This window comes from Megalops cyprinoides, chromosome 11, assembly GCF_013368585.1.
Source record: "Megalops cyprinoides isolate fMegCyp1 chromosome 11, fMegCyp1.pri, whole genome shotgun sequence".
NCBI classification, from domain to species: domain Eukaryota; kingdom Metazoa; phylum Chordata; class Actinopteri; order Elopiformes; family Megalopidae; genus Megalops; species Megalops cyprinoides.
In genome coordinates this window covers 2,509,238-2,653,416 of record NC_050593.1, presented here as the reverse complement: position 1 = coordinate 2,653,416, position 144,179 = coordinate 2,509,238, and the positions used below count along the sequence as shown (strand labels likewise).

Sequence of the window (144,179 nt, the reverse complement as noted above, 5' to 3'; positions counted from 1 at the left end):
CCCTGCCACACTGCACACATTGTTCGGGAATGGTTTGAGGAACATGATGAAGTGTTCACGGTGTTGCCCCGGCCTCCAAATTCTCCAGATCTCAATCCGATTGAGCATTTTTGGGATGTGTTGGACCAACAAATCCGATCCATGGTGGCTCCACCTCGCAACTTACAGGACTTGACGGATCTTCTGCCAATGTTTTGGTGTCAGATACCACAGGACACCTTCAGGGGTCTTGTAGAGTCCATAACTCAGCAGGTCGGCGCTGTTTTGGCAGCACAAGAAGGACCTACAGCATATTAGGCAGGTGGTCATAATGTTTTCACTCATCAGTGTATATACACACACATACATACATACATATATGCATACCGTAGCTGTCAAAAGTTTGGACACACCCACTCATCCAAGGGTTTTTCTTTATTTTTACTGTTTTACACATTTCAGATTAATAGTAAAGACATGAAAACTAGAAAATAATTCTTTTGGAAAGAGAGTCATACATAGACAAATATAAATAGTGAAAGTGGTGCCGAAGAAACAGATTTCAAGCATTTACGCATAAGTCTTTAGATCAAAATGTCTTTGAATGCATGCTTCCCATTATCTTAATCAGGTGTGTCCAAACATTTGACTGGTACTGTACATACATACATACATACAATATACACATGCAACTGAACAAAACATTAGTGCAGAAACAGTGCACACAGTCAGGTTTCATCAAAATAAAAGGTACACAATCATGCTAACCTAAGCAGATATAATGTTAACAGAGATATTACATTATGATTCTATCACTATATTAATTTTGGTACTAAAGTACCCTTAGACAGAGTTATAGCAATGGTTTATGATTATCTGTCCAGGAGAGTGCCTGTATAAGCATAGCTGGACACAGTCCCCTGGATGTACACTGTGTTCCTGAGCACTGATAGTGTAGCCGTGATCAGTCAGCCAGTCGACATACTGTGTTACTGGGGAGGAAAACCCTAATTCATCAAACGCCTACCACTATCAAACAGATGTCGCTTGAGCAACTCCTTGGGTTTTCCCTGGGAAAGATTACAATGGGTGTTCATTAACAATGCTTTCCATTTGAGAGGGAGAAAGAGCTATGAAGAAGGAACACATGAACAAGTGAGAGAGAGCAAGAGATGGAGCAAGCACTGAGAGCTTGGATGAACTGATAAAAAGGCACAGAGTTTTGGCAAACAGAAGGCACCCCCACCCACCCTGCTCCAGAGCTGGCACCCACACACTCTGCCCTCTCAACACGGTCCCATTGCCCAACTGTGCCACGGAGCCAGGGCCCAAAGCAGCATCTTAATGAGGACTCCCAAAAACCCCCTGCCTTTAAAAAAATAGGAGGGAAATGCTTGGTTGAGAATAGTCATCTCCTGCATGTTCCCCAGCCAGCCCCTACCTCTGCATCTCCTCTGCTGAACCAGGGAGCAGGGAGCTATATAGCAATGTCTATGATCTGTAACACCCTGTTCTTAACAGATGGAGTAATGCAGGATGCTTTTTGGCTTACATCCTTATCCAGATGGTCTCTTCCTCCTCATTGACCCTGTACAGGATTCAGACAGTAGAATGAGTATAGACTATGGACAGGTATTTGAGTTCAGGTACATGTTCTAGCTTCAAATGCTACTCAGGGCACAAGAAACACTATTGACAATTCTGGTGTGGTTAGTACTACTGGGAGTTGCTATTATAGAACCCAGGTCTCCATTTCCATTTGTGCATCTCAGTCTTAATGTGAGATACAAAAATATGAGATAAGAGATACAATATGAGATGCAAGAATAGAAGTCTGGCCACACAGGTGTAGAACACAAAAAGAACTCATCTCAGCCATGCATTTCTTCTGCTATTTTGCTTCATTGGCTGAATGTAAAGTAAAATGTCAGATACCCATTTTCCTTCAAACTAATTGGGGAAGGACTCTGGACCCATCTGCTGTCCAGAACTATCAACCAGTCTCTCTCCTTCCCTTTCTCTCTAAAACACTTGAATGCGCTGTGGCTAACAAACTATCCTGCTTTCTCTCCTAGAACAATCTTCTTAACCCTTTTCAGTCTAGCTTCAGGGCTCGTCATTCCACAGAGACTACCCTTTGGGAGGAAGCTCTTCAGCCAGAGCTTCCTCCCACTCCTCAGTCTTAATTCTCCTGGACCTTACTGTAGCTTTTGATACAGTGGACCACACTCTACTTCTGTCTACCCTTGCTAAGTTGGGGGATCACTGGCACTGCTCCTCTTTGGGTTCAATCCTACCTCTCTGGACACTCTTTCAGGGTGCCCTCAAGTGGTGGGTTGTCTAAACCCCACAGCCTGCCTACAGGTGTCCATCAATGCTCCATGCTCCTCTTCTGTCTTTACATGCAATTTCTTACCTCTGTCACCTCCTCACATAGCTTTTCATACCACTTCTATGCTGAAGACACTCAACTGACACACAGTTCTCTACTTACATCTGAGCTTGCCAGAAGGACATTTCACAGTGGATGGTGGACCACCACCTAAAGCTTAACCTGGCTTAGATGCTTTTTATCCCATCCAGGTCCTCACCATTTCAAGACTTCTCCCTCGTCCTAGACTGTACAGGTCATTTCACCAACAGCACAAAGCCTTGGTATAATACTTGACAGCTAACTGTCCTTCTTTTCTCAGGTTGCAGTGGTGAGTCGGGCATGCAGATTCTTTTTGTACAATATCCAGTACCCCACTATGTATTCTACACAGCTCCTAGTTCAGGCCCTGGTCCTCTGATGCCTGGAGTACTATAACTCCCTCTTTGCTTGGCTTCTTGCCTGTGCCATCAAACCCCTACAACTAATCCAAAATGCAGCTGAATGACTTTGGCTTCTCATTGTCAGTCGCATCAAGTTCAAAACCTTGGTGCTGGCATACAGGACAATGAGTTGGACAGCCCCCTCATAGATACATTCGGTCTTCAAATTGTATGCTCCACCATGATCACAACAATCTACAACCACAGGGCAACTGACTGTCCCATCCCACCGCGGTCACTCCTCTCAGACACAATCCCCATTTGCACTGGTCCCTCAGTGGTGAAATGAATTCTCCTGGCGGTCAGCACAGATGAATTACTGGCAATCTTCCAACACAGACTGAAGACTTCAGACTGCATCTCGGTTCCACCTCAATCCCCACCCCCTAATAACTGTTTCTTGTATTTCTCGTTGTTTATTTTGTTTATTATGTGTAGTATCATGATGTGTGCTGGATTCTGTGATCTAGTCACTGATGTATGGTAGCATACCATGCACAGGTTAACCTGTAGTAGGGCTTGAATAGTGTTATGCTCACACTCACTGGTCTGGGAGTGTTATTTGTCTGACAATGTTGCTCATTCAACTTGAATGAATACACTTCTGTTCTTTTGTGCTGGATGTTGCTCTGGATAAGTGCATCTGCTAAACGATTATAAAGTAATGCAGTAATGGAATGGAATTGACCATATTAACTCATAAAGCAGACTTCATTACTGCTGCTTATAACAGCCAATGTTACAAGTTTCATTCAAAACAATTAACATTAGGGGTGTGCAAAAATATTGTTTCTTCGATTAATTGTTTTTTGAAATTCGTCCGATTCAATATCGATCTGTAAAATTTCTGGATCAAGCTTTTAGGCTAATATGCATTTTTTTCCAGTTTTCTAGGTTCATTTCCGAAATGGTTAAACATAGCCAAAGAATTAAATAGATGGGCTCTGACATAGCCTATCTGTCGGATGTCGCTCTCTCATTTAACTTTTAATGTTTAACGACCTGCCATTCATTTTCAATGAGAGTTGCCGATTTACAGTGGCAAGAGACAAGTGGCCGTTGCAAAGTCAACTAGGTGGGGCTAAAATACACTAGACCTGAGGTCTGGTTTATGCAAATACTGAGCAATGTGACACGGCGAAGGCAGCGTGACACACGTTGCTGAAACAAATGATCCAACATTTTGGTTCCAGTCAAACATGGAGGAGAAGCTTATTGTGGCAGTGTCGGGTTTCCCCATACTCTGCAATTTGTCTCTTGATACATACAGAGATATAGCCTAAATAAAAACATGCATGGAGAAGGGTGTCCAAAATCATGGAGATGCCTGGTACACATATTCATATATATGTGCACTGCAGTCACAGCTTTTTAGCTTTTTTAACTTTAATATAGTGCCCAACCCCTACCTAGCTACTTAACTAGCTAGCTACACTTGAACTGCAACACTTGCTAACCAATGCAATGTAATTTAGTGCAATTCAAGAGAAACGTAGTTGTTCATGTTTGTTAGCTAGCTAGCTAGCTAGCTAGTTGTTCATATTAGGCTAGAAGAAAACCTTCACAATTGCAAAGTTGCTACTGGCAGTCAGTTACATTTTGTCAGTCATTGTAGCTACCTTACAAACCAGCTTTCCCTGAGCTAACTGATGCAAACACATTGCTGCTTTGTGTCATTAATAAGTAGGCAATGATACAGGTTGGTTTTGTTTTTAAGGAACTATACCCAACTGTCTTGCTCCATCTTTAATATAGGGCAAAGATTGAGTAATGACAATACTTAAGGACCTACCTTTGAACATCTCAGAAAGCTGGCTTTAGGGCAGAGTAAGACCCAGTTCTGGTATTTGTATATCCAGACATGTAAAGCGTATTTCTGGGATGCAATTCCCTGGGCACTTATACAGAAACTGCCTTTTCAAACCACAGAGAGAAACAGGAGGCAAAATGATCACACTATCTGTCACACATGTCCTCTACAGCCAGCTCCTAAAAGCATTTTAAGTGGGTCAACCTACTGTATGATCCCCAAAACAGTGATGATGGCATGTTCACCTACTTTTCACAGAAAGTAGCATGAGTTCCTTATGTGAACAGAAACACAGGGCCTGTGGTTGTTTTACCAGAGCCTAATTTGATGATATCAAAGGGCCTTGAGCCAGCACTGATCTGAGAGACCCCCCTTTTCCAGTCCCTTCTCAGTTCATCTGCTACGCACCAGCAAATTAACACCAAGGGGGAAAACAAAAAAAAAACCTTTCAAATACTTACACAGTAATATGCATGTGTCAAACACATTTGACAGAGTTACCCCATTCCCACTTGAACTTAACCCATGGTCAGAAGGTCTCAAACATGCCTTCTTCACTCTGAGGACCACAAAGAGTGTGCTCAGGACAAAGTAGAGGGTGTAACACATGGCTCATTTCGCAGAGCTATTTGTAGTGAATTAGATTTCCATCAGAGACTGCAAAACGCAGGTATTTTGCCCTACAGCACCGTGCACTGTTACATCTGTGTGGTTGATAAATCACCTAATTCAAAAGATTCCTCCATCAATCTGGTGAATGCTGCACAGTGAAGATGGCCTGTTTGCATTAGAGACTTCTGTAAATCTATATGCAAGAGAATATTCACAGTGCACAAGAGGGAATACCATTCATCACACACTATATGGACAAAAGTATTCAGATGCCTGACCATTACATTGTAATGACATTGTATTCAAATACATATACTTTAATATGGAGCTGGTCCCCCTTTTGCAGCTATAGCAGCTTCCACTCTTCTTGGAAGGCTTTCCACAAGATTTTGGAGTGTTTCTGTGGGAATTTGTGCCCATTCATTCTGTAGAGCATTTGTGAGGTAAGGCACTGATGTCGGACAAGACGGCCTGCTTGCAATCTCTGTTCCAGTTCATCCCAAAGGTGCTCGATGGGGTTGAGGTCAGGGCTCTGTGCGGGCCAGTCAAGTTCTTCAAACCATGTCTTTATAGTCCTTGCTTTGTGCACTGGGACACAGTCATGTTGGAATAGAAAAGGGCCTTCCCTAACTGTTGCCACAAAGTTGGAAGCATAGCATTTTCGAAAATGTTGTGGTATGCGGAAGCATTAAGATTGCCCTTCACTGGAGATAAGAGGCCTAGCCCAAACCCTGAAAAACAGGTGTGGCCAAATACTTTTGTCCATACAGTGTATCTCTGCCTGCGCTATACTATATCTTGAAGAGGAATTGCTTTTCTGTGGATGGTGCTCAGTTTATATATGGAAAATTTCAAAGAGCACACTGAATATACAGTCATGGCCAAATATATAAAATATAGACATCTACACAAACTGATATTTAAGGTCTGTTAGTAAAATGCATCTTCATTAGACACACTGCTAATAAAACTTACACAGGTAAGTACATATATCACATTTAAATGTATCCATAATATATAATTACATTAAATGATGCATAATTTTTTTCGTGTGAACAATTATTTTTATTTTGTGGATACAAAAGGCACAGAAACAAAATGCAAAAACACAAAACAATCCCGTGTCCCCATCCTTCACCCACTTACCCACCCGCAAAAAAACCCTGTGGTAAACATCTGGCAGAAATATATGAACAGTATATATACAATATTATATGCATATATGTACAATATATATACACACAGTATATATACAAATATTATACATATAAAATATTATATATACAACAATATAACATATTGTATATATATAATAATAATAGTGACATATACATGTCAACATATATGCACCTAAAGACATACAGTAGCTTTGATTCAGGAAACTCATCTAAGGAAGGGTGATGCCCACAGGTGCAACATCAAATTTTCTTGTTCGACTGCCGTTAACAGAACTAAAGGTGTTATGATATTAATACTGAGAAACCTAAGTATTAATATACTGGAACAGGGCAATGATGCAGATGGTAGAATAACTCACATAAAGGTATTAGTTGAAAATAGGAAATTAGCTTTTCTTTCTGTTTATCCTCCATCCACCTATGACCCTAACTTTTTCTCTGTGCTGACAAACTATCTTCTCAATATGTCAGATTCTGAGGTGGTGATGGGGGCAGACATGAACACTGTCATTTCCCATGATCTGGATAGATCAGGAGAGAGTGAAACCCATTCTCAGGCACTTTCCGCTGATAAACTCAGGCGTTGTGTGTCTTCTTTATCATTGGTAGATTCATGGCGTTTGCTTAATCCCTCTACAAGAGCATATACTTTCTTTTCATTTAGGCACAAGTCCTATTCCCAGATTGATTTTGTGTTTATTTCCTGTACTCTTCCCCCATCATCACTTAATTCAGACATTTGGCCCATGTCACTGTCTGATCACAGCAGTAATCTTCTAAGACTCTCACTAGTTAATTGACCGCCACAGACCCCTCATTGGTGATTTAATCCAGCATTACAACGTGTTAAAAACTTTTGTACTGAATTTAAAGCAATACTTTCAGATTTTATTGAAATTAATCAGGGCTCAGTTGATGATCCCCGTATAATTTTGGATTACAACATCCCACCCCCCACTCTCCCCAGGATCAAGAAACAAAGGTCTGTGTCTGTAGCAGAGCGAGTGGGGGAGGCAGAGAGTTCGGCTGCCCCGGGCCCATGGTTCTTCCAGTTACAAAGGGGCCCACCTTGGGCCCAATCTGCCTGACTGAACATGCATTTTTGTTGTTTAGCTGAATATTTTGAATAAAGTTTGTTTGTGTGTCTTGTTTGTGGGAAAAAAATAAAAAGCCAGACTGAGGATGAAATGGTTTCGACCAACCCCTAGCTAAGTTTCTCACCGCGATATTTATTTTGTATGAGCAGAGACACAATAGAGTTACCAAAAACTTTATTCCCTGTCCAGTATCCTTGTGTAAGTGTACAAACAGAAAAATTATGCCCTCTGTTCGAGTCCCAAAGTATAGGAACTAGGTGATCGCCGGCTGTCTTGTTTTATTTCCCATCGCCATCACTGCTGACCAGGCTTGGGGAGTAACGGAATACATGTAATAGTGTTATGTAATTAGGATACAAAAAAAGGTAACTGTATTCCATTACAGAAAAAAAGACGTAAGGAACTACCGATCAGATAACTACCGATCAGATCAGATTACCGATACATTTAGTGAAAATGGGGATTATTAGCAGGATTACAATTTTAAAATACATTTTAAAATAAAGAATGATATACTACCATGACCATGCGCACACATTACAACACTTAACAAGTCTCACAACACCAGTCTGGTCTCAAGTCAAACCATAGGCAATCCTACAGTTGCCAATTCATTATCATGGCCTCTAGCGAAAAAAATGCTCTCACTGGGTGGAAATTTCACCATTAGCTTGTCTTCAAAGCAGAAAAGGGGAACAACATCACAGCACAGTGGAAGTTATGCCTTACAGCTGTGGAAATGCTGTCATCATCCAAGGACTCGACATGCAATTTTAAGAAACAAATAGGATATAGGTAAGACCAACCGCTAATGTTTACTACACAGAAATCCAGGTAGCTAAAGTTAACGTTAACGTTTGATAGTTACTAAAGTGCTTGAAAGCTAAATTAGCTAGCTAGCTACTTGCACATTCAACTGAAAAGTACACATACCACCTTACAAAGACACATCTAGCTAGCTAGCTACAATACAAACAAAACAATAAACGTAACTAGCTAGCTACTATCACAATAAAAAAAATAAAATAAAAAACAACATAGAAAGCTAGATAGCTTGTTAGCTAATTTGGCTTTCACGCACTTTCCTCAACTGTCATATTACTAATAGCTATCTGGCTAGCTATCAAACTAATAGCTACAGCCTCATCATGTCTCCTCTGACCAAATAGTTAATTTTACCACAGACACTGCAAGCAACCTGTTCTGACAACTTTAGTACTGTTAGCTAGCTAGCTAGCTACCAAATTAACATTATAGCTAGTAAATTCGCATAGTTACCGCCAGTGTGCGAAATACGCAGTGGCAATCGGGGGGTCCCCTACCCATACCTGCCAACATTTAGGTTTCAAAATACGGGAGGTTTTTTTGGCGGGGGGCGTTGGATAGTAAATAATTGTATGTAGTGTGTAGATTGTGTTTCATAGATGATCTTGCAACTTGGATAACGTCAAACAAACATGCAAAACTTATGGATCCGTGTATGACAATTAAAGTTTGCCATGGAGTTTCCCGGGAGAAACAACAAAATGGGAGGGCTCTGGGAGATGGCTTTTGACTCATTGCAATGAAAAGCAAATACATTATTTTGTGTTTACATCCCACTTTGTACGAAAAATAATATCAGCCCTATGTTGGAGACAATGCAGAAATTTGCTTTGATTTCAAAACCGGATTACTCAACAACGCTTCGTCACACAGAGAAAAAACTAGTATCATCGGAAAGGGTAAGTTCTGTTTATTTTCATATGTGGTAGGCCTATGTTGTGGGGACTTTGTGACTTATTCAACCGAGAAGCAGGAGTGTGAAAATGGGTGAAGAAATTAGTAAAGATACTAAGATTACTTTGATAGATTACTTTGCAGAAATTTTATCTGTCTTCATAACGTGATTACTTAGGTATGTACAAATATGTGACTAGCATCATTACAAAGCTCCCATTCCGCCCTCTCTTGTGATATGTGTTCTATATCTACGCAATGACGAGTTCATGAGTAATTCAAACAAGAGTAATGGGTGTGGAGATGGATGCAGAGCTGTATACAGATTGTAACTGATTAAATACGATGTAAATTCAAAATTATTTTTCTCTCCAACACTTTGTCGCATAGACAAGCAACTAGCATCCTTAGCGATGAATACTTCCTGAGCAATTCAACAGAGAAGGAATGTGAATTTGGATGCAGGCTGCATCTGTCAGGCTTTAAGGGTTAAAAGACATTTTTAGCGACAATTGCAAGTGACAATTTTTGCTGTTGAGGCTTTCAGGGGGACCCCCGAGACCCCCCGTATTTCGCACCCTGGTTACCACTATTAATCTAAACGCGCATTCGCACATAACAAAGGAAGGGATACAAACAATTAATAAACCTAACAAGGAACATAAAACATTATATTAGGCTAAACAATTTCACTAGCACATCCAATCCAATTCAAAAGTAAAGGAAAGTAATCAAGTTATGTTACTTTAATATTGTCATACTTGGATTAGGTTACTGATTACATTTTTTTAACAGGTAATTAGTAATTGTATCAGAATACATTTTTAAAGTAACCCTCCCAACCCTGCTGCTGATGGAGCCACGGTATTCAAAAATGGTCTCACGCAATGAGGTGTGCTGAAATAGTACACCTCATTGTAGTCTGCATTTCTCTCAGTTCCGCCCTTTTGTCTCCATATGTTTCCCCTTGTATCTGTCTTGCATCTCCATACAGCCAATAATAGGCTGTATAAGGGCCCACTACAGGTCCTCGCCCCCTCTGCAATGAGCCATAGGCTCCACCCCTGGTCTGTGTAAAACAAATTCCCCAAACCCTATGCAAACAGGGCATAGAACAAGCCTATGTCTGCCATGTTCCCTATTAACAATCTGTGACATCAGCAATGGCTCACACAAAGTCAGGGCGCTGACATAAGCCCAGTTATCTAATATAGAAAATAAAGCATCACCTCTATAAGCGTGTACTATGATAGAGTAAAGAATTGCAAAAGGTAAACTAAAAAGTACAAATACCAGACCACAAAAGCTTGACTAATTATTCCCCAATGTTCAGGAAAAGCACTTAATAGTAACACAAGGTGGAGTCTATAGGCTACGGACCGTTAACTAACAAATAACCATCAACCATCAACCAACGCATCCGTGTTTTCCCAAACAGGAAACCGTGGATGACAAAGGAGGTCCAGATGCTCTTAAAGGACCGCAACGCAGCCTTCAGATCTAGTGACAGAGAACAGTACAGTGCTGCCAGACACAACCTGAAGAAAAGCATCAAATGTGCTAAGGCCGCGTATAAGAAAAGTATCGAGGAACACTTCACCAACAGGGATCCAACACGTGTGTGGCAGGTCATCCAGCACATTACCAATTACAGGAGCAACAAAGACCCACCTACAGACAACAATGCCTCGCTGGCAGAAGAACTCAACTGCTTCTTTGCCCACTTTGGGGTAAAAGGGTTAGACAATGTAGCCACACCCCCACCAGCTACCACCAGTCACTTACTTACCATACAGACACGGGAGGTAAGGCGATTTCTCAGCACTGTGAATGTTAAGAAGGCCGCAGGGCCTGATGAGATTCCAGGAAGAGTGCTCAGAGACTGCACCCATCATCTTGCGGAGGTGTTTACTGACATCTTCAACTTGTCCCTCTCCCAGGCTACTGTACCTGCCTGTCTGAAATCAGCCACAATCTTACCAGTGCCCAAACAGACCAACATCAGCGGTCTGAATGACTATAGACCAGTGGTACTCACACCCTTCATAGCAAAGTGCTTTGAAAGACTGGTTTTAAAGCACATCAAATCCACCCTCCCCCCCACCCTGGCCCAGCACCAGTATGCCTACAGAGCAAATAGATCCACAGAGGATGCCATCACCACGGCTCTCTACACAGCACTGACCCACCTCGAACAGAAGGGGACATATGTGAGGATGCTTTTTATAGACTACAGCTCTGCATTCAACACTATTGTCCCCAGCAGGTTGGTCACCAAACTCCTTGAGCTGGGTCTCAGTAAACCACTGTGCATGTGGATCAAGGACTTCCTATCCAACCGCCCACAGACAGTCAGACTCGGCCCCCATGTCTCCCCAAGCCTGACCCTCAGCACCGGCGCACCACAAGGCTGCATGCTGAGTCCCTTCCTCTATTCTCTTTATACATATGACTGCATCCCCACATATCCCTCAAACATAATCATTAAATTTGCAGATGACACAACAGTGGTGGGATTGATCTCAAACGGGGACAAGACAGGCTACAGAGATGAAGTCTGCAAACTGGCAGGATGGTGCACAGAGAATAACCTATCACTGAACATCAAAAAAACTAAAGAACTCATCATAGACTTCAGGAGATACCATGAGGACCTCTCTCCTCTAAACATCAAAGGAGAAGAAGTGGAGAGGGTTTCCAGCTTCAATTTCCTAGGAACCCACATCACAGAGGACCTCACCTGGACAATCAACTCCACTGCTCTGGTCAAGAAGGCTCAACATCGGCTCTACTTTTTAAGGATACTTAGGAAGACCAACTTGTCCGCGGAGCTGCTCGTGTCCTTCTACCACTGCTCTATTGAGAGTGTATTGACATACTGTATTACAGCATGGTATGCCAACTGCACAGCAGCAGACAGGAGAGCTCTCCAGAGAGTCATTAACACAGCCCAGAAAATAATTGGACTCCCCTTGCCCTCACTGGAAGACACCCTCAGATCACGCTGCCTCTGTAGAGCCAGCAGCATTCTGAGGGATGCAACTCACCCATGCCATCACCTCTTCTCTCTGCTGCCATCTGGAAGGCACAACAGGGCCTTAAAGACCTGCACTTCCAGGCTCAAAAACAGCTTTTACCCCAGAGCCATTACTGAACTGAACTCAAAACACACAAAACACTGACTCCCTGTCACCACTACCCCACCCCCCCATGTGCAATAACATTTGTAAATCATCTGTATGTAACATGCAATAAATGTTTTATAAGGTGCAATAATATTGGTACAGTGGTACATTTTGGCACAGTTCAATAATATTTTTACATGGTGCAATATACAATAGTAGTTTTTGATATGCCACTCCTTTTTATTCTTTTTTATTATTATTTTATATTTATTAACTTGTGTGTTTGTGTGTGTGTACATGTGTGGAATGTTAATGTACCGTCTCAGGGGCTGCACAGCAAATTTCGTTGTACAACAATGTGCAATGACAATAAAGGCATTCTAATTCTAATTCTAATAACATATAGCAAATACTGCATTGTACGATCCTATATCAAACGCACAGAAAAAATAGTAAGCTGGTTTAAATCAGGAGTAAAAAAACAAAACAAAACACGACAGTCGCAGACATCCGTCTGTTGTATAGGTAAGGAAACTAAAAAACCAAGTTGGCCTACTTTAAATTGTCCATAGGTAGCCTGCAGCATTACCATCATTCTATACCTGTGAGACGAACTTGGGGTAGTGAGTCGCAGAACTGGCAAGTCTCATCCGGAGTTTGCAGAAATTTGATTTCTCCATTCAGAGTAACTTTCAAAGTTGCTGGATACTGAAGGAAGTTCGGAATTCCCTTTTCGCTCAGTTCATTCCTCACTGCAACGAAGGTAGCCCTGACCCTCCAGACAATACAGATTATCCCCACCTCCCGCACACACACACAAACATACACACTGTTGGATTTTCTTCTAATTTTAAAAGTAAACGATCCGGACCAAAAGCGCGCTTGGAGAACAAGCTTTATTTGGTGGAGATGGGATGTGGCAGCATCTCTGCCTGCGAAGCTTTAACTCAGAGGACTGTTACCATGATTGGCCTTTTATACCATGAAACAAATGGCAACAGACAATAGGTTTACACTGTTGCAACATCAACCTATGTTCCCAATGCAAATCAGGATCCTTCGATGCCGAACGCCCCTTTGTGTGGTGATGGTTGCCAATTGCCCACTCCTGGTTGTATGCTACAATTGATGGCTGTTGCCTGCCTTAATCAATTGCTCTTGGCTCCAACTGTAGCGTGGCCCCAAGAGGTGTGGCGCTTCCTTTGTAACTATGATAATAAGGCCATCAGGCTAACAGTTCTCTGATTCTGAACCACGTCTGGTCAGAAGTTAGAAGTACTATAATCTTACAACACACATGCTTCCTGTAAGCCACCTGTCCAACATGAGATGGTGATTGGTGAATGGAGCCAGGATGCCATCTATGCCTGTCAGCACACGCCCATGTTTGCCAGGCCCTGGTTGGTGGACTGCACCATGCCATGCGGGGTCTTTGGTTTCCCCTTTGTTGTTTTATCATGCAGCCACAGAGTGTGACTTTGGACCCTGCCACCAACTGGGGAGGTCTGGACGTGGACCGTGGTCACTGTGGCAGTGGCAGCTGGCTCAGGGAACTGGTTTTGCAATTCACTCCTGAATGGAGAGTCAGGAACAAATGGTGGCCCTGACATTCCAGACACCTGTTTCTGGGATGTCTCTATATTCAGTCTGTTTGACGAGGTGCTGCAGAAAACACACAATTTTTACCCTGCAATCTCTTCAGAAAGTGATTAAAAGGCATTTTGGCATTTCATTTTTTGCTAAATAATTCTGCAATAAAGTTATACAGAGTCCCTGCAAAACTAAGCAGGCCATCAGAAACCTTCTAAAAATGCCCTCTGCTCTTCGGCAGAGGTCATTTGTTAAGTATATTGAGCCAATTTCAAAGTCTGCTGGGTTTTAATGAACTGTAAACTATTGGAAACCAGCATTGAAGCAATAATTAAAAAGCAATGAGCGTTTTTGTGAATATGCATTGAATTGTGTTGTATTGGGTAGAGGGGGTGATATATCCAGGCATTGATGCTGTCCTAGTTTGACTGAATAGTTCAATGTCCTAAAAGTCACCTTTGTGTTAGTTTGTAAAAGGGGCCAGGTGAGGGGTGGACAGTTCCTCCAGCCTCTGGGTCTAATGTGAATGGATGCCCCTTTGACATCATGCCCCCTGTGATCTCAGTTTTGCCTGGGGACTCGTTAAGATACAGTCAGTTAGTCAGATAGTTAATCAGTCAAGCACAAAGGCTGGGCATACCAACCCTTGGCATACCTTGCTGAAGACATCCATCATCACAGCAATGACCCAACTTTGAGACAGAGGTTCCAAATAGGCCCATTTGGTGCCTATCAACTGGCCATGCTGATCTTTGGATGTCATGTGCCCTCGGGTCCTCTGAATGCTTTAGTCAGATGTTTCTCCCAGAAAAACAGAAAATGAGCACTGACATACTGAGAACACACTCACTGCACAGATTCAGCCCACCTCCCCCACCCCCAGATGCATGAACATGAGTTACTGCCCTGGCTAAATCCTTTGTCAAATCCCTCACCCACTCCACCCCCTTTCCACAGACATGGGCATAAATCTCCACCCCTTGTCAATAATCTATTCCTGGGGTCATTCCAGCACCTCCTTCCTTACAAAGCAGGGGCCGGAAGGCATCCATCTTTTTAACAACCATGTTCAGAGCTCATAATGAGATAATACAGTCATGCAGCACATACAAAGAAAGAATGCCAAGAAAACTAATGGGCGGGGGGGCTGGGGTGAGGGGGTAAATGGGCAGGGGTGGGCGCAGGCATCTGAGAGGGAACAGAGTCCACAACTGCGTGTTTGTGGATTGTCCTACAGTGATGCTGTAAAGGCCATTTCAGGGAGGTTTTTTTGTCAGCAATTTGGTCCACAAAATATTCACACACCACATTGTTCCTGCCCTTAGCCAAACCTGCCTGATCAGCTACGGAGTTGCTGTGTTTGCTTCTTGAGTAAACTGAGGGGACTGGACCCTCCCAGCTGGAAAGCTGTAGCTTCTGATGGCCTACCACCTGACAACTCAGGGCACACATCCATTCTGGGTCTGGCTTTGTGCGTGGTGAAAGGATTGAGGCATTCTGGGGCAAGGGACACACACTTCCTCCGACCAAGGGGTGTGAGAGACAGAGATGTGATGCACAACCAAGTCACATGTGCGACTCCCGAACACAAACACAACTCATTTGACCTCTGGTCTTTAAGATATGCATAGGGAGTCTTAACTCCCTTCCTATCCCCATAGACTTTATCACACACACAGGACAGCTCCTACAGCTCCCTCTACTGCAGGGGTTTGGTACTACTAGTCCTTAAGGGGCATGGGCAAACACCAAACACAGATCAAGGGCCACAGGCTATTGGACTACATTCTGTAAAAGTGTATATTCTGAAATCTGATTTACCTTGACTTGCCCCACCAGTCCTGGAAGCACAGTGTATGCCCTCTGAATTAAAATTCTCACCTTAATACACTGGTGTGGTGTTCTTAGCAATCCTACATAATCCCAGGCTAAATCCAACATACAGCCATCTGACTCTGGGCTTCTGCGACGCGCTGCTCCAGGTAAACATGGCCGAAGCGGCTGCTTCTGCACCAGAAACAGGTTCATCGCTCTACCAGATCTAATGATAGATCAGAGGTCATGCCAATTAACTGCAGCCAAGTGATGAGGCACGGGGCACAACTGTGTTTATCGCTGAACACATTCAGAGAGGCACTGCCCCACTGGCTGTCTGCACATACTCAGATGAGCAACCTGAATGCATAAATGCATAAAGGCCAGAGAAAATCTGTCAGAACTAAAATTCCACCTCAGCTGTTCAAAAATCCTTCTGAATATGTGGGTTCTACACTGTATTAGTGTGCATGTAATTTTTAATTTATATATTCATCCTCTACAGAGCAGCAGTGACTTTAGACAACACCTCTGTATTTCTCTGTAATCTATAATATTGTTATAATGTCCACATACTTACAAATTGGTTATACACAGCATGTGCACCACAAGCATCAACAGCTGTCATCACTGACAGTACTGACATCAGAAAGTTGTGTTACACTACATCCCGTGCTATAGAATCACTGCTCTACAAATAATATATTGGTATTTGATATGTTGTGCCATGGCAAGAGACACTGACAGTAACAAGATAGTCAAGCTGTCAAGTTGTGTCCTCATAATGAATCACTATGGTTTAACAAGCGGTGACACTGCACCCCCCACTCAAATATTGAATCACCTTGTTGTTTGAATAAGCAGGTAACACTACACTCCAATGCAATGACTCACTTTATTATTGTTTAAGTGGTGACATTGGCCCCCTGCTTACATTACTCACTTTGCTGTTTCTTAATTATACAGTGGTGATTCATACTGTTTAGATGAGCTATGGCATTGTGCTTTTAGTTTCTGACGATCAACCTTGTTGTTTAAATCATCGGTGACTCTAGATGACAGCATTGAGAGTGCAAGCCAAGCAGGGGTCGCTGTGCTGATGCAGTGGACATGCTCCCTCTGGCACTTGACACTGACACAACCATGCATACAGACAACCTGGGCCAAAGCCTACAGGGATCTTCAAACAGATCATTTGGTTTAATGAGACTACAAGCCCAAATGAAAACTCAAAACGACAGCTAATGTTTATGCTAGAAGAGTATGATACTACAGGTGCTTGTAAAAGGACAAGGAAAAGATTACATCCAGCATTCTGCACATCTTTATGAAGTGTCACACTATCTGAAATTCATTTCCTCTAATGTAATAAAGATGAGGGCTTGTCAATGCCATTTCACTTCAGGTAAAACATCAGTCTGGATATTTATATCCAGTAAACCCTTTCTTAAATGCTTTCATGCACAAGTGCAATTTGACTCTCCAGTAGGGATTGAGAAAAATGGAGGCTCACCAATATGTCCTTCTCCCCTCTGGCTCCCCGACTCTCTCCATCTACTCAGGTGACAGGTACATTAGCCCTACACAGGCTTAAATGAAGTACAAAGATAATTATTGATGACAGCATCATGCAGGGACAGTGAATACAAGAGACTTCTGCTCTCAAAAGAAAAAAAAAAGTATAAAAGAGGACTAAAAACAGCTCAGTGTTCTACATAAGAAAGGATTCAATTCAATTCAATTCAATTTTATTTGTATAGCGCTTTCTACAACACAAGTTGTCACAAAGCAGCTTTACATTTTTCCCAGGCCCAAGACCCCCTGAGAGCAAGCCTATGGCAACAGTGGCAAGGAAAAACGCCCTAATTTACAGGAAGAAACCTTGAGCAGAACCCGGCTCAGAGGGGGAGCCCATGTGCTTTTGGCCGGCACTGGGCAGACAGAATTACATAGAATACTGCTACTTGATAACTGCTACTTTGAAACTTGATAACTGCTACTTTGAAAGACTGAGGTACGTGTCCAGACGTAAGGGAGACGTTGATAAGATTTAATAACGGTGTGCCAGTTGCAGGTAGTAGCTGTTTTAGGAAGCTGGTTGGTATGGGGTCTAGTTGGCTGGTAGAGTTATTAGATGAATTGATAAAAGAAAGAAAGTCGCTAAGTTCAATGGGTGTAAAAGAGTCAAAGCGCGAGGCATGCCTAATAGACATACCTATGTTGTCTGGGACGGGACTAGCCAGGCAGGAAGCAGAAGTAGATGAAAATTTTTGTATTGTGTCTGTTATCGTGATGATTTTACTATTGAAGAAGTTCATGAAGTCATTGATACTATGAATAGCTGGCACGTTAGGGTTAACTGATGCAGGACTCTTAGTTAATCTGGCGATAGTGCTAAACAGACACCTAGGATTGTTCTTATTTTTCTCAATAAAGGTAGAGAAATATTTGGATCTGGCAGCTATGAGGGCATGCTTATAGGTTAGCAGACTTTCCTTCCACGCCAGGAAAAAAACTTGTAATTTGGTGGAGCACCATTTTCTTTCGAGTTTACACGTGGCTTGTTTGAGAGTACGCGTATGGTCATTGTACCAAGGTGCTATCTTTTTGTCTATGATTTTCTTCCTTTTGAGAGGAGCAACGGCGTCAAGAGTTTTACGCAAAGTAGAGTCGATACTGTCTGTGAGTAGATTTATTTCAGTTAAGCTAGGGTTTGAACATAGACTAGAGGAGATTTCATTGTACAGGTTGTATGAAGAAAACGTGCGCCTAGAAGAATATTTGGGCTCCGAGTATGTGAAGCACGTTAGCGGTAAATTGAAAGAGATGAGATAGGTCTAATAACACGGGATTGTGTGGCATAATTTCTACCTGGTTAATATCAGCTCCATATGTGAGGACCAGATCTAGAGTATGGTTACAGTAACGTGTGGGTTTATCCACAGCTTGATTGTTCTGAACGGGTCATGTTCATTATCCATATGCACATTAAAGTCGCCTACTATCACAGCCTTTTCTGTATTGACAACCAGGTCGGATAAAAAGTTGGCAAATTCCGATAAGAAGACACTATAAGGGCCCGGTGGCCTGTAAACTATTACAAGGGTAAATAGCTGGAACACAGTCTTGTCAGGATGTGCAAAGCTAAGTACTAACAGTTGAAACGAATGAAAGTTATAGCCAGGTTTAAAAGTGGCGCGAAGTTTGGAGCTGTGTACAGCAGCAACACCGCCACCTCTGCCAATAGGTCAAGAGACCTGGTGATTACTGTATTTGGGAGGAGTTGATTAATTAAGATCGATAAAGTTATCAGGTTTAAGCCATGTTTCAGTCAGGCATAAGATATCAAATTGGTGATCAGTAATCAATTCGTTTATTAACATAGCTTTAGGCTGTAACAATCTAATATTTATTAACCCAGTCTTAAGGACCATTTGTACTACTTTAAGGTTTGTCAAGTTTAATTTTTATCAGATTATCAGCACAAATGCCCTTACTAGATGTTTTTAAGAAGTTTGGGATCGGGAGTCGGGAGCAGACACTGCCTCTATGGGATTGAGTTTAAGTGGTGGTTCAAGGGAAAAAGCAGACATCTGTGTAGGACAGAATGTCTGCTGCCTGGCCTTGGCCCTGATCAGTCAAGGTTTAGAGGAGTTCAGACATCAGATGATCCAGGTTTCTAGAGATGATTGTTGCACCCTCCCTCGAGGGGTGGATGCCATCTCGTTTTAAAAGACCAAGCCTCCCCCAAAACTTGTGCCAATTATATATAATGCCCACGTTGTTAGAGGGGCACCACTCAGACAACCAACGATTAAGTGACGTTAATCTGCTATAGATTTCGTCACCGCGCCACATGGGGATGGGCCCAGAGAAAATGACTGAATCCAACATTTGTTTTGCAATCCTGCACACCAATTTAATAGTTAGCTTTGTTATTTCCTATTGTCTCATGCAGACATTGTTAGCGTCGACGTGAATAACAATTTTAGAGTATTTACTTTTACTTTTAGCTTTAGCCAGCACCTTCAAATTGGCTTCTATGTCGGTTGCTCTGGCTCCAGGAATGCAATTGACTATGGTCGTTGGCACTTCTACTTTCACGTTTCTAAGAATGGAATCACTAATAATCAGGGCTCTTTTAACAGGCTTCTCAGCAAGTGCGTTACTGAGGGGGAAGAACCTGTTTGAAACATGAACCGAGGGTTGGTGGTGTACCAGGGGCTTACGCTTACGTCTATTTTCCCGAACCGTAACCCACTCGCCTTGCTGCGAAGGCTCTGCCGGGGTTGAGTTAGGGGAAAGGCTAACTGACGCACTCGATAAACTTTTCACTAGCTTTAATCTCGTATAAGGTGCAGATACGTGCTTCTAGCTCTGCTACTTTCTCCGTCAACCTAGCGTTTAGCTCATATTTATCAAGGTTCCAAGGTTAACCACAGTAGAAACAGAGAATTAGGCTAACCAGGCCCGGCGTCTGCGGGGGACAACCGGGGAAGTTGTCCCGGGCTTAGCCCAGGGGGGGCCCAGGAGAGAGAGTGATCCTCACTCATAAATGTTGGCCATTGATTGGTGGACTATTTAGACAAATTTATATGCTTTCAGAAAGTGTTAGCATTATTTGCTTTGAATTAATTATGCTTGCCATCAAATCATTTATCTTCATTCTACAATATGTAGCCGAAACATGTCCCCCCTATTATATTGCAAAATGGTTTGGACTTAAGGGTAGTCCTATGTTAATTTGTCCACACCCCCTTTACCAAAGCGAGCTGTCAAAATGTCTACTCACAAATCTGGCGCTCAAAAGTGAAAAGAAAAAAAAGAAATGACATTATACAGGCAAGGGAGCGAATGACTAAATTTCTTAAACAAGACAGACATGCTGAGGCATCAAAGGAGCAAGGTGAGACATTGTCGTTGCTACGTTTGCCACTTTAGTTAGGCTAACAATCTCTCATGATGTGGTCCTTGTCATGTACAGTAGGCTACTACTGTAGGCTACAGTACTACTATATAGGCTATTTATTTTAAGTGGTTAGCTACCAGCTAGCTAAATTTAAAAAAAGGTAGATAATTAAAAAAATTAAAATCTTAACTATTGAGCCCTGCTTGGAAATTCATGTTCAATTAGCTAACATAAACGTAAGGTCATTGACCACATGATTTATAACGTTAAGGGCGTTAGCTTATCCCCTTGTCCAACAAACTGCAGATGGAGGCAAGAGCTCCTACGACATCAGTGGTCTAAGTGAGGAAATGCAGGGGGATGGAGGAGAGGGTGAGATAGCAGAGGATGAGGGAGAGGGAGGCTCAGACGAGAGTCACAAGACAGGCACTGAACAAACCGCCAAAGATTCCTGTGGTTGTCCCGGACAGTTTTGAGGATCCTGGACTTTGGACCGAAAAAATGACCAATTCTGATAGGTCACATATAGTTTGCATCATGGCAAGTAGGCCTTCATTCAGTGACGCAGCAAAGGAATTCCCTAAAGACATGGAGGGGAGGGCATTCCCCAGCTACCTGCTGTACAGTAAATCCCTGAATGGACAGGAAAAAACTGAGAGGGACTGGGTGGTGCAGAGCAGGAGCAAAGAGGCTCTATTGTGCCTCCTATGTTTACTTTTCTCCTCTGAATTAGACAGAAAGTCATGCAGTGCTCTTAACACCAAGTGCGGAATGGACATCGCTAAAATAAATTGGAGAAAATGATACGATAGGCTCCCAGAACACGAAAGATGTAGCGCACACCAGCACTGCTACTGGAAATAGAAGAATATACAGAGGTCTGTGTTAAAGGGGACAGGGGTAGACAGTCGGCAACAGAAGATGATCGAAACTGTAATACAGAGAAACAAGGCTTTACTGGAGAGGTTACTTACTGTCACTTTATTTTTAGCCACCAGAAATGTGAGTTTCAGAGGAAACACTGATCAGCTATACGAGCCGGATAATGGCAAGTTTTTAGGTTTAGTTCAGCTGTTAACGAAATACGACCCGATTCCTCATGATCATTTGTTAAATGTGACAAAGAGCCAGCAACAGGGAAAGAAACATGTAGCACATTCAGAATGAATTCATCAAGTTGTGTGGTCAGCGTGTATTAAATACAATTAAAAAAGAACGAGAAGAGGCAACATGCTACTCGATAATTGCTGATGCAATGCAAGACATCTCTCATAGAGAGCAAAATGTATTGATGCTGAGATATGTCCATAGACCTGACACTACAAGTCAGTGGGAAATAAAAGAACGTTTCACTGATTTTAAGGATTTATCAAAGAAAACGGGGAAAGAACTTGCCAGAATGCTACTTGATTCATTGAGAGACCATGGGATTGACATTAAAGACTGTAGGGGACAAGGGTACAACAATGGGGCAAATATGGCAGGGAAGCCATATTCCATATTCATTGAATTTGGTGGACGTTGATGTCACGCAGGCCTGTCCAAAGTTGGACATTTTTCGGGGCAATTAATCGTCTCTTTGTGCTCTTTAGTGCGAGTCCTGAACACTGGGGAATGTTACAGGGGATTTTAGGATGCTCTTTGCATCGACTTTCAGATACTCGCTGGAGCGCACAAATAGAGGTGGTGCGCCCTATTGCGAAACACTTGCCGGGTGTGATTCAGGCACTAGAGAAACTAAATCAGTCAAGAGAATGGGCAGTGATGCTTGATCAGAAGCATGGGGTTTAATGACATATTTCCAGTCATTTACGGCTATTATCCTACTTGGCTTTTGGGTTAAAGTATCGAGTGTAGTGTATCGAGGATAGAAATGTCGTCCTTCAGTCAATGGCCATTTCCCTCAACATACAAGCATCTAACATTCAGGTGTTAGTTGAGGAAATGATTTCTTTGCGTAATTCATGGCAGGGTCTTCTATCAGAGGCCACAGCTGTAGCCGAGGCTATGGGCATCGAACCGAAGCTCGACTGCAGGCAGCGAAAGAGAAAGTGTTTTTTCGATGAGGCAGATGTCAAAGTATCTGAAGAAAGTCCTGTAGTAATTTTCAGGAACAACATATTTTATGTTGCACTTGATTCCATTATTTCACAACTCAACACACAATTCAGTGCAATGAAGCAGATATGCGATGATTCCATCTTGTGGAACTTCAGGAACATGTCAGAGGGGTGCATTAGTGCATCCTGCAGAAAGCTGTCTACAAAATACGAAGATGATTTCACAGATTGTCTCGAAAGGCAGATTAATCACACAAAATCGGTATACAATGCTACATTTGAGAAGAACCTAGGGCCTTTGGAGTTACTAAATGCTATTTATGACATGGCGCTTCAGAGCATTTATGGTGACTTGTGCGTCTTACGGCACACGTCTGTGCTTGCCAGTGAACATGCATTCAGTAAGATGAAACATAAAAAACTATTTGAGATCTACTATCTATGCAGATTCTGGACTTTAAGGACATAATACATGACTTTGCTACCAATAAGGTGTGGCGGATGACACTCTGACTGTTTTTTTGAACTTTTTTGAATGACATTTCAGTTGTCCTAACAATAAAGCATGGCATTGAATATTCCAAGGGTGCTGTCAAGTGTATTTTTATTTTAATTGGGGTGGGGGCGGGGGCCCGTTGAAATAAATTTGTCCTGGGCCCAGGCATCATGCATGCCAGCCCTGGGGCTAACGGGCGATGCTGAACAGGGAGTAGGCTTACTCTCAGTGTGCAATCATTACCGTCCTCTCCCCTGGTGTCACATGGCTCTTTGTATCACAGCTTCACAGGCATATAATTAAGTTGCTGTTGAGGTTTATTGCACAATTAGCACGTGCTTCGACAAACAATGGCAGCAAATCTTTGGTCTGAGGATGGTCTCTGCTGTTTCAGACCAAAACAACTGATGTCGCCGTTTAAAATGGCCACAAAACAACTCCGAATGAGTACTCAGGTGGGTGTGATGAATCAATTTAATGGCTTCAAGTAAATCAGAGAGTGATGCCACCTAGGGCCAATCCAACAGTCTGTGTCAATTGCTCCCCCGCAGCCCTTAAATGCTCAACACTTTCAGGGGTTTAAATTAATGCCATTACCCCATTTAGCTTGGCATGCCGACTGAATGGTTAATACAGCCATTATCTCCCCCATAGTAATACTGTGTGTGTGATGGTCTGGGGTTATGTATGAATAATATGAATAATTTATGTGAAATTACATGTTAAGAGTGACCTCATCTTTTATTAATGATGGTGATTGCCAAATGCTTGATCTTTTGGAAAGCTGTAGTGCTCCTTATCTACTGTACATCAGGTTGTTTCTAGCGTGCTGCTGAATGAGGAGACATTAAAATTAAGGTCCTATGGAACAACAGCAGTGTCTTACATGGCTGATGCATAATATGGAATAACAATGTGGTGTACAACTCATTTACTGTGATCTGCACGTTGGCTAAATCCATTAGCATTCTCACGAATTTGACATTTAGGACTTTAAATGGGTGTTTCTTGGAAGTAATGGACAATGACTTCCCTTGCCATAACTGTTAAAAGCAGCCTGGTAGTTGTTTCTAGAGGCTCTACGAAAGGAGATGCATGTTGCCCCCTTACGGGAATGCCATGCCCGATCTCACACACTTGTGCCGTTTCAGCCAATCAGCACGCAGGGAAGAGGTGAGTGCAGGCAACGAGTTTGCAGGAGAGCGGAACAAGCAACCAGAAAGTTACCTCCAGGAAAAGCTGTGTTTAGCTCCAAGACTGTTAGTTATTAGTTTTATTGGTATTCAGGTAATGGTGTGCGTAGCTTAAAACAAGTAAGCACGCGCTTTTCTTGTTTGTGTTTAGATTTGAAGGCGATGCGGTAATGTGAAATTTGGGCGAAACATTCCGCACGTAATTTGCTTGTTTGCCATCGTGCAGTGTAATGCTGCTACCGTCTCCCGAGTGTTTTGGTTTATAATTAATCTGCCAATTCATATACGCGGTCTAAAGGTTTTAGCTAAATGTAATTTTGCCGCCCTAGTTGTGTGGAAATTGCTATGTAATTATCAATGGCGATGCTAGCTAAATGTTAATTAATCGCGCTGATTCCGTTACGCTGCGCTGTATATATGCATGGCCAGAATAATATGTTTGTGTATCAATACATTAGTTGAACTACATGCTGTAAAAGGAGTGTTAAACCTACATTGTTTGTTATCCTTGTTTATAATGATGCTGTTAGAGGTGATAAGAATATAAATACTAGCGAATTCTCATCGCTGAAATAATACGATGTTGCCTATTGTACCTCCCTGTTTCCCTTTAGACCACACACAACATTACCATCTGCCATTAAAAGTGCAAAGGGAAGCCCTGCCTCCTCCCGTGTTTTGACTGACACACCGTGGCAACGGCCAATTACCCAGAACCACCTTTAGTCACCTACAGTGGTCTAAACAGAGAGCACTTCAATATGGGTAGGGAACCCAATCATAACACACACACCAGGTCAGTGGTCTGAGAATCAAGACTTTCTAAGAGAAAGTGTGAACTAGCAACTAGCCATTCTTGTCAGCTCATGGCAGCATCTCATACTAAAGGTACAGGTCATGAGTAGCTGATGGACAGCTTTATTGATTTAGTATTTTGGTGTATACTGGTTATAAATGTTGGTGCTGTTAGTCTTCCTCAGAGAGGGCACCAATTATGTAGGGACAATGCCTACGATTAAAGCAGGGTACCACTTAAGTGTAAGGAATATCCTTACATGAGGTAGCAATTATGCTGGTGATAATTAAATTAAACACATGGGGGCGCCATACTGAATATGGCGTCTACCATAGTGGTTAAAATAAAATATCAGTCTCAATTTTGTTTCGTATATCAGTCTCATAAAATATAAGCTATTTTTTTGGAACTTCATTTAATAACTAAATTAATAATCATAATCAAAATTACCACATCAATAGTTAATCAAATCACAATATTATCTATTTAGCTAACTAAACAAATAACACTGATGATTCAACAAAGAGGTGAAGGTATTTAGAATTCTGATCAGCAGAGGTTGGCTATATTCATTCTACGTGTAACATTACAACAGACAACCTTGGAAAAATAATGCATTTATTGGGATATCATAGTAATCATACACAAATTAATACATTTCTGTACAATGAGTGAAGCGAATATATATGTATTTACACTTATGTGTAGGTTCGAGCGAATGTCTTGCGCTAGTGTGTGTGAGCGTGTCATAGGGTGTGTGCTCCTTTGTTCTAAGTCGTGCATGTGTTGCGTGTGCACGTGGGCTGCGCGTGCTCGCTGAACACACATGTTCAAAGAGAACAAAGGAACATGCGTGTGGAGGCAAGTTTGAGTTGCTTATGTGCATGTGTTAGCGAACATAACGTCTGTCTGGTACAGGATATGTTCGGACGATTGATAATTGCGGGGTTATTCTGTGCGTATTAAAAGAAGGTACAGGGGTTAGCAAGAGGATACACATGCATGTGTATGAGAGACCCTGTGTCTCTGTGTGGTATCTTAACTAACGCCGCGCGGTGAATAGTGTGTGACAAATCAGATAGGAACAACGAAACATACCTAGTAACGTTACAATGAACTGAAACACACGGATGTACAAACATTGTACATAAATGTAGCTAACAGTTGGTTGGTTAGCTGTGCAACGTCCTATGCCCAGAGTTAATAGTCTACTGTAGCTCATGAAATCAGGTCCAAATCTTTCAGTTCCGTGGGTGGTTTTGCTGGCGGTTCTGTCGTCAGGGCGCCAGGGCTGGTCTGGTTCGTTCGGTTCGGTTGAGGGTTTCTTTCTGCCTGGGAAACACGTTGAGGTGAATCCGATCGCACCTTTGTCTCCGGCTGGTAACAGGTTCACGCTGCTCTGATTGCTGGCGCTGAAACTCGCCTTTTACTTTATTGATCTCTATTCATCACTAGCTTGGAGAAGTAAAGCCAGGACAGGGCCATTGGCTCGGCTGTCTGTGTCCCCGTCCGTGTGGTGTGCTTTCGGGGAACGAGGGGGATACGTCCGTCTTCTTCGGACATATGGAGCAAGAGGTACGTCTGTCTTCTTCGGACGTGTGGAACAAGAAGCAAGAGAAATAGCAAAGGAATGCACCCGGTTTTTACTAGCATTGCTGCGGCGGGGGGCATTTCCTGTTTACTGTAGCTGTTTTTTGGTTGGGTGAGAGGTCGTGAAACTGCAACATCACTTCCTGTAAGATCGCGTTTCACATGAAAAGCGATTTACGCATTACTGTCCATAAAAGTTAAACAAATAAAATGAACGAATCTATCTGTGGACGCCACTGTACCTACATAGAGCATTGACAACAACATACTTGAATATCCAGGGGTTCTAATGAGTGGGAAAAACCTTCTCTGGACATTTCATGTATTAACATCTCGCATTCTACATGTACAACATACGGCAATTAACAGAATGTGACTGGTGATTGGTATTCAGACATAGCAACATGAACCAGGGACTGATAAAGGCCACTTCCTCCTGAGACAAGGAGACAGTTTCGCTTGGAGCAGCGGAGCCTTTGTGTGAGCACAGAGGGCCTGATCGTAGCCTTTCTGTGCCTGGCTAATTAAATTAACTCCCCATTAATGCAGGAGGAAGTGAGTACAGTTCTATAATCCAAACGTAGGCATCAAAGGCATGAGAAAACACATATCCTCTAGTTATGAATTTCTGTGCCTTACACTTCGTTCCTACAGAGCTCAATGTTTTTTTCTTCTTTTTAGGTGTAATACTGGATGAATTCACAGAAAAGCGTCTGCTTTAGTTGCACACATACTTCTGGAGTGGCTGCTGTTGTTCTGACAGATTCTCTGATCTCAGCAGGATGAAGACACGCATATCTGTAATTTCATCTTGACAGGGACTCTGTCCTCTTTAAAGCTTGGCCTTCAACATAGGTGGGAAAAATGTTTTCAATAATCCCAATGCATCCATATTGTGCTGGAGTGTGAACTGGTGTGCTGGTTTGCACAAAGAAGCTGATAGGCTAATGCCTGAGGATTATCATAAATTTCCATTAAGAAACGTTCCCCTTCCAAAAAGAAGTAATCAGGAAGATAGCGTCAAAGTCTTTAAAGCCTTGCTAACTATTTCGCCAGCCGCTCCATGTAAGCCAAAAGGTTCAATGCTGTATCAAAACAGCCCATTCTTATTATATCACTAAAGAAAACCATGAAATATATTTCTGATCCTCAATTTCTTCTCAAGGGATCCCACTCTGCCTCCAGAATACAATGAAACATAGAAGAAAAGCTCAACGCCATGCAGCCACCTTAACCTGGAGCTGCTGACCTGCTGGTCAGATGAATATGAGATCTACGGATTTCAACAACCACCATTTCAGGGCATATCTAGAGAGTGTCCCTCCTCTCTTTTAAGCCCAGCACCACGGGACAAGAAACTAGCACTGAGCTTCTCCTCATTATGTAAACGAGTTGTGTAGCCATTCCTCCACTCCCTGGGAGAGTTAATTACCAGTCAATGCCCCGCCTAATTAGCTGAAACTTGGAATTCTCCTCCTCTTTGCTCTCCCTTTTTGGTTCATTCTCCCCATCCCTGATTCAAAGCTGCTGATCTTTTCTTCTGTCCCCTCCTTGTTTTACATGCAACTCTTTTCACAGTCTTTGCTGATTCTCTTGCCCCTGTGTCTTGGTCTGACCTTTCCCAGTTCTCATCAACATGTAATCTGAGCATATGCTCCAGATGGTGGTAAATGTTTTGCAAATTTGTAACTCCAGCTATTTAGAGGAGACTAATCACTTATTGAAAAGGCAGAGAAAACTGGTTGGAAATGTGGAAGGGTTGCATGTGCATTTTTTTTTTTCAAAATAAAAATAGTAGAGAAAAAATAATTACAGGGACACAAAATACAGTAAAAACACAGTACTGCTTATGAGAGGGAGACAGAGAGAGAGCAAGGGGACAGAACTGGCAGTGCCAGTTATGGAATAGGATGCTATGAGGCCTGTGTGAATGGAGCTTTTCACAGGGTGGCAGAGGGGAGAGGGGGAGAGGAAAAACAGTGAAAGAGTAAAAAGAAGAAAAAAATATTACAAAGATGGAGGAATTGTGTTAGCGCTGATAAGGCTACAGAGCACTGGGGACAGGCCCACGGGGGAACGACGCCCTTTCTGCATGCCCGTTTCACACGTGTGCACACCCCCATGAGTTTCCATCAAAGCCTGACAGGCGAGGGTGTGACATTTTGGTTTTGAAGAGACACAGAGGAGTAAAAATGGAGGAGGGGAGACGAAAGGGTGAGGGAGGAAATGAGCTGAATGTCTCCACGCAGAATGTCAGCGGCGGCTGATCTGGGTGTGATGCAGACTGTGGAATGAGGGAGCAGACACATCCTGTGTGAAAGTGAAACTCACAGCTCTGATTATTGCACTTATAACTCCTGCTGATGCATCCTGAATGCACAGACATTGCTTTTAGCCTCACAGGGCAATCCCATAAACTGAGCCTTTCCAGCAGGACAATAAAAGCATGATTGTGACAAACAGAGCAAACCTACTAATGCCGAGAAATAAACACTGGATTCTAGTGATGTGCAGTTTGCAGACAAACAAATCTTTTTGAACGAATCTTTGAGGTGAACTGAGTGTACTGAATCGCCAGTCTATAAGACTCATTCCTTCCTCTTTGCAAACATGCATGCTGAGTAGCTGGCATAGCAGCTATAACTCTCCCTCCAGTGGATATTAGCTATGCGGTCTGTTCATGAAGCAGCATATCACAAAACTGTATCAGCAGTACGTTTATGACGATAACTAGCCAATGTTTGTACTGTGTACTGAATGACCTGATGTACTGTTGACAAGTTCTCAGTACAATGGTTCCTCCAGACTCAAAAGATTCTCTGACTATGCTGCCAATGTGGGACAAAGCAAAAGATCCAATGACTAGGAAAACTGTAAACTCCCCCTACTGACCTGATGAACTGCTGACAAATTCTCAGTACAACAGTTCCTTCAGACTCAAAAGATCCGATGACTACAAAGACTCTAAAATCCTCCTACTGACCTGATGAACTGTTGACAAGTTCCCAGTACACCAGTTCCGTTCCCCTCAAAAGAGTAACTGACTATGAAAATGTGGTGACTACGTGTTGCCAGAATCGCTAGTTCTCAGCTTGGGATACATCCGCCATTGACTGTGACGATGCAAAAGGAATCATCGTCAAGGAGCACTTCCGTGACATTATTATAAAAATTAAAAGTATTATTAAATATTATTTTGCTCATCTACCTGGAATATTATTTTATAATTACATTTTTAATAATAGCATATTTTAGGTGCGCACAATGTATTGCATTTCTTGTTTATCACAACTGCAATTTTATGTAGGCTATGATTTATTTAATGTTGACATCAAATTTCCTTTTAATGTGAATAAAGTCCTTATTAATAAATACTGACAAATCAACATGGTCGGATACAAAACAAGACAGAAATGTGATGCGTAAGCCTATGTATCACATTGTACTATGTCTACATTAACAACAAATAACAATACGACATCACTGACTAGGGCTACAAGTATTAGGGCTGAACGATTAATTGATTTCTAATTGAAATCGCGATTTGAAACAATGCGATTAGCAAATCGCAATGGCTGCGATTTAGGATATACGTTATGCAGCATGTCTGACCCAGGTTTAAACTGCCGTGTCAATGGTATCACAAATTCATGCCATCCTGCTTATGTGACAGTCATGCTCACCAATCAGAAGTGGCCCAAGGAAACTGCGTATACACCCACCAACAACAAACATATGAAACTTAAGGAAAACGTTACATTCGTGGTGCTGAAAAATGGCCTCTGCTGAGCCAGAAGCAACGTCATACAGTTTAGTCCCGAAGAAAAGCAGGTCGTCGGTGGTATGGGAGTATTTTGAGATGACAGATGTGCAACAAAAGAAGATGTTGTGTAGGGCCTGTCGTGGAACAGTCGCCACATCACGAGGCAACACCACAAACCTGTATCAGTACTTGAAAAACCACCGCAGGCAGCTGACGACTGTACGGCCAAAAAGTCAAGTGAAAGTAGTGATGCTCTAGCCCAGTCTAGTAAACAAGCTACTATTTCAGAGTCATTTGCAACTGTTTTACTTCGTATGAAAAGGGCTCACGAAGGCACTGTGAGGTAACGAACGCCATAATGCTACTAACTAGCAACTACCTAGCTAAAGACATGGTGTCTATTAACCCTTTCGCGCGTATGGTCACACCGGTGTGATTAGCCTTTTAGCAGGTATGCTAAAACTGGTGCGATTAGAACAAGAGATTGGAAAAATTCTAGCTAATTTTAGCTTTGAGGAAACCGCAATTTAATATTAAAAAATGTAGCAAATGCGGCGGTGAAAACTATGAGAAGCTTAATAACGCTAATGAAAACATAATGAACCATGTAACCTAACAGGCGCGCTACATAAAACAAGTTATGTGCGAAAGGGTTAACACCGTGACCAAAGATGGGTTTCAAAAACTCCCCCAAACGCTGGATAAAAGATATGCAATCCCCTTTTATTTGTTCTGCACTTTATCCTATAGTGGCAGCCTTTGTGAATCTGTACAGATTACAGAATACTTGCCCTAGAATGTAATTTGTAGATTACTCAAGGTAAGTAACATAATCTAAATACTTTGGATTACTTTCTGAACACTGTTTTTAATTTTTAAAAATATATAGGTAAAAGTGTAAATATGGCATATAGCCTACTGGTTGGGTGATTCTCATGAACTATGTCCAAGTGATATCAAAATCTAAATAGCTAAACTTGAGTTATTAAAGTTTTAAAAGGATGAGCACCAGTATAATTCTCATTACCAATATGTTTTATGATGAAGGGAAAAGACTAATTAAAAGGTCTATTTTACTGAATTTTTCACATTTAGACAAACAGGTGCATGAAATGATCACAACAGTACATTAAAAGTAGTTTTCAAAACATTGTAACAGATTTACTCAAAAGAGCAAGATGGAATCCGAAGAACATTCTTAACAGTTTTTTTAAAATAATATTCACCCGACTAATGCTATGTTCACACTAGCTATGTTTAGATGCACACATTTTTTTAAAAAATTTGGAATGAAATCATTCCGATTGATGATTCCGAACGTGCTATTTACATGAAAGCGATCGGATAGTTTGTGCGCGTTTACATGTCACAAGTGTACAATCGGAATGGACTGACATGCACAAGATCCCTCATCTAGCATTCCCGCGTAGTCGTCTTCAGATATGGACGTGCCGCGTAGGCTACTATAGCCAATTCTTTTCTCAATTCTAATAAAGCAACAATTTGAAAGAAACCTCCTCTTCATACAGATATTAAATGAGAGAATGCGAGCATGGGATGTTTTGTGCCATCCTGTACAAAACAATACCTTTGCTGCCCATTCCGTCCGCCAAAACAAGACGGATGTGGATGAAAGTCCGAAGCAAGACTGGTGGGACGAAGTTGTCCTACATGCATTTACAGATCTGGAATATAGAGATAACTTCAGGATGACACGACAGTCATTCATGAAGTTATGTTCAATGATGGGGGTATATGGCACCAGAGAGTCGCAATTGTGCTATACAAACGGGGTAGCTGTGCAGAGTATGTCCACATGTACATCACACGTAGGCTACAGGAAAAATGCTAGTTTGGTGGCGGAGGGAATACCGGTGTGACGGCTGCACGAAATAAGGCGGCGCAGGCAAGACGCTGTCTCATTATTTTTATAAAACATGCCCCGCGGCTACACATTGCCATGTTGTCCTAAATAAGCAAGCCCATTTCATTACCCTCCCATTTGGTTTGTTTAGTCAACTAGGCCTACTTCTTCTTTCGGGCGCATGTCATTACCAATGTGTATAAGACCGACAATAAGGATTGCCACCTGGACACACAGAGCGGAACTGATCACTTGGAATATATAATGCGGACAGTCAATCAGAAAGATCGGATTCTGATCAGATATGCAAAAATTGGATTTGGACTGAGTGTGAACATAGCATAAGGTTCTGAACGGTTATTTTTATAATGTTCACTTTGTTTTGGCATTGTTTTGGCTAACATTTTGGCCCCCCCATGCTAAGTCGAAAGGCATTTCATCGCAGTTTCTTCAGAATTGTAAATGTTAATTCAAAAACTGTACATTACATGAAAACAGAGTTAGAAAAGGCACGAGCCACCCTAAATACATTGTGAGTGAGAAAGAAGTAGCTTAACAATTTAATGTATAATATGCGTAGTGTAAAATTGTTGGAGTAATCGCAGTTTTGAACATCTGAATTTGTCACTGTATAGCTGTTGTCACTGTTAGCTAGTTAGCTTTAATACTATATCTACTAGCCTACTAGCTAGCTGAATAGCTAATCCAGTGCAGCCAAACTATGTAAGATAGCTAGCTAGTGATCAATATTAGCTTAAATAATGAAAAAGAGAACTTACTTCAAGATGCTTCTTCAGGTTAGAGGCTGACTCTTTTGAAGCGGATAGCAGTTTGGTTGCTGGCAAACACAGCTTGTATTGTAGGCTACTGTTATGTTGCGACCTTTGCCAAACTTGAAAGTAAAATGGTCCCGGTATTTCCATGACGTAAACGTGTTGCGCTGGTTGCTTTCTGTCTCACTCTCCATTCAACTGTCTTGTGAGTCAGACAGTAAAAAAGCTGCACGCTTTTTTCTTCCTTTTTTTCGTGAGGGGTATATGGGAGATACACCCCGGAGTTGCCCATCATTGAATAGCTTTTCCAACTGAATACACATTAAATAAAAAAAAAAAAGAAATTAAATGGGAAAAAATCCAATGCAATCCCTTCAGTAATCTAAATATTTAAAAAATGTAAGTGTAATTTGATTACCATGAATTTAAATGGTAACTGTAACAGAATACAGTTTCTCGTATTTTGTATTTTAAATACGTAACACCGTTACATGTATTCCGTTACTCCCCAACGCTGTATATATATATATACACTGTATGGACAAAAGTATTTGGCCACACCTGTTTTTCAGGGTTTGGGCTAGGCCCCTTATCTCCAGTGAAGGGCAATCTTAATGCTTCAGCATACCAAGACATTTTGGACAATGCTATGCTTCCAACTTTCAGAGCCCTGACCTCAACCCCATCGAGCACCTTTGGGATGAACTGGAACGGAGATTGCGAGCCAGGCCTTCTCATCCAATATCAGTGCCTGACCTCATAAATGCTCTACAGAACGAATGGGCACAAATTCCCACACAAACACCCCAAAATGTTGTGGAAAGCCTTCCAAGAAGAGGGGAATTTTAGAGAAATGGCTGTTTTTAGCTTTGAGAAAACAGCGATTTACCGTTATAAAATATAGCAAATGCTAACTGAAAACTATGAGAAGCTTAATAACGTTAATGAAAACATAACGAACCACGTAAGGTAACACGCGCGCTACGTACCATAAAAATAAAAAAGTTACGTGCAAAAGGGTCAATAGCACAATATAAAACATCAGTCTTTTCACAGAGTATAAGTGCACACACACACACAACCCTGTATAAAAACGCATGGGGTTCCTCAAAATTCCATGGCACACTTCACTTTGCCATATGGCACACCAGTATGCCGCAGCACACCAGTTGAGAACCACTGCTCTAGTGACTTCACAGTCACTGCTTAAATAGGATTCAGTTTAAATGCATTAGATCGGCCTTAAAGGAAAAAAACGCACACATAACATAAAAAGCATTGCTTTTTTCTTAAGCAATATACCTTGCAAGGATTTCATGAAATATTACATACCAGTGTTACACTGGACTCTAAGGTGTGTGTATTACATATATCCAGATGCCTGTACCTTGACAACCAAACTGTATTCCTTTCATCTTTAAATATCAAAAACAACTGGATGCGGGCTGCTACCGGAAGCCAGTGAAGTGCAGTGAGTAGCGGAATGACATGACAGTGTTTTGGGAGGTGCAGCAGCATCCTGAACCAGCTGAAGCGGCCTGATAGCACAGGCCAGTAAGCCAGCCAGCAAGCCGTTGCAGTAGTCAAGGCGGGAGATGACTATTGCTTGAACTGGGTTGCTTGTTGGGTAAGGAAAGGGCGGATCCTCCTGATGTTGTAGAGGGAGAATCTGCATGACTGGGTGACCGCCGCAATGTGGCTTGAGAAAGTTAACTGGCTGTCCAGGGTCACGCCCAGGTTTTTGGCTGACCTGGAGGGGGCCACCACAGAACTCTCAATGATGAATTATTATTATTAGTATTATTATTATTAGTAGTAGTAGTAGTAAGGGTGCGAAATACGGATTGACACTTGAGACCCCCTGAAAGCCGCAACAGCAAAATTTTGGGGGATCTCTGGAAAAATCTTTAAAAAATGATTTTTCACTTGCAATTGTCACAAAAAAGTCTTTTAAATCTTAAAGCCCGATAGATACAGGCTGCGTCCAAATTCACATCCCTTCTTCTCAGTTGAATTGTCACAAAGTATTCATCGCCAACGATGGTAGTTGCTTGTCTATGCGACAAAGTGTTGGCGAGAAAAATAATTTTGAATTTACATCAAATTTGATCACAGTTACAATCTACATACAGCTCTGCATCTATCTGCACATCCATTACTCTTGTTTCAATTACTCATGAACTCGTAATTGCATAGATGCGGAACACATATCACAAGAAAGAGCAGAACCGGAGCTTTGTAATGATGCTAGTCACATATTTGTACATACCGAAGTACTCATGTTATGAAGACAGATCAAACTTCTGCAAAGTAATATCTTTGCTAATTTCTTCACCCATTTTCACACTCCTGCTTCTCGGTTGAATAAGTCATGAAGTCCCTATCAACGTACTGCATATCAAAATAAACAGCAGAACTTACCCTTTTTGATGATACTAGTTGTTTCTCTGTGCGACAAAGCGTTGAAATCACAGCAGATTTCTGCATTGTCTCCAACACAGGGCTGACATTACATCCCCCTTTGTATGAAACACAAAATAATGTATTTGCGTTGTCGAGTAATCCGGTTCTGAAATCACAACAAATTACTGCATTGTCTCCAACATAGGGCTGACATTACATCACACTTTGTATGAAAAATAAAGACAAAATAACGTATTTGCTTTTCATTGAAAGGTTTCAACAGTTGTGGTCAAAAGACGTGCGCAGGTTTTCATAAAATACAGCACATTCTTCATCCAATGATTCAGTGACAAGACTTCAGTGAATAAAACAATTACATTTATTTCCATTAGGCACTAAGCACATATGTATTTATTTACTTTTATTATATGTATTTACCACAACACATACATTGCTGCCCCCCCCCCCCCCCCCCCCCCACCTCGTTCACAGCCTGGGCTACACACCGCAAGGCCACGTAGTTGGTTTTAGTGGTAACGCCACTGGAAAGGCTCCCAAACAGTGTCCCTGCACCCATCTGCACCTCCGCCAACAGGACCTCGATTTCAGCCTCGCAAAATTTTTTTCTTGCAGATCGCCATTATCAAGTAGTGGATTTGGGTTTTGATTCGATCTCCTTTTTATGCTAATGAAATTAATTAGGGGGCGTTTACAAGGCGGAGATCTAAAACCATTCAGCTGCGCACAATTTCAAGATCATTTGTGATTTATAGATTTCACATCTGGGAGAGTGGCGTAAGCATGTTTTTTGTGCATACGTTCATTTTCTCTGAATAACACATTTCAGAAATGATCTTCGATCAAATGTAGGGTGGTTTCTACGCAACTTTTTTATAAATGCGGCCCCTGGACAGCAGCTGCCAGGGCCGCCTGTTCCCTCCTTAATTAAGAACAAATCTAAGAGAAGATGCCAGGCAGGTCTGCCTTCTTGTGCTTCCTCTGTTTCTGGCATGGTGGGGTGGAACTGTGCAAATCATGTGACAAGCAATCCAGCCAATCACATTCTCCCTGACCGCACTGTACCATTAACCACTGGCAAGTGTGTGAGGTGCATATCTCTGAGGTGCAGGTGTGAGTGTGTGTGTAATGTGCATATTTGTCTGTGTGTGTGTGTATGTGTGTGTGGGGGGGGGTAGGATGCATGAAAAAAGTGTCTGCCAAATGAATAAATGTAAGTGAAAAAATGCATGTGTGTGGGGTGCATATATGAGTGCATCCAAGATTGTGCATCGGGAGATGCATGGGAGGGCATGTTTCCAGTGTTTGTCTGTGTGTTTGTTTATGGATATTGGTATGTGTGGGGCAGATGAGTACTTGCAGGGTTTTTTACATGTGTGTATATGCATGCAGGTGGCAGTGTGTACATGCGTGTACACCTGTGCATCTTCTTCCTTCCTTTGGAACAGTTGACAACTGCAATTATCTGTGCAATGTGACTATTCATGACTATATGCGGCTGTCTTCCACAGATGTGCTCATGCGATGGATGGGCCTTACATTCACCAGCTTGATTGAGGAACGTGTGGTAGAGTTGCTGCCTCTAAAACCAAATCATGGAAAAGGAGTGGAGAAGCTTTAAGCTTTCAAAAGGCAGCTCCTAATTACAGAAACTAGCTAGCTAATAGCCTAGGCTACAATCGCTGTTGCCAAATTATTCTGTGAAATATATTATTATTATGTGAAACTGGTCGCTAAATAAGTCCGCACACGCCTATCATTATATATCATTTTTTCTTTTCCCGGGGAGCGGATGCATGTTTCCTATTGTTCAAGGCCACTGATTTTCATCAATGTTGCACCTGTTTTCCCTGGCTATACAGTGAGGGAAAACCTGTGCGTAGTCCATATTTGTTTTCTGCTGTGATTGGATGGCATGCACCATTCATTACATCAAAGTGTGACTTTTGGTTATGTGGATTAGTGTGATACACTTTCTGTCTCCACAAGGAAAATAACTCTTCGTATATAGACGCCTAATGAGACACATCCTAACGTTGGGTGACACACCTTCATGTTGGGCAAACTCTGCCCCAGATGTGCATCTCCTATGTCCAAATGAGTTTAGTAGTAACAGAGCTGTGCACCTCTTGAAAGCACTTAAGTGGTGTTTACATGTGCATACCTTCTTATTTCAAGCCATCCTGATATTGTTTTATTCTTCAATCAAGACATATGCTCCTTTAAGGACTGGGATTACATATACAGACATAAAATTCATAAAAACATAAGAACATATTATGATGAGAACAGGCCATTCAGCCCAGCTAAACTCGCCATTTCAATTAAAGAGAATCCAAAACTGCATCAAGTCTGGACTTGAACACAGCAATGGTCTCAGTATCAACTACATGCCCTGGCAACCTATTCCATGTATGGATAACTCTTTGTGTAAAATAGTATACTTCCTTATGTCAGTGCGGAACTTACTCTTCACTAATTTCCATTTATGTCCCCTTGTTCTACAGACTGAACTCACCCTAAAAAATATATTATAGTTAACCTTATTGAGTCCTTTTATAAATTTAGAAACCTCTATTAGATCACCCTTAAGTCTCCTAAATCTAAATAGGTTAAGTAACTTGAGTCTATCCTCATAGCTTTTATATTTCATGCCAGGAACTAATTTAGTTGTCCTTCTTTGAACTTTTCCAAGTGCCACAATATCTTATTTATAGTGCGGTGCCCAGAACTGCACACAATATTCCAAGTGAGGTCTGACTAAAGCATTGTATAATTTCAATATAACCTCTTTAGATTTATAATCAATACTTTTGGCTATATATCCCAACATCCTGTCGGCCTTTTTTACTGCTACGGCACACTGCCTAGATCCTGTTAAGCTTGGGTCAACTATTACTCCCAGGTCTTTTTCGAATTGAGCACATTCTAGTTTATTCCCCCCATGAAGTAGTCTTGTCTAAGTAGGCTGAAGTAGGTTTTTATTTCCCACATGCAAGACGTTACATTTAGTTAAACTGAATGTCATCTGCGTGGTATCTGCCCACTTTTGGATGCTGTTTAGGTCTTCCTGTATTACCTTAGTTGATACTATACTGCTGGCTAGACCTCCTAGTTTTGTATCATCTGCAAATTTTACTATTTTAGTACTAACCTCTGCATCAAGATCATTTATGTATATAAGGAATAGCAAAGGCCCCAGCACTGATCCCTGCAGGACTCCACTTCGTACAGGACCCTGCTCTGATACAATACCTCCCACAGTTACAGTTTGCTTTCTATTAGACAACCAACTTCGAACCCACTCAGTGATAGCTCCTGTAATTCCTGCAGATTTCATTTTCAATATGAGCCTCTCATGTGGTACTGTCAAATGCCTTTTGAAAGTCCAAATAGATAACATCAAAAGCTTGTTTTGAGTCTAAACACACTGTGGCTTCCTCAAAAAAGTCCAGGAGGCTTGTTAAGAATGACCTCCCTCTAGGGCTAGGTATTGGCACAGATGCTCGATTCGATTCCGATTCACAAGCTAACGATTCGATTCAATCCGATACAATTATGATTCTATATCGATTCAATAAGAATGAGATATGAAATACTATAGTGCAGCTTTCTATATTTGGAGAGATATTTAAAAAGCTCTAAAGTGAACACAAATTTACAAATGCAGAGTCACTGGAAATTGTGAAAATCAATAAAGAGAACGCCAAAGGCTTGTACAGTCATACGCCGCTTAACGTCCATTCGGACAAGGTCCGTTCCCATATACGTCCGTAGTCCCATAAGGTTATAATAAAGTTTCAAAATCCCGATCGCAGAATGGGACGTAGCGGACGTAACCAGACGTAATGAAGGCAGTGCTTCCCGCACGCAACACGTCTATCTCATGTCTCATGGAAATAGATTGCGCTGCCAGGCGTATAATGGTACAGTACATACTATGCCGTAAAATACATATGTCTTGATAATCATAATAAATGCCTATGCTAATGTCTTATGTAGCCTATGTACTGTACTTTGTATCGTTGTTTTAATGTGAACTTTGCATACTTAAAATTAAAAAGTTTGCCGTATAACAGTGTATGCTTTGACTCGTAAGCAGCAGCATCCAATCTCGTGCCTGTTCCATATAGGTTTGCTAAGTATATAGTATGGTGTTTGCACAACGTCCAAATCACATAACGTTTCACAGAACGTATTGTGGACATTAAGTGACACATGGCTGTATACCAGAGGCTTTTTATTTGAGGAACACATGGGTACAGTTACTTAAAAACAAAACCAACCTGTATCATTGCCTACTTATTAATGACACAGAGCAGGAATGTGTTTGCATCAGTTAGCTCAGGGAAAGCTGGTTTGTAAGGCAGCTACAATGACTGACAAAATGTAGCTGACTGCCAGTAGCAACTTTGCAATTGTGAACGTTTTCTTGCTAGCCTAATATGAACAACTAGCTAGCTAGCTAACAAACATGAACAACCACGTTTCTCTTGAATTGCGCTGAATTACACTGCATTCGTTAGCAAGTGTTGCAGTTCAGTTTAGCTAGCTAGCTAGTTAGGTAGCTAGGTAGTGGTTGGGCACTGTATTAAAGTTAAAGCTAAAAAGCTGTGACTGCGGTGCACATATATATGAATATGTATACCAGGCATCTCCACGATTTCGGACACTCTTCTCCATGCATGTTTTTTATTTAGGCTATATCTCTGTACGTATCAAGAGACATTGTCACGATAGGCTTCTCCTCCATGTTTGACTGCAACCAAAATGTTGGATCATTTGTTTCAGCAACGTGTGTCACGCTGCCTTCACCATCGCATCACTCAGTATTTGCATAAACCAGACCGCAGGTCTAGTCTATTTTCCCTTACGAAACAAAAGTATATTGCAATATACTAGAATTTATATTGCAATACATTAGGAAATATATTTCAATATATGAGAAACTTGCCCATATATTTTAACATATATAGGGATATATGGATGGACAAAGTATTGCTATGTATTGATTAATATATTTTAGAATATATTGCTGTGTAAACAAACCTATATTACATTATTGCTTGTATGTTTCTTGAACAAAGTAATTTTATGAGTTAAGCAAGCTCCAGGCTCCAAATCAGCATTTTGCATGACAGTCATATTTTATATTACACATCCATTGATATCTATTGATAGATCATATATGGCTATGTATTGATTCATATATGGTAAAATGTAGGTACCAGAGTATTATAAAATAAATAAATCATTAACAGCAGCAAAAAGTACAAGAGTCCACTTTTTATTTCCCCACATTTCATTTCCAGTATCTCCTTGTTCTTGATGGAATCTCATATTCTGAATCTGGGGAAGTGTATTTCCTTCTCCTTCGGTCCATGCCTGCCTCTCTTCTTCTGGAGTGATGGAGCGATGGAACAACGAAACCCTCCACAGCATCAAAAAAGACCGCAGCAGTGACGACTCGCTTGGTTTCCAGAGGTAAATATCCCATCCATTTCCCTATGTTTTGTACAGTGAGCACATTATTGTAAAGCAAGACTAAAATGTTAAATTAACCAAGAGAAACGAAAAAAAAAAAAAAATAGATTTGCAACACTACCCAGAATCCTACAGTGTAAAAGCAACGTCACTGATTGGTCGAGCTACTCGTTACCATAGACACGATAGTTTTATGGGCGTGAAGAACGACAAGTCACCACCCGCTCTATTCTCTGCATGTTTCAGCCGTCGCTGAGAGGAGAAAATGAAGTTTGCTCTTGTGAGCTGGTCAAAGGGGAATGATAAAGGTGCCCTTAGTATAGTCCCCGTAAACTGGATCATAGAATTTGATCCTGAAAACACAGAAAAAGAGTATCTTATCGAGTGCCGCAGCATCGGTGCGAAAAGGCCTTCTAATGGGTGGCCAGTTGAATCAGCACACATTTTGCAGTTGGCAGGCAAGTACTTGTGTTTGTCATGATGTCTTTGTACTTCTATAGTCATACAATATTGATCATGATAGCAATTAACCTGTTGAGGTTTTTGCATCATTGGCCAAGTATTGTTTGCTGGTCAAGTAACGTTAGCTTTGGGAACATGAATGAAGCGGACTAGGTCGAAAGTCAGCTGCCGACCGTTAGGGGCTGATAGTCAAGGAAGTCCCGCTTCATTTGAACTTCTAGCCAGCTAGCTAATATTAGCTTTAGCTACTTCATTTGAATTTTTCGCAGGCTAGCTAACGGTCATTAGTCATGAGTCTCGCGTCATATGAATTTTGAAAAAGCATTGAAACATTAATTAAACACCATTAAACCACATTAAACATCAATTAAACCTAATTTGAAAATTGTCACCTAAGATTTGAGTTGATTTGTAACTATGAATTCTTAACTGCCACACATAAATGCCTTCATTCCTTGATTCCTTGATTGATAACATTGTTAGCCAACATTGTACAGTTAGTAAAAATCAGTGTGGTGGCTGTAGCAGCTACATTGTGAAATTAAAGGAGAGGTTTGGTGTTAATCAGTCAATAGCCCTGTTTTTTGAGGTGCTGTTATTAGGATAAAGAACGAGATCATTTGATACAACATAGACCAAATACTGAACTGTCAATTAACAGTGAAAGGGCCATAGTAACTTACTTTAAGTTTCATTTTGCTGTGCCCGATTCAGTTAACATTAGTGATCGGGGTACACTCTGTCCCTATTTGATCCGCAGCCTAAAAGTATTTTATTTAAAGGAATATACCACCCAAACATGAAATTAAGTCAGTCTCACCCCCAGACTTAAAACAGTGAAAAAAACCTGGTTAAAATCCGTCCAGGCGTTGTCCTGCTTTGGGAGCAGCGTTTTTTGGCTTTAGCTTAGCACAGTTGCTGTAAACCAAGGGAGTCACTCTTGCTAGCTTACATGCTAGTGACTCCCTTGGTCTTGCTACTGTTTTTTACTAACAGAAAAGGAGTCTACACTCAAAATTGCTGAGCGGGAGCTTTTGAAGAAGACCAACCAAAGGGCAAAAAGAGAAAGAGGTTACCCAACAAACTCTACCTTAACACCCAGGAAGAATCTGTAGGCCTAGTTGCCAAAAAGGTAAGGGGTTCTTTTTATGGCAGCTGTTTTGATAATATATTTTTTACATCTTTGATTTTTGTACTTGGGTTGTGAGCCAGCCTAACACAAACAATAGAAAATAAAAAGTATTTTGGGACTAGCGGCATGGTGGTGTAGTGGCACTGTCGCCTCACAGCAAGATGGTTCTGGGTTGACACCCACTGGCTGGCTGAGGCCTTTTTGTGTGGAGTTTGCTATTTTCTCTGGGTACTCTGGCTTCCTCCCACATGCCAAAGTTTGCATGCATGTTAAGTTAATTGGTGAATTTGTTAATTGGTAGATTGCCCATAGGTGTTTGTGTGTCTGTATGTTAGTGCTAGTGGACAGCTATGAATTGAAACACATTTAGCCATGGGACATGTAAAGCTTAATGATTCATTGTAATCCATGTATGGTTTCATTTTCCTAACTCTTGTGTGTATTGCTTCATACATAATTGATTTGATCATTTTTACCCAACAGAAAAACTACAAACTCCTTGCGGCAAGACGGTCTGAATTAGAGGTTTTCTCCCAAGACGAACCTAACCTCAGCTCAGAGGACACTGAGACACTTGCGGATGAGATCAAGGCTCTCAAGGAAGAAAATCAAAGACTTCGTGAACAGCAAAGTGGAGAATCTTCTGCAGCCACCAAAGACCTCGAGAGCCAACTCAAGGCTTTGAATAAAGAAAACACAAGGCTGCGCAAAATAGCAGTAAAGGGTAACTATCTCTTTTAGATTAAAACAGGCATTGTTTTAGATTGCATAAAGCATTGTCTCCTGATTTTTGGTGTTATTCTTAAAGATATAGGCCTACAGATATAGTATAGGTAGAGTTTCTAGAAGGAACAAAATTTAACCTAGGACTAAACACTTAGGGCAGAATTCTCCCATGTGCTTAAGTCCAAAAAAGTGCTTCGCTTCGTGCTTTTCAGCCTGCACACATTTTACAAATGAGTTAAGTTTGTTGCTAGAACGCACAACTGGCCTTCTGGCATGTAAGTGACATACTTAAGTCATTGGTTTAACTAACAAATGACTGGAAAGCATGCAGCTAAGTGCGACTTAAAGTGTTGGTTCGGAGTAATTCCAATCAGAGCGCTGTTACACGAGCTTGGTGAGTGCTGTCGATAGCAAGGAAAGCAAAATAATTTGGACCAACATAGACCGAGTGGTAAACGTGCTGCTTACGCTTATTCAATGGAACAAGCAAGCTCACTATCACTTTCATTTTCCGTGTTCCATAGAGTTAGCATAAGCTGCCAGTTCGCTATTTGGTCTATGTTGTTCCAAAATCTTTTGCTCTCCTTGCTATTGACATCACTCACCAAGCTCGTAGAACAGCGCTATGATTGGAATTACTCCAAACCAACACTTAAAGCACATGGAACACATTTTGCTGCACTTTGAGAAAGGAAAAATTAGTGGAGGAGTATTTATTTATTCATTTTTTTTAAACATGTTATGTATTTACTACGTATTTGGAGTCCTCATGTAGTAAATTCAGTGGGCCATATTTCCCAGAAATCCCATCACTTCTGGCGGCTGTCAGGACCCTCATTGCGGACAAGGTCACCAGCAGCTCCAGCTATGAAGGGGAAAGTGAATATGAGGCCAGTGCTGCTACACCATCATCTGCTACACCATCACCTCCTCAACCCACATCTCCCACACCTCCCAAACCAACAACAGTAAGTAAATTTTTGTAATAATCAATTAAAAACATTGTCATTGGTAATTTTATTTTTAAAACATCAATTAAAAACATTCTGTCATTGGTGATTCTGTTTCTTGTCTTTTCTTTTTACAATTAATTAGGTGAAACTAGGGAATGATGACTCCACCAGAGTGTCTGCCCATTGTTGGGAGACCGCAAAAGCACAACCCACAGCGAAAGGAATGGCCCGCACCCTCCTGCTGGGCCTGTTCAGCATTGATGTCCTATTGAAGTCCAACCTGACAGGAGGGGTCAACAAGGTCGATCCATCTGCAGAGAGACGTCAACCTCTAGACCCAACGAAGCTTAAAGCTTTACTTGGTAAGACTTAAAGACACCCTATGCAACATTCGTAGTGATTGTAAGTAACATGGCAGAGCAATTTAGCCCAGTGTATGTCCAAAATACTTGATTCAATCGCAAATACTTGATTCTAATCACCTTCAGTTGGGAAACGCTTGGCAGCAAACTGTACAGCAAAGTACAGTTGCTCTCACTGACCACAATACTTCCTGGAAAAGAAAGTGGATACAGTAGTAACCTGCTCATTCTAAAAGCCCCTTGGAGAACCCCTCCTAACTCCTCCTTTGGTTTCCTGAGAAGCTGAATCTGATTTCAGACTGAACTATCTGTAGGTAACCCCCTGAGGAGGGAGGAGTAGGCATGGTAGGAAATTACCAGTATTGGGATCCACCTCTAGCCTGGCTTTCGAGACAAAAGCTCATACGAGCCTTGTCTGGGCAATCTCACGTACTAACCACCTTCTGAAAGGCAGAATTAAATGTAAACTTGTTAAGCTCTCCTTCTTCACCCTGGAGTGAAAGCTCGCTTCTCATTGGTGCCTGAAATTCTGGGACAGGAAATGCAGTAAATAGGCTGCTTGGCCATACTGACTTGATCACGAAATTTTGTGCAGCGCCATAGGAAGTATGGGCGTGCCCAGGCTAATCCACCTCATCTTTCCTTTTGAAACAATGACATTTGTCTTTCTTATGCTATCTTTTACAGATGCAGTTGTGCAGAAACATCTGGGGGTCAAGATTTCAGAAATAAGAACGGCCCTTAACAAAAGAATTTGTGAATTACGGCACCAGCAGAAGATAAAGTCCACGGTCAACTGAGTGAGCATGTGTGACACTTGTTAACACTTTTGTTTGATTGTTCCTGTTTTTTTCCACAAGGGACACTTGCACTGTTGCACTGATTTTTATTTATTTATTTTTTATTTTGTTGTTATTATTTTTTTCATCCGTATTGAAGGAGGTGCGCTTTTGAATTTTTTATTTCAAGTGTTTTTGTTCATTTATAATTGTGGATTTAAAATATGGCCTATTTTAAAAAATAACATGTTTTAAATAAAAAATAAAGTGTAATAAAGGAAGTACTGCATATTGATGTATTATTCAATATATATTTTCAAATGTACGACAGAAATTGTACAGTACATTAGATTATCTGTGAAGATTCTCATTCATCCAGGTCATGGTAGTCAAAATTGTTAGTTGTATAATAAAAACAATATATAATATGATAATTATATACAATATATTTAATATAAATCTATCTATTTTTCAACATAGTTAAGATATATATTCACGTATCATATAATTTCACATATATATTTACATATATTTAAAATGCCTCTTCTGATATATAATCTCCTATAATATGGGACATATTTGAATACATTTAGTAATATATAAGATATTGTATCTTCTTCCTCTGACTCATAGTCATGCCACCTTCGCTTATTGTATCTTCTCACCCTGACATGCCCCTACAGCGTGTTTTTGCCTCTTTTAACATATGCATCCCATTTTAGTTTTATATTTTCTTTTATGAGTCATACAGCTAGAAAATAACGGCTGATTTCCTGCATTGGCATAGCTGACATCTACTGACAAATGCTTGCAAACTGTATGTGGATTTACTGCAATTTGTCATAGTTGCCCATCATAGTAGTGCTGAGCTACGGCCCCCCTTCACGGGGTTTAGTTCTTCTTTGTCTTGTTCCCGTGGCCCATGTCCTGGGCCGTGTCCAGATGGGGCCTAGTTCTTACATTAACCCTTTGTTTTAAGGCCTAACCTTGTAGCTTATGGCACATAGATATCTGTGTGCCTTCTTACAGTCTGCAGCACTGCTGTCTGACTAACTGAGTTATTTAACCTTTTTTATTATTCAAACGTGGGCCTGGAAATAATGGTAATATACCCGGCATATATGCTTAAAAGTAAAACGAACTCTGTATTATTTAATTATGTTTAAAAATCATATAGGTGTGGAGTGGAAATATTGGGAAATTCCAGAAGTGTTGTGATGTTTAAATGTTTAAAAATAATATACAATTAATGACTATGGAGTTTATGGGACTTTCCAGGCGGGGTAAATGTAACAGCTTAAAAATTAAATAATGGTGTATTAAATGGAAAATGGGATGATCCTGAAGGAGGAGCCTGGGAGGAGCTGGAAATTGTGGTCTGGGATAGGAGGAGTGAGAAAAGGCATAAAGGATGGATGCAGGCTGAGGGGAGGGCGGAGTGATTGGGGAGTGTTTGTGAATGTATACACACCGCATATACACCTGTTGCTCCGCGGACCAACCCGGTTTACTGTATGTGATTGATCACCATATGCAATAAACCAAACAACCATGATTACATCAGACTCTGTGAGGACTTATTATTTTCCGGAAGGCATCAAAATATGGAGGAAGACCCTCGGTCCATTTGGCCCAGACCAGGGGGATATCCACCACAGCAGCTGTACCCCTCCGGTACAGATGTAACCCGTCCCGCTTGTACAGGTCGCCCCTGTTCCAAAAGGAGTCCCAGTGCTCCATAAAACCTGTACCCCTCTTTCCTACACCAGGTTTGTAGCCACGTGTTAAATCTCCATATAAAGGCTTGCTTCCCTCTGCTTGCATGTGGTACCGGTAGAATTCCAGAGAAGACTACCGTGGAGGTTCTGTTCCTAATCTTTCCCACTAGCTCAATAAATTTGTCCTGCAGAACCCTGAACCTACCCCTTCCTATGTCACTGGCTCCAACATGGACCATGACCATTGGATCCCCCCCCCGCTTTGGCCAGGAGCTTGTCCGCGCTCTCCAGGAGGTGTCCAACCTGGGCACCAGGCAGGCAACAGACCATGTGAGACTCCTTGTCGCACGAACACACTATGCTATCTACCCCTCTAATGATTGAATCCCCCACTATCACTAACTCCCTTTTCTTGGAGGATGAGGCCACCTGGGTGCCCTGGGGCTCTTCAGTCCTCCCACTCTCAGGATCATGGGCCAACTCGTCCTGCAGTGGTACGAAATGGTTGGTCACCACGATCTCTGGAGATGCTGCCCCTCTTGTAATTGTGTGCGCCCTTCTACGCCTACGCCCTACTGTAACCCAGCTCTCTCGCCCTGTCTGTATCTTCTCCCCTACCCAGCTTTGGTGAGCACACTATCTCCCTATTGGGCATACTAAGTTCCTGGATTACTGTGGAGTCCAGCTAGTTGGGCCTTGAGATCAAGAATCCGGCAACTCTCGCACAGTTTTGGCCACATTTTTTTTCCCCTAACCGAACATGCTTTCCCTAGATTTACTGCCAAGACAGAATTACCAGCTAAAAAAGTGCTAAAAGCACAGAGGTGGCTCAGAACAGTCAAAAGCAGAAATTAAACACAAGAAATGCCACTTAGTCTAGATACAATAAACTACTCCTACAGTTCAGCAAAAGCAGACACGCTAACACAACCAGAATCAGGATATCCTAAAAAGAAACGCAGAAGAACGGTAAAAAACAACGCAAACAAGCAAACTGGCTGGCTAGCTAAACTACCCAACTAGCTAGCTAAAGTATGCTACCTAGAGATTTAAAGATTTGCTCCTGAGAGGGCGAAAAACCACAAAAAAACCTTGTTGGCTAGAATATGTGCCAAATTAACTCTTATTAAGCTAGATGAATAGCCTCACTTTTTATTTTTATCCGTTTGGATTCAGGAGCAGACAGACCACTCCACAAACACAGCACTCGTCAGACAAGAGCAATCGAGCAGACGGCAAGAGCAGTCGAGCAGAGATCATAGCATTCATAGCAAGTTGTGTCCCCCCAAACATCAAACTCTCTCCTACGCCCTTGTACTCAGTCCCCTGTTCCGCCCCCCCACTGGCTACTTCACCCAGCTCTGCTCCAGATCGCATTACCAGGCAGCCATGATACATCGCTCCCATCTCATTTGTGTCTGATCTGATTTAGCCACCTCTGCAAAGCCACACTTAGTCACTTGCCATCACCGCCCGCCACTCGCGACAACAGGAATGCAGCCTAATGCATTAGTGCTGTTGCACCAACCTGTTTAGGGAAATCACATCTCTAACCATGCTGTGTCCAACATTAGAGCTGAAATGGAAATGGCTGGTATACTAAAATACATGTTTTTATAGATTTAATGATTGTTGCTTGGCCAGTGGCCAGGGACCAATCGGGAAGAAGAAATGAGCCACTCAATTTGTGTAGACCATTCTGATTACTCTGTCTGCACATAATCCTCCCTGCCCCCACCTCCACCACCACTACTACCACTACTGTCAGCCACAGCTGGATAAACCTGAATGTTTAGGAGGGTGTCAGAGCTAAACGGCAGGTTTCAGATCTTAACATCAATAATCTGTGAGCAGGTCAAATTTAAAAAACAAATAAATAAAAAATCCTCCTTGAGCGAATCTGAAGCAAACTATTTGGATGAAACAGACATGAACTTTGTGTGGGTTATCATTTTTTTTCAAGCCACCTCTCAAAAGCTGGAAGCTTTCAAGCAATCCTCTACAGATGCACGCATATGAAGAAAGGAAGTAAAAGACAACTTTAGATGAGACAAAACATAATAATAAAAAGAAAATCCTTCAAAAGTGTGGATTATAATAAGAGTGAGAGAAAGTGAAAGAAATGAACTGTTGAGAGATCCCATCCTCCCAGCCAAACAGAAAATGGCCTTTTAGCAGCAGATGTCAGAGATGCCACATCTCTTTGGGAGGGGGGAGGTTCTTCAGATGTACACAACTCTGGAGTAAATACGTATTATACGTAGCTCACTTGCTCCCTGAGCACATGGGGGGGGGCTTGTGCTAGTTAATCAGCACTGGGCCCATTAGCAATAGTGTCTGGTATTAGCATGTCTTGCCTGTAAGGAGGTGTTCAGTCACTAACTAAGAGGAAAAGACTGACTTTTCAGCAAGCTTTTATTAGGGAATTTTAGGATGGGGATGGCAATTAACCCTCTGTAGCCTTCTTCTGTCACCTCCCACACCATCCTGCTATCCTGTAGCTGGACCTTGGTTGCAGCATAAATCACACTGGTTTGAGTACAGATGTAACTCATACTATTCCAAAAAAGCTCCTCATCCATGACAAGATCAAACATCAATAAACCCCTAATGACCTCCCTCTGTACCCATGGCAACAGGTAGCCTCTTTGTGGGTGGAATCGATGAGGCTCCTCCCACATTCCTCCCTCTTTGCCTCATGTATACTGAATGTCACTGAAAAGGTCATTGTTTACTCCCCGGGTTAATCAAGTTGGATCTTCTGAGGAGCAAGGGTTTTGCTCAATGCTGAGGATGCTGGGTAAGAGGTTTTGGGAATGGGGGAGTCAAAATGTAAGACAACCAGAGGTTTTCATGTCAGGTGGAGCATGGTTCATTATCCTTTCACTTTATAAATCGTTTTATGAGCATTAAAAGGGAATGGGAAGGGTATTTTGGGAAGGATGAGTTTTAACCCTTTCGCACGTGACTTATTTTTTGCTACATAGCATGCGTGTCACGTTACATGGTTCATTATGTTTTCATTAGCGTTATTAAGCTTCTCATAGTTTTCACCACCACATTTGCTATACTTTGTAACATTAAATTGCTGTTTCCTCAAAGCTAATGTTAGCTAGAAGTTTTCCAATCTAGTATTTTAAACACACCGGTTTGACTGTACGCACAAAATCGCTAATCACACCGGTGTGACCGTACACGTGAAAGGGTTAAGGAGGAAATTAAAACAAAAAAGACAGTTTCCCTCGAAAGAATGCTCTGTAGTGGTGCTGAAGGCTGTGGAACTGTGAATATATCCTTAGGCTGTGGAGTTGATGCTCCAATGAGAGCAAATCAACTCATATGTCCTCTTGACTTTTCTCACAGCACTCTTTAGCTTGATCTCCTGTGGAATTTAGCCTGAGCTGGAGATGAGGAGCTCCAAGAAAGCAACAAAAAGCAGAGGAGATGAACACAGCATGGTGAAAAGGCACGCAAGTCTCTTCTCTGTGCCCATCACCAGCACATGCAGTACACAAAGAGCACCTCTAGGAGGCACAAGGTGTGACCGAGGTAACCGTGTGTTACTGTCAGTAAACAAGGATTTTTACTCATTCTTCTGGGGGAAGCAATGCAGCAGTGAATCCCTGAAGCCACAGCATTTCAGCAGAGATAGTGCTGGAATCTGAGATTCAACAAGGTATTGATGTAATAATCCACAAAGGAATCCCACTGACTGAAAAAATGCTCATGAGAGCTTATGTGCTGTAGTGATGAACAGGAAGAATCACTGAGATCTCATTGGATCAAGGAGGCCCAGGGGGGCAAAGGGTCCCAAAACAACATCCATCCCCACCCTCCAAACAACCATCACTGCTCTCTAATGGCAATCTGGAGTAAGGGTCTAATGAAAGCTTTGTCAGGTTTGTTGATCTAATTAACACAATTATGTAAATGCAGAGGCAGATGGTGGCAGAGAGGGAGAAATCATGCTTTTCACCCAACCAGCCCTCCGCTCCAAAGAGACAGAACATTCCAGAACACACAACATACCCCCCCACACACACACACACACACAAACATACACACACTCACATACACACACGCACACACACACACCCTTCCCCCAGCTGCCTCTACTGCACCTGACTACCAATCCAACATTCAGACAAGAAAACCTGATCCAGCATCAGCTTACCTCGCCTTAACCTTCCAAAAAAACCTCATCCAGGGTCAGTGCTCGCAGCTGAATCTACTCTGATTTGCAGTTGAAATAAGCCACGCTATAGGAAAAAAGACAAGATGTTCCATTCGTTCTATAGACTCCAATCATAAAACCCCTTCAAAAGCACTTTTGCTTTATGTGACAGAATACAGCACTGGAAGGGGCCTAACAGAGGTCAGATATAATAACAGGCATCCTGAGAACTGTTTCAGGACATTCATGCCCTCCATCCAATTCTGCCAGATACATTGTACCCAATCCCCTCAGTGCCAAGGGTTCCCACAGATTTAACAGGCACCCTGGTCACTGGCTTTGGAGCACAAACTTCTCCAGCCTGACAGCCTGCAGAAAATTACAACTCTATGATGGGGCTTTAAGTGAAGTTTATTTACTAAACAGAATTTGTTAGACAGGGAGAGAGGCATCCACATATCTGTGTGTGGAATGCTGGGGAGTGTGGAGCCTGCATGACTGTGTGAGCATGAGAGGAGAGTACTGCCCATTCCCTTCTCTGCTGTCAGCAGAGAAGAACTGTTCCACCAGTTTCACTCTCATGCTTTAACCAAGCCCACTCAACAACATCTCAACCAAACCATGGCTCACTCAATCTTGTCAATCGACACATGGGGCAAAGTGACAGTATCGTATGTTCCTTAAATGGCTTGGCTGATGCTTGTGTCTCCACGTATGTGTGTGTGTGTGTGTGCGTGCATATGTGCGTGCGTATTCAGTCTATGCAGTGGCAGCCTGTTCTGAACTCTAAAATAAAACAATGCAAATGAACCTGCACTCATTGGGCACACACATTGGTCACCATACTCAGGGATGGGGCAGAATTAGACTCTGTTCTTTTTACACATGGACATGAAGATGATGATTTACCCGTGGATGCAATTAACTTACAGAGAGGAAAATCTGCTGAAGTGGGGAGAAGCAGGTAGTTTTAAACCAAGCTTCAAAAATTAAAAATTAATGGCCCAATTATAGCTCTGCAATTATAGCTCTCTTTACGACCATAGTTTAGACTATAAGGCAAAGCAAAGGTCCAAGAAGACATGAGAGGGACACCAATAGGAGGAAGAAGAAGGGAGAGAGGGAGACAAAAAAGAGGGAGGGAGACGGGGTGGGAGACTCCGATTTCTTGTTGAATCTATTTGTAGAGTCAACTGCACAACAGCTCTTTCCCATTATAGATGTGTTTTTTGTGTTTTCGCGGCATTCAAGCTGAACGCTAATGCTGCCACTCAGTAGTCTTTCTGCCACCCAGTGGGTGTAACCCGCAGTGACCCCGCCTACTGTGACGTCACGTGCATAACCTCTATAGGAGAGAGGGAGGAAGGGGGGGAAGAGCGAGGGTAACATAAGGCGAATGTGGTTGCGTGGTAACAGAGGGAGTAGATGCAGTTGTAGATAGAAAACTTCTTTGTTAGAGCACAATGCCTACAACAAGCAAACTGTACTGTAGTAATGGCGGGCACATCTCTCATAAATGTATGCAGTCAAACACCACACACATAGGTTGTATCTGCCTCAGGACATTACCCCGTCCCTTTGATTGTTCCAGCCAATTAAAAGACTTCCAGCCTCAGGAACTGAAGCTGTGAGAACAGACAAATCCAATGAGAGGACAGAGGGGTGGGGCTGTATGTTGTGGAGACTGTGGGGAGGACTGACTCCAGGTCCCCCCCTTTTCACCAGGCAGAATACAGTTGGCAATCTGCAGCAATGACCATCCAGACCAAATGGGCCTGCTCCTCTAAGTAAAACATAGGAAAGCAGTCAGATTAGGGGTTGTGTTAAGAGTAAAAAAGGCACTTAACTCACAAAGTGATTTATAAAGTCTTTTGGATATTGAGATTAATCATAAAATGGCAAAAACTTGCAGTAACAATGGGAGGATCCATAAGTTGAGTGCTTTCAGAAGTGACGGTTTAAAGAAAATTGATTGTGCAGGTCATCATCAGAACAGCTGCGATCACTCATGCTGGCCGTCGTTCGACACACTGCACAGCACTCATTGGCAAACCGCCTACTGATTAATAAAACTACTGAGACACTGAGACAGAGTCCATATAACACTGAGCCACTAAGCTTGTATGAGCTAACGTGACAGACACTGAACCCATAGGGCAGTAAGACAGTGAGAGACGACACAATACAGAGCTTGTATAACATTCAGACAGAGCCTGTATACTACTGAGTCAGAGTCCATATAACACCGAGACGCTGAGCCAGAAGCCATATAACACTAACACAATGAGTCAGAACCTGTATAGGTAAGCTCTAACTTCTCTACACTATGATCTTCTATAGTTCTTCACCCTTGTATACTGTGCTGTGTGGAAAAGATGTGGGAGAGGAATGATAGAGGAGGGGGCTGCAGCTCACTATTGACAACATAAATCCCAGAAATGTGTTTATACCGTTTAAAGCTACTCAATGGACTCTCCATTTGACAACGGGGGTTTAAAATATACTGGGGGTTTAAAAAGGTCACTGACTAATGCTTGAAGGCTGGGGGGTTCAGGGGGTTGTCCAGTTGAGAGGTATTACAAGAGCAAGAGAACACAAACAATTCAGCCACTGGAGAGGAAATTCTCTGGACTCCACTGAATGAAAAGAAATTCACTACATACACTTTTATTGCATCTTAACTCTGTGATGACAGCTAAAGGGCAACTTCTTGTTGCACTTAAATCTAACCTTTTTCATATGTCTCTAGGCTATTATTGCACTTTGACATAAGATGACGCTTAACACCAATAGCAATAGCACGTAGCACTTAGTCCTTCAGTTATTTAGTATGGCATCACTTATTATGGCGCTTTGCCATACTGACATGGTCATAAATGGTCATGGTGCTTTCTGCATGTGCTGTTGGTCATGATTATGTGCACTTCTGTACCTTCCCTGGGTATGGGCATCTGTCAAATGCTTAAATGTAATGTAAATGAAGATGTTCCAGATGTTTATGAAAAGGGGACAGGCAGCCTTCCTACTTTTGACCAATAGCCATATCCTGGTCTGTGTGGATGACTGGTCATTACCCTGCCATGATCAGGCAGAAAGCAGAATGGAGGAATCATAAAAAAATAGCAGGGGAGATTGCAACCAATGTTGACCAATTGCTTTTATGAAGCTGGATATTAGGCTACTTCAGTGTGTGGTTGGCAGACCAGACCTGCTCCTTGCCGAGGACCTGAGGAAATTACCTGAAATAAACCTGTCAGTAGTCAGTGGTAATGCTGACTTAAACATTACAATGTGCTAATGGACATGAGACTCTATACCGTCTGAAATGAACACAAAGGACAAAACAATATAAGCAAAGGTGACTGAGCAATGCCACCTGTTGTCGTAAAGGAACCCAAGTGAAGGCATGTGTTGCTTAAGTGGGAAGCTGGCAGTATTCACAAGATGCTGAATACAAGAGGAGATACAGTGCTGGTGAAAGGGGCAAAACCCAATTAGAGTTCAAATTCTGAGAATAAAGCCTGGTTAAAATATATCCATTGCATTAGCTTATTTGTGAGAAGGACATTTATTATTCAAAATAAGGACTTGAGGCAGACTTTCACTGTATTTCAGCACCAACTCAATTCAGTTATTGTCACTGAAATGATTAATTACTGTTGTCATAAATCGATCCCTTCAGCAGCATATTTTTAAAAGTTATTCACTGAAATTGTTCTTTAAAATGGAAAAAGGAAAGGTTGTCAGTAGAAAAGCAAAAACAGCTTAATTGCTGGGTGATTAATTCTCATTCAATGTGATTTGGTCGGCTAGGCCTCCGGGTTTAAAAAGAGAGGAAACCAATTGCCATTTTGATATTTGTATTCTGTTCTTTTAGAACTGGAAAATGTCACCATACATTGTGATTAAATTGATGAGCCATCTGCTGCACAGTGGAAAGTATAACATAAGCATTGTCTCACTAGTGGATTAGTGCTGCAGAATGAAACCCTGTCTATACAGACAAATATCGCTTGTGATTATCCACGCAACGAGACATGATAAACGTTTGATGGCTTTGGCCGGCATAAGTGTAACTGTTTTGAAATTAATGCAAACAAATAAAAATCTACGGGATGCCGTCCTCGTAATTCAATATACAGAGAGCACGGCCTCTGTTTCTACGCGTCTGTTAATTGTTAATGCGCAAACGTACCGGTATGTTCTTTTGTCGTGCACATAAGATGACTGATTTGCCATAAAAGCAGTGCAGAGCATACATGTAATGTTGTATTTCTCACCCAACAGATTGGGTTGGGCAAACTTCTTGGATTATGCAGTAGCTGCACTACGCTGTTATTGTTTCAGTGTGCATAATCCAATATGGACATGCATCCAATATTAATAATCAATGCGTTCCCGCGACGCACTGTATATGTACGTGGTGCTCCACGCTCTCGTTGTGGACTCGGGAAAGAAGGCTGGATGGAAAAGCACTCAGTGTTGCCAACTCTTCAGAGTTAACAGTGACCATTTTGCCGGTCTCCATAAATTGCTGTTATTGATTGAAGTCGCTGGTGCCACAGTACTCTCGGGAGATTTCGAACAAGAAAATTCACCTTATTGCCTGCACGTCCTCGATTTATGACTAATGTTGTGTTTAACTTCATTTCATTTTTTAAACGTGAAATTATCTGACGCCTGATGATAAACATATGTCACTTCCTAATGTCTCGAGATAAGAACAAATACTGCTAATTTAGTGTCACTACATTGCTTCTCGCTCGGTCTTTTCGGATGACAGCACCACCGTGTGGCGAGACCCATTCCTTCGTGTAAACATGACGCCGCTTAACTCAACTTGGCAAACGCGGGGCATCTTCTCGCTGTAGCCATGCCACTGTGTATTCAGAATGACTGCTGAAATAATACACGTTCGTAATCCATAAATTAGGTCATTGGGTCCTGTGAATTTGGCAGGAAAAATATGAAAATACTTTCAAGTGCGTAAAGCACCAGAACTCTTCGTCGTTATGTTAGTTCGAAATTTGTCTGAAGGTCTCTATTTAAATCTGCACCGCTACATTCTGTATCATCCGAGAAGGAACTGAATGTCAGTCCTTTCAGATTTAAGGTACATTTTACCGTGTGCGAGACTATTAGTTGGCGCAGAGCATTCTCAGACATTGCGGTTAAGATGTAAGGTAATTGGACTACTTTTGACTGGGATCACACGGCCAATAAAAGTGAAATATTACCATGTGAATAACTATGTCGAACAACAGTCAACAAATACATAATGAATGAACAGATTTTTGAACAACTCACTGTCGACCATATCAAAGGGTACACGATAGAAAAACATACTCTGCTCGTTGTTACTTCTGCTAGTTATGGTATCAATTACAATAATAGTTATTACAGTTCAATCCGTAAAGACTAGATGCACAACACAGGATTCCTGGTGGTTAGTTTGCCTTCAATAACAGAGAAATATTGTAAAGGAATCTACCAGCTCAACTAGTGTTCTGATGGAACATTCAGAGTGTAGTAAGGTACAGCGCCGATTGCCACCTACCGATCTTAAATCCTTTAGCAGAAAATGTCTCATCAGATACTCTTAAGTGAATACCTCTTGGTGTGCGTGGTACAGAGCATCAGATCAGTCAAGTCATTACACGGCGCTTACAACCCGTTTGCAGTAACAAGAAAGCAATAATCAGCAATGCGACGGTACGAAAAACAAGTGAATACGCAAAAACTTTCTGCCCTACAGACTTAACTAAAAGAAAAAACGTCAGAGGGTCTAAACTAGCTTATTTAGTGTCTCCCCGGACACATGGAAGGAACACTCTGCTGAATTCTCTGCGAATTCAACAGTTCCATTTTGTCTGCTGGGCTCACAGTACAGCATAGCCTCATTTAAGATTCCTTAGAACGCATTTCAGCGTACGAACGCAGCGTGCACAACGCAGACATGCAAATTCCCAGCACGTATAAAAATAAGAAAGACTTGAAATATGTTTGTTTGTTTATTTATTTATTTTTCGAAACCAAACAAGTGTAAATAACTTTGCCATGCACATGTTAGGGTTCCACAGTTGACAGGTTTATTTGTAACCAAGTCACGAAAAACCACTAAACGGGCATCATAATGCTTGTATGTCCACAAGAAGAGCGACAACTCCCGCGGACACTGGGTATTGTATATTATTGACAAAACAGACACCCGCGGTCAAAGTAAACAAACGCCGCGCGCAAGAGGCATCGAAAACAGTTTCTTACCTGACTGAGAAGAGCTCACTCTAACCACCGCACAAGTCAGCAGAAAGACGAGACAACGCAGAGAAGAGGCTAGCTTCATTTTGGAGGACTGACGGTAACTCCTTTAAATTCACATGTCCAGAAACGAATATTTTTTATTATAATTTCCACGGTGGGAATCGAATATATACCTGTGGCAAGTTTTGGATGCTGAATTTAGAATATGAATGAGGTTCCCGACAGATGTCTTCGTCCGCTTTCTTGCCTGGCCAAAAGCTGCAGAAGTTTAGACGCAGAGTAACGTAGTTTCCGCCGCGCGTTTCGGCTTGTCCAGAGTGCAATGTTATTCTCATGCCATTACTCTTCTCTGAGTTCGGTACCCAGCAACGTCGCGGCAGCTAGAAACACGCCCTGCTGTACGAGTCTCCCCTCCCACCAGCCTACGGGTTGGTCTATATGCTCTATTCAGCTCCGCCCACCCCACCCTGTCCAGCGCTGTCAAAGACCAAACGTTTGTCGGGTTGCAAGCATCTGTTTTGGGAGCCGAGGAACAGGTGGATTATGTAGCTACTGTCAAATTATGGCAGCACTTTTTCGGCGAATTATGTAATCATATGAAGACAACGGATGCAAACGTTAACACAATCTTAAACTCTTGAGAGTATATTTTTTTCTTTGTCTGTACATCTAGGAATGTGTATTCATTTGTTAATTTGTCTTATTTGTGTCTCAATTTGCATTAATACATTTTGCGGTGATACAGAAGGATCACAAAGCACGAGTCGTATCCACCACAAGAAGCCAAATTTTGAACGTCGTGCCTTAAGAGAATCCCCGGTGAACGTCCTGGAAATAAGCATGCATTCTCTCGATACCGCTTATCTTAACTCACCTGCTCGACAGTACGACAAAACACCCCGTCCAAAATGTTCTGCAGGGCTGCAGACGTCCAATAACTTCCATACACACAAACGAGCACACAGACGAAGCTTCTGGACACAGTCCAAAAAAAAAATCTACTCCGTGGAACGACATACTATACCGGCCTCAGCAGCGTCTTTTCCAGTGGTAGACAATTCACACATCGACAAAAGCCGAGCATATACGTCGCAATTAAATGGATCATTTTTTCTCCTCCACTCTTTTATAAAGGCAAATTCAACATTATGTATTAAATGGGAACAAAATCACATAATGACAACGGATGCAATCTAGATGATATATTTTACACTTTTATATAATCATTTATATTTTGTCTGATATTTAGTTTAAATCAAGTATTACTGATTGATATACGTATCAACACACACCTAATTACACTTCGCAAATTCACTTTTTCAATCCTCACATTATCAAAGAGATTTTTTTAAAGGGGGGAGGCTTACAGTCTTGAATTTGTAAAGCGCAAGGTCCCATTCGAAATTGCATAAGAAAATGCATTTAACAGACAAGCTACTCCGCTGCGTCGATGTGACGCCACGTTTTTACCAGAGGGAGTGACTTTCACACTTTCATCTGAGGCATTAGCAGAAGGTTCTTGGAAATATTTTGCTTCAACTTGATGGTATTATGCAGATAGGAATTAAATTAAAGTAAGGCGACATACATTTCAAAGGCGATCTATCCATTTAATATCCATGTAGCTGCAATATATTAAAATATATGTTTAGTAGCGAATACTTGGCAGTCTAGATTCTAGAAGAAAATTAGGTGTTTATTTTAGAACTGAAAATGAACTATCCTGGTGTTGCTTAAGGACTTTACATTTTTGACTACATCTGAAGGAGTGAGGTCCCACTTGTTCTGCAATCTCAATGCAACCCACTGCTCATTCCCACCTGCCTATAATCTGTGCTCTGTGATATTGCTTTCGTCCATAGTTATGAATTTAGAACACATATTTTATACAGAGCTGGTCCTGACCTCCCTGGGGCCCTAAGCAAAATTCTGCTAAGGGGCCCTTCTACCTGACCAGTGAGCCATGTAAACCATTTGCCATTGCCATCACAGTCACACATGACACCTCAGTGCTCCCACTACAATCCTCCCTCCTTTAAAACAGTTTGCTCCATCTGTCGATCTTAGAATAAGTAGACCTATACAGAACAGAATGAGATATAAACAAACAATATTTATTGAATAGAATATTTTCTATAGAATTTTAAGATAAGTGAATATTAACATTAATATAAATAAGAAATTGTAGAAAATATAAAATGTAGAAAATAATAAAATATAACACTGAACTTTGGCTCTGCTCTTTGGTTTCCTTTTATACATTTTCAAATATAAAATACTATTTATACTATGGCTTGGCTGAATACTTGACGGTTATTATTTACTGAGAGATGTGCGTCCATATTGCCCAGTATGCCCAGCTAATCAACATTTTAAATTCAATGTTTAATCAATAGTCAATATCAATCCATTGCTTTCCATCTTGCATTAGTCCAGAGTTATAACTAAACCTCGACTGAGAGACTAGATAATCATTCTCTTGTTTTAAAATTATGTGCGCCTATGATGAGTGCCATCACGCCCATATATTGTCTGGACTGGTCCCCATAGAGGTTGCTGCTGGAAAGCGCGAGTTTCATTTCGTGCACGCGATTATGAAAGCAAGTTCACGCGCAACGCGGTTATCGTTTTCGAGCTGCAGTTTATAAACACCGTTGCCCGTTGGCGTTTATCAAAGGTAATACATAGTTGTATTACACTCTCATTTTTGTCAGTCACAAAGTCACAGAACACAGACCTGGAAGTGGCTGGGAAGCAAGCAAGACACAGCCAGACCAAGAGATGCACTGCTCAGCTAGGTTAGCAAGACACAGACTAGACTAGAGAGAGATGCACTGCAAGCTAGCACATCAACCCTTTCGCACGTACGGTCACACCGGTGTGATTGGCCGTTTAGCGCGTATGCTAAAACCGATGTGATTAGAACACTAGATTGGAAAAAATTCTAGCTAATTTCAGATTTGAGGAAACGGTGATTTAACGTTTAAAATATAGCAAATGCTAACTGAAAACTATAAGAACCTTAATAACGCTAATGAAAACATAACGAACCATGTAAGGTAACACGGGCTACATAGCATAAAATAAGTTACGTGCGAATTTGTGCGTCATTTTCTGACATCGAACTTGGAGAGGAGAGAACTCAAGTTTACCTGATTCACTCTCATGGTGTTTTTTTTTTCCTTTTCGTGACCAGAAGGATAGTTCCGCTTCATCCTCTCACCGGAGTTGTAAACATTGACACCGGCTTTGACACGAGGGGGAAGCGGGGCCCTTGCGTAATTTGCGGGGGGCTACGCAACTGGCGTAGTGAGCGTATAGGGCCTCCCGGCTCCGATGCTGGCCTAGGACATCTGTTTCGTGGACAGAATTACTTTTGTCTACAAAATGAGTTTCTTTTGTCCACATAGTGCGAAGTGCATTCAGCCTTTTGTCCACAAAATGAAAAGCAAAACGGTCAATTCAGTGCAAGACAGGAATCATCCGTTTTGTTTTCTGTGCACGAAAATGTGTGCTCTTTTCAATATTTCGTGGACACAATGCTAACGCGTTTGTGTTTTTCGTGGACAAAAGGCGTTACGGTGTTATATGGTTTCCTAATGAATGTATGCGTTTCGTAGCACAGAAGGCATTCTGTCTATGAAAAAGGTCTGTTACACTTGGCACCCCATAGGATCCAGAACCGCTTAGATGGAGACCAAAAGGCATGCTGGAGCTGGATATCTGATTGTAATATAACAGCTGTGTTAGGAAGAAGGTCAAGAGTACAATTTCAGCACCTCATCCATGATTACAACCTACAGCCTTCTGGCTAAATGTCCATTTCCTTAACCTCAATGCCATGGAATTATGCACACAGATTACTTGACAGAAACTTAAATTGGGAATGGGGAGTGGTGGTGGAGTGGTTTGATGCGATTTGAGAGCAGTAAAGACAATTCATTCGTCCAAGTACTAGATGGACAAGGACTGCACTACTTACACCAAACATGCATGTAATGTCAACCTTAATGACAGAAAGCCTAATTAGACTACCCATAAACTTCTACACACATTACCAAATCTAACACGATGACAGGTGAAAATAGTTTGCACAATAGCATTTTCTACTATTTTAACAGCGTATAACTGATAAATGTTATTTAATTCCATCTTCCCTGTTTTCTTAAATGTTGCTAAGAAACATGTACTACACGCACACTGTCAGGAAACAAAAAAAAGTGTCAGTCCAAGACACAGACACATACATGCGTTCGGCATATACTTAAAGCGTGTGTTATTTATTTCCTCTCCAAAAAACCCGCGAGCAAGCGAGATCGCGCTCCAAAAAACCATAACCTAAACAGTTCTACGTTACCCAGAAAGCACTATTTCTTAAAGGGACCGTGTCTACATTTTACATTTTTTTTCTACCTAACACAGTAAAGCATTAACTATAACTGCGTGTGTAGAACATACAGTAAACCGCTGATTATGATGAATTATGTCCACAGAGTCCGCTACATATGTCCCCCCAGGATTCACCATAATAGAAACAGTCAACGCGGAGGGCCCGGCCGCAACAGCTCTGCCGAAGAGGAGAGAGGGCCAGGACACCGACAGGAGGAACCTTAGGGACCCTGTGGCGGTGTGGGGGCAGGGTGGTGGGTGGAGGAGCCTTAGGGGCCTTGGTGGGGGGTGGGGGCAGGGTAGGAAGGCGCCCCCACTGCGGGGGCTGGGCCAGACCAACAGGTCGGTCCAAGTCCAGCCGGTTTGAGGCAGTCCACGGAAATGTGCTCCGGCTTGCCACCGACATCCACGACAAAATGCTTATCCCCAGTCTCCAGGACGCAGAACGGGCCATCGTAGGGAGGCGTCAGGGGTCCACGGTGGGCATCATGGCGGATGAAAATGTATTCCGCCGACTGCAGACTTGAGGGGATGTGAGATTGTGGGAGGCCATGTTGCGAAGTGGGGACCAGTGCAAAAACTCTGGCATTATCGAGGAGCATGGTCCGTTGATAAATTGCAGACCAGGGAGCCGTGGTGTTGGGGACAAAATCCCCCAGGACCCGCAGTGGCTGTCCGTTAACCAATTCAGCAGACAAGGACTGGAGGTCCTCCTTAGGGGCAGTCCTAAGGCCCAGCATGACCCACGGGAGCCTGTCAACCCAGCTGCTGTCCTTGAGGCTGGCCCGAAGAGCGGCCTTCATAGAGCGATGAAACCGCTTGCACAACTCATTAGCCTGTGGGTGGTACGCGGTGGTGTGGTGGAGCTTCATCCCCAGGCTCTCTGCAACTGCATTCCAGAGCTCGGACATAAACTGTGAGCCCCAGTCGGAAGAGAGGTCAGATGGGTGCTGAACCGTGCTACCGGGCTACCTCGGAGGACGTCGTCGCCGACAGCGGGACAGCTTCTGGCTGTCGAGTGGTCCTGTCCACCATGGTGAGGAGGTAGGTGAAGCCATGAGAGGGGGGCCCACCAGGTCCACGTTAACGTGGTCAAACGTGGCGGTGCACTTTAGAGCACTGGCACTCCACGCAGGTGTCAGCCCAGTCTCTCACGTCTTTTTGAACCCGTGCCAGACAAACTTGGCCGCCACCAGTCTTTGAGACGGCTTTTTGGCCGGGTGGGAGAGACCATGGACAGTGTCGAAAACACGCTGCCTCCATCCAGTGGGAACGATGGGCTGGGGCTGACCCGTGGAGATGTTGCACAGGAGCGTGGTGCCAGCATCATCAAAAGCCACATCCTCCAACTGCAACCCTGTGACAGCCATCCTGAAAGCCTGCATGACCGGGTCAGCGGCCTGGTCAGCTGCCATGCGGGCGTAGTCAAGTTCCAAGTGGACGGCCCCCGCGATAGCCTGTGAGAGGCAGTCGGCGACGAGGTTGGTTTTGCCAGCCACATGCTGTATGTCCATGATGAACTCCGAAATGTAGGAGAGCTGTTGCTGCTGGCGGGCGGACCACGGCTCAGCCACGTTGGCCATGGCGATCGTCAGCGGCTTGTGGTCCACAAATGCTGTGAACTGACGGGCCTCCAGCAGGGAACGGAAGTGTCGAATGGTGATGTAGAGTCCGAGGAGCTGCCGATCGAAGGTGCCGTACTTCCGTTCGCTGGGACGTAACTGTCGGCTCAGGGGATAAAGCGGTGGTAAAAGTTCATCATGCCAAGGAACTCCTGCAGGGACTTGACTGTGAGCGGTCGTGGGAAGTTCACAACGGCGTCCACCTTCAATGGGAGAGGGACCACGCCGTCTTTGTGGACTCGGTGTCCGAGGAAGTCAATCGTGGTCAGCCCGAACTGGCATTTGGCTGGGTTGATGATCAGCCCGTGCTGGCCGAGCCGCTCAAAAAGAGTGTGGAGGTGGGACAGGTGTTCTGCTTTGGAGGTGCTGGTGATGAGAATGTCATCTAGATAGACGAAGACGAAAGGCAGGTCCCGTAGCACCGAGTCCACTGAGGCGCTGGAACGTCTGCGCAGCATTCTTAAGGCCAAACGGCATGCGCAGGAACTCAAACAGCCCAAAAGGGGTGATCACTGCTGTTTTGGGGACATCCAGCGGGTGGACGGGCACCTGATGGTACCCGCGGATGAGGTCCACTTTGGAAAAGATGACTTTTCCAGCCAGGTGGGCAGAAAAGGTGCATGAAATGATCACAACAGTACATTAAAAGTAGTTTTCAAAATATTTTAATAGACTTACTGGAAAGATCAAGATGGAATCCAAAGAATGTTCTTAACGGTTTTTTAAAGAATATTCATCCGACTAAAGCTATATTCACACTAGCTACGTTTACATGCACACATTTTTTTCATTCGGAATGAAATCATTCCAATTGTTCTGTACGTACTGTTTACATGAAAGTGATCGGATAGTTTGTGGGCATTTACATGTCACAAGCGTACAATTGGAATGGACTGACATGCACAAGATCCTGCATCCAGCATTCCCATGTAGCCATCTGTAGATATGGATGTGCCGCGTAGGCTACTATAGCCAAACTTTTCTCAATTCTTTTCTCAATTCTAACAAAGCAACAATTCGAGAGAAACCTCCTCTTCGTACAGATATTGAATGAGAGACTACGAGCATGGGATGTTTTGTGCTGGGATACCATCCTGTACAAAACAATACCTTTGCTGCCCATTCCGTCCGCCAAAACAAGACGGATGTGGATGAAAGTCCGAAGCAAGACTGGTGGGACAAAGTTGTCCTACATGCATTTACAGATCTGGAATGGAGAGACAACTTCAGGATGACACGACAGTCATTCATGAAGTTATGCTCAATGATGGGGGTATACGGCACCAGAGAGTTCCCATTCCTATCACAATGCGAGACGCAATTGTGCTATACAAACAGGGTAGCTGTGCAGAGTATGTCCACGTGTACATCACACGTAGGCTACAGGAAAAATGCTAGTTTGGTGGCGGAGGGAGCCATTGAAAAGTGATACTGGTGGTGACGGCTGCACAAAATAAGGCGGCACAGGAAAGCCTCCTCCGTCTCTGACGCTGTCTCATTATTTTTATAAAACATGCCCCGCGGCTCCACATTGCCATGTTGTCCTAAATAAGCAAGCCCATTTCATTACCCTCCAATTTGATTTGTTTAGCCAACTAGGCCTACTTCTTCTTCATTACCAATGTGGATAAGACCGAACATGAGGATTGCCACCCGGACATACAGAGCGGAACTGATCACTTGGAATATATAATGCGGACAGTCAATCAGAAAGATCAGATTCTGATCAGATATGCAAAAATTGGTTTGGACTGAGTGTGAACATAGCATAAGGTTCTGAACGGTTATTTTTAGAATGTTCACTTAGCATTGTTTTGGCTAACATTTTGGCACCCTCATGCTAAGTCGAAAGGCATTTCATCGCAGTTTCTGCAGAATTGTAAATGTTAATTCAAAAACTGCTTCTTCAGGTTAGAGGTTGACTCTTTTGAAGCGGATAGCAGTTTGGTTGCTGGCAAACACAGCTTGTATTGTAGGCTACTGTTATGTTGCGAACTTTGCCAAATTTGAAAGTAAAATGGTCCCAGTATTTCCATGATGTAAACGTGTTGCGCTGGTTGCTTTCTGTCTCACTCTCCATTCTACTGTCTTGTGAGTCAGACAGTAAAAAAGCTGCACGCTTTTTTCTTCTTTTTTTTCGTGAGGGGTATATGGGAGATACACCCCGGAGTTGCCTATCATTGAATAGCTTTTCCAACTGAATACACATTAAATAAAAAAAAAGATATTAAATGGGAAAAAATCCAATGCAATCCCTTCAGTAATCTAAATATTTAAAAAATGTAAGTGTAATGTGATTACCATGAATTTAAATGGTAACTGTAACAGAATACAGTTTCTCGTATTTTGTATTTTAAATACGTAACACCGTTACATGTATTCCGTTACTCCCCAACGCTGTATATATATACACTGTATGGACAAAGGTATTTGGCCACACCTGTTTTTCAGGGTTTGGGCTAGGCCCCTTATCTCCAGTGAAGGGCAATCTTAATGCTTCAGCATACCAAGACATTTTGGACAATGCTATGCTTCCAACTTTCAGAGCCCTGACCTCAACCCCATCGACCGGGCGACCCAGGACCCAATGAATGCCCGGGCTACCTCGGAGGACGTCGTCGCCGACAGCGGGACAGCTTCGGGCTGTCGAGTGGTCCTGTCCACCATGGTGAGGAGGTAGGTGAAGCCATGAGAGGGGGGCCCACCAGGTCCACGTTAACGTGGTCAAACGTGGCGGTGCACTTTAGAGCACTGGCACTCCACGCAGGTGTCAGCCCAGTCTCTCACGTCTTTTTGAACCCGTGCCAGACAAACTTGGCCGCCACCAGTCTTTGAGACGGCTTTTTGGCCGGGTGGGAGAGACCATGGACAGTGTCGAAAACACGCTGCCTCCATCCAGTGGGAACGATGGGCTGGGGCTGACCTGTGGAGATGTTGCACAGGAGCGTGGTGCCAGCATCATCAAAAGCCACATCCTCCAACTGCAACCCTGTGACAGCCATCCTGAAAGCCTGCATGACCGGGTCAGCGGCCTGGTCAGCTGCCATGCGGGCGTAGTCAAGTTCCAAGTGGACGGCCCCCGCGATAGCCTGTGAGAGGCAGTCGGCGACGAGGTTGGTTTTGCCAGCCACATGCTGTATGTCCATGATGAACTCCGAAATGTAGGAGAGCTGTTGCTGCTGGCGGGCGGACCACGGCTCAGCCACGTTGGCCATGGCGATCGTCAGCGGCTTGTGGTCCACAAATGCTGTGAACTGACGGGCCTCCAGCAGGGAACGGAAGTGTCGAATGGTGAGGTAGAGTCCGAGGAGCTGCCGATCGAAGGTGCCGTACTTCCGTTCGCTGGGACGTAACTGTCGGCTCAGGGGATAAAGCGGTGGTAAAAGTTCATCATGCCAAGGAACTCCTGCAGGGACTTGACTGTGAGCGGTCGTGGGAAGTTCACAACGGCGTCCACCTTCAATGGGAGAGGGACCACGCCGTCTTTGTGGACTCGGTGTCCGAGGAAGTCAATCGTGGTCAGCCCGAACTGGCATTTGGCTGGGTTGATGATCAGCCCGTGCTGGCCGAGCCGCTCAAAAAGAGTGTGGAGGTGGGACAGGTGTTCTGCTTTGGAGGTGCTGGTGATGAGAATGTCATCTAGATAGACGAAGACGAAAGGCAGGTCCCGTAGCACCGAGTCCACTGAGGCGCTGGAACGTCTGCGCAGCATTCTTAAGGCCAAACGGCATGCGCAGGAACTCAAACAGCCCAAAAGGGGTGATCACTGCTGTTTTGGGGACATCCAGCGGGTGGACGGGCACCTGATGGTACCCGCGGATGAGGTCCACTTTGGAAAAGATGACTTTTCCAGCCAGGTGGGCAGAAAAGGTGCATGAAATGATCACAACAGTACATTAAAAGTAGTTTTCAAAATATTTTAATAGACTTACTGGAAAGATCAAGATGGAATCCAAAGAATGTTCTTAACGGTTTTTTAAAGAATATTCATCCGACTAAAGCTATATTCACACTAGCTACGTTTACATGCACACATTTTTTTCATTCGGAATGAAATCATTCCAATTGTTCTGTACGTACTGTTTACATGAAAGTGATCGGATAGTTTGTGGGCATTTACATGTCACAAGCGTACAATTGGAATGGACTGACATGCACAAGATCCTGCATCCAGCATTCCCATGTAGCCATCTGTAGATATGGATGTGCCGCGTAGGCTACTATAGCCAAACTTTTCTCAATTCTTTTCTCAATTCTAACAAAGCAACAATTCGAGAGAAACCTCCTCTTCGTACAGATATTGAATGAGAGACTACGAGCATGGGATGTTTTGTGCTGGGATACCATCCTGTACAAAACAATACCTTTGCTGCCCATTCCGTCCGCCAAAACAAGACGGATGTGGATGAAAGTCCGAAGCAAGACTGGTGGGACAAAGTTGTCCTACATGCATTTACAGATCTGGAATGGAGAGACAACTTCAGGATGACACGACAGTCATTCATGAAGTTATGCTCAATGATGGGGGTATACGGCACCAGAGAGTTCCCATTCCTATCACAATGCGAGACGCAATTGTGCTATACAAACAGGGTAGCTGTGCAGAGTATGTCCACGTGTACATCACACGTAGGCTACAGGAAAAATGCTAGTTTGGTGGCGGAGGGAGCCATTGAAAAGTGATACTGGTGGTGACGGCTGCACAAAATAAGGCGGCGCAGGAAAGCCTCCTCCGTCTCTGACGCTGTCTCATTATTTTTATAAAACATGCCCCGCGGCTCCACATTGCCATGTTGTCCTAAATAAGCAAGCCCATTTCATTACCCTCCAATTTGATTTGTTTAGCCAACTAGGCCTACTTCTTCTTCCGGGCGCAATGTCATTACCAATGTGGATAAGACCGAACATGAGGATTGCCACCCGGACATACAGAGCGGAACTGATCACTTGGAATATATAATGCGGACAGTCAATCAGAAAGATCAGATTCTGATCAGATATGCAAAAATTGGTTTGGACTGAGTGTGAACATAGCATAAGGTTCTGAACGGTTATTTTTAGAATGTTCACTTAGCATTGTTTTGGCTAACATTTTGGCACCCTCATGCTAAGTCGAAAGGCATTTTCTTCAGTTTCTTCAGAATTGTAAATGTTAATTCAAAAACTGCTTCTTCAGGTTAGAGGTTGACTCTTTTGAAGCGGATAGCAGTTTGGTTGCTGGCAAACACAGCTTGTATTGTAGGCTACTGTTATGTTGCGACCTTTGCCAAATTTGAAAGTAAAATGGTCCCAGTATTTCCATGATGTAAACGTGTTGCGCTGGTTGCTTTCTGTCTCACTCTCCATTCTACTGTCTTGTGAGTCAGACAGTAAAAAAGCTGCACGCTTTTTTCTTCTTTTTTTTCGTGAGGGGTATATGGGAGATACACCCCGGAGCTGCCTATCATTGAATAGCTTTTCCAACTGAATACACATTAAATAAAAAAAAAGAAATTAAATGGGAAAAAATCCAATGCAATCCCTTCAGTAATCTAAATATTTAAAAAATGTAAGTGTAATGTGATTACCATGAATTTAAATGGTAACTGTAACAGAATACAGTTTCTCGTATTTTGTATTTTAAATACGTAACACCGTTACATGTATTCCGTTACTCCCCAACGCTGTATATATATACACTGTATGGACAAAGGTATTTGGCCACACCTGTTTTTCAGGGTTTGGGCTAGGCCCCTTATCTTCAGTGAAGGGCAACCTTAATGCTTCAGCATACCAAGACATTTTGGACAATGCTATGCTTCCAACTTTCAGAGCCCTGACCTCAACCCCATCGAGCACCTTTGGGATGAACTGGAACGGAGATTGCGAGCCAGGCCTTCTCATCCAATATCAGTGCCTGACCTCATAAATGCTCTACAGAACGAATGGGCACAAATTCCCACACAAACACTCCAAAATCTTGTGGAAAACCTTCCAAGAAGAGGGGAATTTTAGAGAAATGGCTGTTTTTGTATTGAGTTCCCCCATTTTCAGGTGTGCAAAAGTAAGTTAAGGTCTAACTCATTGAAGGCGTTTCCTTTTGCATGGATTGTTCACACATAAAAGGGGGGCTGGTGTCTAGCCTTGATTTCTGCTCGTCTGCTCGCATTTGGAGCAAGAAGGCATACACCAGCATGACAATCAGAGAACTGACTATGGCAGAAAAACAGCTAATCTGTAAGAAGAGAGAACAAAAAAAAGTCATTAAGAACCATAGCACAGGAAATGGCTGTATCAAGTACAGCAGTGTGGAAAGTTCTGAAAAAAAAATAAACCACTGGTGGACTTCAAAATAAACACAGAGCAGGTCACCCATGGAGAACAACTGAAGCTGATGACAGAAAAATCATAAGAGCTGTGAAAAAAAAACCCTAAAACAACGGTCAGTGACATCACCGCCAGTCTACAGAGTGCAGGTGTGAAAGTACAATCTACTGGCTGCAGAGGATTTTAACAGCAGAATTATAGAGGGTGTACTGCAAGATGCAAACCCCTTATCAGCAGCAAGAATTGAAAGGCTAGATTAGAATTTGCCAAAAAATAGAGAGAGAAGCCAGAAGAGTGAAATTTTGGAGCAAAATTTTATGGACAGATGAGACCAAAATAAACCTTCACCAAAGTGATGGAAAGCCAAAAGTGTGGAGAAAGATAGGAACTGCCCATGATCCGAACCATTCCACCTCATCTGTGAAACATGGAGGAGGTAATATCATGGCCTGGGCGTGTATGGCTGCTCCTGGAACTGGCTCACTCGTCTTTATTGATCATGTAACAGATGAATTCAGAAGTGTACGGACGGATGTTGTCTGGCTATGTACAAAGCAGTTCCTCCAATCTCATTGGCCGGTGCTTCATCCTGCAACAAGACAATGACCCCAAACACACTGCTTGTGCAACCAAAGCTTTTCATCAATGACAAAAAGTGGAAAGTTTTAGACTGGCCAAGTCAGTCACCAGATCTAAATCCAATTGAGAATGCATTTTATTTGCTGAAAAGGAGACTGAAGACAGAGAGCCCCCTGTCAAGGTGCAGTCACAGACTCAGACGCAGACCAGGCGAGTATGGGTTTCAAGGGCTTTATTTGGAATCGCTGGGCAATCTCGAGGTGGCAGTATAGGCAGAGTCAAAACCGGAAAGGCAGTCCGAAGCAGGCACAAACCGGGAGCGGGGATCAGGGACAGGAACAGGCTGGGTCGGAACTGCGTAGGCAGGCAGATCAGGCGACCAAGGCAGGAATGGCAGGCAGAGACAAGGTACAAAGTCAGACAGGAATCAGCACAGGTTCAGCAACACGAGTAACAGGCAAGTACACAACAGACAAAACACTGAAGCAAACAGGCAACAAGACAGAGACAAGCAGGGTAGATATAGGGCAGGGCTGACAAGGAGATGGAATGCAGGTGGACAGGCAGGCAAGTGGAGACAATCAGGAAATCAGGTGGGTGGGGACAGGGCGGAGAGCGGGGCAGGGCTGGAACACATGGGAACAGTAAACAAAAGCACGTGGATCACACTGACAGACAGGGAGAACACAAAAACAACAGCTAGGGGGCCAAAGTACTGACACCCCCGTAACAAACACCAACTGAAAGCACCTGCAGATAAGGGATGGAAAAGCATTCCCAAAGAAGATACCACACATTTTGGTGATCTGAATGGGTCATAGACTTGATGCAGTCATTGCATCAAAGGGCTATTCAACCAAATATTAGACCTTATCACTTTGATTTGTTTTGAAATTCATCTGTTAACTTACTTTTGTACATCTGAAAAAGGGGACTCAGGGCCATTTCAATGTTTTCTATAAAATGATAAAAATGTATGTGCATGAAATAAAAGCTTAAAGCTTTGGTCTCATAGTCATTTTTTATCTCAAATACAAATGCATATAAAGTAGCAAAATATATCAAATTCCACTCTATGTATTACATATATTACTCTATACGTTACTATTTAGCCAAACTTGTTCTTCAAAAGACACCAATCTAACTTCAAATCAAGCAGCAACGCATTGCATTTCTCAATCACGTTGACTCCTCTGGCGGGTTCATAGTATTGACTCTGATGGTTTTAGGCATTGCCAACTATACTAAAAATGAAAGCTGTGGTGTACAGACATAAAATAATGCGTATTTTTAATAATGCGCAGACATGAAATAGCCTATGCGAAATTTAGGATGAACATCTAAATTCTCATCACACTTGGTGAAGCGGTTCTGTGAATTTTCATTCAGTGCGGTATTCAATGACCACATGTATCATGCCACTCACAGTAACAATGAAAACAGCACACCCACGCAGTTGGTTCTCCCTGATGTGCGAGCTTTGAAGAAAAACTTTACCTTGCTGAATTGCGCCTGTTACAGACCTCCATGCAAATTTTACACAGGTCAACGTAAATCGAACACTAGGAGGTGAGATTCCTTTATTACATAAAATAATAATTTCACCAACATTATTAACGAATTTCTGGTATCAATTCTGTTCAACTGGTATCGTAGATAATAATTCTAACATAAAAATTGACCAGCTTGAACGAAAGAACAGAATTTGTTTATGCTTTTCCACCATCTAGTGGAAATATACCGCAACAACACCAGTCCGGAAAGAGATTTATTTATTTATTTAACCGTTATTTATTTATTTATTTAACCGTTATTTTACCAGATTTGTCCCATTGAGATTAAAATCTCTTACAAGAGAGACCTGGCCAAGAAAAGCAGCACATCAAGTTTCAGACAAAACAAAACAACAAAGCATAAAAAATACACAAAAAGACGAAGGACAAGTAGAAAGTGGAAAGTACAAGTGCAAAAGCAATCAATTTTCAGCTAAAAACATTTGCAATTCCCAATAGACTCTGTTTCCCAACTCTTAACAATAGCTTTAAATTCACTGAGCGCGACCAAGTCCTGAAGTTTTAACTCTTTTGCAGGCTATTCCAGGCAGAGGGTGCAGAATACATGAAGGCCTTCTTGACAAACAGCCAAAGGCAAAGAAGCTTGAGACCTTAACCTATAAGTGTCTTCACATTTTTGTGACATATAACTACATAAACAAGAGAGAAGTTTTCCTAAAATGGCCTTATAGATAAAAACATGCCAATGACTAAGTCTTCGTATAGACAGAGCAGGCCAATTGACTTTGGAATATAATGTGCAATGATGAGTGAGGACCCTACAATTAGTAATGAATCTCAATGATAAACAGTATCCAACATATGAAGACATTGACTTGAGGCATTCATATATAAGAAATCACCATAATCAAGAACAGCATAAAAATTGTAGCAACCAATCTCTGCCTGGCAACAAAAGAAAAACCCCGTGTTGAATATGAGGCTTGAAAGAAAGGCGATCATCAATTAAAATTCCCAAATATCTGTAAGTGGTAACAGCTTCAAATTCTTTACCTTCAAAATTTACAATGCTCCTATTTACAAGCACTCTTTTGTAGTTTGAAAAACTATGATTTTAGTTTTATCTGGATTTAAGACAAGCTTCAGTTGACAAAGCTGAGCCTACACTAAATTAAAAGCGGCTTACAGGTACTCCAGAGCCTGTTTTACAGAAGTGGAATTTGCATTATTTGCATTAACCCTGTGGGACTCCCTTACTAACTGTAAGTACGTCAGATGTAAGGCCATCAAACCATACACACTGAGTCCTCTCTGTAAGGTAGCTGACAGACCAACTTATTGTATGATCGCAGAACCCAACAAATTGACAGTTTTGAGATTAGTCTGTAATTGTTCAACAGTGTAGGATCTCCCCCTTTTAACAGGGGGAGAACTTGAGCAGCCTTCCAGACCTTAGGGATTTTATTAGAAACCAAAGTAAGATTGAAAAGTGAAATGTGTCAGAGGTTCAGCTATATAGTCTGCTGCTAATTTTAGGAAACCTGGTTCCCGGTGATCCGGGCCAGCCGGTTTGTGAGGGTTCAACTGTTTTAGGGCTTTGTGAACCTCAGCAACAGAAAAGGGAGTAAAACAAAATGTCTGATCAACACAAGCAGCATTGTCAATACAGACCTCAGGTTTCATAACAGGGGAAGTCACGACAGAATGAAACAAAAATCCAGAGAATATAAAATGCTCATTAAAACAGTTCAACATTTCTGACCTATCAGACACAGTAACAAAGTTCTTGATTATAGAGGATGGTAGATTATTAGAGTTATCACAGGCTGGTAAAGATTGAATAGGTTTCCAGAATCTCTGTGGATTGTTTAAGTTTTCTGTAGTTACAGATAGATAAAACTCAGATTTGGTCTTCCTAATAAGAGACGTACATTTATTTCTTAACTGTCTAAAGACAAGCCAATCAGCTGGAGCACCAGACTTCCTTGCCTTTGCCCAGGCTGTGTTCTGTTCATAGCGCATACTTGAGAGCTGCGTTGTGAACCAGGGGTTGTCCCACCCCTTAATTCTGTACTTATGAACGGGAGCATGCTTATTCAGAATTTTTAAAAAGCTGTCTTGAAAAAAATTCCAGGCTGATTCAATAAATTCAATAAAGGCAATTCTGTGCCAATCAAAATAAAATAAATCATGCAATAAGTCCTGCTCAACAAATACCTTCATATTCCATCTTTGCACAAAATGAGGTTTGCACTTAGGGACCTTAACATTTCTGATAGCTGCTATAACACAGTGATCACTGACATCACTGGGAAAAACACCAAAAGCAGAATATTTAAAATGAACATTTGTTAAAATTAAATCAATAAGAGAAGATTCTCAGGACATTTGGGGTTAGGCCTAGTAGGTGAATTAATTAGTTGTGTCAGATTCATAGAATCACATTGTCTTTTAAAAGCATCTGACACAGGCATCAACTAGTCCCGGTTTAGATCCCCAACCACAACAATTTCACTGTAGTGGAACTGAGGCAAAAAATGAGGATAGAGGATAGAACAGTGAGGATAGAGAGTCATTTGATGCAGATGGGGGCCTGTAACACCCAACCACAGTAATAAAATGACCTTTAGACACTTCAGGATTTAGGGCCAAGAACTCAAATTGTTTGGTCAAGGAACAAATTAAGTTAACATGAAATTTGTATTTGATGTAAATAGCAACACCACCACCTTTCTTCGGCGATCAGTTCGATACACGTTGTACGTATACGTCAGTGCAAACTTCCTTATCAAGAACGGATTTAGTTAGCCAGGTTTCAGATAATACAACGACATCTGCGTCAGTCGATTTCACCCAAATTCTCACCAAATCCAACTTCGAGATCAAACTCTTAACATTAAGGTGAATAATGCCCAAGCCTGACCTAGATTTGAATACACTGCATGTCTGGACCAGGGTCAAGCTGAACACTCCCCGACTTCATTAACAAAAGTATTACCAGAAGTCTATGCTTTGCGGCTTTGCGTGGGATATCATTTTTTGGATCAGGGAGAGAGTTCATAGTAATTGTGAAAGAGTCATTTAAAATTAATATGCTTTGAAGGCAGCGCAAGTTTGTAACATTCAAAATCACATACATGCGTCGGTACAGTACCCATTAGACCGCGCAAGACAGAGAGAGAATCCCCACAGAAAACACCTAGCCTCGGGGGGAGGACATTTTCAGTCTCGAATACTGAAGAAAGTTCATTTTCCCCGCAGTCCCATAATGTTAAAAAACAAAACAAAACCCAGAGTATTTTCATAGCCACTGCAGTTCAAATTGTTCGAGCTTTAAGAGTTCTGACAGTGGGGAAGGGGTGAGGGAAAAGACGGGGTAGAGAATGCTCTCTGAGCGAGCGTGTGTAAATTTTTCTGTTGCGGGTGCGAGGTTCAGTGAATTGCAGATCCTTCCAGATGTAACAGGTGTATAGATAACATTTGAATTTCACCAAAAATCCCCCATTTCCTATTGTTTTCATCGTATTATGTTTTAAAAACAAATGTAAATTGTTTTATTCATTAATCTTCTAAAAATCATCCTCCTCACTTTGATGACATCGTTAGAGCGCGTCGCGCGGGATTCTCTCCAGTCTGCCTAATGCTCTCTGGAGAGAGGTAAGCAGTCATTTCGGCTCCTTCGGCTAATAATTTGCCGGGGGTTTTTTTTCTCCTTAATTATGCAACGTTATTTTCGGAACCCTTACAGTAGCTGACGACTAACCGGTACACTGTTCCGAACTAAACGGAAGGAAATATTTTAATTTGGAGCTTATCGGGAAGAAATGCTACTGATATTGACAGCGTATTACAATTCGGTCAATGATTCCATTGTGAACCTTGCATTGACGGCTAACTCCTTTTCGTTTATCATCGAGAAACACGTTGCTTCACCAAAGTATACTGTTTTATGGAAATTATGTTATTGATTTTTCCACAGGCTACTAACATTGCATATACTGCATAACATGTGTTGCGCGAATATGGGGTATGTTATGAGCAGCATGTATATATGTATGTATTGAGTATATTTTTGGCATATAACATATAACTAGCATTGGTAGTTATGCTGTTGCTCACCTGCTGTTGTATATTAGGCACGTGACATCAGCCTGAGCTGCTATGACAACAAATGCTGTATTTTGTCATTCATAACAGGTATGTTGCCTTGCTGTTTATTTTGTCAAAATTCTGTTTTCATGAGTTTATGCTTTTTATATTACTTACCATTCCTGAAATATTAAGCTGGTGATTCCATGTACTAGATATTACGCAAGAAGTGCATTATCCCATTCTAATATGTAATGTGTGCAAACTCGTAATGATGTAGTTTGTCCCAGTCTGCCTAATGCTCTCTGGAGAGAGGCACGTGACATCAGCCTGAGCTGCTATGACAACAAATGCTGTATTTTGTCATTCATAACAGATCGTCCGAGAATAAACGGGTCAGCCAGCAGTCGTTGTCAGAGTCAATGAACGGCAGGCAGAAAAATACACAACGCAGAGACACACCGGTCACACAGACGAATGGGGAGCGCTGAAATTACTCTGAGCTACGTCCAGAATAGGAAGGGCGCAGCAGTCAGCGGAATAGATACAATACCTCGAAATGAAGACATCAAATGGAGTTTCATGTTTGACGTGGAACTTGCAAGGTGAGGATCACCTTGAACTATTTCCAAATATATGCAGATAGCAGGTTGATTGATTGAAGTCCGTGTATCCAGAAACGGTGAGTTTCAAGCCATGTTCTCTTCAGTCATTTTCAGCGAAGTAAAATGATCAGCACCGATTCAATAATTATTATAAGTATTATAAGTAATAAGTATTATTCAATAAATGAGTTATAAAAGGTTTTACTACAACAAGGTTTATCAAGGACGCCAACTTAGAAAAAAACTACTTTAGTACTTAGAAACTCTAAGAAACAGAGACAGAGATAAATGTGTTGCCCATCTTGGACTGGTAAGGAGCAGGCAAGTGTGCCATATCAATGAGTGTGCTGTATCAAGTTTCAATGAGCTACAGTGCTTACCCTTGAAAAGATATTTTGCAGTCCTGTTGTCTTTGACCAGTATACAGGCATGCATATGTTTATAGGCAAAATTTTAAGAAAAAAAATCGTCATACAATACAAAACTAAGGAAAAAAAAAAACATATTTACTAGAGCATTATTCCAGAGCATGTCACTCATATGGAAATATTACTTAATTTCATGGCCTTAAATTAAAAGATGTTCCAGCAGTAATTTATACACAACCAAAATAACTCCATCTGCTGGCCATATGTAAGAAGTACATCAACCTTAACTTCACTCCCTGGAGTGCAAAACCACTTATCTTGAACACAACAAAGGTCGGACTTAATTTGTGGCACCACTGAAGTCGACACCAAACGTGTAATATTGTAGTGTAATATCCTGATGATTCAACAACAGTTTTGTTGAACCCAAACTATCTCTATCTACCAATATCCTCCTCCACTCTCATGGATTCAGTACCTTGGATAACACAACTGTGTCTGCATCCAAGACTGCTATGAATCTTGGTGCAGTTCAGGATTACACGTTGTCGTCACAAAAAATATAGCATCAGGTACATTTACATTTACAGTACCAGTCAAAAGTTTGGACACACTTGAGTAAAATAACGGGAAAACATGCATTCAAAGACATTTTGATCTAAAGATGTGTAAATGCTTGAAATTTGTTTCTTCGTTTTGATGTTTTCACTATTATTCTAAAATGTGGAACATAGTAAAAGTAAAAAAAAAAAAACAAAAACCTTCTACAAGTAGATGTGTCCTTACCTTTGACTGGTACTGCACATCTTGACATTTAGCAGATGCTCTTAGCCAGACTTTGAAAGTGACAGTGCTGAGAATATGAGTGTGGACATTTTCAACATGTACTCAAGGATGTCAGTTATTTCTCTACAGAATCTGCCGAATCCATCTGTTTCTCCCTACATATGCTGTCCAGGTCATTGTCCAGGCCCTTGTGCTGACTGGACTACTGCAACTCTTTCCCTGCTGGTGTCTACAAATGTGCCATCAGTCCCCTCTAGCTCACACAGAATGCTGCTGCTAATTTTGTGTAGAACCAACCAAAATACTTGCAAATCATGCCGCATCAGAACAGCTGAGTCACATACCATCTTCTGGCACAGAGTGAAAATATGTTCAAATCACATGTTGATTTTACTAACACCAGCTAGCACTTACTTTTATTGGAATGTGGCATGTTCCATAATGACTCCAACTATCAGATTATGACATTTAAGATTTAGTATCATCTCTGCTCTTACTCTAACTTTTTTGTACACACTTCTGTAAGTCGCCCTGGATAGAAGTGCCTGCTAAATGACTAAACGTTAACTTAAAGTAAATGTACTTCTCTGAGGATATGCCTTTCGACAGCTTCTGGGTGAGGCCCGAGGCATCATTAGTGATGAGGTGGAACAATACTGCAGATGCACGCCCTGGCATCAGGCTGACATACACATGTGAGGACGTTACTCTGATGACAAATCCAGTGTAATAGACAAATATTTTCAATCTGCGAGACACCAGTCAAGGGTGCACATATATTGGCCTCCATATTTCACAGTCCTGACCAAAAAAAATATTATAGTGTTCACGCGGGGGTTCAGGAAGAATGACACTAGCATTGCATTAAATTTGGCTAGCCAGCTGGTTATTAGCAACACAAACAGACTCACATACAAAGGAAAAAGGGAAGGGACTAACTAAATATGCTACAACACACAGTCATGGTGGGCAAATTTGTACATAATTCAAATCACATACCGCAAAGCGTGCTGGTCGGGCTCCGCCCACTTCCCCAACCGTCACAATATGCTCTTGCAGAAAAAGATGTACATACTGCATTATTATTATTATTATTATTATTATTATTATTATTGTTGTTGTTATTGTTATTGTTTTTTTTTACACACAGAGCAAATTCAGATTCACAAATAGTAAATGTATTCAGAACTATTTCATTCAAACATGAGGGTCTCATTTGTTCACATCCCTGCAATTAAATCCTCTCTGACATACAGATTATACTGATGAGATGTTTCCTGTTGTGTTTTATGGTTCTTGTGTACTTCTGATTTGGTTTTCACCTATTGCCATCTTTCTTGTACTGGAACCATATGTTTGTTTGGGTTTAATTCTGGAGAGTTAGATTCAATTCAATTCAATTCATTTTTATTTGTATAGCGCTTTTTACAACACAAGTTGTCACAAAGCAGCTTTACATTGTTCCCAGGCCTGAGACCCCCTGAGAGCAAGCCTAAGGCAACAGTGGCAAGGAAAAACTCCCTATCAGGAAGAAACCTTGAGCAGAACCGGACTCATCGGGGGGGCCCATCTGCTTCTGGCCGGCACTGGGCAGATAGAACAATAGTAGTTAACAGTAGAGTAATATAAGAATGTCTCCTAGGATGTCTGGGTCTTGGAATGCAGTTGGCTTTGATGGGCAGGGCAGCGAGGTAGCAGGACTGGAAAACGGGATGAGGCGCTTGGGCTACAGCTCCGGACAGGAGCCCGGAGCAGGGAATAGGAAGCAAACAGAAAACAGTGGTTAGTGGATGATAAGAATGGCAGGGATGTAGAACAGAGAGGCAGGAGAGGAAGGGCAGAGAAAAAGGTGTGCAACAAGGAAAGACCCCGGCAGGCTAACATTATGGCAGCATACCTAGGGGACGGGAGGCAAGGGACCGGCATAGTCATGAGGGCGACCCTAAGACAGTCAACACCAGATCACGGCACAGGGTCCATGAAAGCAATGACCACTTAGTCCACCAGAGACTCTATGATCCACGCCAGCACCAGGCCATGTCCCTCAGCTGAAGGATTTACTATATAGATATGTTTTGAGCCTAGACTTAAAGGTGGAGAGAGAGTCTGTTCCCCGAATCTCAGAGGGTAAGCTGTTCCACAGGAGAGGGGCTTGATAGGAAAAGGCTCTACCGCCTACAGTAGTTTTGCCCACTCTTGGAATGGTGAGAAGCCCGGCATTTTGGGAGCGAAGGGCTCTCTGCGGAAGATATGGATGAAGAAGGTCCTTAAGATGGGGGGGGGGGGGCAAGCCCATTTAAAGCCTTAAATGTGAGTAAGAGTATTTTAAAAATGATCCGGTATTTAATAGGTAGCCAATGGAGAGAGGCCAGAACTGGGGTGATGTGCTCAAAGCGTTTAGTTTTAGTTAAGATTCGAGCAGCTGCATTTTGCACCAGCTGAAGGGGTTTTAATGAGACGTTTGCACATCCTGACAAGAGGGCATTACAGTAGTCTAATCTGGATGTTACAAAGGCATGGATTAGTTTTTCAGCATCGTTAATTGATACGATTTTCCTGATTTTAGCAATATTTCTCAGATGGAAGAAGGCAGTCCTAGAGGTGTTAGTTATGTGAGTTTCAAAGGAGAGCTCGGGATCAATAACAACACCAAGGTCTTTGATGGCTGCACTCGGGGCAAGGGAGACACCATCAAGGTCCAGTGTAAAATGAGTGAGTTTGCTCCTGATTGAATTTTGGCCTATGACCAATATTTCGGTTTTGTCCGGGTTGAGGAGGAGAAAGTTTCGGGCCATCCAATTCTTTACATCTGTTAGGCAGGCCTCCATGTTTGAGATATTCAGAGGGACATCGGGTTTGACTGATATGTATAACTGAGTGTCATCCGTGTAACAGTGGAAATTAATGTCATGTTTACGGATGATATCGCCAAGAGGCAACATGTATAACGAGAAGAGCAGAGGTCCAAGCACAGATCCTTGAGGTATACCATATTTTACTCTGGAACGAGTGGAGGATTCGTTGTTGATGGAGACAAACTGATATCGTTCTGATAGATAAGACCTAAACCAAGATAGGGCCTGTCCACTTATGCCAACCAGGTTTTCGAGGCGGTCAAGGAGGATACAATGATCGATGGTATCAAAGGCTGCACTTAGGTCTAGTAGCACAAGAAGAGAGATACAGCCATTGTCGCAGGAGAGTAGAAGGTCGTTGAGCACTTTCAGGAGAGCGGTTTCCGTACTGTGGTGAGGTCTAAATCCAGACTGGAAAACTTCCAAAATGTTGTTAGAGTGTAAAAAGGCACAGAGTTGCTTTGATACTGCTTTTTCCAGAATTTTCGAGAGGAATGGAAGGTTCGAGATGGGCCTATAGTTCGACAGGTCATTGGGATCAAGATTAGGCTTTTTCAGAATAGGCTTGATAACTGCTACTTTGAAGGGTTGAGGTACGTGTCCAGACATAAGAGAGGCATTGATAAGATTTAATAGTGGTGTGCCAATTGCAGGCAATAGCTGTTTTAGGAAGCCAGTTGGTATGGGGTCAAGTTGGCTGGTAGAGTTATTAGATGAATTGAGAAGAGAAGAAAAGTCGCCAATTTCAATGGGTATAAAAGAGTCAAAGCGCGAGGCGGGCCTAATAGACATGCCTACATAATCTGGAATGGGACTGGCCAGGCAGGAACCAGAAGTTGATGAGAATTTTTGTATTGTGTCTCTTATCTTTAAGATTTTACTATCAAAGAAGTTCATGAAGTCACTGCTACTATAAATTGCTGGTATGGAAGGGTTAACTGATGCAGGACTCTTGGTTAATCTGTCGATAGTGCTAAACAGGTACCTAGGATTGTCCTTGTTTCTCTCAATAAGAGTAGAGAAATATTTGGATCTGGTAGCTGTGAGGGCATGCTTGTAATTTAGGAGACTTTCCTTCCACGCCAGGAGAAAAACCTGTAATTTGGTGGAGCGCCATTTTCTTTCGAGTTTTCGTGTGGCTTGTTTGAGAGCACGAGTATGGTCGTTATACCAAGGTGCTAGCTTCTTGTCTGTGATTTTCTTCCTTTTGAGGGGAGCAATGGCATCTTGAGTTTTACGCAAAGTAGAGTCGATTCTGTCCGCGAGTAGATTAATTTCAGTTGAGCTAGGGTTTGAACATAAACTAGAGGAGATTTCGTTGTGCAGGTAGTATGATGTAGGGAGCTCGTCGATAAAGGCATTTGCTGTAAGAGAGCAAAACGTGCGCCTGGAAGAAAATCTAGGCTCCGAGTATGTGAAGCACGTTAGTGGTAAATTGAAAGAGATGAGATAGTGGTCGGATAACACAGGATTGTGTGGCATGATTTCCACCTGGTTAATGTCTGCTCCATATGTGAGGACCAAATCAAGAGTATGGTTGCGGTAATGTGTGGGTTTGTCCACAGCTTGATAGAGTCCAATGGATTCGATGATGGACAAAAATGCTGTTCTGAACGGGTCATGTTCATTATCCATATGGACATTAAAGTCGCCTACTATTACAGCTTTTTCTATATTGACAACCAGGTCAGATAGAAAATTGGCAAATTCCGATAAGAAAACACTGTAAGGGCCAGGTGGCCTGTAAACTATAACAAGGGTAAATAGCTGAAATGCAGTCTTGTCAGGATGTGCAAAGCTAAGTACTAATAGTTCAAATGAATGGAAGTTATAGCCAGGTTTAAGGGTGGCACAGAGTTTGGAGCTGTGTACAACAGCAACGCCGCCACCTCTACCAGTAGGTCGAGGGACGTGGTGATTACAATAACTGGGAGGAGTTGATTCGTTGAGAGCAACAAAGTCATTAGGTTTAAGCCATGTTTCAGTCAGGCATAAGATATCAAATTGGTGATCAGTAATCAATTCGTTTATTAATAAAGCTTTAGGTTGTAGCGATCTGATATTTATTAACCCAATCTTAAGGACCATTTGTCTACAGGTAGTACTTTCAGGTTTGTCAGACTTAATTTTTATCAAATAATCAGCACAAATGCCCCTACTGGATGTTTTTAAGAAGTTTGGGACGGAGGGTCGTGGAACAGACACTGTCTCTATGGGATTTTTAAGTGGTGGTTCCAGGGAAAAAGCAGACATCTGTGTAGGACAGAAAGTCTGCTGCCTGGCCTTGGCCCTGATAAGTCAAGGTTTAGTGGAATTCAGACTATGACCCATGTTACTAGAGATGATAGCTGCACCCTCCCTCGAGGGGTGGATGCCATCTCGTTTTAAAAGACCAGGCCTCCCCCAAAACTTGTGCCAATTATCTATAAAACCCACGTTGTTAGAGGGGCACCATTCAGACAACCAACGATTAAGTGACGTTAATCTGCTATAGATCTCGTCACCGCGCCGCATGGGGATGGGGCCAGAGGAAATTACTGAATCCGACATTTGTTTGGCAATCCTGCACACCGATTTAATAGTTAACTTTGTTACTTCCGATTGCCTCATGCGAACATCGTTAGCGCCGACGTGAATAACAATTTTTGAGTATTTCGCTTTACTTTTACCTTTAGCTTTAGCCAGCACTTTCAAATTGGCTTCAATGTCGGAAGTTCTGGCTCCAGGAATGCAATTGACTATGGTCGTTGGTGTCTCTACGTTCACGTTTCTAAGAATAGAATTGCCAATAATCAGGGCTCTTTTAACAGGTTTCTCAGCAGGTGTGTTACTGAGGGGGGAGAACCTGTTGGAAACGTGAACCGAGGGTTGGTGGTGCACCGGGGGCTTGCGCTTGCGTCTATTTTCCCGAACCGTAACCCACTCGCCTTGCTGCGAAGGCTCTGCCGGGGTTGAACTAGGGGAAAGGCTAATTGACGCATCCGGTACTGAAAAGGATTCGATAAACTTTTAACTAGCTTTAATCTCGTATAAGGTGCGGATGCGTGCTTCTAATTCTGCTACCTTCTCCGTCAACCTAGCATTAAGCTCGCATTTAACACAGGTGAAGTTGGTAGTAATGGCGGAGAAGGAATAACTGAACATGTTACACACAGAGCAGGGGAGACAGCGAGAGGGAGGAGAGCTAAGGATTGGAGAAACAGCTGCGAGAAGCCATCGTACGTAACTAGTGGCTACTTACGTAGTTTTTGCGAGGGTGTCGAAAAGTAGTGTCGGCGAGTACTCCGGGTTTGGGTCCTGGCTGGGTCCTAACCGATCGGCGTCTTGCGTCTGGCGTTCGGGGAACGAGCAACAGGAAGTGCGGGGAACGAGCAACAGGTGAGGAGCAGCAGGTAGCGAGCGAGAGCGTCTGGGATGATCAGTTGTGAACATTTATTTTGTTTTAACAATTTCTTTGTAGATTTGCATGAATACTTTGAATAATTTTGTGCTGGAGTGTCTATGTGGAGGCTATCCTATAAGCCTTGGAGCGGATGGCCAAGTGTTCTCAACGCGCAGGTAGCTCCAATAAACCAATGTCCAAACAGTAGGTCCAGGTTTGGTGGCGTTCCCGTTTATTACAAACTTGCAGTCTTATGTAAAATCAAACTTCACTTTATCCGGTGCAGATCAAAGGTGCTGGTGATATTAATAAAAGGAATTGTGCTGTGATGGTTGTAGTGTGGCGGCATTATTTTGGCTACAGCTATGGCTACGGTAAGAACCGTGTCTTCTCCGCCAGCCACACCTTAATTTAATTAATGTGTGAACACCTGTTCATATACACCTGTGAACCCATGTGACTAACACCCAGTGCATTACATCCCCAAGTGGCTAAAACAAGAAAGACCAATAACCCCACAAATTAAAGGTGACTAAATGGCTCCTACAGTCTATTTTCAGCCCATATTGAGTATCTTGACAAAGGAAAACAGATTTCTTGCCAAAATGTCCTGATTTGAGCTGGAGTTCTCAGCCCCCTCTATTTAAACAAGGGGTCCAGGATCCATAGAAGAAAAACAACTAACAATATAATAAATCCCCTACCAGATTTCACTGAGGACATTCCCCTTCTTATAAGAGACAGAAAGCTGTCCAAAAAGCTCAAATTTCATTTCATCTGACCATGAGATATCCCTATTGTTATTCAGATGTAGGCTGGCTAATTTAAGTTGCTTTTTGTGGCTTTCCTTTTGTTCATTGCAACATGTGACCATGCAGGGATGAAACAGTTGTGCATGCAGCTTGGACTTTTGTTGTTACTTTGTGCACTGAGGATGCCAGTTAGTTTAGGAGATCTCCAACTGTTGCCTTTAAATTTGCAGTTTCTGCAACTACATGTCAATCTAGGCACACATTTAAGATCTCAACACTATTTTTAGCACTTACGATTGTTCATTTGTGGTTAGTGTTGACCTATTTATGCAAGTTTTCATGCCACTTTTCATTTCAATTAAATGCACTGTGTAAATCACTCTGGATAAGAGCATCTGCCAATTGACAATAACCTAATGAAATGTAATGTAATACAATGTAGTTACGTCCTGAGCTACTTGTCTCACAGCCCCTGCCAGCAAGATGTCAGACAGGCATCCTATCCCTGGCAGGCTTGCAACTGTAGGAGTTTCTTTAAATTTCCTGATAATGGTCACTGCAGTTGAAAGTGGTAGATTCAGCTTTTTGTGAATTCCTTTGTAGTCTTCTACTGTGTAGAGGTCAATGACCTGCATTTGCCTAGAGCCATCAGAGAGCCCCCTGACTTTAACCTTGATAATGCATGCTACTGATGAATCTCCTCTGTGTGTAGCCTACTTTCATACCACAGGGAAACAGAAAGCCTTTATAGAGTTCCAGAAGCTTCCACTGAACAAGGGGAATATTGGTGTTGATTTTCTTTCTCAGATTTTGTTTTAAAAGTAACTTAAACAAGTGAATAAATGTGACCCACTTGTTTTGTGTACTAGAAATCCTTATTTGTGTATGAACTGAATTTTCTCTGTGTATTTATATTTATATTTATGCATTTAGCAGACGCTTTTATCCAAAGCGACTTACATAGGTTACAGTTCTTTACAATGTTATCCATTTATACAGCTGGATATTTACTGAGGCAATTGTGGGTTAAGTACCTTACCCAAGGGTACAGCAGCAGTGTCCCAGCGGGGATTGAACCGGCAACCTTTCGGTTATGAGTCCTGCGCCTTAACCACTATGCTACGCTGCCGCCCGCGTGTATTGCTATTAAGATTGAAGCATAGCATTAGAAAATAACCAGATGGTCAGTTGGTAGTTTTCTTTTTGGGTATGAGTAAATATGGAGGGCACCAATATGTGGAGATGTGTCCTCCATAGGCAACAGGTCATTATCACTATTATGCAGACCCCTTACGGTTTTCTCATTGACACATGAGTCTTCAGTCATTACATTACTTTACATTACATTACGTTACATTATATTACATTACTTCATTTAGCAGACGCTCTTTCCCAGAGTTTTCAGCTTTCAGGAAGGCACCCAGGGAGTCTGTTCAACAAATCTCAGCAGGAAGCTCTTTCCACCAGTGTGGAGCAAGTACTGAGAAGAGGCGGGTCTGAGAGATGATGGCCTTGTATGTTGAGACAGAGAGGCAACTTGAGGCAGCAGAGCACAGCACTCTTACTGGCTTGTAGGTCTTGATCATGTCCTGTATGTAACGGGGGGCTGATCCGTTGAGTCCCTTAAAGGTTAATAACAAGGTCTTGAACTTGATCCTTGCTGCAACCAGTAGCCAGTGGAGGGAGTCAAAGACAGGTGTCACATGGGCCTGGATAAGCTGCAGCAGCTGAATGGCATATGCTGGGAGGCCACCAAGCAACGAGCTGCAGTAGTCCAGGCAAGACAGGATGAGAGCCTGGACCACGATTTGAGCTGTGTATGTGGAAAGGTTTGATCTGATGTTCCTAATGTTGAACAAAAGGAATCTGCAGATCCTGGTTGTGCATGCAATATGCTCCTTGAAAGACAGATTGCTGTACAAGGTTAACCCTAGGTTTTTGGCAGCTGTAGTTGCCATTACCTTTGCATTGTCAGCGCAAATTGAGAGGTTACTCAGAAGAGACATATTTTTTGGGACAGACTATCTCAGTGTTATCAGTGTTCAGTTTCAGCTGTTGCTTGTTCATCCAAGCACATAAGCATCCAAGATATCCGTGAGACATACTGATATCTGAGGAGTGATGTCCGCCTTGGGAGGGAAGGAAATGAACAGCTGTGTACACAATCAAACACACTTAACCCCTTTATTTGGAATTATCCTGTAAAAGTGCTGGCTCCTCCTGGTCCTGCATATTGATATTGCTATAGGTTTTAAGGCAGAGGAATGGCAGGCACATAACAGGGGAGATGACCCTTGTAACCTTGTAAACCCTCATCCTCAAAACAGCCACCCAATCGTACAACCCAGTAATAACTCAAACCCCTAACCGTAAGTTGGTTAATGTCTGTGGAACTGTCAGAGAGTTTCCAGCTGAGCCTCCTAGCCAGATAAAATGTATGACTAATGACCTGGTCAAGACGTGCTCATGCCTACACTGTTGCAGAAGCATGTCTGTCTGTCAGATCTGTTCCCTCTGCTCAGGCTGATAGCGCTGTTGTGTTTGTTTCTGAGCATTCTCTTATTAAAGGTGCACAGACGCTGTGGGTGACAAGGGGCTTGTCTTTGTGGTTTTCAGATAAGGAAGCTGAAGTGCTCGCCTTTTCTCACTCTTTCTCGTTCTCTCTCTGTCTCTCTCTCTCCCCCACAAACACACACTCACACACAGACGCACACACTCTCTGTCTCCCACACACACACACTAATGTGTGCAGCCACACGCATGCATGTACACACACACACACACCAATGTAGACAGGGACTGTTTCTCACACGTGTGCACACAGACATACACATACAAATATGCATACACACAGAAAACATGTAGTTGAACTCACTCATTCACTCACTCACACACTAGCATACACTCACACACAGGCAGACACACTAGCACACACATACATACACACCAACTAACACATGGAAACATGTACATGCAAACATGCATGCACCCATACACATAAACATGTGCTCTAAAGTGCAAGCGACAAACATTCCTTCTCTATCATTCACACCGTCTTGCTAGTACTTACTCAGGCATACTAAAAACTACAATACCATACAAGTTTAGCGAAGCTGAGTAGCAGACAATTTGCAGTCATACAAACTCATGATTGACTGGAAAGAATATAAACATTACATGGCACACTTGTGATCAGGACAGTGGACACATCAAGAAGCATGAATTTTGGGCAGGCTGTTTCCCCCTTGATTGGATCTCTCTGACATGGTTATTTTGATCTAATGTCTGCAAAAACCTGATTCGAGTGCTATCAGTTGCAACTTTGATCACCCCTAAAGCTGTTGCAATAGTTGTTTAAAAGGTACGATTGCACATAAGCCTACAGCAAGTCGCTGATAAGAGTACTGTTCCATAATTAAAAGCAGGCACAGCTGACTGCAAGGCACCATATCTAGACTTTGTCACCTCCATTTTTAGCCTGTGGTTTGCAGCTAATTCACTTTGATGTAGCTCCCAGTTTGAAAGAGCAATGAGACTTTGTCACTTTCCTGAGACCATTGACCCATAGCGGACAGAGGCCTTGTAGCCTGCTAACACAGTGTTGTCCTTCACTCAAAAACCTAAGGATTTCACATTCAATAACAGACTAAACTTTTTTTTGAAGTGCCTTACTTTATTTTACTTTAAAATGTGCTCTTTCTCCTTGCTGTCTCAACAGCTGCAGTTAGGGAGACAGATGAAATGTGCATGAGCGCCGGGTCAGACACCACCACACAGCTGCGACAGATGGTGTCCCCTTTCACTCTCTCTTTTATGTATGGACATACATAAAATTTAGACACTGTGGGTCTAAAAAGATAGACAGTTATATTCATCCTTTCCATAAGTTTTGAGAATAAAAAGCATGTCTATCCAATTGTTTGTATTTTCCTTCTCTGTTAGGTGGGTACTCATTCAGATCTCCCTCTCTGTCCATCTCCCTCTCTCTTGCTTATGCCTTTCTCTGAATAGACCCCCCCCCCCACCCCCCTCCTTTACTTTAAGAGTTTGGTGCTTTCTTCACTGGTTGCAGTCTTTCTTGGACATTGCATAGCTGGAGATATCATCGGCCAGGGTCAATGGTGCTAGACCTGGCACAATGAAGATGTGGAAAGACTCCTGTTATGTCCCAGATGTGTAATGGTGTCCAGGGGTATAGATGAGGGATGCAACACAAAATGAAACAACCAACTACAGCTGGCTTGGACGGTGCAGAGACGAAAAAACACAGACACAGGAGCAATGTATGAGGGTGTGCAATATATTTACAGTATTTACAAAGCTATTTACAATGATAAATATACACAAGGAAAGAGGAGAGGACAACAGACAGTAACAAAACAGAAGTAACTCTAAACACCTTCACGCAAAACATACAACTGACTATAAAACAAAAGGGTGGCAGAGCCAAACAAAACCTTAAGTACACCAACTACCTGAAAATAAAAATATACAAAGGTGGCACCCGCCTCTATCCTAACCCTATACAAAAGGAAAAACTAACACAGGGATTCCCCACCTTACCTGCTCTCCTCTCACGGCAACCGAATGCCACCAAACCGAGACACAATCCAGAATTGAAGTCAGCAGAAAATGCAAAATCAAACACAGTACAGCAAGTTTGTAAATAGTGAATCACGAAAAAAAACACAAAGGATCAAAATAGTGAGAGCCCCACTCTAAAATCCTGTATCTTTAAACTGGGGCTCTCCGTCTCTGGTTGGCCAGGCCAGAATGAGGAGGCGGAACGCAGTGCCGCAGGATAGCTGCATCAGGAGAGTAGCGAGAGAGGAGAGAGGGAGGAAAACCAAGACACAGGTGGCCCAGACCCCACAAACGCACAGTGTGCCACATGTAACACCCCCACCCATAAGAACAAACCTGCCCCACAAAACAAACAGAGAACACCAAGTCAGGGCACGAGACACAACAAAAAAAATATGGCTTCAGGTTCGAGACAAGGTGTCCGCCAATACGTTTTCGCAACCCTTCTTGTAGCGGATCTTGAGTTTGTAATTCTGCAGGATCAGTGACCAGCGCATAAGGCATTGGTTTTGGTTCTGCATGCGAGCTAGGAACACAATCGGGCTGTGGTCGGTGTACACCACAACCGGGAGGGAACTAGATCGTACATAAACCTCAAAATGTTGCAAAGCTAACAAGAGGGCCAGACATTCCTTCTCAATGGTGGCATAATTACACTGATGTTTACCAAATTTCCTGGAGAAATAGCTAATGGAATGATCAATACCATCAGTATCCTCCTGAAACAACACTGCTCCAGCACCGGTGGCACTGGCATCCACCTCCAGCTTAAAAGGTCTGCTGTAATCAGGAGCAGTGAGAACAGATGCATGGCACAAAAGCAACTTCATGCGCTCAAAAGACTCCTGGCACTCAGGTGTCCAGACAAACGCATGTGAAGAGCTTAAAAGACTGGTGAGAGGGGCAACTACAGTGGAAAAATTCTGCTAGAAACACAGATAATAACCCGCCATGCCGAGGAAACGCAGGAGTTGTCGTCTCGTATCGGGCACAGGGAAATGGCAGATGGATTCCACTTTGGCATCCATGGGACGCACATGACCTTGGCCAACTATCTTACCCAGGTAAGTTACCGTGGCCTTGCCGAACTCACACTTAGCCAGGTTAAGAGTCAGGGAAGCACAACTCAAGCGGCTAAAAACTAAATGAAGTGTTTCCATGTGGCCAATCAGAGGAATACACTACGAGGTCGTCTAGGTAGGCTTCGCAGTTAGGTACCCCCTTCAAAACAATGGACATGAGTCTCTGAAATGTAGCGGGAGCATTTCACATCCCGAATGCCTTAACTGAGTATTGGAGGAAATGGTCAGGCGTAACAAAGGCAGAGATCTCAACAGCATGGGAAATTAACGGGACCTGCCAGTACCCTTTTAACAGGTCAAGTTTGTCAACTTCGCTAACCCAGCTCTGTCGATACAATTCTCCATACCCGGCAAGGGGAAAGAATCAGGCACAGTCACTGCATTCACCTTACGGTAGTCCGTGCAAAGGCGGGCTGTACCATCACTCTTGGGTACCAGAATGCATGGTGAACTCCAGGGACTCGAGCTAGGCTGGGCTAAGCCATGGTCAAGCAGGTACGACACCTTCTGGTCCATCAAAGATTTCTTAACTGGGTTCACGCGATAAGCGTGTTGCTTAATTGGCCTGGCCCCATTTACATCAACGTCATGCTTGAACACACTTGTTTGAGTTAGCACATCATTAAACAAGGAGGGGTACTCTTGTACTAACTGCAGCACATCTGCTTGCTGCAGGGCATCTAAATGAGTGAGGTGACGGGGGAGCTCCTGTTAAGCAACAGAATTCTGCAGCCTGGCACACTTCTCCGGGGCGTTCCGCAGCATGAGACCATCCCTGTCCTTGCCGATAGCCAGCACCGGAACAGCGACTGCAGAGGGAACAGACGCTTCTGCCTCCGGACACGGAGCTTCCAGAACCTGGTCACGCACACAATAGGACTTCAGCATGTTGAGGTGGCACACGCAAGTCAGGCGTCCAAACCACACAGTCAGTTTCAGAGAGCTTACGGTCCACCACATAAGGAAAAAAACAAGCCTGCAAAGCCGAACCAGGAATTGGCAACAATACCAGAACCAGAAAACAGTGTGGCACGGCTCTCTGGTCATAGCAGGCTTTCATTGCTGCCTGCAAAGAAGACAAGAATTTGTTAGCATAAGCACAGACAGAGTGAAGCCACTCCCTGAACTCGCTAACATAAGCCCCTTTCAGACATGCACTGCAACCCTGAACTTACAGTATCTAGACATTACCTGGGGAGCTGTATGTGAGAACGCAAATGTCCGAATCAACTGGACCAGACATTAAACAGATTTTACCCTCCCAGCTCCCTAGTACAAAGTCCGTGTAATGTCTGATTGAGTCCATGTGTGAATAGAGTAGGTCATTGTCCGGAGAATTCACAGTGAGTGAGTGGGCGTGTTGTTTCATCATGCGATTGGCACAAAACCGGAAGAATACAAACATCTGCTTCGTATTCTTTTCTGCTTGCCTGTATATTGCTTTCCACTCTTTCGTTGATATTGCGGATACATCCAAATACATGTTATTTTGAGTCCAACGATTGTTAAAGAGATAGTTAGCTATAGCTATACTGCCAAAACTTGTCTCTTATGATGATTAATAACGTTAGTTAGTAGTTTATTATCTGGTTAGTAGCTAGCTAAGCTGTAGCTAAGTAATACTGATAGGTATACGGAGATAGGTGAACTTACCTTCCTGTTATAATAAATGTATAATTAATAATAAATTATGTGTACCGGTATTGGCTATGTGTGATATTTTTTTACAGGTTACCCAAAAGTACAACAGCTATTTTCGCCTTCTCCTCCTCCATGTCACATTATGTGCCCGTACCACCGAAAGGTAAGACATTGAAAAGAAAAAACCTGAAAATACTTGAACTCACAAATACTTTTCGTGAACTCGTCAATACTTTTCACTTGTGAGAATGCAAGTGGCGTCTAACTGGAAAATACCACAAGGAAATCTGGACATTTCTAAACTCGCAAATGTAATGATTAACGGTTGCATACTAGGCACTACACTGAAAAATAGCATGCAGTATACAGTATATACTTGTGTTGTACACAGTACACAGTATGCAGTAGGCGTTTTCAAATACAGCCGCTGCGATTTCTGCAGCGTATACATTTTGCATCATGTCCTGCCTCCTGCATGCTCTAACCAGGTGCCACCCCTTGCCTAAATCAAACGGAGTATTTCCAGTAGGTGAGAACTTGTCTGACACGGACAAGCTCCTGTTCTGTGCTACATGTGTGAAAGGGCAACTCCGGACAATGTCTGGAGTTCATATGTGAAAACGGCTATAGTCCGGTATGTTGGACGGGGGCTTTGAGGTATCACCCAACAATTGTTCTTTGAGGAGCTTAAGAGGACCTCTCACTGTATGCCTGAATACTAGTTCAGTATTCACACAGCATGGACTTCAGGGTCTGATGAAACCGTTCCTGATGAAACAACTCCATATACACAATTAAAGACCTTCTTTTGCACTAATATGTTTAGTTTAAAATATCCCATGTATGCAGGATTTGGGGGCTCAGGGCGGGTTTTGAAGGGTTTTTTGTTTTTCTGCATTGCTCCCTATTTTGGGTCTCCCATATGCCTTTTTTTATGCACAGGGAGCCAAAGGTGGATGTATTGTGAAACAATTCATTCAATAAAAATTTAATTACAAAAACAAAGTGTTTGGTGCTTTCTTCATTCTCCCCCCTGCTCAAACTGGTTCCTCTCAATACCGGAGTTTCAGCTCAGCATCTGCCAAAGCCTTACAAAAGTTCTGGGATGACACAGAGAACTCATTTGCTGTTCAGGTCCCGGGTGCCCAATCCGCTGGCTGGTGGAGGCCTCAGAGTGTGCTTTTATTTGCAGCAGTCAATTACCCAATGGTTAGTTATTAGTGTAATCAGACTGCAGAAACAGCTTCCGTCCAGACACCTCAGATCATCCCCTGGGATGTGGGCTCGATTTAATTTGCTCGTAATCTGTTTTCTCCACAAATGTCAGCACATGTCAATTAGAGGAATCAAGTGAATAAGATTGAGTGTGATGCCTCCTGTCAGGACCGCAGGTGGACATCTTTGCTTTGCAATGCTGAGTTTTGGGAGACAGCACTCTGCAGCTCACATCAGATCCAATTGTTTACCGGAGGCCTCTAACACTTAAATGGTGCCACCTCTTCAGTGATGACCACTGACCAGTGAGTTCCCCTGGGGGCTCCTCCTAATCTTAGAGATGTTAGGGCTTCTAGAGCAATGTGGGGAATGGGGTGGTCGGAGATCTCACAGCAGCCCTGTTCCTTCGGCTCAGCAACTGCAGTAACAAACTGCACTGGATGGTGATGTGACATGGGTGAGGAGGCCAGACATGTGTGCTCCACGGCAGCGGGGCCTGCTCTCATTTCTGACGACCACAAGAGCTATGCCGATCACCAAGGTCATCGTTGTGCCAGCGCACAAGCAGATTCTGCCAGCTCTTTTTCTCTTTTTTTTTCTGCTGATGCTAACAATGAGCATGTTTATTACAGATGGGATCTGCAGGGTGTACAAAACCACTGAAGGCATCATCTTTCAGTATGCACCAAATATGCTCCAAATAAGCAGCACCACCTTGAGCTCTGTGTAGATCATTTCTGACATTAAGCACAAGGGTCTAAAATGTCAGACATAAACTTCAAGCACACAAAATTCTTTTGCATAAGTGGTTAAACTTTCTTTATAAACAAGGCTGCATTTTTCAGTTAGCTCCAAAATGAAGTGAAAACTTGTTACTTGCTTATCACTAAGAGTATTCAATCATGTCAGTTGCACAGTTTTCTGCTGTGCAGCAACAACTGCTATCACAACAGCAGCTCCTGCTCAAACACACAAAAACACTACACATTATTTTACAGAACAAGCAGAACTGGCACTAGCTGCTGCTACCAGCTTCCAGCAGGACTAACAGCTATAGCTGTTAATGCAGCTCATAACCAGGCTGTGTCTTGACTGCATTAAGAGCAGAAAGGAGGACCTTCACCTGTGTTTAGGTGGCATTTCAACAAGAGTTCTCATCCAGGCAAGTCCATACCCCTCCACCCTCTGTAAAAACAACATTACATAGAGACCTATGCAGTCCTGTCTTGCTCCTGTGGTGGTACTCAGTGCCACTCTGAGATATCAAAATGGTGTTGGCCACCCTCAAAGACATATGGTATATTTGACTGGCTTTGAGCATAGTGCAGAGAGAGTCATTTACTCTCTCTGTTTGAATCATTCACATTGCACATTATGTGTAGTGTTGTTGTATCACTGCTCACATTCACAGTAAAAATGTCAAATTACAAACACCGTTCTCAGTCTGGATTACTCAGTTTTCCTTTTTTTAAATTAATTTTATTCCTCAACCAACTCCCAGTTACCCAGACTACTGAGGGTGGCATAGCACAGAGTATCAAACAAACCGGCACTTTCATCTAAATTTCAAATGCGCAGTTAAAATTTAACATCAAATAATGCAAAAGACTTCAAACCATCATCTGAAATCCTGCACGCACAGAACATCATTTGCTGGAGTATGTTACATGATACATAGTAAGATTACTAGCAGCAGCAGCCTAATGTTTCCCTTTTTCATTACTAGCTAACTAGCTTTGATGAACATTTGAGAAGCAATTAGTTATTGTATTTCCCTATATTTTAGATTGCCAGTTTAATGGTGGCATCATTTCTTTGATAATGTACTGGCTAAATGCCTGAAGATTATTAGTCCAATCCTTACCCCTTTTGCTACCACTGACACATGAAGAGGAAGAAAAAAGAAAAACAATGGTCTACTTAAGAACAAATATGTATATCAATGGAAACTGTGCATGAGTACATTTTCAATCACTGGGTCAGACAATCTGTAAACAGGGGATTTGCTGTATCACATGATATTTTGTTCAGGTATCTACTGTTGTAGAGAAGAACAGAAGAAAAGCACACACTGACAGCATGTGGTATCCCAGCATTTATTTGTCTAAACTCAATTTGTAAGAAAAACCCATTATACACAATGCCTTCGCACATACAAAATATTTATACGTACAAACCAACATACACTGTAACATTTCCAGTTACTGGTTCTTTGGTCAGAAGTCTTTAAAAGCATAGCAAAACTTATATCATTCTATGTACACATTATTTTAAATGTGAAAAAATAGTCATTTGTTCACTTTTTACAAGAATAAATGTGTTGTGGTTTTCACTTCAAGTATACAGAGCTTTCAATTGACTTTTTGAACAAGTACATTTTATTCTCTTCTTGCCACTGAAAATTAAAGCTGCATGATGATTCACAAGTGATTCATTTTCCTTTCTTGAATACAAACCATTTGATCCTGTCTGTGCACAATGCGGAAACAAATGCTTGAAGGGACTGAAAGAGAATAACTACTTTCCAGGGAAAGGAAAAAAATCAAACAGCACAATTATTGGACTAACATCAACATTACAACATTTGTTTTGGTGCCTTTTTTCCATTCAAGTCATTTTAGTAAGCCTGAGACCAAAAATACACATACACAGACAGACACACACACACAGACATACTAGCACAGTTAAATTCATAATTCACCTTCTAACTATCTATCTTGTCACATGACTTCTGTGTCTATATGCCACATGACCTGTGATTTTGTCCTTAATGAGGTAAAGCTTGAAGAAGGTGCCAGTCTTTGAATGACTCAAGTTCAGATTAATTTCACCCTTTGGTTCAGGTGATGCCACACTATGTCTAGTGACAAAATCAGGTTGCCTCGTGCTCCCACAAGACCAGTCTGACATCAGAAAGAAAGCGTTATTCTACAGACTTACAGGGCAGCTCAGATGCATGTGAGAAAGGTGCATCGATTTCAAACATGTTGCTTAACAGTCTGCATTGTTGTGTGTTGGGTGGGGACCCACATGAGATGTTTGTATGAATGTGCTTTTAGCCACGTAGAGGTTTGGCCTGCGTAACTGAAAGTAGATGAAGGTGCTTAACCAAAAAATGTGGTTGAACATTTACAGGATCCTATCCTGGGAGAGAAAAGGCAGGGCTCCCAGATACTTTCTTAGGAGAAGGATGACTTACCTGACTTACAAGAACACCTACCTCGTTTCAAATTATGAGCTGTTTATATAAGCCTGCTTTTAAAATAGCACAGAAACACAGAAATACCATCTATGATGAACACACATTGCTCTGTGGCAGTTACATGGCATAGCCATAAAGGGACATAGAAGCCTGAGTAGTATATGAGACAAGAAGACAAGGTATAAAATGACTGTGACAGTTTCAATGATTAAAACTGAACATTAATGTTTTTTTTGCATTTCTTACATGTCTATTACCATGCAATGTCATATAATAATACACCTGATAGCTGCCAGGAAAAAGGAATAAGAGACTTTGGAGTCTTGTTTTATGCATGTGGGTAAAGCACCAAAGATGCCACAGAGTCGATTAGAAAACCAACTAAAAAAAAAAAAACAGTATGCTTGTGTTTTATTTTGTGCATTTGTAGACCTTATTATGAAATAAATATAGAGGTACTTTGTGGAATATTGTAAAATTGTATGAATTATTTTGTCAAACACCAATCAAACACCTTGCTGTCTATGGTGAAAGGTAGCCTGTAGCTACAATCATTAGACATACACAGGGTGAAATAAAATGCATTTGATAATTTGCTGTCTGTCCTCGCTATCTATTATTTATGTTATTATAGAAACAAATTATCCATAACCTAGAACTAATGCAGATAGCTGACATTTGCTAGATATTTGGCTAAATAGCCATTTAGGTTGTATAATTAATGTATTTAACTTTCTGACTGGCTTGGTGGCTCTGTGCAATATTACACAGAGCTAGAAATAATTTAAGGATTTTTTTTAAACAAATGTCACATGACCCTTCTGTTGCCAGTGGCAAAAAATATCAGATATCTGGATCCAAGCCGCTCTACCACACTGGTAGCATTGACACATTGCTGTAACGTTGGCAAACTCAAGCTAACTGCATTGGATGATTGATAGTAACCAGGAAAATTAAAGAAGAACATGCTACATGTAGAAAAGGGCTAATTTTGTGAATTAAAGACAATATTTCTGAAATAAATGTTAACTGTCTTTAATTCATTATGTTTTGCCTGCCTAAACTTTCTGGCTCTAAACTTTGCCATAACCCTCCTTTTTGTAATCTGCTTTGCTGACTACATAATGTTTGCAGGGTGCTGATTGAAAATATATCAGACATCTGAAGTACTATCAGCCTAATTTCTTTACTATCAGCGCAAAGATAGATGTTAAACTGTAAAAACTTTACATTGTTATAGTGGTATTTTTGGCAGCTATTTAGACCTCTTGCACTCTGACCTAGATGTGCTATCAAGATTTTGAGATTTTGCACTACAAGACTCCAAAGAATCTTATTCAGACCTCATCACAGTTTGCATTCATAGCTGCTCTGCTAAGATTTTACTTCAGATACGCCCAAGGATGATAACCTTTGAAAATGGAGGGAAAAAAGTCACTTATCACAATATCACTTACCACTGTAACCCCACTTGTACCCAAATCTCCTAAACAGATTTCAAAGGAAAATGGAAAATGAATTCTTTGAACCCAGACCACCATGTGTATGTTCAGTATGGTACAGTGTGCTATGCTATGTGCATCAACGTCCACATAGGCATGGGTTAGCCTGAGACTCACACACAGACCATACCCTCCGAGCTCAGTTCTGCCAACTCTGCCCCCTAGTGGAAAGTGTGTTCCCCGCGTACGATGTGTGAGGAGAACTCATAGCGGTCCTGGCTGTGGTGCCCACAGATGTTGCATTCCAAAGGGTCCCTGTAACCGTGGCAACCCATGTGGATGGTATACATGACATGGTCCAGGAAGAGAACCCGGCAGTGCCCACATCGGAAGGCCTTGACCTCCCGCCCATCCCCAGCGAAAACGCGGAAAGCCCCACCTCTGAATGCACGGTCAGCCGCTCCCTCCTGGCTCTCCTCCCTCCCGTAGGGGGGGCTGGACTCTTGCTGGAGGATGTGGTTTGGAGGGTGGCCCGTCCTCTCTGGGGGGCTGTTGAGTTCAGACTCTGTGGAATCCGGCCGGCTGTTGCTAGGTGACTCCCTCAGGGGGGGCTGGGAGTTCTTGGGTTGGGCAAGGGTGATGGGGCTGTTGGAGGTGGGGGGAAACTCCAGAAGAGTGGGCGGTGGGGGTGGGGCATCCCTGGGCCCCAAGAGGTATGGCTGGGTGAAGAGGGGGTTCATTGTACTGATAGATGGATGGGGGAGGAAGGGCCTCAGGGCATCGGCACCCAGGTAGGCGATGGCAGAGTCCATCATGTGGGCTTTGAAGAGGTCCGCCTCCCTGTCATAGTTCAGGCTCATGTCATGGGGCAGCTCTGGGTAGCTGTAGCGTACCAGTTTCTCTCCTGCAGAGACCAAAGAAAGCACTCATTCTAATGAAGGACAGGATGCATGATGTTATGTTTTCATATGACACACGTTTTTGATTTATGACATCATATGATCAACTTAGCTGGGTTTGTCTATACAGCTCCCAAAGCATTTTATAATAATCCAAAAAGTACACATAATGAAATTTACAATAATTCACCAGAGCACAAAATGTTTTTTATAATAATCAATGAAGTGCACACCATGCTATTTACTGTAATCCACCCAGTGCAAAAATTGCTATTGATAATAATCCTCCCAGGACACAAACTTCTATCGATAATAATGTGCCTGATAAACATAACATGGAGAAACATATAATAAAATAACATTTATTAAAAAAAAAAAACTGTATACACAACTCTAAGCGCTTGTCACTCTGCAAATGCAGAATACACATGCCCCAGGAACAACGTTCAAGAGCCAGTGACTTATACACCGAGATACATCTAGGTAAACACTTTCACAGGGGTTAACACTTTTAGTACCCCAAAATTTTTCTTAAAACCTTCAGATTAGTTTCGAGCTTCAGTTAATAATACACATTAATAACTGGAATATTATACATCTGAAAATGGTAGATTTTTTTTCTGTTTACATGAATATAATATAACACACTTGGAGTAACTACTCTGAAATGATCAGAAACTTGGAAAAAGGGTGTCATAAGCTTATAGTTGATGAATCTGTTTTTGGTTGTATTTAATAAATTTGAATTTATTTATTTATTTATTTTTACTTTCATCAATATTGGTATGGACTTTAAGTAGGGGAAAGCCCCATCTGAGCACAACAGCCAAAAACATGTTTAACCCCTGCAAAACGTGGATGCGGTGAGCTGTGTTTCTCTCCTCACGCTAACAGTGATGGCAAACGCAACAGGTGTGCCTAACCACAAAGTGAAAAACGGGTCTTTGTTTTATCAGTGTTCTGTATTTCCCACTCCCCCCTGCTTGGCCCATTGAAAATATGAACCAACATTTAAGAAATATCGGTTATCAAGCCAGAAATTCATGATCAATGATTCCAGAGTTTTAAGATAATGTTAGCTGAAGTTTCAAAACAGGGGCAGAAAACCAGTTTGGTCTTTTGAATTTGCACCCTGTGATGCATCAGTTATCAGTGTTTTTTTACATGTGTTTTTTTTCTCACCACAATAACCTTCTACTTACTGTTTCACTCTTTAGTGGAATACTTTGCTGTTTTGAAATTAACAGCATGAGGTTGGGAGAATCAGGCAAACACTGTTCTCTCATATGCTGCAGAGACAGATTATCACAAATTTTGCATTTTCTCTTTCGTTTCTGATTTATGAAACCTGAGTGAATCAGAAATTCTACATTTTCTGGCATCACTAGAAGTTCCAAAACAAATGAAAAATAATAATTTTAAGGATAAGAATAATTTTTTAAAATCCTGTTTTCCTCTATATCAAAATAAAATGCTCCTTTGGGTCTGCTCACAGAAGTTATAAGACTTCTTTATTTTATTTAAAAATAGTTCTGTGCAGTAACTTCATAAAAGATCCATAAACCACAAAGGCCCATGCTGCTATAGTTTAAAAAACATTTATCCAAAAAGTGAAGAGCACATTCAAACCTGAGTGCGATAAGAAATCACTTTAGCTGGTGTCTGCTGCAACAGCTCTGCATGCTTTTGGCCTGTTTGCCTGAGCGTGCTGATCTGAAGTGCAGGCAACCTAGAACAGATGCTGTACACAACACAGAGGGCAAGCAGCTTTTTAGGATGTGAAGAGCTTATTGGCTGGGGCTTTGAATTTGTGGTCTCCTGCTCTAGAATACAATAACACATCACTAAAAGGGCAGGCCTCCAACACTAGCACCAACCCATCCAATTGCTGCAATATTAAAATTCTTTTCAGCATTCACCCTCAAGCACTATAGCAGTGGCCCTCAAACTCATACACAAACCCTAAGACTAAACTCCTCAATGTCACCTACAACCTCTATAGATGTGTTCCTCAGATTCGCCCACAAACCTCCATAGCTGTGTCCTCAAAGTCACTCACCAGCTCTATTACTACACTTAGTAGCCTCACCCACAATCCCTCCCTATGACTACGGTTGTGAAACTCACCCACAAACTTCTGTGGTGTGGTGCTCTTTCTCTTCCCCACATTGCCCTGCAGTCTCTCGATCACCAGCGGCCGGTTGAACGGCGTGACACTCACGGCATCCATCAGAGGCCGCTGCTCCTTAGGAGGGTCTTCTCCTGTGTTTGAGGGAGGCGTGGCAGTCAGTGACCTGGGGTCATTACAAATACAGATGACCTACTTGTTCAAATAAACAATCCATGAATCAATGTATGGTGGTTGTTTTGAAAGGTAACTTTATTTGTAGCGACTACAAGTGAAATTACAAGCGTACTTGTAACATACCACAGCACTGGGTGGCCACTGTCAATATAGTCATCTGATGTTGACCTTAATAATTTTAACCAGTACAAGTAATAATTTCTGTAATTTTCTTTAAGATATAATCATTACCTACGCATCCTAAAACCCCTTTGAATGCACACCTTGGTATGATCCGGAATTCAGGGCGTCCATGTTCACTTGATGCAGGAAGCTGTGACAGCGCTCTTTGTGCTCCTCCAATGACGCACGTTGTTTGTAGCTCCGCCCACAGTTGTTGCACTTGTGTGGTTTGCCCACTGTGGAAAAAAATAATAAAAATAAACAGCAAAACATAAACGGACTCATTCAAACCTAGGCCTTATCAGTTTCATTCATTTCGTGTTTATGAACCAATCACAGTAACGTGTCCCATTCTAAACTGGGGGAGACAGAGACCAGAAGCGGCAATGGGAGCAGTGGGTGTAGACGTGGCAACATCTGGTCTTCACCGCTTGATGATGCCATAGCGCTGGCAGCTAGACTCAGAAGAGGTGGGCACCAGCTCCTCGTATGCTCAAGAAAACCTTATTCACAGGCGAGCAGGACCAAGTTCACTACTGTCACAAAAAACCCACGGGTTATCCATTGATGGCTGGAAAAAAAGCAGTACTGCCAGAGGACAGCGTGTTCCTCTGTAGCCAGCCCTGCGATGACTACGTTTTAAAGTGATTCATTTTCTCACCCTCCACCTTGGCTAGGTCAATGTCAGGGTGACTGAACTGTGTGAATGAGGTTTTGCCGGTAAATTTATGCTTATGGTTTAAAAATTCTTCATTTATAAAACTGAGGTAATTCACATTAAACACCTCTACAAGGGTGCCACAGCAGTGCCTGCTCCTGGGATTTGAACTTGCAAACCTTCTGGTTACCACTCCACAGTTTGACATCAGTTATCAACCTAGCCAGGCTACCAATTTTTTTTAATACTTTTTTTTTGTTGTATTTGAAAACAAATTTATAAAATTCTCCTGCACTGAGGTTACAAGTGAATACAATTTCTCTTTTAAAATTTCTCTCAGCTTTACAAAAACATCTGACCTATCAAAATATATGAGGTTTAAAAGTAACAGGAAATGTAATGAGAACACCTTGAACTTCCTTTTCACTTCCTTTCCAATATATAGAATTATACAGACCTTTACCAAGAAACCTTCCGCATGTACCAAACCTACAGCTAAATCAAAACATACTGTCAAACTAATTTCCATTTCCCTCTTCTCCACTATGTCAGCATATATGTACTGGTCTGCTCTAGAGAAACAATACCAAAAACATCAATTTTTTGGTTAATGGTGGTAACTTACAAAAAAGGAAACCCCCGACTAAATCATACAAGATATTAAGTCTATTCCCAGAATTGTTAACAAATGCAAAATGTAACCTTATGTAAAGGTGGTATTATTAATCATTAAGTGAAAATGCCTCCTGTTGAAATAAAGACCAGATCAGATGTCTGAACATGTCTCTTTAAGTGTCTGTTAGATTTGGCTTTGTTCTCTTCCCTCACGCCTGTGCTCTAGCCATGGTGCCAGGAGAGAAGGAGGGAACAGAGGGAGAGAGAGACAATGAGAGAGGACAGAATGATGGAGAAGAGTGAGAGGAAAAGAAAGTGGGAGGGGGCCAAGGATGAAACTAAGAGAGGGAGGCAATGACAGACAGACAGGACACTTTACTCAGGGATATGAGGTGGGGCAGTGTGCTCAGTGTCTAAATCATTGAGTGCATCAAGCGCATTACACAGTGTGTTACTTACAAAACCATTTAAAGTTAAACTTTCATTCTGTGTGAATGACCTGGTTCCTTTTTTTACCCACAGAACAGATGTTACTACGAAGCCTACCACACCTAGAGCAGTTCTGCCCGGCCCAGGCTCAGGCAGTCCATCTGCACTAAACCAAAGCTAATCAAAAGTCTTCTACAAACAAGCCAGATCTCAGGAAATCAGGTACTGCTTTACTTTGGTAGTCAACACCCTAGAGCATGTGGCTAACTATAGGTACCTGGGTCTGGTATCCAGCACTTCAGGGAATTTAAATTTAGCAATGTATCAATAAATTGAAAAAGCATGGAGGGCCTTCAATGAAAATAAAATAGAAGAAAAAATATACCTACAATATTTCAAGAGTGAGAAATCCTAAAGAATGGCACGTGATGTACAGAATCGGTGACCACAGGCTTGCTACTGAAACAGGTCACCACAAAAAGACCTGGCTGACAAACTAAAAATGGTCGTGTGATCACTGCAGCCTATCATTGGGTGAGACAGGGTCCCACTTCGTCCTTTCCTGACTCATGCACCTCTTCATCAGGAACAAATGCTTCCCCAGATTCTGACGTGGAGACCACAGTCTTGCCATTAAAACAGGTCACCGCAAAAAATGCCAACCAAAAATTTGCTGTGTGATCACTGCAGCCTATTAGACGTTGAGATGTTGAGGGGCCCACTTCCTCCTTTTTAGACTCTTGTCTAAATGTACTTCTTCATCAAGGGCAAACACTTCCCCAAATTATCTGCACATACAAACAAATTTCAACATCTTCCAGATTTAGAAAATGCTTTTGGGTGTAGCTCTTAGGAGTGGGCATCCTGAGTTCTTCACTGTACCTGACTGATCCCAGCACAGTGGCAGGTGGCACGTTGCATGTGTGTAGATAGGGAGAGGAATGGGAAGCATACTGACCTGAGTGTGTGCGCAAGTGTCCGGTCAGAGCATCACGGCGACGACAGGCATAACTGCAGAAGGGACACTTGAAGGGCTTCTCCCCTGAGTGGAGCTTGATGTGCCTCAGCAAGTTGCCCTTCTGAGTGAAGGAAACACCACACTGGATGCACTGGAATGGCCTCTCATCTGCAGGTCTCTCTGGCAATGACCAAAATATGCAGAATGAGGACTGTGCCTACAGCTTTAGGTCCCCCCAGGCACATCTGGGTCTATGTTTCAGAGTCTAAGCCAAAGCAGGCTCCATGGTTTATTCATTTTATATTCATTTAAACCAGAAAGCTGCTTTTTTCTCTTAAAGCAGTGCAAATAAAATTTAAACAATTCAAACAAAAATTATCATTACATGATTATTATAAACACACTGGATATCAGATTGCCAACAGCCTGAATGCTCGCCATTTGGAAAAGTAAAATAGGACTTGGTCGTGCACATGATGCATGTCTGTTTTGGGACAGGGAACAGGTTGTGGAGGATTCCAGGGATATTTTCCTTAAGAAAGATTCCAGGTCGTAACTATAATCTGCAATGGAGCAACCATCTCCACACCCATCAACAACACAAAAGAAAACAAGTTCAAAGGTTAAGAGAAATGTTTATGGTGAAAATGAGTAAGATTCAAATTTAACACTGTGAGAAAAGTCCTGAGTGTAAATCTGTCACAGGGAGCACCAGGTACTGGACACAGATTGCCTGTACATTTAAAGACTCATCACAAAGCAGGTTACCATTGGGCAGCAGCGCTGCTGCGTCACATGATCCCTCTGTTCTTGGGTCTCCATCCTGCAGGTTGTTGGGGCTGTCAATCATAGGCTCCTCCAATCCAGATCCTTCCTCCCCATTTTGGCCCTTCTCCTCTAGACCCGGCTCCTTCTTTACCCTTTCCTCTTCTGCACCTTCCTCCTGCACCTTCCTCCATGTTTCTGTTGTAATATAAACTTTACAAATTAGTAAATCCCTCATGTGTTCACAGCAGCTGGCATGAGTAGCCAGTTACCTCTGAATCATCTCAGTTACAGGCAAAGGAGTCAAGAGAAAAAGGTGTCTTTTATAATGTTTAAGCCTATTCTAACCTATTAATTATGTTAGAGTTTCTTGGCCCACCCCAGGCAAAAGAGAAGGACTGTAGAAAGAAGCGAACTGATAAAGGGTACAACATCAACGCCCCACTTGGGTTTCAAACTTGTAATCTCTGGGTTACAAATCCTGGTACCCATCTCTGTGGTAGACTGGGTGATTCCCTTGAGGGTGTTAATCATGAAAATCTAGCTCAGGCCTGAGACCAGCTATGCAGTCATAAAGGGACAGAGCTGAGGTGGACCTCCTGACACCCTCCACATCTCTCTAAAGAGAGAGTGACAGACATCTCCATCTAACCTGTAGCGTGGCTCATGGCTAACAATAGGTGCTGACCATAGGGGACCCTGCAGTCTTGAAATAAAAATTTAAATAAAGCACATTAACTTATTAAAGGTCAGGAAGTAAATCAAACTGATCTAAACAAACTAGGAATACCTTTGAATGTCCTTCTCTATATCTAGAAGACATTTACAAAACATACTAAGCTTACATTAACTGTTCCAAGAGCATGCATATTTCCATACTCTAAGAGGACTTGACAGGGTTGTTCAACATCATTTCACTGAGTGTTTCCAAAATGCAGATATTAATGTAATTATCACATCCAAATTGTACACAACAAAAATTCTTTCAAGAAAAAGGGGAAACCATACTTTAGAGAAGCTACCTTTCTTTCTACAGTAATAAGAAGACACAAAATATTTAAGGCTAATATGTGGCAAGAGAGGTACAAAAACTAGACTATTCTCCAGAAATACCTATAAAGAATACATTTTATGCAGCGCAGGTAAATTATTTAGTTGGCTAGATGTTGGGCAGTTCTCTGTATTTACGCTACATGCTTATGCTTTCTTACATATTAACACTGCCAGATAAAAGACCACTGTTTTGAGGATATCTTCCCAGATAACATGCTGCAGTCTTGCACGACTGTTGTAACAGTTGCCAGTGATAATATTGATAGAATGCACCAAAAACAAACCAGGGTTGAGAACATAGCCAGATAGGTGGGGTCCTGGTGTGGGTTCGGAGTCACTGTGGCTGTTTTGCAATCGGTGGCTGGCATGACAAAGCACTGATGGGGCAGATGCACCAAGGACAGTATCAGTGAGCTCGGGCTCCATCTCTCTCTCCATCTGAAGCGCTTCCCTTTTCTCAGCATTGCGATGACGTGACTCAAGTCAAGTGGTCATGGCCGAAAGCTAACCTTTCTTTTAAACGGATACTAGGAGTGCTGTGTCCTCACATCCAAAATGTGTAGCTACTTTACAAATTCTGGTAAATCAGTTACTGAAGACAGTGCAATGTGTCCTTGCCAGCATTCTGAAAAGAGATGGCTTAGCTTTGGTCAAAGCAGAAAGTGCTGCATTTGGTCACTGCATTAATCTTTTCTGGAATAGGGGGTCGTAACAGTGGTTATTAGGGGTCAGGGGGGTCAGGCAAGTATAACAGAAGACTCACTCACCGACAGGAGAGTTGACCTGGAGGGCAGTGGGCTGTCCATTTGGCATGGTCATTGACAGGTCTACCAGCATCCTGGCATGCTCCTTGCTGGGAGAGCAGGTGCTGTTACCTAGAGAGACAGGCATCAAACAAGAGGAGCCACAGACACTGGTTGACAACTAAAGTCCCTGTGACCCCAGAACAAAAGACCCAAGCTGAGCACTCCAAGCTGGCAGGAATCTTTCTCAGCAGTGGGGGTGTTTGCTTTAGTATAAGTGGAAGGAACAAGAGGGAGTGGTACATAGGATGACTGCTTGCTTTAAGCTGCTCCCTCTGTGAGTATATTTTTTACCTCAAGCATCTGTGCTTTGGACATACCCTCCACTATGGTGACTTGCATTGCTTTTCTTTTCACATGTATACAGCTGGATTCTGACTGATACAGTTCAGCTGAAGTACCTTGTTCAGGGGTACAACAACAGTGCCCAGCCTGGGAGTGAGCCCTGTAGAGTTCCGCCTACAAGCCCAGCTCCTTAATTATGCAAAACCTGCTGAACAGGGCACCTACCTTCTAGCATTTAAAAGTACTCTGGAGAAGAGAGGCACTTGTGAAAATGCTGGGATTATTGCTGAGGATTGGCCACATATATTTCTACCAAGTCTGATGATTAAACAGACCTGATGTATGTGTGTGTGTGTGTGTGTGTGTGTGTGTGTGTGTGTGCATGTGCGTGTGCGTGTGCGTGTGCGCGTGTGTGTGTTCTGCATTGTAAAAACACAACTGACTGGCACGGGACTGCTGGCAAGGAGCGAAGCCTGATTCAGACCAAACACCTTGTGAATCACTAAGGGTGGGACTGCGATCTAAAGAGGACAGGAGCAGAGAAAGAGAAAGGAGAAAGAGGGAGAGAGGGACAGAGAGAAAGAGACAGAAAGGAATCGAGAGAAGAGGGAAGGAGAGAAGTAGACAGAGCAGTCATATTTTTGCATGTCTGGCAGACGCCCACTCAAAACCTGCTCTCTGTAGTAGAAGTAGAAGTAGAAGAACGGGGCAGAGGCAGGTGGCAGGTGAATGGCTCATTCCAGCTCAAAAACACCGCACACTATCCACACAGTAATGGTGTTCTGACAAGATATCCACGCATTCTCTAACGATTATTACCATGAGTAAATATCTTGTACAAATTCATAATATTAAAAACTCAAGTTATTAAGTCAGCCCAAGTAAGGAAGATTAGAATTAAATTGGTGACATTTAGCCCTTCTGACAGAGCAGTCAGGACTGCTCTGCAGCCTGGACAGAGGGGTGAAGCTTTGTAGCAGGAGGTAAGCACGGCAGGAGGGAGCCCCAATCCGCCCTGGCATGTTGGGAACGTAGGAGCAGGCCCAGCAGGGGATCAGGTTTTTCCTGTTGGGCGGATGTGCCTCCACACTGTCCCGCTTTCGTTCAGCTCTCAAAGCAGGCCTGAGTGGAGTGGCTGAGACAGCTCAGCTAACCCAACTCTTAAAAAGGCATGACCTGGAGCCTCCTGCACGTCCCATCGCTTTATGCTGCTGTACACTACAGCACATTGCATTGCATTACTGTCCCTTACACCACACATTATTGTTTGCGACTGCTTTCTGCATTACTGTGTATGAGAGTACATTACATATCATTTAATTACACTGCAGAATAATATAGTACAATGCACCACATTACATTATTGTACATAGCAATACATTATTATGCATTACATTACATGGCTGTATGTTATATTTTTGTGCATTAAATTTCTCTGCACAGCCGCCTTTGACACAGCAAGAGAGTGGTCATTAAATGTCACCTTCACTGCCACTGGTATCTGTGATCTAAATGTTGGTACGAGCAGAAGCAATCTGTCCATATTGTATCATCACAGCATACCTTAGCTTCACACGGTCACAAAAAAGTAAAAGGCAGGCCAAGGAATCAATAAGGCAAAGCACCCCAGCAAAAATAGCATAGCCATGCTAATACATTTTTTTTCAGGACTGATGTAACCTCAATACAAGGAGATCAGAATTTCTGTGCTATTTATGTTTCATAATTTCAGAACTATACCTACAACATCAAAGAAAAAACATGTATCTGAATGGTGGCCAGTAGCAGTAGCCTACTACTCCAGTTCTTAGTACAATTCCCACTCTTCCACATACCTGCAGTATCTGCAGCACTGTTCTTTTTTGATCTGTTTAGAGATTTTGAATCTAATCATTGGAAAAACTGTCTTCCCCAACTTTAAAACCTGTAAATATTTTCACACACATGGTGCTGCATGAGTGTGAGCACACAAAGATAGTGGCTGCCACACTCCCATTCACCAGATAACAGGAGGAGTACAGTGTATGGGACCTAATTATCTTGTGCAGATTATCATATCAGATTAATAAAGCAGAACTACCACCCCCCCACCCCCCCCCACACACACACACACACACACACACAGCTTTTCTCAATACAGGCACATTTTCCACTGTCCTCACTTGCCAGAGCTGCAGATGAGTGTATATTTGAACACATCTACTCATGAGGGGAGTTGTGTGGACACATTCTGCTTGAATGTAAGCGGCCCCACACCTCTGATCTCTGATCAGTCCGACCCAGCACATTTTTAAAAGAAACGAATGACAAGGGTAAGAGTGCGAGCGAGCGAGAGAAAGAGAGAGAGGTATCGAGGTTGGCTCCAGCTCTGCATGTCACGCCCGCACTGCTTTTGTCAAACGTTCCATGATGACTGTTCCATTTGTCCCACAATCACTGCACCTCTCCTCCTGCACCATGACTGTTACTCTAGAGTGCCAATTTGGGTCACTGCGTGTGTGTGTGTGTGTGTGTGTGTGTGTGTGTGTGGGGGGGGGCAGAAAAATTACATTTACCTAGAATCCTTGGAACAGGTACTTCTTGTTGGAAGGATATGCTACCTTGTGCTATATACCTCACCATTCCCTCATGTCTTTTTGTTGTGACATATGTGATGAATGCAAAGGTGGCTCTCTCACAGTGACATGTGCGCACCTGGAAATTCCTGTCCATTTATGACAACTGATCTAAGATTGCCTTACAACCAGCCAATTCTAACCTAAACCAGGACTACAGTTCTCCTACTGATCTAAAGTCAAAATACTACTTTTACAACAGTGCTGATGCAGTGACAGTGAGCACCTGCCCTGGGGCCACTCCACAGATTAGCTAGAGAGGAGGGACTGGGCTGGACTGAGGGAAGGAAGCGGATGGGAAGATGGAATGCAGAAATAGGCTGGAAGGGCTGTAGCTACCTATGTAGGACATTACAGACAGACATTATTTCAGTGGTTCAGTTGTACAACACAGCTTTTTCCGGTATAACACATTTTGGTCCATGAAGCATCTTCCTGTGTAGACAATGGATGCCTTCTCCTTTTGTTCTGTAAATGATGGCCAGTTGTTGGTAAATAGAAACCATGATCAATTCAAACACCTCGCCCCTGCATGTAAGACACTCCACCACCGGAATTGAGTCTCATTTTCTCTGAAAAGTCAAAAGGCCTCCTGGCCTGTCAGGTTTCCCTGCAGGCGTCCTCAGCAGGGAGGCCAGAAAGTCCCTCCTACCACCACCAACGCAAGACAAAATAGAACTGCCGCATGCGTGGCTAGCACAGGCCCGGCGCGTGAGCAGGATGTGGCAGAAGCAGCTTTTTTAACTTTTTGCATGCACAAAAACATGAAAACATGCCATAGGGGAAAATCCCAGGGCAGTCGATATTTCGTTTCCACCATTAGGAAAGGTGTGCGATATTCTACCGTGCTCTATGGTGCATTGCCTGCATCATGACATCATCATTGGGCTTGGCACAATACACAGGGAAAACAATACAGACGGTGAAGCAGCTCACAACCAACAGCAGACCAGTGACACAGTTGAGACCACTGAAATGATTCAGAAGTCTGCAGTATGGCCTTATCTTGCCATCAAGATAATAGAAGAAAACCCCGATTGGCTGTCTTGTGATAACATCAGTGCAATCAGGAAGTGTTTTTACAAAAAGTGTGTATTTGGTTTGGATATTATTGTTGCACATGGCTAAGCGTCACTAGCCTCAGCCCCAAAAGGTAAACCTTTTTAGCCTAGAAAGAAGATGAGTCATTGGAGATTTAAAAAAGAAAAAAAAGGAAAAGGAATAAATGAAGTGGATTACAGAACCTATTTTAACATTCATTCTGTTCTGTCAATTGCACAGAACACTTTCCCAAGATTTTAGTGGAATCAGAGACAGATAGAGTGGTCAAGACCAGGCCTGACACAGTCCTGGACTACAGTCTGGACTACAGACAAAATGATGAACCTAGTTAGGCTGGATGGCCTGTTCTTGTCACTGAACGTCTTATGTTCTTATGTCCAACCGTCAGTCATCCACATGACCAATCATACCACCTGCTTATTGACAGCAGAGGAGGCTGGTGGAAGTGGGGGTGGGGATGGGCCAAAAGTCAAAATGTAATCCCTTAGCAATGAAGGAGTGATCAGGTAAACTTTTCAACGGCTAACTAACCGGTGGTTAATTGCCACCACTGAGCCAAACAAGCTCCTGCTCTGCTCTTATGAAAAGTGGATGCTTCCATCAGTCTTTGCAAGTGCTGGAGAGTTTCATCTGATGTACAAGAGAACAGAAACATGTACAGACCTACAGACCTGCACAGGTTGCTTTATATCTGCTCAGTGATTTCATAAATAAACTTAAGACAGCACTCCAGCCATAAACATCGCTGCTGGGACTCTATGACATGATTCACGTGACACAGTACATTCAGAAAAATTAATGAAAAATGCACATCATACTATCTTGACTAGCTACACCATTATATCCCATAAAACTAAAATAAATCAAATAAGCTTTTTTCTCTCTGCTGTTCCAGTTCCTCCTGCAATCAGAAGTCCCTTTACTATGTTGTGTTTAGTGGTCACTCAATACTTCTTAGTAATGCCACAGATATTAAGAACAGATATTCAATTGCTGTGTTTTTTCCATCCGCTGTACTTCCCTGTCTTGTTGCTTCAACCATAGAAGAGACAGAACTTCCGATGTGAAGCACGCAGTCAATATATAGAATATCTGTGGTGACGCTGTACTGTCTGAAAGCTCGCCAACGCAATGTGCCATTGGACTGCGTATCTCATTTCAGACCTGCTCACCATTTCCAAATGTACTGCCAGTGCTGTGTGACAGCAGCACAGAGAATGTCCTCCATCCTCACAATTTACAAATTACTAATGCAATCAAAACATGTGAGAATCTGGGGAGCAATGTACATCACACTTCAAGGCAGAATACGCCCATGCTGCGGCTAAGTCAAGCTAAAAACTACTAAGAGGAGTTTCAGTTTCGATGCCAGCTAATAGCACTAATAAAGAAATGATTAAACCTCAACTTACTGGCAAGATAGCCATCTGTAGCCTTCGTTTCCATAGTCAGGGGGGCTGGGCTGTAGGAATCAAAGAGAAGAGCTGATTAGTACAGATATCCACGCGTCTGGGAAAGTGGAAACAAGGGGCCCCATCAGAGCGTTGTGGCATCTCGTGCCCCCCTCAACGTGTCCTGATAACCACAAAGAGTCTGAGAGACGAGGCCTTGGCTGCCAGGACCTGCACGAGAAAGAGCTGGCAGAGGTCCTGAGCTGTTCAGAGAGATAAGGAGTCCCAATGGACATGGTGTGTTGAGTAAAATCTTGCTGGTGACTTCCACAGTTTTGGCAATGAGGGAGAGCAGCACAGCACAAGAGAACAAACAAGAGACAAAGTGCAATAAAAAAAGAGGGGTGAGAGGCTTTTTAAGTCACTCCAGATGAGAGGGTCTGCTAAATGACTAACTATAAGAAGTGTTGTTTTGACTTCACAAGACAGGTTCTGTCATTATTGACTGTCATATGACTGTATGTCCCACAAAAATGGACTTGAGTTAACAGTTTAAGTAAATGGAGTTTACTTAGAACACAAAGTGACCTATATTTAACCATAAAAGTTGTTTTGGTGGGATTCACATACCAGAAGTAGTGGAAACTGCTAAACAGTGACTATTTGAATAAGAAAATGTCAATTCACATAATGAAGTGCAAGTGAGAGATGGTGCTTACCAGGCTACACACTCAAAAATATCAAAGTCTCTCTTCTGTTGTTGAAATACCAGTGCAATTAGAGTGAGATTCAAGTTGTGCTTTTTGGGCCTTGTGCTCACAAACTCTTGTGAGAGGGTTGTGCAACGGTAACTTCTATATAACTGTGACATTTACAAAAGTGGTGACTATCACCGCAGTCTTTGGTGAAGCTTTGTATGGAAATTACACGTGTGCCTGTGTGCGTGTGCGCGTGCGCGTGTATATGCATGCGTGCATTTGTATGCATGTTGTTTTCTGTGTGAGTGAGTGAATCTGAAATAGGCACTTATTAAAAATTAAATAACTAGTCTGACTTATTTCTGCATTTGCACACAAAAATACACAATCATTTCAGAAGACTGTTGAGGAGTCAGAGAGGAAGACTGCAAGCACTTCTAAAAAAATCTTTCTCATAAATGGGTCACTGTATTTTGGCAACCCCTGCTAAAAGATGTTGCACTACAACCATCACATGAATTTTCATAACCAGAATTCTGTGAACTCAAGCAATTAGATGCATTGGAAAGTATCTATTTAATAGAACAGTTGCTGATTGGATAAGGTATAGGATATTAGTCACAACACTTTCTGCTTATCATTGGAAAGCATACACAGCAGCAACAGTACATGACAGAAATAGCCAAACATGCTTAGAAGGGGTCCATTTCTAAAACGTAAATAAAACCTTTAGGGTTGATACTGACTGGGTTGTGTGGCAGTTCAATAGAGTAATAAGGTCATATAAGTTAAAACCATTTACATTATTAGTCACAAACATCACAATTGTTTGTATTCAGACTGAGATATCAACTGTATATGCTGTTTTTGAGACACCATGGGACAGTGAATACATTGTGCAGGCCCCTATTTGCTATTGCAATAAGTATATATTGTTCCATCACACATAAATGAACCCCATTCATTTGCACAGCTTCAAGGCACTCATTTGGAACATTCCCCTTTAGCAAACTTGTTTGCCACACAAACTTGTCCTTACATTAGATATATATCGTTAATATATGAATAAAGCAGAACACTACTGGCATTAGAGGTCTGGGAAAAGAGGAAAGATACATGTATCCATTTAGGGAAAGGAAGGGAACGGGGCACTAGGAACTGTGTAGTTTGTTAACTGTACAGAATAGAATGCAAACAGAGCAGGATTTGCTGTGAATGCTAACTGTAAAAGCCAACACAAATGCTCCAGGTTGAACACTGGAGTGAAAATGACTATGTTGGTTGTCCTCAAGGGTCAAGTCACCCCCCCCCCCCCCCCTCCATCTCACTTGTCAGTAGAGTGAGATGCTGAAAAATTTCAGGCTCAGCCGCTTTGCTCATGGATTAGAAAGGCTGTTATAGTTACAGTTATGGTCTCTGCTGAATGAGCTGGGTTTATTCTGACTGTCTCTCACACATAGTGAAGGAGACAGTGCAGAAGAATTTTTTACTAAACCGAACATGGCTGCAGAACTCTATTCAAAATATAACCCCATTACGCAACCTCTCTCTCTGTGACAGAAAAAAAAACAAGCAGACATTAAGCAACAGCAGCAATGATCCTTTTGTCCTCAAGTTTTAAAAGAGGGGTTCTCCTTAGTTTTCAGGCAAGCCTCTTCTCTAATTACAGAAAGTCAAAGGTCCTTACACAATCTCAAGTCCTTCTAACAAATCAAACATCAGTTACTCATTGCACTAACTTTTCTCTGACAGTGATTCATTCAGTATGTACCTTTCACAGCATGGGCAACGGCCAGTCTTCACCTTCATTTTTCTCTACTGTAATTTTATACTATATGAACATCTGGAACACAAATGATTATCAAATTTTATGAATCCAATCCAATTAAATATGATTATTGGCCCTTTTCACATGAACAAATACAGCACTACATTATCGCCATTCTCTGCATCAAAATGGAAGAAACTGTTACAGGTTAGAATCATGTTCCTCACATTCAGGACCTGTGCTAATTCTGAGCTACACTGACCAGCATCGTGTCCACATGGTTGCCAAGAAACAGCTCCTTGAAGATATTATTCTGGGAGACCATTGCTGCTTACACAACAATATATAATTCCTCTTTCCTTTTAGCTTAGGTCTCATGGGTCTTCATTTTCATCCGTAAACCAGAAATGTAAAGTCTGCTACTCCTTCTATATGGTAGATTTTAATTGTCTTAGCCAAAAAAGTCTTAGCCAAATTGTCTCTTAGCCAATTGTCTTAGCCAAAAAAGAGATCAATTGGTTTAATTGGTTTCATCAATTAGTTGTTCTGAACGGTTCAAGAGCTGTTCACTAAGCAGGATAATCATCAATTTAGGTTGAATGTACGCACATTCACAGCAGTACCTGTACTTGAACTGAGAAGCATCAAATGTTGCCTGATGATGATTAATCACAAGATTAATCATTAATTAAAATTAATGTTTAATTACACAAAACATCAAGCACGAAAATACTACAGAATAAAACAAATGTATAACAAACTATAATAGCTGGAGCGAACTGCTTTGTCAGCCCTACACAGAACGGTCACTAAGTGAACACCGACTAATGATTTCTTGCCATTCACGCTCACAGAAGTCTTACTGGACAAATCAATGTCATAAAAAGCCTATTTAGTATATTACTCCAATTGTTCTTTATTTCGCAAGATTCCAAGTAACACACGTTTCTGTATTTAAGTATCTATAATGTATAGCGCATTGATATGAGTAAAGGAAACGTCATGGACATTTATCAACTAGTGCAACTAGGGAAGGTCACGATGCTCTCCTTAAACAAAAAATGCAGGAGACGGAGGAAAGCTTTAAGAGGTCATAGTATAAAAACCTCCAGGTGTGTCGGTTTAAGAGAAACCAAACAGCGCGTGCAGGCCAACACACAGATCGCGACAGTCTCTAGGCACTGGTTTCCACAAACAATCGCTGCCCCACACGTGTTTCACTTTTTTCATGTGTCCTTCAGACTATGAATACCGTTAGTTCAGAAACTCCAGAGACATCATTCCGAGTCATTGGGTCTTTTCCAATGTAATGTAATCTACAACCTCTCCTTTGCTCTCCGTCGTCTGACCTTGTCTTTTGAAGGCAATAGATATAACTGGCAGTTGAAACAAACCCCTGCAGTAAAACATTTTCGAATGCTATCTACTCTACTTTTCCCATATTATAAAGTGCATGGATAAATAATTACATTTCATTACATTACATGCATTTAGCAGACGTTCTTATTCAGAGCGACTTCCATAACAGTAGAACATAAGTGGACCCGTTCAGTTTACACGAGCAACAGTGTCAGACCAGGCTCACAACACTCCCAGACCAGTGAATGTGAGCATAACATTTTTCAAGCCCTACCACAAGTTAACTTGTGCACGCTGACAAAAGCCATGTATACTACGATAAATAACAAAAACAATCACCGTCATATTATCCTAAACCATCTATACCCTTCTATCTGAATCAGCGCAGAAGCCGACAGGTTCGGATCCTTCGACAAGTGGGTAGTCTCTGCTCCAATCCACTTGCGATGACATTGAAAAGGCAATTATTGTTCCAGTCCATATGAAAGTTCATAACTGTAAATTTGTTGTCACCTTTTTACATGATGTACACAAGTTTAATCAACTCGCAATTAATCAATAATTATAACGTAATTTAATTTAAAGATTTACCTTGCTACGTTTTGCCCGATCGACGCGCCCAAACAAAACTCGAATTTCCACAGATACTGTGACAGCCCCCCCCCCCCCCCCCCCAACCCCCCCCCCCCCCCCCCCCCCCCCCCCCCCCCCCCCCCCCCCCCCCCCCCCCCCCCCCCCCCCCCCCCCCCCCCCCCCCCCCCCCCCCCCCCCCCCCCCCCCCCCCCCCCCCCCCCCCCCAACGATTTTAGATTTCAAAGGTTTCGTGTTGCCAGACGCGCCAATACTCATGCATCGCATGCAATAGTCACTTGTTCCTCCACACAATCCTCAACTATCCTTTCACAAAAGCTGAAGGAACTGGAAATTCAAAATAAGCTTCAAACGTTACACTATTGTCACATTGGAAATAGACAGGAAACGACCTTGTCGAGTGTGTGCTCGCGAAAGTCAAGGCACCTCCAGTGCTATTTGTCAGGTTACTTCCTCTGAAACAAACTTGCTGATCAACTTTTCCACGTCACGCATGAACCCGCACCTGCTGCATTAGCAATATACGCACGACATAATCTTGCACACCAAAAGGTTTAAGATACCTACGTCGACTGGAAAAAGGCGACAACGAGAACATAAAGGAAGGGGGTGGGGGGAGAAACTGGATTCACTGGTTCCTTGGGAATTAGTCCAAGAAATCGAATAGGGGAACAGCCTATTTTAACCGAGGAAAAGGACTGGGAATTTCGTTGGATTTTTGACAGAAAACAAGATATACAGTTATACAAGATGTTACACGTATGAAGATGCCGACCTATCACTCGCATTTTGGAACAAAATTTAACTAATAATCTACGCAGCTCTCTTCTTATTTGTTACCTATGTTTATTTACCTCTGACTTGTAAAATGTAAAAGCTACGAAATAAATGGGAAGATGTCTCCGAATTAAAACAGCGGCAGCAGCTACAGTGTGCATGATGTACTTACGCATGGCAGAGACGATGGGTATATAACAAAACATCGGACTACGCATAATACGTCTTCATAACTGCATGAAACGTGGTGTACATAGCGACTTTACGATTACAGTAAGAAGTGATCCGATCACCCTTTCACTTTACCTGTCATTCCGACAAACTGAGTTTTCCGTGTAGACGCACTTGTCTTTATGGAGGCTGTGCTTACAGGTTACATCTTGCCTCTGACAATGCAATCGTGCAGTTCAGAGTCGCGCACAAGAAATCGCGCTGTTATAGTAAACGGTATATCTACATTAACATGATGTTGCTGGTGTTTATTTATTTGCTTTGTCTGTTTTGCATTCATATATCCGGAGCGCAACGATCTGATTGTTTTAGCTTTGATGGATACACAGTAGCCTAAATTCTTCACATTCGTTTGACGGAATAAGTACATTGTGAAGCAGGCAAACAGACCCACAGTAATTAAGTTATTCCGTCGCTTACTTACACCCCCACCCCCCAAAGTGCATGACAAATATGTAGATTTGCTGTGTTGTAGATGATAGAAGTAATAGATCAGTTTATTTAACTGTATTTCCTACTGGATAGGGTAGCTATCATACATTTTAAACAGAATCTTGTTTGAGTGATTTAGTTGTGCTGAAATTGTTTGGCCATGTTTGTGTTATTAAATGAATGTATTTTCTTTCAGTTTTACAATTTTTTTTTTTCCTTGGATGCAGTTGAGATCCATTTCTTTTCAGCTCATATGCTCACATGTTACAAGTTGACTGTTTTATGCTTCTTTAAAGTTAATTCTAGGGCTGCCCCCCCGACCAAAGATTTTCCTAGTCGACTAGTAGGCCTAGTCGTTAGTTCAAGCATTAGTCGACTAGTCGTCGCACGTTTGACATTAATTTAATTATTTAAATATAGGCAATATTTTTGGGGGCATCAGAAAATGGTTTGAGTTCCAGGACTGAGGAAGAATGTTACAAGTAACATTGTTAACACTGTGCCGAGCTAGCCAGGGATGACCCAAGACCAGGGAAGCTTGTGGGGTGTCTAACAAGGGCGGCAGTGTAGCATAGTGGTTAAGGAGCAGGACTCATAACTGAAAGGTTGCAGGTTCGATCCCCGCTGGCCCGCTGCTGCTGTAACCCTTGGGCAAGGTACTTAACCCACAATTGCCTCAGTAAATATCCAGCTGTATAAATGGATAACATTGTAAAACAACTGTAACCTATGTAAGTCGCTTTGGATAAAAGCGTCTGCTAAATGAATAAATGTAAATGTAAATGTAACACGTGCAAAACGATCTCCTCGCGATGGTTGCCAGAGATGAGGAAGCTCACAGGGGGGGTGGCGTGGGTGATGCGGACCAGAGGGGCACCAGAGTGCAGCGGGATACGGGGCAGCTGCAATCATCAATGAAACTCCTATCGGCCCCCGAATCGATTAAAACTGAGACAGCATGGGGATGACCCCCGATGAGCAGAGTGGCCAAAAAAAGAGGGCAGATGTCAGGGGACTGGTTTAAGGGGGTCACGCTCACCTGTACTCCCCTTGCTACGGGTGAGCGCTGGCTTTTACCGGGGCAGGTTACCACGAAATGCCCTGGCTGTCTGCAGTACAGGCAGGCTCCGGCGCTGATCCTCTTCTGTCGCTCGGCAGGGGACAGGCAAGTCAGGCGAGTGCAGTCAACTTGCATCAGCTCCGGGGAAGCAGGCAACGGAATGGCGGGGCTACGCGCAACCGGTGCGGGCAGTTGTTCTCGGGAGGGGCTCGGCAGTCCACTGGCTCCTTTCTCCCGGCACCGCTGCGACAGGCGCTGGTCGACACGGATGGCCAGATCCACCAGGGCGTCAAAGCTGGCCGGCAGTTCCCGGGTGGCCAGCTCGTCCTTGATGGACTCTGAAAGGCCGTGGAGAAAGGCGTCGTACTGCGCCTCCGTATTCCAGCCGCTGGTGGCAGTGAGAGTGCAGAAGTCGTTCGTGAAGTCCGACACTGACCGGTGCCCCTGGCGAAGTCGCTATGCACACCCCAGCTGGGACGTGACGCTGGCAAGGCTGGCAGCGAAGCCCTCCAGGGACCGGCCGATGGTTTCCAGCTGGCTTTGGTGGCCCCCCAACAACGCGCCCTGCAGCTCTAGTGCAGCCCTCAGCTGGGGTAGGTCCGCTGAGTCCATGATGGCTAGTTCGTCCTGTCACGGCTCAAGCAAAGACTCAGGAGCGGACCACGCAAGTTTCAGGTTCTGTGCGACTTTATTTAAGGAAGACGACAGCGTAGCGAAAACGATAACAGGCAGGGTCTAAACCAGGCAGGCAGTCCGAGGGCAATTCCGGGGAAGGCGATCGTGGAGTCAGGCAGACTCAGGGATCAGGCAAGCAGGCAATCAGGCAAACAGGGCAAAAACAGCAGGCAGAGAACCAGGTCGGGCACAGACAGAATCGGAAACCGAAAAAATGAACAGGCAGGAAAACCGGCAGGGACGAAACAGGAAAAACACGCTGTAACGAATTAGCAACAAGACAGAGACATGCAGGGAAGATATAGGGCTGGGGTGATGAGGAGATGGGATGCACGTGAGCAGGCAGGCAGGTGAAGGTAATGAGGAAATCAGGTGGGCGGGGACCAGGCTGGGAGCGGGGTGGGGCTGGAACACAAGGAAAACAAAAAGCACATGGACAAGGAAAACAAAACACAACAGCTAAGGAGGCGGAGCACTGACATATAGCCTTAACTTTGCAATTTGTTAATGTTACTTAGGCCATTAATTATTTAGCGTAATGGAATAACCCTTCTGTGCGTACAGTCACACCTGTGTGATTAGCCGTTTAACGCATAGCCTATGCTAAAACCGGTGCGGTTAGAACACTAGATTGGAAAAAATCTAGTAGCTAATTTTAGTTTTGAGGAAACAGTGATTTAACGTTAAAAAATATAGCAAATGCTAACTGAAAACTATGAGAAGCTTAATAACGCTAATGAAAACATAATGAAACATACAGCTAGCTACACTGCATAAAAATAAGTTACGTGTGAAAGGGATAATAATGTCAGGCTACTTAGGGGAGAGCCGGGACGAAAGTAACACTTTTCAGATAAACGTCATTTTAAAAGATAACGTTACAGACAGAAACTAATTTTCGTTGTGATCAACAACTCACGTGTGTGTTCTCTCAATACCAGGTGCTACTTTGTACAAATGTGGAATGACTTCGGTATAATAATATAAAAAAAGTAGGCTACAATTGTGCTCAGCTTCAATAAATACAGGTGTGTCTCAAAAAATTATAATGTGAATGTGAAAAAGTTCAATATTTTTCATCAGTTATTTAAGAAAGTGAAAATTTAATATATTCTAGACTCATAACACGTAAACTAAAATGTTTCAAGCATTTTCTTATTTTAATGTCGATAATTACAGCCTACAGCTAAAAAAAAAAAAAAAACATCAAAATATTAGAACATTTCATTTCGAGTTTAAGATTAAATTACCATTCATACAATATAAATACCGGGTATCTCTCGATCTAGTTCAGTACAGGCAACCACAATCATGGGGAAGACTGCTGACTTGATAGTTGTCCAGAAGACGATCATCGACACCCTCCAAAAGGAGAGTAAGCCACAGAAGGTCATCGCTGAAAGTGCTGGCTGTTCACAGAGTGCTGTATCGAAGCATATTCATGGAAAGTTGACTGGAAGGGAAAAGTGTGGTAGGAAAAGGTGCACAAGCAACAGGGATGACAGCAGCCTTGAGAAGATTGTCAAGAGAAGCCGATTCAAGAACTTGGGAGAGCGTCACAAGGAGCGGACTGAAGCTGGAGTCAGTGCATCAAGAGCCACCATGCATAGACGTCTTCAGGAAATGGGCTACAACTGTCACATTCCTAGTATCAAGCCGCTCCTGAACCAGAGGCAACGTCAGTAGCGTCTTACCTGGGCTAAGGAGAAAAAGAACTGGACTGTTGCTCAGTGGTCCAAAGTCCTCTTTTCAGATGAAAGTAAATTTTGCATTTCATTTGGAAATCAAGGTCCCAGAGTCTGGAGGAAGAGTGGAGAGGCACAGAATCCAAGTTGCTTCAAGTCCAGTGTGAAGTTTCCGCAGTCGGTGATGATTTGGGGGGCCATGTCATCTGCTGGTGTTGGTCCACTGTGTTTTATCAAGTCCAAAGTCAATGCTGCCATCTACCAGGAGAGTAGATGGCAGCATAGACCTGATTTTTAGAGTACTTCATGCTTCCGTCTGCTGACTAGCTTTATGGAGATGCCAATTTCTTTTTCCAGCAGGACTGCCCACAGTGCCAAAACTACTACCAGCAGGTTTGCTGACCATAATATTACTATGCTTGATTGGCCATCCAACTCGCCTGACCTGAACCCCATTGAGAATCTATGGGGTATTGTCATGAGGAAGATGAGAAACACCCGACCCAACAATACAGACAAGCTGAAGGCCGCTATCAAAGCAACCTGGGCTCCAATAACGCCTCAGCAGTGCCACAGGCTGATCGCCTCCATGCCATGCTGCATTGATGCAGTAATTCATGCTAAAGGAGCCCTGACCTAGTATTGAGTGCATAAATGAACATACTTATCAGAACTTGACCATTTCTGTATTGTAAATCCTTTTTTGCTTGATCTTAGGAAATATTCTAGTATTTTGAGATACTGGATTTTTGATTTTCATGAGCTGTAAGCCGTAATCATTGAAATTAAAACAAAAAAGGCTTGAAATATTTCACTTTACGTGTAATTAATCTAGAATATATGAAAGTTTCACTTTCTGAATTAAATTACCAAAAAAAGAGAACTTTTCCACGATATTCTAATTTTTTGAGATGCACCTGTAATTGTGTATCAATAAGTATAATTGTGCTCAGCTTCAGCACTAGGCCTATCTGCATTGTATGACCTGTACACATCTTGCCCTTGTGCCTGTTTGCCTACTATATGCACTTTTGTACATCGCTTTGGATAAAAGCGTCTGCTAAATGAATAAATGTAAATGTATAGCTGTTATTGTAGAGGGATGAAAGAACTGTTACAATCACCCCAACGATGACTCCTGACAGTTAAACCTGACTTGCTTCTAAACTGAAAACTCTGATATGGCAAACTTCAGGATGTGTTAAAGTACTAATTAATCTGTCAGATGATCATGACTATGACACATGAAACAACAGACACAACTTGTCATTCAAAAAAAAAAAAAATTACCGGTAGAGTGAATTTACTTTCTGTCATTGAAAACAGCTTCTTGGGTTCTCTGCGAAAGTATGATGTATCCACGCGATTTTTCGGGGTTCTGGTAAGTGTTGCATGCTGTACATGGTGACGCAGTCAGGCATATCAGACTTGTATGGGCTCTGAGAAAATTGCTGTGTTACTTTCATCCTGGCTCTCCCCTACATGTTTCAGATGATAAGTCATGTTTGAGGTCGACGAATGATAGGCGAATCTTTGCATGCAGAGTTTCCATGTCAGGGGTCGTCCTTTACATGCTCGAAATGATCCCACACTTTGGATGATTTCCTGCCCGACATAGTCTAATAACTTTTTAATGACAAGGCGCAGCTCCCAAATGGAGTTTGAGGGGTTTTTTTTTCTGCGACTAACCAACCAATGAAAACTTGGTCGACTAAGACTCTTCTCATCAACTAACGTTTGGTCGACTATGAGGGGGCAGCCCTAGTGAATTCAGTACTGACTGAAGACATACAACAAACGTGGTTCTCACACAGGGTTGGGATGAGCCTTTGCAAAGAGAATGAATCTTTGCTTACCTAATGTGTGAAACTTTCAATGATTATAAGTGTGTGCTGTAATCTTACAGTGTCCACAACAGTTTATTGGATTTCTAAAGACATGCTAGTACACACAAAAATATTCTGGTTTGTTTAGGAATGGAAAACATCATCTTAAATCAGTTTGAAGCTAATGATTTCAGGGACTTTAAATTGTGTGGGTCTATAGTAAATGCAGCTTCTTGTCATTATGTTAATACATTTTGGCATTTAAAAAAAATTGTAGGCATAGTTTTATTAAAAAAAAAAGAAAAGAAATCAAAAGATATATCTAGTACACCCAAAAAGTTATAGATGTACACGTAGCCTATATTTCATGTTATGCCAAGAGTAAATTCATCAGCTAAATTCATGCACAGGATGAATTACATAACATGGAATGGGCCATGTTACATGAATCTGCACAGGGTTTGATTGTTAGTTATGGGTTTGTAGTTGAATTAAAATAGAAATAAAAGTTATTTAAACATGTAATTGACTACAGATGCACTTTAAAATATCAAAAGATAATCTAAGATAATCTTTTTTTGGGTCCATTTAGGGTTGCTCTGGGAGCAATCTATGGTAAATTTGCACAGTGATGTGTTTGGAAAAAAAATATATAATATATATATGGGCGTAAATTACAGGGGGGATATATATAATCAAAACCGGCCAATACAAACCCCCCAAATAATCATATTCATGGAGACCTCAACCCCTTCAATGTTCAACCCAAAGTTACACCCTTGTATATACATATCAAAGTGTCTGAGTAAACCAGTGCTTTTAAGTATAAATATCCACATTTTTAAAACTCACATGTATACCACAGGCACTCCCTTATTAAGATGATTATGGATTTACTGGTGAACATAAATGTTCAATATCCACTACACTGGTTACCATTAAGTGAAAAACAATAGTGTTAACTACAACAAAAATGTTAATGCGTATTTTTTTACATATAGTGATAAATCAATCAGCAAGTCATACAACTTTAGGCAATTGAAAGATTTGCGTTTACAGAATCAAAATAATGGTGAAAAAGACATTTGCCATATAGCAAACTTCAGATTACCCATGACGAAAAAATACCACTCTGAACAAAACACGTAAAAAGAGACATCGATATATCATTGCTAAAGGCGTTAAGATGATCATTTTGCAAGCTTGAAACACACCAGTATAACGCACCTGTTTGATCATCTCACTGATTTCAGTACGGAAAGTCTTTGGTCGTCAATGTTATTCTGTTTCTTTTTGTAATAGAATGGACGGCTGCACGACATCGTGTCAAAAGTCGCTGTATTCCCCCTGCGGGTTTTCATTTGAATGTGTCATATTTTAGCTCAGGCTGCGTTTGGGAAAACAAGATCATAACACATTACTCACAAAAGACGTGTGGTTAAACTACACCCTTTTCCAGTACGCTCATTTATACTGTATTTGCAGAAGATTACAGACACTGAATGATACTTCACCTCTCTATATATTGTTGGAGCGAATGCATTGTAGATTGAACACAGGTGCTCCCTTGTTACCTGTTTCTGTCAAATAACCGTAACTGATTTTAATGACGGCTCACCTAGTTTACTTCCATTGACAAGTGGGTTAGATGTTTCATACTGTGTTACTGTACAGTCATATATTACAATGCATGGCTATTTACTGTATAGAAGACAAACAATAACTTCTATATCTCAAATTTATATTGATGTTGAAACATTGACTTTAGTACATTTTCAAGAAAGTGATAGAATTTGTGTATTTTTGTTTGTAAAAATACTAACATGCCACGTGACTCATTCATGTCATCACAGTCTGATTACAGCTCGTTTGTCTCATCTCAGTTAATAATTACACGTAATCCTACAGTGAGCAGCGCTATTTAAATTTAGAAAGAACTTCCACTAACATGTTTCAACAGTTCCTCAATATACTTAAGTGCTTACCTGAAAATCTGTCATTATCTGTCACAATGGCACTTTGAGAATGCGTAAATCATTTATTCGAAAATCACAATCAAGTATTAGAAGCAGTAGTAGCCTAGTTGTTTCTTGCAGAAACCTCTACAACGATCTGTAGCCTATATTCATTTGTTAAAATATTCTGTTTTGAAATTTGAATCTATTTTGCTTGAAAACTGAAATTCATTCAGATGTTCTATTGCATTAAAACAGCATTAAAATCAAGATCATTACAAATACTGTTAAGTATTTTCGATGTCCGGCTCAACATGGGAGATGTCTGCGTATTTAAAATGGCCTGCCCTGCCTTTAAGAAAATACGAACATACAACTCCACGATGAATATAGCAAAGGCGATGTAAATATAACATATAAATAAATATAAAATATAATATTTATTTATAATATTTATTAGTATATACAGTTTTTACAAAATTGATATATCCTGTCAATATATTTGTAGCCCACTTCCTCAAAACTACGTTAGCAACGCCCACAAGCTGGCTGCAGCAAGCGACAGCAATCAGCCACTAGTTGCAGCTAGCGACAGCGACAGAGCGACGTACAGCGATACAAAAAAGTTGTAACTTTAGTTCCCTTTCAGACACTTTCATGACGACAGGATCCAAGAAGGGTCTTTTTTAGTTATTGCAGGGAAATAAACTTTATTTTTGGCAGATGTGAAGTCAATTGTATAAGAAATACAGTATATAAGCCTAGTAACAATTACAACAGCCTATACTATTTATATTACATCCAGGATCCAAGAATCCTAAATTATGTCATTAAGTGGCATTCTTGTTAACTCTGTGTTGTGGCAGAGAATATCTATGTAGACGGGTTCTGGCTCTGGGTAGATCTACAACTTCCGGTTTCCATACAGTCTACAGCACTGCCATCGTCTGTTGTACCAGGCACTACTAAGGTATGCATCAGTCACACCAGTTTATGATAATAAAATTTAAAAAAACAAAAACTGTCCCTTTATAGAAATTTCAGAAAGCTAACCACAAGTCCGGTAGCTGCTTCGGACCACCTGTGATATCGGACCAGCACAACAAGGAGGTCGCATAACACCGGCTGTTTGGTTTTCTGTTTGACGTGGTCTCCATTTCCAAAAGCGCTGGGAAAGTTTCCTTAATTTCACGTTTAAATTCACTTTTCAAAAATTTTTTAATTCGTTTCTTTGTTCTTAAAGTGCAAATACGTAAAATATTTCATCAAAAGGCTTTTTGACTCCCTATTCTCTCACACGAAATGCATCTTATTCTAAGAGGTAGGCCTAATACAATGGCACAGTAAAACAAAAAGAAAATATAACTGTGTTTGAGAGAAACTGGAGTTTTATAAGAACATTTTAATTTTAATTGTTCTTATAAAATATAGATATATATTTTTATCGTAAAATATATACATATATTAGGGTGACCATATTTTGGTTTTCAAAAAAGAGGACACTGGGGGCAGGATGGCGGCATGTGGCAGACAGACACCCACAGTGGGTGGAAGGTTGGGGCTGGGGGGGATTTCAAATAATTGGTGGCACCGTGGCAATATGTATGGGGGGGAGGGGGGGGGGCTGTTTAAATAGTTGACAAATGCGTCCACAACCAAGCAACTATGTTATTGAACTTTAATACATAAACAGCTAAAGACAAATAACAAATGCCTTCATAGCCATTTTGGCCAGATAATCTTGTCCATTCAACCTTTATCCCTCAACAATAAAATAAAAACAAACAAATAAAAAGGTTTAGCTTTTAACACATTTTACATAACATTGTTTCTTTTAATGGCCATAGATTAAAATAAAATTTAAAAAATCTGTTGTCATAAAAAAATCCACTATAGACACTTTTCAGTCCTCCTGATGTGCTCTGGTATACTTTCCTGAAGATCGAATCTTTCCCAACAGTCCTTGATTACTAATCAAGTAGGCATGAAAGTCTTTGCAAGACATATGTTTAAAGTTGTATTGTGTACACAGAGGCCCCTTCAGTGACTCAACAGACAAGTGATTCCTTTCCTTTGTCCACTGGCATCAGTGAAAAAACTCTCTCTACATTTGCATTGTGAGAAGGAATAGCAAAGAAAAACTGTGCAAATATTTAGCCCACTTCTTGTGTGCTTGCAGATCACTGAAATCTCCATCACTGTTACACCTTTCTATGGATTTCTTCAGGTTGGTGACCTGATCAAAGCACTTTGTGTCATCAATTGGCACCCCCTTTCCTCCCAGGTGTTTGATACAGGCTTCTATGTCATTCCAGTCAGGTGTCTCACTCAGATCCATCCACATGAAAGAAGAGAACTCCTCCATGGGTGCAATCCATTTCTCCAGATACTCCAGGCATGAACTGTACAGACCCTGGAGTTGAGCACTGAAATGGTCACACCTCTTACCACGTCCATCCTTGTGCTTTTGTGCCAATAGTCCCTTGACTTTAAGTGAAGTTGTTGGTCTTGCGTTCAAGAAGCATGGTGTGGACTTTGTTCAAAATGCTCTTCACTTCCACAATTGAATTGTTCTCCCTTTCCATCTCCTGAATGTGTGTTTGAAACACACACATGACTGAGTGCATGTGCCAGAGGTAAATCTCACTGAACTCATCTTCAAAAAAACTTCTTGATCAAGGGGGGTGTTTTTCCTGTTACAAAAAGAATGCTTTCAAGGCTGGAAGCATCTGTAGCAGCCTCTCAATACCTGGGAATAATGACAGCCATCGCGTCTTGCTGTGAGAAAGGAGACTTCTGTATTCAACATCAACAAATTCACAGTACTGCTTCAGATTCTCCGCGCGCACAGTGTAGATGTGAAAGTATTGATATATTTTGAAGATGATGTTCTCAATATCGACATCTAGTGTGTCTGCCCCGTAATGAACGCAATTGTTCAAGACGTGCCCACACCGACCCCCGAACATTGTATTGCAATTGTCACCTGTAAACGCAATGCATTTTGGTAAAATCTTTTCCAGTGTTTCTTTGATGTATTGCGCGATCGTATCAACTGACTCATTTGGAGTGTTTTTAACTTCGACTAATTTATTTTGCACGCCACCATTCTTCCAGTGAAAATACTGAATAAGCAGAGGGAATATTTTCACAGCACCGTGATTGCTCCCATCAGTAGAAACACCACAGTAAGGTTATGTCTTCTAGTGCTTTCAGAGCCATGTCGACAGAATGCGGTGCTATCACGGCAATAACTATTGCTTCTGTCTGAGTACTTCTGTGTTTTGCGGAGCTTATGTGGGTTTCTAGATCGCTAGCACTTTTATTTATTTATTATTCCCACGGATTCCGACCGAGACGAAAACACGGGAATTTTTTCTGTAACTCAACTGTGAATTTACATTTGCGTTTGGGCATTTTTAGGCTGTTCAGGCGACATGTGCTACCGTACACAAGCAAGCTGCTGCTCTGTCTGTTACTGTGGCGCTGAGGGTAATGACTGAGATGCACCTTGACCAATGTTTGCGTGAAGGGCGTGTACATGGCCGACCAATGGTGGCGTGCAAGAAGGTGGGATCTAAAGAGAAAGGTAAAAGCAATATATCCAAACCTTAAACCTTAGGCCTACATGTGTATTATGGGGCGCCGTTCGTAAAAATGAATACACTGATTTATCCTGCACAGTTTTTGTACATTAAATATTGTCAAATGTAAAAAAAAATGCAGTACAATTTTAAACTGTCACTTTTTCATACATTTACAGACAAATTGATGCAAATCTGTCAAAGTCTTTTTCAAGGGTAATATTTTTCATTAATGAAAAATATGAAATAACTTGTGTAAATATAAGTGCTAAATGTAAACGTTAAATATAAAGGTTAAATATAAGTATACCAGTGGCGACTGGTGAGCTGGAAACAGGGGAGGCTGAAACATTACCTTTAAATCTGCCATTACTTTCAACCTGTTCCCCTTTATCCTCCTTGATTAACAATCAAACAAATAATTCACAGAGTAATTGAGACCAATGTGTAAATAGAGTGAATGAGTCAAATGATTATGATCGCGAAACAGCGCAGATTGTCTGTAGTTTGTGCGCTGTTGCGAAAGCAACAGCACGAGGTTGTTGCAATCAACAATAACGTTTAGAACTATTTAGAACTGTTTAGAACAACAATAACCTTTTGGATTATTATTTTTTTTTATTGTTAATCAAGGAAGATAAAGGGGAACAGGTTGAAAGTAATGATAGATTTAAAGGTAATGTTTCAGCCTCCCTTGTTTCCAGCTCACCAGCCGCCACTGAAGTATACATGTGCACACATATAACAAATTCCTATTGTAATAAGGAAGACAACGCAAGTCTTTCTTTTATGCTCTTTAATAAAACAGGCTACCACAAAGTTGGTGAAAACCTAAAGAGCAATTCACAGGAAAAATGTCATGGCAAGAACAGTTAATATGTCCGAATAACGGAACAACTTTCAAGTGGGCCATATCAACGCGGCACTGGCAGCAGGCTATATGTCTCAAAAAACTTGCCGATATCAATAGCTTATATAAAACAAAATAAGGTACTTATATATTTTATATATATATGTATTATATATATATATAATATATATATATTATAATATATATGTTTTATATATTAATTGCCTCAAAAATAGGCCTAGCGTTCATCTTGAATGCTCAAAAACACAAAAAACACATCTAATCTGGGAAAGAACTGTTGTGCGACTGACTCTACAAATAGATTGAACAAGAAATCGGAGCTATCTTTTTACAGACTTCCTAAAGCTAAAGAAAAGAGAAGCAAAATGATCGCTGCAATTCGCAGAAACAACTTGAATCCAGGCACTGATACGTTTAGCTTACAGCTTTCCAAATAAAAGTTGTAATAAAATAAAAAAAATATTTGTACAAAACTGTCCACATACAACCAGAATATCCATTGGTGTCCTCGTCACTTTAATTTCGCCAACAAATCCCGCTTTGAGGTACGACCAAGCTTTTGCGGAACATTCTAAAACGCTTAAGGTGAAACGGCTTAACGTTCCAAAACAGCGATCAATGATCACCAAATTTCGGACATCTCTTGTCACAAAAAAAGAAAAACTAAAACCCAAGGAATATGGTATTCAGGCCAACGTTACTGTCCTGTCCTCTTGCTTTTTTGTTATCTGATCGCTGTTTGGAAAATTAAGCTACGAAGCGTTTTCCTGATAACTGGCGTCAATTGAGAGTTTTGCTTTTTTGATATGACGTGAGATGTCAGACAAATTTGGTGATCATTGATCGCTGTTTTGGGACATTAAGCCACGTTAAGCTTTTTCCTTATAATGGGCGTTAATGGAGAGGAAAACGCTTAACGTAAGATAACGACCATACTCCTAGGATTTCGGTTTTGATTTTTTGACAGGAGGAAGTGTTTCTGACCAGAGATGTCCGAGAGAAATTTGGTGATCATTGATCGCAGTTTTGGAACATTAAGCCACATTAAGCGTTTTAGAATGTTCCGGCTTTTGTATGTCTTCAGGCTTTGCTTTGTGTATTTCCCCAGCGTCGAAATCAGGTGTATATAAATGTCAGGAAACCCGATTCGTGGCGACATGTCAATGTCCATGGACCACTGGTTCGTTTTACTCCAGCTTTCGCAGTTTCCCCTTCTAAAGGCAGCTATGTTGCAGGGTGTTTTGCCACTCAGTCCGACTAAGGGGGCATATTCCGGCGGGAAAGTGACGTCAGTGCATAACCTCTATAGGAGAATCCAGTAATCTTCACGCGCACTGTTAGGAACTGTAGTGTGATTACTGAATTTAGAACAGTAACGCGTTACAGACAAATGTAATGTGATTACAGTAACGTGCTACATCCAACACTGCATATATACATATACATTGATTAAGAAAACCCTTATAATATCAACATGAAACAGGAATGGCCTCATCAGATATGTAATATATGTCAATATATAATAATTACAAGCAATTGTTTGGAGCAAAGAGAGGGTGAGACCTTGAAGTGTGGTCTAATATGATGTGTCTGATGTGTATTCGTTACATTGTATGTTGGCCTTCTCTTGTCACAGAGAAAGCGTCTTGCTTGTCCAGTGACAGCAGCATATGGTCAAGAGCACATTGTACCACAGGCTGTCATACCTGATGCAGGAGCACACCTCCAGTTTTCCAAGGCCATGTGAAATGCTTCTGGGGGAAAAAACACCACTCGTATCTTTTTAATGTTGATATCATAGCAACAGCACTCTGTTGCTTCCATGCGGTACACAGAAACACATGGCTACAAAGATAAAGAGTGAAAACATATGCTATGTGTTTTTCAAAGTTAATAGGTAAGTTAACCAACATATAGATACAGTACAAGCATCTAACTGAACTTTGGAGGTGTGCTCCTGCATCAGGTATGACTAAAGGGAAAAAATAAGGGAAGAAACCTAATGCTACATACCGGGGATAGCTGTTATTGCGCTAAAAATAGCTAATTGATATATTGCCTGCCCTGGACTCAAACCACCACAGCCTAACTTCTCTAACTATCAAACATCCAAAATAGCTTTAGCCAGCCTACACTAACAAATCAACACAAAGGTAGCTTACACAGTATGTTGATAAGCATAGAACAAATAGCCATCAAGGATAGCACAGCAACTCATTAGCCTATAGGCTTTATATAGGCTCATTAGCTATAGACTCCTTGGCCCTTGTGGTTGAGGTTTTAGTGGCTGATATTACATCTGAGATTCTACTGGGTATTGATTTTTTGTCCAAGTATGGGGCAGTAATAGATTTGACTAACAAATGTTGCAATTTGATGGGTAAAAATCTGCCGTTGATATCGGCCCAAGATGCTGATAAACCAAAAATTGTCACCGTGCAGACTGATACAGTAGTTAAGCCCCGCAGCGAAGCCATCATAGCGGGGCGTACAGTTGGGCTGCTGCTGTCTAATGTAACAGATGGTCCTTGGGTTTTAAAACAGGGCATGAAATTGAGCATCCTCTCTACTGATGTAGAAGTAGAACATAGTGGGGAAGACCTTGGGCAGCAGGTGGAGCCACAGGCGGATACCAGTTGGTCCATGGACAGTCTTTTGACTCAACTTGGGTTAGTGGATAGGGGGCTCACACCAGGGGCTCATTTATAAAATGTTCTCACGCACAGATTTGATCTTAGAATGTGCGTACGCTCAAATCCACGGCAAAGTTCAGATTTATAAAAATGGTCTTTGACATGGAAAAGTACTTATCTCCACATCAGGTTCCAACTTGGCGTACACACTTTTCTTTGTAGCAATGTTGGAGTACTGCAGGTATTCGGAAATCTAAGAGCGCCAACCAGGGTTTCCGCTAGGATTTTTTCTTGCCGGCCCAGTGTCCGGACAGAATTTATTTTACAGGACAAATTTGAAACTTACCGGTCACGTTTCAATAACAGTCTATGTTACAAACGCAAATATAATGTACACCTGGGTTGACGAAAGAATGACAACGACCTCAAATCAGTTTGACTATTTAATGAACAGTAACGATTAAGCAAAACAAACAGTAATGATTGAGCAAAACCTCAACATTAGCGCTAAAATGTAGGCTGCATTTTGTATGAGCATTATTACCAGACATTTTGACCGGCAAGTTTTTAATTTGCCGGTTCTTTATAAATTTTACTAGGCAAAACCGGTAATTACCGGCTAACGGAAACCCTGGCACCAACATGCCGTCTGCTGCCTAATTGTTTCCTTATTATTATTATTAGTAGTAGTAGTTGTAGTAGATGCTATTGTAGTTGTATTGCCAGATTGAACACATTGTTTAGGCTATACGTAATGGTTTGCACAATAAAGTTATCAATAAATTAAAACAATATCAGCTAGGATAGTTGTGGAAAACAAAGCAAAAACACATTGGTTTTCCAAAACTACCCCTATTAGCATAATTGACACATCCTTGAAGGAAAGTTATTTAATATAGGCTACAGAGCGAGCGGGGGGGGGGCTGCAGAAGGTGCGGCTGCCCCGGGCCAACCGTTCTTCCAGTTAGAAAGGGGCCCACCTTGGGCCCAATCTGCCTGACTGAACATGCATTTTTGTTGTTTAGTTTAATATTTTGAATAAGGTTTGTTTGTGTGTCTTGATTGCCGTAAAGAAATAAAAAGTCAGACTGAGGGTGTAATGGTTTGACCGACCCCTAGCTAAGTTTCTCGCTGCAATATTTATTTTGAATGAGCAGAAAACTTTATTCACTGTCCAGTATCCTTGTGTAAGTGTACAAACAGAAAAATTACACCCAAGGTATTTAAAAATGGTCTCACGCAATGAGGTGTGTGCTGAAATAGCACACCTCATTGTAATCCGCATTTCTCTCCGTTCCGCCCTTCCGTCTCCGTAAATTTCCCCTTGGATCTGTCTTGCATCTCCATGCAGCCTATAATAGGTTGTATAAGGGCCCACTACAGGTCCTCGCCCCCTCTGCAATAAGCCATCGGCTCCGCCCCTGTAGGCTACATATTGTGGTTCCACACGTGTAAAACATTTCGGTCAATCTATAGGCTACAAAATGTCCAATAATGCAGTGGTTTGCAAGAGGAAGAATGGCAGCATTGGCACTTCTCGAAGATATTAGCAACCGCGCAATAAGAAGGGAACGAGTTTTTAAAGATTGGGCAGACGTCTTTGCGCATGGTGACGAGTGGCTGATAAGCAGGTACCATTTGCCGAGAGCTGCACTATCAGAGCTTTGTGCCCAGATGGCACATACTTGGTTTTAGGGGTAACGCCACTGGAAAGGCTCCCAAACATCGTCCCTGCACGCATCTGCACCTCTGCCAACAGGACCTTGATTTCAGCCTCGCTAAAAAAAAAAATTCTTGCAGCTTGCAGTAGATGATTTGGGTTTTGATTCGAGCTCCTTTATATGGTAATGAAATTAATTAGGGGGCGTTTACAAGGCAGAGATCTAAAACCATTCAGCTACGCAGAACAGAAATAAAAAGCTTTCTTGGGTTAGCTTCTTATTATCGGTGCTTTATTAGGGGCTTTGCCAACATGGCCCGTCCATTACACCAATTGACTGAAAAGGGGAGGCGTTTTAAGTGGTATGCGCAGTGCAAACAGGCCTTTGTGGAGCTTAAAACCAGTCTCATCACAGCACCTATCCTTGCATACCCTGACCCGCACAGAACGTTTATTTTGGATATGGATGCAAGTGATGTGGGTATTGGGGCAGTGTTGAGTCAGGAAGAGGGGGGCTTGGAGCGTGTTGTGGCCTATGCCAGTAGGGCATTAACTAAGGAAGAATGAAAATATGCGGCTACAATGAAGGAGCTTCTAAGCATGGTGGTCTTTACAAAATATTTTAAACATTACCTTTTGGGTAAGGAGTTTATTTTATGGACGGACCATAATTCCCTGCGGTGGTTGCACAATTTTCAGGGGCTGGAGGGGCAGCTAGCCCGCTGGGTGGAGCAGCTTGCTGCTTTTCAGTAGAAAATTGTGCACCGCCTGGGTAAATAACATGCCAATGCGGACGCTCTGTCACGCCGGCCAGTCCCGGTGGTGGAGGTAGCTCACACTAAACTTTTGGAGGGTGGCACAGGGTCTTTGAGTATACGATTAGTGAGGGAGGATGCTCAAACTCAGACAGATGTGTCAGACCTGCCCAGTGATGATGTGCTTGTCAGGGCTCAGCAGGGGGATCCTGAAATTGGACTTATTCTGGATATCAAACAGCATGGCTGCAATGAACATAACCCTTGTCAGGGTGATTCGGAATTAAAGAAATACAGTATAGTAGGGGACCAACTCAGGGTATATGAGCGGCGCTTGGTGAGAGTTCCACCTGTGTATTTGGATGCGGCCTTTGTTAAACAGGTGGTGCTGCCTAGGTCAATGGTCCATTCTGTGCTGACTGTGTTGCATAGTACCACTACAGGGGGACATTTGGGGATTCAAAAGCTACAGGCCAAGGTGAAGGATTGTTTCTATTTGCCAGGCTGGTTTGCGGATGTCAAACGGTTCTGCAGGGAGTGTACTGAATGTGCCTCACGCAAAACTCATGTCTTGACACCTCGGGCCCCAATGGTATCCTCTGTTACGTCACGGCCCTTTGAGAGGGTGGCTATTGACATTTTGGGCCTCCTGCCAGAGACATTGGATAAAAATAAGTATGTAGTGGTCACTGGGGATTATTTTACTAAGTGGACTGAAGCTTTTGCCCTCCCTAACCAGGAAGCTCACTCGGTTGCTTGAGCTCTGGTGGAAGGATGGGTGTGTAGGTTTGGAGCCCCTAGGAGCATCATCATTCTGATCAGGGCAGAAATTTTGAATCAAATTTGTTCAAAGAGTTGTGTTTGTTATTGAATATTCATAAATCATGGGCATCACCATATTATCTAGAGTCTAATGGCCTTGTTGAGAGGTTTAATAGGACTTTGTTATCGATGCTCTCACTTTTTGTTAATGACAATCAGACAAATTGGGCTGCTTTATTGCCATTATGTTATGATGGTGTACCGAAGTAGTGTCCATGCTGTCAGTGACTATGTGACAAGTTTGGCTCAAACATTTTCAACTGTAGTAGAGGTAGTAAAAAGACATCAGGAAATGGCCTCAGTCAGGCAGAAAAATTCCTTTGACTTTCGGGCTACTCCCCAATATTATTCAGAGGGGGAGTTGGTGTGGGTACAGAATAAGGCAAGGAAGAAGGGTCGCTGTCCCAAGTTACAAAGGCGATATAAAGGGCCGTATAGAGTCCTAGAATGTGTTTCAGCTGTCCTGTATAGATTAGTTCTGCTGGAAAGAGGAGCAGGTCCGCAGCCAGGGGTGTTACTAGAGGACAGCAGCCGGAGGGGCAACCATCAGGTCCACAAGTTGAGGCAGAAGTCCCACAAGTGGCGACTCCACCAGTCGAAAACGCAGAGAGCTCTACAATGGGGCATGAGGTTGCACCAGGAACCGGCAGAACTGATCAGGTGTCTGGGAGAGGACGCGTTCCACAGGGGGTGCCACAGGAACTGGAAGCAGCCCAGTCAGACACTCCTCTGAGGTCCCAGTTGGGACGTCCCATGCGGGAAAGATGTTTGCCTGCCTGGATGCAGGATTTCCATATGGGAACAAGCTAACTCAGGGACAAGTCATTTTTGCTTTTGGGGGGGGGGGGTGGTAGTGTGAACTGTGAACTGTGAACAAGCCGACTGATTGTGGGCGTGGTATGGGGGGTGCTAAACAGTGAGAGGTGGTTTTAAGGGGGGAGAGGTAAGGGAACGGCAGGTGTGTCAAGACGAGTGTGTGGCGCTGGAGGGGTTTTGGAGTCATTTCTAAGTTGGTTGCGGTTGCTAGAGCCGCCACTGATGAGGATAGTTAGGGTAGGGACAGTAAATGTGAGTGTAGTTTAGGTAGTGGGGTCGGGATAGGAGTGCCACACTGCTAAGTGATTACTTGCCCCTCTTTGTTTAGCGATCTCTCCCCCGTTCATACACCTGACAAAGCTCCCGTCTCTGAGGTGCAGTCCACAAACGCCATGACCCGAGGGATGGTCTGAACGGGTATAGGGGAGTTCCCTTTTTAACTATTCCTTAAATGTTTTGTATTGTCTTTGTCAGTGCTTGTTGTGTAACTTTCCCCAGACTGTTCTCTGTGGCTGGATATTATTGTGGGGGGCACATCTAGCCGGGTGGTTATGTTGTGTGGGGTGGGCTGTAATTTGAAGGAGTGCTTTATATTGACTGTGACGTTGCGGTGGTTTTGCTGAGTTGTGCCTATTTATTAGTGTGATTGCAATGCGAAGCATTCCAAGCACACTATTGTTATTCGATAGTTTTATTCTTCTTTTTCTTTTTCTTCATCTTCTTATTCCACCAAATTTTCCCCCGCTTCTCCTCCCACAGTTTTCGAGATATCGACCCCAAACCAACTGTAATCCGTCTAGTCTGACCCCGATCGGGTTGCTTGTATACAGCTAAGCCATATCCACACTCGTTCTCTGGTTTTTGTCATTTTTTCATCCCTTTTTTCTCATAGACTCCCATTCATTTTAAAAATCACCCCCCTCACACTTCATGGCCTTCCCACTCGGTCACTTTTCACCCCGTATCCACCATACCTCACATATTGCCTCAGCACAAATCATCCAACACTCATCCAAGACGACTTGACCCACACTCGTCTTTTTGTCGTTCACTCATCCCTCCATCCTGCCATTGACTTCAATTCATTTTTCAAAGTCGTACCACTCGGTCACCTTTCGGCCTACGGTCATAGTACCTCATATGCTGGCTCAGGTCATGCCAGCCAACACTCATTGAAACCCACACTGACCCACACTCATCTTTTACTCGTTTATTTGGCCTTCCATCCTCCCATTCACTTCAGTGCATTTTTCAAAGTTTTACCATTTAGCCACCATTTGACCAATAGCCACGGGACCTGATATGCTGCTTTTGGTCATGTGAACCAACACTCACCAAAGGTGGGTCTGTCCCGAACAACCATATTGTTTACCCTAGTAACTCCCTTGCAACCACTTAGCAACATCCTAGCAACCACCTATCAATCACTTAGCAACACTTTTACAACCACTCAGCAGCTCCCTAGCAATGCCCTAGCAACCATATTGTTTACCCTAGCAACCACTTAGCAACACCCTGGCAACCACCCGTCAACACCCTAGCAATGCCCCAATGACCATATGTTTTACCCTAGCAACCACCTAACAACCACTTAGCAACACCCTGGCAACCACCCAACAATGCCCTAGCAACCACCTTATATACCTCAGCAACCACCTAACCACAGCCAAGCAACCACCTAGCAACAACCTAGAAACCACTTAGCAACATCCTAGAAACCACATAGCAACACCCTAGGAACCACCTAGCAACAACCTAGAAACCACTTAGCAACACTCTAGCAACGCCTAGCATCACCCTAGCAACCACTTAACAACCAGTGAGCAACACTTTGGCAACCACCCAGCAATGCCCCAGCGACCTTATTGTTTACCCTAGCAACCACCTAGCAACACCCTAGGAACCACTTAGCAACACCCTGGCAACCACCCAACAATGCCCTAGCAACCACCTCATATACCTTAGTAACCATGTAGCAACGCCCTAGCAACACCCTAGCAACCGCTTAGCCACATCCTAGGGATCGTCTCATATATATCAGCATTTTTCGCTGCCGGGTTGCAATCACACTCTGCATTTTCTTCAGGAAATGCAATTTTCTAGTTAAGTGTGGTAACCTTTTTCTTAAGACACTGAGTGGGGTATCCCATCCCTGTTATTTGGTCCTGTACTCTGTATCTTGCAAACAGAGGGTCTGGCTTATGAACTATCAATAAAGCATATTTTTTTTAAATAATCCATGCCATCTGGTTCCAGGTGTATGTGTGTGCAACCTCTGGTTTGACTGAAAGTGGGGGCAGCTGAAATTTCTGAAGCTGAAGTGGTAGCCTTGTGCGGGTTCATTATAATAGTTACGCCAGTGAGTGCAACAAACTAGAAGAGACTTCCTCTACCCTTTCACTGTCTTGAATTCTGATTGTTTTACTGAACATCTGAGATGTGGAAACAAGTTTGTCATCATTTGCGATCTCACTGTATCTGTTCGATGCAGGTGTCATTTATGGGATCATGCTTTTAAATCAACTGTACTCACCAGTGTGTATAGATGTCTCTTCTGTACATCAAAAACTATGTTGAAAATTTGCTGTTTCTTTAATATTTTGTTACAGTAAAAAATATTTCAAAACATATAAATATTTCAAATCATTTTTTAGTAATTTTGATATGTACTATTCCGTCCAACACCACTACTACCACTACCACTACTACTACGACTACTACCGCTACTGATAATAATAATAATAATAATTTAAATGTATCTGAAGATCAACACAACAATATAATTCATGTTCAAAAAATTGAGATTAAAACTGTTCCTTAAATTATTCTAAAAAAGCCAGTCACATATTGTCCAAACTATACTTGTGAAAAGGATGATGAATTGTCATGACTAAGGAGGTGGTGGAGCCAGCAGTGCAGACATCCTTCCCATGGTGTATCATGGGGTTTCACTAGAAGTATTTCTCCTGCAATTTGGGAACTACCATGCAGGGAATTGTGGGGAATTCATTTTGAAGGACCCATAACAGAGGTACATGCAAGTCAAGTTAATAAAATAAAAGGAATAATTATATATTATCTGTGTAATGTTATTTAAAGCAGGTGGAACAGCTGTTACCAGAGATACAGAGATATTAGTACAAAGATTAGTTACCGCTGTTGGGTGTTATCTTGCTCAATGTCTACATTTCTGCTTTTGTTTCCACCAACCAGAATTTGACTCTCACAGGTGTCCTCATAAACAAAGCTTTGCCTACTGTCTCTCTGACATCAGTGGCGCGTGCTGTCACTTCAGGCACAGAGGTCAGGGCTGCGAAAGTTTCCGCCTCATGAGTGGGCTGCTTGAAGTGGTGGGGAAACCGTTAAAACACCTCTACCCTCACACACACCCAACCCCACCCCCGCACATGTGGGCTCTCTGTTTGATGCAGTGTGGGGGTTTTCCACAACCCTACAACAAACAGGCATGACACGGAGACTGGAGGTCGCCTTTGGCTTAGAATCACTGAGGGTCGTTTAGGGGAAAATAAGGAAATGAGTCACGTTGCTGAAAGCTGCGCTGCGACACAACATGAGTTTTGGCCATCAGTGATAAAGCCAGTCGATCTCAATAATGTGAATGCCAAAGTTTTTTTTTTTTCTTTCTTTGCCTGTTTTGTTACATTGCAATTTATCAACATATCGAGGTAACAAAACTGGAGGAATCTGTCAGGACCAGGAAGCCACGGAAACACTTTGACCCCACTTTACCACCAGATTGTCACTGTGCCTAAGGATTTTGCTGCAGTCCAGTTCCAGCCCTTCTTTGTCATAATCTTCTTATGACTAAATAATTATGTAATTTAAGTGTCAGATACCCTACAACACATTATCAATATTCAGTACAACAACATTTGACAACATTTTACTAAATATACTCCAAAAGCTGCCAAAGTAGGTAGCTTGTAGATTCTTTATCTAAACATGAGACATGAGTCAACAAGCACAACATAAAAGCAGCTGTCAAAATCACAACATATCCAACAGTGAAGTTGTTATGAATTAATACAAATAATTATTTTTTATCTCAACTGCATTTTCAGGTGTTTTTTCCCTTCATGCAACCCCGTTTGGGTTATCCAGCTGCACATTAGGCTTCTTTCACTGCCACAAATTGGAGTAGCAAGATGAACTCCCACAGTAAAGTGGGAGTCATTTTGAGGATAGGCCTACTCCAGTGATATTGTCCGAGCAGCTTGGCAGGGACAGGAAGAAGCATCTTGCTGACAGAGCCACTTGGAAGCCATCTATCTGCTAAGTCTTAATTGACCTAATGAATGGTTTACTGAAGTCATTTTGCACATCAGGTGCTCAGGCAATCTGACCGAACCTTTTGCGGCACAAGTCATTAGCGGTGTCACAAACACATACAGACAATACACATAAGAGGAGAAATACTCAGCCTTATTTCCCCCACACAAAGCTCTGATGTTTTATTCTGTATCTTAAATTTATAGTTTTCCTCTTGTATTTCACTATTAGTATTCAGATGCCAACCCTTTTTTTCACACAAAGGATTTCCACAACCTGAGATTTTGACTAATTAGATTTTTTTTTTGTGAATCACTCAACTCTGCAACAGTGCTCCCCCCAAAAAAATAAAATTATAAAGCATTAAAGAATAAAAAAATCAAGGACTGAAATTCCAACAATGAATAAGTATTCATCCTCCTTCTTTAGTATTTACAGCCATCAGTCTTTTTGTCTCTGTTCTAGTAAACATGATGGAGCAATATTAGCCCATTCCTTCTTGCAAAATTGCTAAAGCTGTACCAGGTTAGTTGCGGAGCAGTGGTGGCCAGCAATTTTAAAGTCTTTCCACAGATGTTCTATGGGGCTAAGGTCAGGATTCTACCACTCAAGGAAATCCATTTTCTTCACTTTAAGCTTATCCAGTGTTGCTCTGGCAGTGTACTTTGGGTCATTGTCCTACTGAAACACAATTTCCTTCCTAGTTTACACTTTCTGGCAAAGGGGAGTAGGTTTCTATCCAGAATCTCCATGCATTGTTCAGCATTCATCTTCCCATCAATCTTGACCAGATTGCCGTTCCCTGCTGCTGAAAAGCACCCCCATAACGTGATGCTACTACCAGCGTACTTCATTGTGGGGATGCTGTTTCCTGGCTGATGTGCAGTGATAGCTTTACGCCACACATGCTGTGTAGTGTTTGAGCCAAAAAGTTCCACATTTGACTCATCAGATCACAAGATCTTCTGCTATATCTTTGTAGTATCTTCCAAGTGATGTTTTGCTAAGTCTTTACATACAACCATGTGCTTTTTTTCAGCAAGGGTTTCTTTTTTGCCACTCTTTGATAACAGCCCTTTTTGTGCAATAGCTTGGAGATTGTTAACCCATGGATATAATTTTCAGTTGCAGCCACTGACTTATGTTGAAGTGACAGTTGGCATCACAGTAGCCTCTCTGACAAGTGCCATTCTTTAAGGCTGTATTTCCATATTTCTTCCACTTCTGTATGATGGACTTCATTGAGCTCTGAGGTGTGTTTAGTGCCTTTGAAATGTTCTTGTATCCTTACCCAGATTTGTGCTTCTCCACAATTATATCCCTCCCTTGTTTTGAATGCTCTTTTCTTTTGATTTTGGTTTGTTCAATGGAAAATCCAACCATACTGTTTGACTTTATAGAGACAGAAGGTATTAATGCTCTTGAAGTAATTCAAAACAGGTGATCCACTAATTCCAATAATGGAAGGGACAGGACAATATGTTGCACTTTTTCAAGGTACTATTTTTTGCCAGCTGATCTACAAAATTTTGTATATCATGACAAACCTTATATATATATATATATATATATATATATATATATATATAGATATATATATGTCAGGACTCAGGCACGGACTCAGACGCGGACCACGAGTGCTCCAATTCCAGGCGTTTATTAGCAGAATCGTCAAACAAGCAGGCAGTCCAAAAACAGGCAGGGTCAAAATACCAGGTGGGCAGTCCAAGGGGAAAACAAGGATCAAAAACAGAAACAGGCAGGGTCAAACCTTGAAGGCAGGCAGATCAGGACAGGAGGGCAGGCAAAAACGATGTCGAGGAACAGGCGAGGCAAAAACCAGCAAAATCCAAACAGGGAAAACAGGCGGGAAACGAGACAGGCAGAAACATGTACACACACAGTACTGTGCAAAAGTCTTAGGCATGTAAGATTTTTCACAAAGCATTTGTCTTAAAACAGTTCTTTTCTATCTTCTCCATTACTGCGTCAATAACAAACATCATATTTTAGATTTCCAAACACTTCTTTTGAAAATAGTGAATCAGCCATACTGAAAAGGTAAAGTTGCAGAACAGATTGCTAATCTTACACCATAGAGCACAGAGACATGACACAAGGTGGTCATCCTGCATCAGCAAGGTCTATCACAGGCAGAAATTTCGAGGCAGACAGGTGTTTCCAGATGCGCTATCCAAGCTCTTCTGAAGAAGCACAAAGAAACGGGCAAGGTTGAGGACCAGAAACGCAGTGGTCGGCTAAGGAAACTTAGTTCAGCAAATGAAAGACACATCAAGTTGACGTCCCTCCGCAATCAGAAGCTGTCAAGCAGTGCCATCAGCTCAGAGCTGGCAGCAACCACAGGGACCCCGGTACACCCATCTACAGTCTGGAGAAGTCTGGTCAGAAGTGGTCTCAAGGGAAGACTTGCAGCCAAAAAGCCATTCCTCAGACGTGGAAGCAAAGCCAAACGACTCATCTATGCACAAAAACACAAGACCTGGGATGCAGCACAATGGCAGCAGGTGCTCTGGACCGATGAGTCCAATATATTGAAATATTGAAATATTGAAATATATTGGACTCATCGAAAACCAATATATTGAAATTGAAATATTTGGCTCTACAAGAAAGCAGTTCGTTCGTCGAAGGGCTGGAGAACGCTACAAGTGTGATTGTCTGCAGGCAATAGTAAAGTATGGTGGAGGTTCCTTGCAGGTTTGGGGCTGCATTGCTGCAAATGGAGTTGGGGATTTGGTCAGAATTAGTGGCCTCCTCAATGCTGAGAAATACAAGCAGATTCTTGTCCATCATGCAATACCATCATGGTGGCGTCTGATTGGTCCTAAATTCATTCTGCAACATGAAAATGACCCCAAACATACAGCCAGAGTGATAAAAAACTATCTTCACCAAAAAGAGTCCTGCAACAGATGGTGTGGCCTCCACAAAGCCCTGATCTCAACATCATCGACTCAGTCTGTGATTACATGAAGAGACAGAAAGAATTGAAACAGCCAAAATCCATAGAAGAACTGCAGCAAGTTCTCCAAGATGCTTGGAAAAACCTACCTGCCGAGTACCTTACAAAACTGTGCACAAGTATACGTAAGAGAATTGGTGATGTTTTGAAAGCCAAAGGTGGTCATAGCAAATATTGATTTAACTATTGATTTTCCTGTTTCGTGCATGTTGTATGTTAATACATAGTGTACATTAAGCCAGGATACAGGGGACCTAAAACTGAATGGTAAATGCTGTGACTGAACCAGTGTAGTAAGCTGACTGTCTTTTGGTTTGCTTTAGAAGCATCGTGGAGATTTCCACTGTGAGTTTGGGGGGAATCGCTCGAAATAGTTAAAATACAGTAATGAATGGGGCATGGAAGTGGCCAAGTGTACTCCATTTTACATGTTAGAGGGACCTCACTATTCTGAAAGGAGAGGCCAAAAATGCCATCAAAATGTTCTGAAGCTAAATTCGCACATTGTCAAAGAGACCAAACCGCAAGGCCCTCTGTCATGTCATTACGCATCCTTTGAGCTCTTTTTTGTGTTCCAAACATTATGACATTTAATTCATGCACTGCAAGTATGACTGTCATTAACCCCATGTTCTCTCTC

General features: G+C 42.2%; 1 protein-coding gene across 1 annotated transcript; it reads right to left on the bottom strand.

Moving 5' to 3' along the window:
* Nucleotides 1–95,752: 95,752 nt before the first annotated feature.
* Nucleotides 95,753–116,551, bottom strand: LOC118785763 (zinc finger protein Helios-like). The gene is made up of 8 exons (XM_036540680.1): nt 116,485–116,551; nt 112,090–112,139; nt 106,680–106,787; nt 104,863–105,057; nt 104,095–104,274; nt 101,536–101,670; nt 101,095–101,229; nt 95,753–98,972 (listed from the first exon to the last, which is right to left on the bottom strand). Exons 2-8 carry the CDS (start codon nt 112,121–112,123, stop codon nt 98,290–98,292), a joined length of 1,470 nt encoding a protein of 489 aa, XP_036396573.1. The 5' UTR covers nt 112,124–112,139; nt 116,485–116,551; the 3' UTR covers nt 95,753–98,289.
* Between the last annotated feature and the right edge of the window lie 27,628 nt (nt 116,552–144,179).

What these genes read in the sequence shown, in the direction of transcription:
- LOC118785763 (XM_036540680.1), bottom strand. Translation starts at nt 112,123, where the DNA reads ATGGAAACGAAGGCTACAGATGGCTATCTTGCCA. An exon ending in TACAGATGGCTATCTTGCCA is followed by an intron (nt 106,788 to 112,089) that starts GTAAGTTGAGGT and finishes CTGTCTCTCTAG; the next exon opens with GTAACAGCACCTGCTCTCCC. An exon ending in AGCAGCGCTGCTGCCCAATG is followed by an intron (nt 104,275 to 104,862) that starts GTAACCTGCTTT and finishes GGTCATTGCCAG; the next exon opens with AGAGACCTGCAGATGAGAGG.